We start from the raw sequence: 134,372 nt of genomic DNA, 5'->3' as shown, positions 1-134,372 counted from the left end.
CACATCGCCCCATTGAATTTGCGCCTTCTTCGTTTTGCGCCGTAAAGACATAAGCAGTAACAACGTAATGCGAACCGCCGAATAAAAACCAACACCACCTTGTCGAAAACGAAGACGAGAAAAAAAAAACAACAAAGCCGCAAAACACGCAACACGCAACGCCCGCGGAGCGCAAAGAACAAAAAAAATCAAATAGAACACACCAGCCACGAGAGGATATGATTGATTGTTGTCTCTTTGCTTTTGCGCCGTTTTGAAGCTCAGGGTCGTTGTGCTTTGTCTATTTTTTTATTCACGTTAGTGCGCCCTGCGACCGACACAAAAAAAAATAAATAAGAACTGAGCGCACCTAAGAAGATACACCCAGCGCGCAGTGTTCTTTTGATCCGTGAATTACTTATGTATTTGCCTTTTGTGCCGCGCGCGCAGCCGTCCTTATTATCCGCGCTTGCCTGCGTCTTCGGCGATTATTTATTACAATAGCAGACAAAATCCTCATATCACGGTACACGCGAGCGCCCGATGCGAACGCAGTGCCGGCTGTGGTGGAGGCGCCGGGCAACGCAGCGGTGTGCGAGAAAACACATGCGAACTCGAAAAGAAAGCGAGTGTTGCTCCCAAATTAGTCGTTTATATTCATTATTTATGCGACGGCATTATTTATTTATGTAACGATAATGTATCGTATAGGTGGTGCTCATATTTATGTTGGAGCGCTGACATGTTTTTGCTTTTTGTTTGTCTTGCTTTTTGTTCGTCTGCAAGTCTCGTTTGTTTTTTTTTTCTTCGTTGTTTTCGTTTTGATTTTTGCGTCCGCTATAGGAATGTACCAGGCAGGCAGGTAGGTTGGTGACATCTCCAACTTTTACGAGTTTTGCCAATGCTGTGCATGCCGTCCTGCGATCATCCATCTGCATCGTTTCCATTATTCATTGACTAATGTTTAGAACATTTGTTGATTCGTGTATTTTGTGTATGTATTAATTATACGGGTGTCTTTTATCGTGCATCAGGGAATACAATACAACATCACACGGAATGAAATTCGACTTTTTGATTCTTTTCCGGGAAAAGCGTTGTTTTTATTTAAAAAAAAACACATGTTTTGTATTGCAATGGTGCAGTTTTAGTATAATAATTGTTTTTATACTCGTTTCAAATATTTTTCTACTTCCACCTTTAAATCGTCAGTTTTTCACGATTCTGTGACACAAAAAGTGGTACTTTATACACGGATTGTCAAGGCCGTGAGTAAAATAATTTAGTCACGGGTTTCAGTCACGGAATGGAAAAAAATTTATACAAAAGTTTAAATACAAAAACCTCAACATAAATATAGCAAAAAATAGCTTAAGCATCACGTGGCTAAACGTTGTTAAACACTCGATTGATTAAATACTCGCTACGCTTGCTCTTAATCACACTAGCGACAAAAACTTCCGTTTAGCCACTTAATACTTAATATACTATTATACTCGTTTCAGATATTTATTATTTATTAAAAAAATATAAACGCAAAAGTCTAAAAACCTTGTATTTTGACCTTTCCCAGGTATGTTATTAACTTTTTGCAAGTATATTCCATGGAGCCTATAGTTTTTAGCCCTCGCCAGTAATAGTTTACTTTTTGCGAGTTGTTCGGCCAGTTCCTTATTAGTTTTTCCGAGTGCATGAAAATAGCAATCGGCGCGCGCGGTAATCACCAAAAGATAGCGCACAACCGCAACGGCAGTAGCCCTCCGGCACTTTGTAACACCACCGTTGCCGCCGCTGCCACCGCCGCCGCCGCTCGCGTCGGGGTAATCGGCCGCGCTAAGCCGGCGGCATCCACAAATTGCCAATCGGCAATCAATCATTCGTCCCGGCATTTCTTTCCGTCGTGTTGAAATTTTTCGCCTTTTTGCGCACCGCGCCCGCTCGTATTTGAATCGCGGGCGACTCATCACCGCGCGGTGCTGCTCGACGCAAATCCCGTCGCTCTCATCGCCTTGCGCTGCAATTTCACGATTGCCCGACTTCATCACGCCACACAACTAATAACAATTAATGGAGTGGAGTGCGCGCTCGCGTTTGACTCACGCTCGCTTGCTTTGAGCGTCGCGCCGGATTCATTTGTGTAATGTTCCTTCGCGATGCGGCGCGGACATCGCGCTGATTAACAGCAGCGACGCCACAAAGGATTAACACGATTATTATTAATTGCACGGGAATAATTTCGTTGCCGAAATGAGTACGCGAGTGTTTTAGAATTCCGTTGGGGAGTTGCATCGCTCGTCGCGCATAGAAATCCGACGAGTTGCTGTTTCGCAAATAAATACTACTAACAAGTGTAACTCGTCGGACTGGAGACGGAAAGTTGTTGCGCGCCGTGCGCATCGGCAAGTGCCGCCGTCGACTAATTCAACTTTGGCGTGTTTCGCAACTCCGAGGTGCAAATCTGATAATCCATAACGGTTAGCATCTACATATATAAACATGCACAACACATCAACAACGTTTTGTTGGCCCTTGGGCCAAAATTCTTTAGAAAACAAAAGTTAGGTTTCTCAAAAAAATCATCAAAACATTTATGAATTCATTCGGTAGAAAATTAGTTCGTGCGGTTTATTATAACATGCATTAATTTACATTAAGGATACAAAAACAGCTTTGTAATTTCGTAATAAATTGTAATGCAGGGCGTAAAATTAAACTAAATTTACTTAAATTGCGCACTGCTTCTCATAATAAGCCAATTTGTAATGAAATTAGGATTTAATGCTATTCTTTGCGGTTGTGGAGGTTTTCATACCCGCGGCGGTCGGTTTAATATTAATATATGAATAGGTATATTCGAATCGCGCTCCGCCATGAGGTCTCCATCAATTTGAGTTCGCCTGCGTCGCGGAGTGGTTGCTTTTTTCGTCGTAGATTACAATTGTAAAGCAGTACACTGGATGTTTTTTCTTAAACGCGCGTTTGATACACGCGCTGGCTTTGTTTGCATGTGTCACGCACTCGAATACGAATTGTGCTTATTCCGCCCTCGAGCGCGCAAAAAGATACCAACCGCGGCATCATCGAGCCGCAGTAAACAGTGAGGTATGGATTTTATGCCAAAACAATACGCGCATCGCGTAAAAAAATAATTTCAAACTTTCGCGTGCGGCAGAGGTGTGCGCGTACGCAGATGGCGCGTTAATCCGGCCCTGCGCGCCGTGCAAAAAAAAACACAAGCGCGTTTCGAAATCGCGCGATTCCAATCGTCGCGAAACGAGACGGAGTGAAGCTTTAAAGCTCTTTCGGTTCGGCGAGTCGGCCGACGGCGGAGGCGTCCAAAGGGCCCACCATCGGATGCAGCGCGCTGCAGCTTTGGCTAAACGTGGCGGGGAACACGGGCGCGTTGCTGTAATCCGGATAATCCACGTATTCCGTTCCATTCTCTCCCGTCGCGCGCGGATTTTCGCATCGACCTGCGGCGTGCAGCGCTGTACATGCATATAAATACTGTTTGAATGCCGAACGCATCCGAGCGCGTCGGCATGTAGGTACTATCGATGATAAATGCCGATGCATACATGTTCTGTCTTCCTGCTGCTGCATAATACAAGCCAGCCGGGAGAGACTGGGTAAACCAATAACAGCTTAATCTGCGTCGTATGTGTGCGAGGGCTTTTGGGTCCAAGTCTGTATCTAAGAACTTCAAGAGTGTGCTCTCGCACTCGCAATCTTTAGCCTTCCACCTCAAAAGCATCTTAACACTGATCCTCCGTATAAGATCTCTTTGACTGCGTGCAAAAACCGAAAGCAGCTCTGACTGCGAGCAAAAACTAGCACTCGAATTCATTTTGTTGCTTTTGGCTCTTGATATTATTTATTTTGTTCACCAAAAAAATTTTCATGAGCAAATTTTTTTAATGCAACACCAATAATGATTTGATATAGAAAGCGATTAAAAACGTGTACAATACATACTCCGCCGCTGCGCTCGTGTTTCTCCAACGATAAATAAACTTAAAATTGCAAAAGTTCCAGTTACATCAAGTACATGCACTCTAGTTACATCCACTTTAAGCACCCCGATTGCTGCCGGCTATGACCTACCTAAGCGCACCCACCTACTGCACGAATTTTCCAGTGCGGATTGAAAAAGGTGGAAAAAAAAAGTGCGCGCGACGTGGAAAAAGCCGTCGCTCGGCGAAGCAACATCGGTATTTACTACTTGAAGAACATTATTATGGAAAGCACGTAGCCATGAAGATGATAATATTTCGGGTGGGTGTAACCGTAGTAACCTTCCATCAACGCCGGCACCCGCCGCCTAACGAACGCGATAGCGTCGGCTAACAGTTTTTAATATTGCGGGCGGCTGTGGCGGTTGGCGCACATCCGAACTTAATACACCGGCTAAATGCATATGAGGTTTTGCGCCCGCACCACGGGCGCTTATTTCGTTGCCACCGCTACACAGCCCGCCGCGCTAACCCACCTGCCATCCTCAGTCCCCGGCGCGCCTGCCAAGCAAACGTCGTTGATGCGTATTTGTGTTTACATTCGACCCGGTCGAACGTGTGAGGTTGCCGCTTGCAGCCGCTGAGCGTAAACTTCGAGGGCGACAAAGACGAAGGCGATGAGCGCCTGACAGCGGCGCTGGAATCTTGGCCCGTGTATGAAAAGTGCAAAAGTGAGGGAATGAGAGCATAATAACGCAAATACGAGGTCGAGGGCGAAACAGGAAGGGCGCGAAAAATTGCCGTCGCGCAGATACCGGCCCGGTGGCAGCGGTGGCAAACCGGGGCCAAAATCTTAATAACATCCCCCGCGTTTTGCGTGCGCGTTTGCGTTCATGTGGCGGCGGGCGATGAGCGTCGGATGACGTCCTCTTTGTTAAGTCACTCCCCTCCTACAAGGGTGGCAGTACACGCAGGAGGAACACGTGTTAGTTTTTCTTACGCCTGGCGCCGAATTTTTTCTCCCTGGCGATATTAGATTTTCCTTTTGGATTTCTCACACACTCGAAGAGCATCAAGTTTCGCGAATGTTTGCCAACGAAATTGTTTCGCTTCTCCGAAATCCTCAGCTTTCTATAGACTTGCCCCGGCAAAAAATACGAAGCTAGTGTGGAAAAACTACGAACTTCAAGTAAATGATAAGAAAATGAAACGCTTGGGTAAATACACCAGGATTAAAAGGGAAATTTCGAGTTTTACGTCGGTTTGCCTCCCAGCCCGAACGCCGGAAAGTGATCATTAGGCAATATTCGAACATCGGCCGCACTTGCTCGTGCCACTCGTGTCTGCAGCCAAAACGATCTGACGCAAATGTAGCATGAGTAATTTATGAAAAGGACACGTCCAACTATTTCGGCATTCCGTCCGCACACGATATTCATTTAGCCACGCGAACTAAGTATTTTGACATACAGCCAAATTTCCTGCGAGCGCCACGATTATTAAGTTCACTTTTGACGTTGCGCTGAAAAATGTTTGTAGTTTATTGATATTTCGTTCGACAATCGTTTTAATAATCTATCCTGTTTGTCGATGTTTCCGGTTCAAAATCGTATTCATAATCAATTAAGCCGATGAAACATTCACGCGACACTCGAACAGCACTCATCAATTATGAAACGCAGGCCGATTTTACTAAATATTTAATTGGGCGTTATCACGAGCGAATAGCGTGTGTATAAAATCGGCTTTTGATGCGCGTCGCCACGCGCAACAATGAATAATCGTCTATTAGCGAAATCCTAATAATAATCGCCGATTCCGAGACGGTGCACAATGAATGCGAGAATGGAAAGGCGCCGGGGGGAAGGTAGCGCGCCGAGCACGACATTGTGTAACGACGAATGAGCAATGAGGGAAATAGATAAACTACTTTGCGATAAGATATTAGGGTGGCTGCGAGATAGTAGGGAGATAATAGTAATAGTAATGCAAATAGGTGTAAGCATAAAGATAGGTGGCACGGTGAAAGGATTTAACATACTACATCCCGGCGTCCCCGACAGATCCTAACGGCAGTCGGCAGGCGTGAGAATGGATGCTGGATTCAACCGTCTGGAGGCTGGAAGCGTGGAATATACTGCGCATTCGAGGCGCGAGTGCACAATTCATCCGCAATCAGCGTCGAGGGATCTGCGTGGGCGCGCCACGGTGTGTTCGGGATGGAAAGTGGACGGATTCAGAAGTAACGCCGAAGAGAGCTCGCAATGAGCGCGGAATGTTATACTCGTATCGCATTGTGGAGGCGGCACAATGCGCGCCGCGCGCTGTCGCAAGGTTGCCGCTTGATGCTGCGGAACGAATGAATTAGTAGACAAATTTGCGGTTCAACATAACAAGAACGAGTGCCGAATGAATGCTTGAATGAGCGAATGAAATCCGAAATTAGGAATTAGATATCATTGTCGGGCGTCGTGTGCGCGCGAGACAATGCCGCGCCGCGCGTCTTGGAGGAAATAGTTTCGCGCGGCGCGGAGACTGCGCCTCGAGGCAAATTGAAGATGACAAACGCACTTTACACGCACGAACGCATAAATTCGTGCGTACAAAGCCGTGAAAACATGCTTGGAACGCCGTTTAAGAGCAGCGGACTATCTAAGGTAAAACACAGTGCATTTATTTTGAATTCAACCATTTATCTCTTATTTTTCGGTTTTAAAATTTAGTTTTAACAATAAAAACTAGTCTATATCTTTCTCCTAAGTTTAATACTCATTTTAACCAAAATTCACCAAAATTGGTTAAGTGGTATAGGCGTGAAACTAATACAAACATACAAAAACACTGGTAAAATGTTAAAAACGTATGTTAAATCAATTTTATACATTTTATGATGTCAATATGTGGCAATTTTTTAATTTGCTACAAAATGGAATTTCCAGCGGAATAATCTATACGTATTATAATATCACATGACGCTGCGGCGAGCATGCACGTCGTTTGATGATATATGGAATATGACGACACAATAAGGGATGAAAACGTTCCCCAGTATTATCTATTTTCCTTCAGTGTGCTCCTCCGCCCAGTTACACCCAGCCACTACACGGGTCTCCAACTTCCCGCCGACACATAAACACCCACACACTCACTCTGTACCAATATACAGTGTGCCCCATACCCCCACGCTTCTTATTAGCAGGTGTACACTGTGATTGTGTTTATTATCGTTGGCGGAGATAATGAAAAAGACATTGTGTGCACGTGCGTCGCCTCGAGACTAAACTGGGGGCGTGGGTGGCGGATGGCGGGTCTCGGACAAACTGTACGGTGGAGTGCAAGAGCTAAGAGTTGTCGGTCTTAACACATACAACGCATTGAGCGCAACGCCAGCTTTAAAACAAACTTCCGGTTTTGCCATAAAGCATGCACGCGTGGGGGCGGCGGTACTCCCAAAAGTCGGGCGACCGCGCGCTTCCTACTTGACTCTCGCGCTCGCCGGCGTCGTGTGTCGTGTGTCGAGTGGCGGCGGCGGATACCGCGCCCGAAAACGTATTCGAATATGCGAAAATTGCGAAAACCCGGGCGCATAAATGGCGCGTGGGTACGTATGTGTTTGAAAATGTGGAAAATGACTTTCAGCGGCGCAGAGGTGGACCTGGGCCCCGGGGGGCGGCACACGTACGCGCCATATACACGCCATCCGCTGCCGCACGTCGCGCGCGGATGAGCGTACCACCTATCTATATAGATCAGCGGCGAGCGAACGTTTTCCGGGGGGGGCGGCGGCGGCCGAAACGCTCGACGCATTAATATAAAATATTGATAATGAATTATAAGCTACCGGCCACGCCCAGCTCATTTTTATGCCGGCGGGCGCCATTGTCGGGCGTCTAACAACCCGCCGCCCCGAATGTGCTATTTCATTCCGAAGTTGTGGATGTCGGCGGCGGCGGCGTGCGAATGAATATGGGTGTCGTGCGGCGCGGCACAACATTTTGGCCGATGTTTTCGCTGTTTTCCCTATTTTCCCCGCTGTGTGTCTATTATATTGCCAGCCAGGCCTTTTCCGCATCTAATTGAGATTTATTAACTGCACAGTCACCAGCATACCCGCGCGCGCGCCAAACCAACACTATGCGTACAAAAATTACCATAAGTTTTGAGCGCGCTTTTTGTAGCGGCACCACCGCCACATGCGTTTCTGCAAGTCGCCGCGACGCCGAGGTGTGATATCGGTTGGATCTGCCGGGAAAATCCTTTCCACGCTGAATGCTTCCTCGAGAACGACACCATTACAGCCGGATCTGCCGGCTTACCGAAAATGAAGTAACTTTATGCTCGAAGAAGACGAAAAAAAAACGCGCCGGCAAATTTACTCCTGATTTATGCAAACGCAGAGTTCGTAAATACTTTGGCCGGATGTGTATGGCGCGAGCCGGCGCTTTAAACAAACTGCCTTTCGGCCCACACGCGTCCGAACAATGCCCCCGCAACGCAACAAAACGCAAACTAATATTATTATTTATTTATCGTAATGGCTCCCCACTTTTACATCGCAATTGTGCGGTTTCATTGTGCGCGGCTTTTTTTCTCGCATTTATTTTATTTCGATTTCCCTTCGGCCTTTTTTTTTATCGCCGTTATTTACCGTGTCAATTCTAGAATAATATTAATTGTTGATGTGATGTTTGGTGCGCGCGGATTTCAATTGACTTTGTCAACTAAACGCGTCATCGATACGCCGAAAGTCGGGCGCGAATGTTGCGCATGATAAATTCGACTTTTTGTGCGCGGCGTTTTTGTTTGCGGCGAATTGAGTAAAATAAAGTAAGAACTCTATCTTTATTATGGAGTTAGTTGGAACGCGTGTATGAATTATTGCGCTGCCACCAACACTCCCGCACGCAACTTTCCGGCGTCTTCGGTCGGAATTTCAGTGCCTGCCGCGCATTCCATCGTCTTTTTCGGCCCGGGCGCGTCCGAAAAAAACCAAAAGCAATAACGCGCTGTCCGTCCGAGAGCCGAAACCGAAGATGGGAAAACAAGCGCGCGCGCAAAAATATAAGTAAGGCAAGCGCACGAGCATGCCAAGGACAAGGGTTAATCTTTCCACTCATCTAGAAACGTCCGACCGTTCCGTTCGTTCAGTTTTTCTGCACGGGTTGCGCGCTCACCTCTTTCGGCACCGTGGTGCGCGCGGCGCTCGCTCAGGTTCGTCGTCGTCTTCGGTTTTTGCTTTTTTCGCGCCCTTTTTTCTCATTTCGCCCTATCTCATCTCGCCCTCATCTTTTTCCCTTGTCTACTCATCTATTGCGCTGCTCTCGAGACGGTTATGAGGTTGTTGATGCTCTTAGCAGCACGTATTACATCAACATCATCCTCTTGTGCGATTTTCCAACGTCTAACATTTCTAACACTCCGGCGGCGCGGGCTCTCGCCCGCCCACCGCCGCCGCCGTCGCTCGTTTTCTACGATTCCCAAAGACTTTCAACATTTGCCAACTTACATTACCGACAACGTGCTTTAACGTTCTTTAACATTGAACATCTCAGCCCCGCCAGCGATGGAGAGATGAGAGAACCAACGAGTGGTGGGGGTACGAGTGGCACGGAGAGCCTGAAGAGTTATTATTCGACGAAAAATTACTTTCCACTCATATTTCTTTCTTTTTACACACGCCTGCCTGATATACTCGTACATCAACTCCGCGAACGCCGAAGGTAGATCTCAGTCATTTCAGTCTTCTTAGCCGGTCTTAGCCGCGTTCGAATCGGCGTCTTTGTAGTCTCGTTGCGCGCGGACCACCGCCACCAGCTAGTGTAGCAGTTTAGTTTGAGCAGATAGGTTTTTGTATTCCGCACGCGACGTCTACCACATTTATCCTTGAGGCTTTTTCGCTTATTTTCCACATTTTCCACGTCTCACGCCACCTTCTTCCGGTTTTGAGTGCGAGTGCGGGAATGTGAATGAGACATCGCTGAATTTCCACCCGCCCCACCAGCAACCCCCATCCTCGTTCCTATTCCAATTCCCATTCGTACTCACTTAACACGTTGATACTACTTAAAAACTTCTTGTTGCGCTGTAGTTTCCCACTCCAGATCAACCGGGCCACTCCGGGGTACTCCAGGCCAGTGTTATCGACGTTTTTCTCCCAACTTGCTTGCTTACGAGATACACGATTTCGACAAATTGCGCCCCGCCGAAATCTGCTCGATGAGTTCAACCCTGGTTTGTACTCACTGTTACGCTTCTTTTACTCGTAACGTCTTACGCTGTGCCATTTTGACTTCGCATTTGCTCCAAGATGCCGCGCCGCCCTCGGTTGCGGTGTGTTGTTTTTCGAAAGCGCTCACCGCACGCGCGATTATGTCCTCGCTTATTCCCTTTGATGCGTCTGCGTTCATAACGCGCGTTTATTTTGAGTGCGAAGACGACGAACGCTGCGCTCTGTCTCTACATCCGGTTTTTATTCCAGCGCCGTTTCCAGGTTATTTTCGCTTATTTCCCATGGAGATAATTTAAGATATTACTCGCGCACTCGACGGCCAGCGTGTCCTCGGCGTGGAGCTCGTCAGCTCATAATCATCATTGTCGCCCGCCGCCCCCATAGCCCCTTGACGCTGAAAGCTGATTTTAACAAATGTCGCTATATTTATGCTCCTGTGCCAGCCTTGCTCGAATGCAGCAATGTAGCGCCACATTCGCTTTCTCGTTCGGCGCGCCCTCGAAAAATTACTTATTCAACAATTTCGCGCCGGGTTTTTGAGTAATTGCAATTAAAATTATGATAATTTGTCATGATATCGTCAGACGAGGGTGCGGGCGCTTGTCTCGTCTGCATCGCGACTCCATCTTCGAGTCCCCACATTTTTGCTTCATTTCACTTTATGGCGCGCGCGCGCTCGCCTGCTCATTTCGGTATTAAACGCATTCGTTCGTTTACTTATGAGAAGCTGGCATTTGTATGTATAAAACGTCGCGAAGCGTCGGAGCCAACGAAAACGAGAAATAAATTGCTAACATAAATTTTAAGGTTTTATCAATACGAAACCCGGACTAATTGGTCTTAATTAATCATTCTTAAAATTAAGAACTTTATTTGCCATTAGAATCGCGCCGTGGAAGAATGCACGAAAATTAATTTTATTAATGGCGAGTGGAACACAAGTAATGCCGCATTCGAATGCAAATGCAAAACATCGCTCACGTTCGTAAAATCGCAACAAACGAGCGTATTTATCCGTCGCGTGAAGACGAAGGCCGGAGGAAAAATAGCGTTCATATTTCACTTCGACTCCTCGGCGCACACGCAAAGTTTGTTGCATGAAGTTTGCGGATTTGGCGAAAAATATAATTTATATTTACGCCATTGCAGCGCAACAGTTTGACACTAGTTTGATTGTTTACGCCCAACTTCTTTGCAAAACGTTTCGCGGTGCTAAAGGGACGTTGATATGACGACACCGAACACGATAGTGAAACTCCACCGGCAACATCAACTGTGAACGGAGCATAAAAGTTTAAAAATTGATCCGAATACATGCGAATCATATCCATTATACATCATCGGAAGTTTTCTTGTTCAACAACAAGCTGAGGAATGTTTATGCAGAGGATAATAGGGTGAAACGGGCTATTATCCGACTTTCTGTTCAATTTTTTTTTTCTGAAAAAATATTAGAGATATAAAAAAATCAGCATCTATCAGCTCTATGTTCGATAATTGTCTCGCAACTCAATTCATAGGAGTATTATAGAAAAAGACAAGTTTGTAGGCAACACACTCAACAACTGTGGCACAAAGATATTATCTGCGACTTAAATAAATTTAGTAACTTGAAAAAAGCGTACACACTTAACATGATGACCTACATCACCTCGAAAATGAATAATTCTCATTTGCGAAATTAATTGCTTAGTTAAAATGCGAGCTTGCGGGATGCACGCGGCGTTAAAATTTTAACTTTTACTTTAAAGTACATCGTTTGTTAGATAAACTCGAGCGCGCGCGCGGGCAATAACGGTCGAAGTGCGGCTCGTATGTGCGTTTATGTATAATAAACATTTTGCATAAATTTTGATACGCGAGCGCCGAAAGGCGCGCGCGCTGCGGAGAGCAAAAAGCAGCCAGAGCACTTGTGTATTTACGTCGTGCTGAAGCCGCGCTGCGCTCGGTTCGATTTTAATTTTAATGGCCGGCCGAAGTTTTAAAAGCAAGGCAAGCGTGCAGCAAGCTTAAGTTCAAGCACAAGAAGTCGCGGCTTAATGGTTCGGACGCAGGCGTCTCGACGCCCTGACATTAGACGTGGATGTATGCGCGCACGTCCTGTTGACCTTTCTGCACTTCGCCTTCGGGCGCGGTTGTATGATGTTGTATCGCTGGCTCGTTAGAAACTAGACGAGTGCACCAATTTTCTGAGTTAACTTGACGCTGCCCCCGGGGCAGCTTGTGCAAATTCGCATTTCTTATTCGTCTGCGTGCGCTTCGTGCTTTTTTCTTCGAGCGCGCTGCCGGTTTTATAATATTTACTCGCAAAGTTGGAATATTTACTCGTCAGATCATTTTTCGCCGCCGCCGCCGCCGCCGCCACGCGATGATGATGAATTTTATGAATTATAAAGAGGCCTTCAGAGGGCATTTAACGATCACTTAGGGGCCAGCGCGTTGAATTATTTAGAATTTCACAATTTTCACAAACAGTGTGCGTTAAAAATTCAACGCAAATTGCTTTTAAAACTTTAAATGATTTTTAATTGACGCTTCTTTAATGCGCAGACATTTTAAGTAAAAAAATGGTGCGCGCGCGGGCTTTCATTTACTTTGCCCCGCCGCTACAAATTTTAACAACATCAGAAGGAATAAAACGCGCAATAAAACAACTTGCAAGCAGAACTGACACGCGAAGTTTTCCTTCTTCGCCGGCAATGAAATGTTTATTATTTTTATCATACTTGTTATGTCATGTCCGGATTCGTGCTGCTCGCCGCTGCGCTCAATATTTAACGCGCGCGCTTCTGTTCAATGTCAATCTCTAATTCGAAGATGCCCATTGTAGCGGCCGCCAGCCGCCCCCACGCATTGTTGTATTCTTTTATAGTTGCGCCAATGATTCTAAGTTGTTCTTAAGTGGCGCGCGCCTCGCCGCTCCTTGCTATTTATTGCACTCGTAAATTATCACTTTATTTTCCTGCTTATTGTCGCGCCCGCCCCTCGCGTGCGCTCGCCATTATCTCGGCGCGCTGCCGCCGCACGGCGATATCTTCATTTCCTCGTCGCGCGCGCCGAGTGCACGCGTTTCCGCCGAATTCGCCCGCCGCTATTCAATTGCGCAATGTATTTGTATTTATGTTGGCGTTTTATGCGCCCGGCCTTTTATCGCTTTGAATATCGCGTGGCGGGACAATGGGCGCGGGCGGCTCCACAATTAGTCCATTTCCGGGAGATGCGAGTTGCTTCCTGGCTGGACACGTACGATTTTTAGTGATATGTATCTGCAACACAAGGAGAATCAGGAGAATGTGGACACTTAAGATGTTTTTAGTGCAGAGATTTTATTTGTTTAAGATTTAGGTCAATTGTGGTAATTCCGTGCGTACAAAATTGAATAAATCTTGGAATTGTGAGAGTGTGGACTATAGGAAGGAATATTAATCACATTTTGTTGATAAAATAAAGATATTAAGGGATTAAACTTACTATTTTAACTTTTATCTTTTAAACTGTTTTTTTCGCGGTTTTTAGACACAAAGAGTACTATTTTAAACACAGAGAACCAAAACCGTGAGTAAAGTACTTTAGTCATGGGTTTTAGCCACGGGGTGAAGCATGCGCATGCGCATTTGCAAATTTCAAAGATTTATAATACAAAAATTCAAATACAAAAACCTAAACGTAGAAATCGAGTGGAAATTGAAAAAATATCGTAAGTATCACGTGGCTAAACGTTGTTAAATAATCATTATGCTAGCACTTAATCAATCTCGTGACTAAAACCCCCGTTTAGCCACTTGGTACTAAATATAATAAGATTGAATGCCTTATAATAATTCTCTGATTTTGACCCGAATAAAACCCCTAGAAATGTATATAATAAAGATTATGAAACATATCAGAACTTTTAATGTTGTTTAAGCTACAACCTGAATAATATTATGTGTTGTCGAAATTATTCAGTTGCTAATTATTGCGGTCGAAATCAGAACTTGCTCCCATCCTGCACCCGAGCGCAAATGTAAACACCGTGCTCGCGCCGCGCGCCGCTTACATGTGCCAATTATGTATTTGAATAACAAATGTGCGCAATGTTTAGCGCGCGCGTTTAAAAATAAAATAAACACACGCAAAAAGCGCGCCGCCGCCGACTGTGCCAAACGGCGCATTAAAAGAGTTGCGCGTGTATTATTTACTTAATAAACTGTTACAATTTACGCGCGCGCGTCGAAATATTATGAGTCAATTATGAGTTTATATGCACGGTGCGCCCGCCGCCCCTCATTTAAAAGCCCATTTATTAATACGCGAAATTGACTCGAGCACATGCCGCACAAATAAATTCACCGCCACACTGTCCGAACTAATGTGGTGTCGCTAAGCCCGCACGCAAGGGTTAAGTCCTGCGCGCCCTAACTAATTATTAAAAACATACGCGCATTAAACGTGCGCGCGGCGCGGAATAATGCAATTACGTGAACTTTGCATACGCGCGCCGGCATGTTCATCCCTGCGGGTGAAAAATTGATGTAACTGGTTTACATGGAATTCCAAGATTCGTCTCCGTGCTGACGCGAAGTGCGTTGTCGGCGTTGTTGTCCTGATGTTGATGTTGTTGTTGTTGTTGTTGTTGTTGTTGTTTGCGTCTGTACTTTGCAACGTCTTGGTTTCTCTCAGCCGCTAAGACCGTTAGCATATTGCTTTTTGTCGCAATTTCTTGTTTGTGACGAGTTTCGGCGTGATGGGCTCAGAAGCCGCCACTGACGCTATCGCCGCCGCCGCCGCCGCCTCCGCTGAAATAAAGGTAATATACATAAAGTAAAAGTTGTTAATGACATAAAACGATAATGGAATATAATAATATAAATATAGGATAGAAGGGAAACATTTAACGAGCTTACCGGCGGCTTGCGGTTGCGCGCCGCCGGCGAAGGCGCCGTTACGACGCGATACACGTCATAATGCGAACATATGAGCGCATTACGCGCTTATTAATTTTATACGAGAACAAAAGGCGCCTGCGTGAGTTTACGTAACCGAAAACGACGCGCGGCAGGTAGATGCGTGTCCGATTTTGTCGGCGGACGACGGAAATCTTTACAGACTTGAAAAACATGAACAGAAACACGATCGCACATAGAACAAGTGAAAAAGCAGTAACAAATTTTGGGGTTTAGAAGCAGCACCTACATGGGGGTGGCGGCTGACAGCACGCGCGCGCGCGACGAGGAGCGATAGTGAAAGACGCGAGCGTTTGATGATGATAATGTGATAAAAGCTTTTATGTCGCTTCGTGCAGCCAACGCTAACACCGCCGCCGTCGCTCGCACGAGCCGCCGCCAACCGCCGCCCCGTCGAACATCCACACCGACACGCTGTCCTCTCACCCGCGGCGCACCACCATACCACCCTGCCACTCGCCGCTGAATTACCGTCGCTGCCGCACGGCACGACGACGACGACGGTGTCGTGGGCCTTGTCGGCAGTCTCTTTGCGCCGTGCGCTTTCAACGCGCGCTCACGATGTGTGCGTGCGGTTTCGATTCGTCGATTTGGCGGCGGCGGCGGCTGTGGTGGTATTGGGCTGGTTCGCCTCACCCTTGGTCGCCACCGCGGTGTTCGTGGCGAACACGAGCCGAAACACTCATTCGTAATCATTTTCATTATCAGCGTCGTTTTATCTCCATTGACACCGGAAGCTTTTTATCGCAACGCGATTGCGAAAAAAAAAAATTTACACGAGAGCGAGAAAAAACACACGCGCGCACGCTGTGACAAAAAGCTCGCGCGCCGCGCGATTAATTAATAAACTGTCACTCGTAATTAACAATCGCCTCTAATCGGGATTGATTGGGCGGCTGCGGCGGGCCGAAAGTTATTTCGGTTTTTGTTTAAACTGCGCCCGATTCTGATTCAATTTCGACTCGTGTTCGCGTGTTCGAATGAATGGGAGCGAATGCGAGTGGCAGCTCCTCGCCGGCGGCGGCGGCGGCGGGTCAGGATACGCCGCTACGAACAAGCGTGTGCCTTCTCGCCGACGATGCCGGTCCGAGCGGCAAACAGGATTGTATTGGTCGATATAGATAGACGCGCTGGTAATTAATCGGCGATTTACTATTTAAAGCGATTAATTAATTAAGCAATTAATTCGATCGATCGATATTGGCCGCAGGCCGATCGGCGCGACATGGTAAGCCTCACCTAATGACCAAATCCGATCAATCCGAATTGTTCCTCCTGACTTCCATACTTATTCTAATTCCAGTTCAAATATTTTACCAGCGGGCGGGCGCCCGGAGCGGGAAGATGGATTCGATCGCCGGACACGCTTTGGGCGGACAATGTTATTATAATAAGGAGAGTGTTCATTCTCAAGGGCGTGTGCGATCGATTCTGCTGACGCGAAATATCCGAAAACTTTCCCAGCACTAAATTTTTTCTTCCTTTCCCCCGGACAACAGCGAAGATGTTTTTGTAGATTTCGTCCCGAAACGTAATCCATCCAGCTAATTATTCAGACAGACAAGAGATTTTTTGCATGGCTCAGGAGGATGCCAGGGACAAGGAAGCAATCCTTGCGTTAAACCTAATAACCAAATAGGATTAATCTTAACTCCTCTAAATGTCCCCCTATTTATTACTTTACTTTAGCAACACTTGGACTAGAACTAAGATTAGGACTATAACTCGCCCGGGAGTGAAGCGCACCAAGGTTGTCCACGGAGAGGGCGGTGGCGGCGGCGGCGGCAGTCGCATGAGAACACGACGTCGCCGCGCCGCTCGCCACTCGCGTCGTCCGAGTTAAGACGGCAACTTCGGGCGTATCCAACCTTTTCATGCTTGAGCTCGCTATAAGCGATGCGAAACATCGCAAAACTTACGGTTTAAGCTTTCATATAAGCTTTTCGCGTGAGCTTACGCGCCCGACAAAGCCCTCGCGCAAAGCCGCCGCCGCCGAGGTCCCGGCAATGTTTGCCAATGCACATTCCGCGTCCGAGGGGCATTGTGCGCCGCCCGAATCATTGTATCGTCGGCGATGTTGACATTTCACCGCGCGCGCACGCTGGCCCCCCCGAACAGGACATTGTGTCCTGTGTGCCCCCCGTGTTTGTGCGGCTTTCGGCGGCGTACAATGCCACAACACATGTCGGCTAATTTCCTTATCTTTTCAAGTCTCTAACAGTGGTCGGCGACAACAATCCGCAAGCGGGCGAATTTTTTTTCGAAAACGTAATTGCACTTTACGTCGTGGTTTGCCGCCCCCCGTGCCATTTCGCTGCCGCGCTCGGATCGCTCGCATAGAAAGATAAACAATTTCCGACGCCGATATTGCTCTTGCTTGACTTGTTCCAACAAATAAGTTAATATCAAATTCCTCTTATCCGTTGCAATTGTATCGAGCATTGTATGCGAAGATCCGGCCCGCGCGCTATTGAATGCGTCTTGTCTTAAACTTCGATTAGCCTCGGTCGTGTTTGTTGTTTGGCGTCCGGTTATTTGTCGTGCTTGCGATCACTTTATCCACCAGCAGCAGCAAGCAGTCCGTTAACGATCGAAAAATTCATTATCTTGATAGGGAAATTCCGGGCGACGCCGAACAAAATTCCGCGCCTTTGAGTGGAAAGTTGGTCGGAAAGTTGAGCGCGGAAATCCGGCTTTTGTCCGAGAGATTGGCGTTAAATCGGTTGCGTCGTCCGGCGGCGGCTGCTGCGTGTATCGGACGTCGCCGTGGTGCTCGTCAGCGGCGTCGACACTCGCCGCGATTGCTCTCCGGAGAAATAAACCGGAATAGTAACGGCATAAACTAGTAATGCCCCAGCCGCCCTTCGCTCGCGCACAAAACTTCGCCAACTTCAAACGCGCGCGTTTGTTCTTGCTTCTTGCCTACTTACACCGCGGTGCACGATGCCGCGGTGCGTGGCGACCGTTTGCGGCGGCGGCGCGCAAAAACTGAAGACTCTTAGGAGAGCCATCATAAAACGGCCGCGTTTATGCCCATAGCCCAGCCGCCCCAAAACCACCCGCAACATCCCAGCGACCTTTTCTCTGCTGTCTTCGACCTGCGGGTCCGTTTTGCGTTTTTTACAATTTGCGCTTTTCCGTCGGCGTTGTTTCTTCATGCTCCCGGCGCGCAAACCAACTATCCCACTTACAACTTGCGTTTTTCCACGGTTACGACTTACTACTCACCACATGCCATTTGCCGTTTCGGCGGCACTCGCCCATTCGTAGATTACGTTCCTTCCAGAGGGTGGAGTACCGCTTTGTTTTCGTCGGCGGCGTGTCTCGTTTCACTCCGTTTGCCATTGTCTGTTCGGTCGTGCTGCGTCGAGTTACATTGTATTGTTGTACCAGCACCAGAACAGAACCGAGGCTAAAGTTTTATTTGTTTCATCTGTTTCATTGCTTGCTTCATTTTCTTTCTGCCTTCAATTACGTTTTCACCTTCTACTTCATTTTCCCCACCTCCACGCCGCCGCCGCCACGCGTTTTTTCCGTGCATCTGCGTCGCTTTATGCGAATTTATTCATCGCATTATCAGCGATCGTTTTCTTCCGAAAGCCTTAATCTTTCCGTAGATTTATCCCATTGTTGTGCGCCGTGTGCAAATCCTACTCTGGCGCAGGTTGCAAGTTGATTTCCACGACCAATTTAAGCCGGATATTATTCTCGCATTTCTATCGCGACTAAGATTACATATTACATATTATTGTTTTGCTCGCAGCGCGAATTCTAGCGCCCTAATTTCAAACACGCGTAATTACAATCGTAATAGTAGCTGGTAACAACGCGCATCGCCCACGCCGGGAGTTGGTCCCTTGGATGCTTGGCATTGCGCCGCGCCGCCGCCGCCACCAACCCTAGATTGCGTTGCGCACATGCCGCGCGTATCATGACTCGTGCGTAATGCGAGTGAATTATCATCGGGATGATTGATGTTCATCTATTTGTTAACATTTATAACGACCTGAAGTGCTCTCGCGCGCCGCTCCCATTCCATCCTTCACGGCTCTCCACAGACCTGGAATGTACTCCATTCATATGCACACTGCATATTCTAAAACTACGCAGTAATAATTAAATCACACACCAAAATATTAATATTCTTGTTTTTTAGTAAAACTAATTCAAAAATAAATAAATATTATTTTAAAAACTCTATTGGGTTAATTTTACTAGTAAAAATTTAATGTTATGTATCACCCTGTATGTTTTCACTTGAGTGCGCCGGTAAGCATTGTACTACGGCCGAGGAGTGTAGTGGTTGTTGATGTTGATGTTGTTGCTGCTCCTGTTGTCGGACCAGTGCAACGCACAGAACACACACCAATCTACTATCGCACAATCCCTCCGACTGGATTAAATAAAGCCTATGGCCCCGCCACCCGGCGCCTCCACGCGCGCACTCGTGAGTGAGTGCTCATCGTATCTCACGAGGACGGCGCGCAATTCAAACATTTTTTTAGAATATATTTTCTAACACGGCGCAACACCATAAATCCATTGAGCGCGCGCGTTTTGCGCCCAAATCGCACACGCTGCGCCGATTTCGGCCGCTTTTTACGCTCGCGCGCGAACCGCAAAATTTTTAGCGCAAAGTCCGACATGCATTCGGGATTTTTTTCCGATCACGTTTCATCGGTATGCTTTAACCATGATGTCGGTTTGTGGTAGTTTTTTTTTTGATAAATAAACATGGATAAACATTGGAAATTTTGTTAATTTTAGATATGGTCATATCAATTTTTAGATAGTGCTTTTTGAACTTTGAAAATGGAAAAGTGTGGGCCGTGTATTTTGAAGTTGATTTTTACAAAATTTTATTTTTTGGTTGATTCGTAAAGAAATGTAATATTATTTGATGCCGGAGGGTTTGTAAAAATGTATTGTGTCAACATACATGTTTTCCCAAACACAATTTATTTATGCTACATTTTGTAATAATATTTGAAAGTATAGTCTTCTAAACTTTATAAGTGCCCTGGGGAGCATCAAACTTTCTTAAGCAAATATTCCCCATTTCACAGATCAGCAAACTTAAATAATATAATTTACTGGTTCTCATTATACAATAGTATATTGAGTATCAAGTGGCTAAACGGGAGTTTTAGTCACGAGATTGGTTAAAAGCGAGCGTTTAATCGATTGAGTGTTTAACAACGTTTAGTCATGTGATGTTTTTGTTATTTTTTCTTCTTTCATTCTATTTTCACAATTAGGTTTTTGTATTTAAACTTTTGTATTGTAAATCTTCGTAATTCGTTTTCACACTATTGTGAAATGAAAAACTTATTTGCAAATGCGCATGTGCAAGCTCCACCCCGTGACTAAAGTACTTTAGTCACGGGTTTGGCCTTTCGTGTCTAAAGTACCACATTTTGTGTCTAAAAACTGTAGAAAAACTGGCGCTTTAAAGATGGAAATAGAAAAACATAATTAATCAATATTGATTGTTGATTTATTTAAAATAACTGCACAGTCATGAAAAGAATCCTCATACTTATTCCAGCCGTGATTGCATTAATTCATAAATAAAACAATAAATGTAAAACAGGCCGTTTGCGCTGCCCCCGCCGCGCGCCAAACGCGAGCCAAAAAAAAAAGGAAATGTAGAACATAAAAGAATCCAAATTGCGCATTCGCTCATTATATCCATCTAAATCGCTCCACTAAAACTCTCTTCATTCTACTCTCCGCGATTATATTAACCGTACACAGATTTCGTGATTAATTATCGCGCGTATTAATGATGATTAATTTTTTCCTTTTGTCTACATTTGCGCTTTTGCTAAAACACAAAAAAGGACGCAGATAATTGAGCTATAGGCTTAGGCTCCGCGCCGCTTTTTCTCGTCTCGCGCACGCCCGCCCCCACTGCATTACTACGCTGACTAGGATTTATTAACTAACCGTAACATCATCGACAACAAAGCCCGCAGCGCGCCTTGCACACAACAACCGAACGGCTGCTAATAACACAATAACCGAATTAGGAAATTCCTCTGGACGGCGGCGGCGGCGGCGGCGGAATATGAATTAGTAACGAATTAACGAAGTCTAGAAGGTTCAAGGCATAGACGAGCAGTAATAATGTGCGAATAAAGCGTGCATAAAGCGTGGAACGAATTAAAGCCGATGGAATAAAGTGCGCGCCGCGTGCCGACGGTGGGTTGTGGTGGCGGCGGTGACGGCGTGCCATCCACTACTCAAGGACGCCGCGGCGAGCATCCCAGCCACCGCGCACCGCTAATTAGTTTTTAATGTACTTTGGATGTTCATTTTTGTTCATCCATACCCATCTTCGCTTTTACTCGAGCGCACGACGAGCATTCTTTACTGTTTTCGCCGCCTCCACCGCGCCACCCCCAAGCCGCACCTACAGCACAAAGTATAGCGGCGCCGCAAGGTCGCGCACGCTTCGAATTCCGCGCGATTCCGGCCGTTAAACGGAGATAAGTTAAATTTTGATTCGATTTTCTTCGATTAGCATTCCAATAAAACGATAGAATTTACTCAAGTCAATAATTCCCCTCGGTTGATATCTTTGAAAGTTTCAAACGTGAAGGCAGAGCAAATTCATAAAAGATTATCAAACGATTATGCGAGCCACGAACGTCTTCTATCATTCCGCTGCGCCCCGTTTACCAGTGTCGGCTTTGCCGCCGCTGAGCCGGACTGATCCGATGAGACTCAGGTCGCGAACGTGACGCAACGATTTTCCGACCTGCGAACGCCAGCGCGCACACACAGTCCAGCACTACTAACGCGATCAGGATCAGCTTGGCGCGCGTGCGCCTCCACCCAGCGCCGCCCGGCGCCTCCACCACATATTCGCGCTTGGTGTGCGTGTAGTTATTATGGTAATAAATTCGCATTGTTTTCATTTTTCTCGCATTGTTGTTGTCGGCGCCTTATTATTTTGCCAGCGCACGGACGGGCTTCTGCCTTCCCCTGGTCTAACCGTTCGAATAATGCAAATCATGCAAATTGCCGTGAAATTTATTCGCTTCCCACTTCGTAACCAACCGATGTACCTACCTTTGCCGGCTACTTAGCGTTGCATTAATTTAACCGCAAAACGCGCAAAGAAAAATAGTTACGCTGCTGGTAAACACAAAAAAATATGATCATAAATTTTGTTATCACATGCAGGATGGAAATTACACATACTCACCTGTGCGCTTTCCCGGCCGGACTGCAATAGAACAATGTTTGGTTTTGGTAATTGCGCGCAAATGTAAAAGTCAATACTGGAATGTTTAATAATTCATTTATTTATTCATACTTTAATAATAGTTCCATTTGTAGTGCATTTCCATAATGGTTTTGAAATTCCTCGCTTGCAAAATGAAGTCAACCAAACCAATCACAATTCTTACATAGTACAATTTACCATAGTACAGTTAATGTGGACATAGATTTCGTACGCAGTCGTTTTCAATCAAAATCACTCAAAATCTCATTAACCATTGTAATTTATGTATATCTATATAATTTCTGGATTAATTTATTTCGTCCTCTGCTATAGTTTTGTTTATTTGATTTTTCATTTCATTCGCCTAGTTAGTGTTTTTTTTAGGGAAACTTATTGCTTATACAGTTTTCTTGAATAATCATCTGTTCGCTCAGTTTTAATTTAATTGAGTCTTGCGTTCACACTTCCGCTTCCTTTGTCATTCGTCCAGCATTTATTTTTGGATAAATTACAACTATCATTAGGTTTACATATCGTATCATAGTTTCGTGCTCATAATACTTACGCCTGTCATCTTATTGGTAAAATATTTTCATTCTTATGTACAATTTGAAACTAAAACGCTTTAAATTAACAAGTACATCTCGATGGTGAGTGCTTTTATCGGTCGCGCGCGATTTCAGTTTCGTGTGCGGAAATTTATTTCGACGACCGAATAAAATCGAGCGCGCGATCGTACAACCGCTTCATCGAAGTAAAGAGGACGATAAACATTCTTTGAGTACTCCTCGAGCGTCTTATAGCTTATAAATAATCAAAAATCTTTCAATATTAAACGTTTAAAATTCTCATAAAACTTTTGGCATGATATTTTTTCTCTTCTCCATTTTGCCTGCTTGCTTCAAGTTTGGTAATAATCGGTGTCTCCGGCGGGCGTTTTGATATCTAGCGCTAATGGATATCGCGTTCGCTTTGATTTTCGGCGATTCCTCTTCTCTCTTGTCGTTGCCGCCACCGCCGTTTCCGTCAGCTCTGCTAATTAGTTTGCCTCGCTTTTTAAATACCTTGATATGAGTGAGCTTTAGATCATATTTTATTTGGCCATTTAGTAACATATAGTATATATATATTTATTTGTTTATATATATATATATATATATGAATAATATACTAACTAACACTCATTAATTAGTGTTTTTGTAACGTTATCGAATTATCATGAAAAGTGCTTTTATATGTTTTCGCTTGTGGGGCGTGAGGTGTACTCTGCGCGAATGGTGGTTGGGGGCGGCACAGGATGACAAAATAGTTCAATTATATTCTTGTTTGGGGCTAATTTCATGAAAAATTCACCGCTTCGCCCCGCGCAGCAAGCGTAACAGTATACAATTCGAAGATAATTGTTTAATTAATACATAGTGGACGTAGTGCATTCAATTGCGCATGCGCAGGAATAAAATTAACCAGTGCCGGCGAAGGAAATAAAGAGGACAGTTGAGTATCGTCACATAATGATTAGAAAGCCGGTCCGGGTAGAGAGCGAGTAGAAAAGGTGCAATAGGAACCGAAGCGACCGCCGGCCGCCCGTGGGGCAGCAGCACAACGTGCCTCGCTTGCGTGAGTCCCCTCTTACAACACGACAAGACAAGGCTAATGCGGGCGGATGAAGCATGTTACCGTGTTTGGCCGGCCGGACGGCCTCGGCCTAGACGTGGGTGGACACGTGCGAGGTTGTGCAAAGATGTGCAAATCGTACGAAATCGACAAATGGGACACGCAAACCACCCGCTCGCTCGCTGCCAGCCAAAGCAGGTTTTTGGTCTTCAGGGGACCTTTTTTTCTCTTCTCTACGCTGGATTCTCCCTGCGTTTTTCTACCTTTCATTGGCCATTTTTTTTCCATGGCGCGGAACGGACTCTTTTACTACGGTCCTTAGTTCCTAGTGCTTTCGGGTCCTCGCGCGTGGCGCGTGTCTTCGCGAACCCACCACCCGCCCGAATTCCTTTCAACTACATCGTCCCTTTTGCTTTCTTTTATCGCGCGCGCATGCCGACCCACGCCGGCACATGTTGGTTTGGTGATTTATCTATTTGGTTTCCAAACCGGCCCGGCACCGCGCGAGATGTTATGCAGACAAGCCGCAAGCATTGCGCGCGTTCAAATTCTCACTTTCACTCGCGGTTCACCACCGACTCCCCTACACACTTATAACTAGTACTTTAACTTACTTTATACCTTTAAATCACAACACATTTTCATCTTAATTCGACGTATCGTCCCGGTTGCACAATAATTACACTCTGCACGCCGCTTATCGATTCGTACGGAGTACTACCACTCCTAATGCGGTAATGACCAGCAGGATATCAGTGCGCACTGTTGTCGTTGAGCTGTACCAATAGGTGAAGCTCGGATTGCTGTGCTGCTGGATCTGCGTCTCATGGTCGAAGAGCGCCACCGTTTTGCTCGCGGTGCGCGCTGATTCCGGCACCCCGTCGAACGACGCCACGCAGCTGAGGTCGATGTGCTTGCCGTACTTCTGCGTCTCGACGACCAGCCGGATGATCAGCGAGGACGACGCCAGCCCGTTCTCGTCCGGCTTGCTGCGCTTGATGTCGCGGACGTACTTGCCGGCCGCCTGCGGGCAGAACAAGCAAACAATCACGCAATCAAACGCTGCGCCGGAGCTAATTTCGCACGCCTCGCACGATTCGGCCGGAAGAAAGCCAAGAAATCAGATGGATTTCAGATCAAATTCAATTTGATCATCGCGAGCAAACTTCAATAACTCACTGCGACTGCACTGCGCAAACAAACTCGACTTACCAGCTCCTTATTGATATACCAAGTAATCAACTGCGGTGGATCCGACGGTGCTGATAGACACTTCGCCGTGAGGATATCCCCCTCGGCGTAGTGCGCTTCCAAGTCTTCAATCCAAGGTCCTTCGGCTGGTAACGCCGCAACTGTTACATTCCGTGTTTCGGAGATGAGGCGGAATGCTGGGGCTTCTGTTGAGACTTCACAACGGTAAGCACCACCGCTGCGTTGCCTCACCAGATGATCCAGAGTCAACTGACATCTACGTGTGCCACAATCAATGGTTTCGTTGGCTAAGCGGACGCCATGAACAGGGAACAATAATTGATGTGGTTGTTGGTGTGGTTGGTAGCGGAAGAATTCATGGTCATCTTTGTACCACTTCACGGCGTACAACAGCTCACCACCCATGTCAAACTGGCATTCGAGATGCAGCGTGGAGCGGTAATCAACTACTCCAGGGGCGGACATTTTTGTCAGGCGTAAACACTCGACTGCAAACAAGAAAATAATTGATTACTGATCGTTGGCTGCTAAAATTTGATGTTTTGCACTGCTGGGAAGTCTTTAAAAGGTTAGATACCTGGATTCTTTGGACGGTTTGCAAGGATGTTTAAAAAAGCGCTCGGGCAGCGAGTTTTTTGCATTGTTTTGTTTTATTTTAATGATTTCAACCACAATACAAAGGAATAATTCATTTTAATTTATTTTATTGTTGATGATTGATGAACTTCCCAAAACCTATAATAAACAAAGGAAAATTTAAGCGATTGAACTTGCAATTATATCACGATTGTTTTGTTATTATGCTGGTACTTACGTATGGCAGATTATTTTGTGCATAATTTTTGAAAAATGACTTTTGAAATGACTATGAAAAAAACTATTGGACGCGCTAAAATACTAAGCGTACTGCGCAAATGCATGCATGACCCATCATTAATCCAGCACACAATGAACTCAAATCGCTTCCGTTCTCCTTTCGCGTCGTTCGTCGATATTTCTTCCGGAAATCTTGTTTCATTCAATTTTCCACGCAAAGTTTCTTCGTGCGGCAGGCGGGCCTTATTAATTCGCACGCCGCTCGCCGCTCTCGGCGTGCGCTCATCGTTCATCGCCCATCGCCCATTCTTTTTCTAAACAATGAAAAGAAACTTCATTTGTATTACCCAATAAGCGGCCGCTCCTCTGCCGGGCTCACATGCGAGGAAATAATATTGAAAATCGAGCCCGCTCGACTGTCCATCGATTGCGCCCTAATGCGGCCGGGCGGCGGCGACGGGCGACTCGGATGGTATTTGCACAAAAGTGGGCTATATTAAATTCGGGGCAGTGCGCACCCCGCCAGGCTTTATATTCCGGCGACTTTGGCGCCAACTTTTTCCTCGGTTTTAATTTAACGTAAAATCTCATTGATTTTTTTCTGCTGCTCTTTTGCAAACCTTCGCCTCCACTCGCCGCCCTCTGGCGCTTGATTAATATCCGTGTTAATTTTCTATTAATTACTTTAATTTTCAATTTGGAAATTATTGATTATCAATTAGACAATTAATTATATTTTTTAAGAGTTTTACGATTCATCGTGAGAATAATGAAATTAAATTAAAAAATACAAAGTTTAAGAGAATAAATGTGATGTTTTAAGGAGTTAGAAGTAGATTAAGAAGAAGATGTTAATTTTGGGCTTTATACCTATCTTAAGATGCTTCATATGATCGAGTCATTTTGTTAATTTCACGCGAATTGGAAATTTAACGCCGTTTTAATTCGCGGCAAGAGAAAGGAAGCGCGAGACAAGCGCGCACAATGCGCCGCCGGCGCACGGGAACACCGATTGTGTAGGCATTGTTCCGGCCGCCCAATTGTCATTGTTCTGCCCCCGGTCGACTCTCGCGTGAACTCGGTTTTGTTTAGTTTATTCGCCCGATCGCGGGAGGCAAAGGCCGCGCGCGCCTAAAACAAACGCAAACCGGGATTAAATTAAACCGGAAAAGCTTGAGCCACCACCCCCCAAAAAGCCACCCGACCAAAACGCGGAGGTAGTCGCCCACGTTCCACGTTCAGAGAGAAAACACAAAACGTGTAACCTACGAAGGGGGCGGTGCGCTAGTCAAATCGTTCGTCGCTCGACGATTAACAATTAACGATCGACAATCAAGCGCGCCGCGTCGTGCATCTCCCGCGCGCGTGATCAACAACGACAAATTGCTTTTAATTCATTCATTACGCCCCGCGTACCTGCGAGGACAACAAAACGCACGGCGGCATCGAATTAAACAAACGAAACAGCGTCGTTTATAAACAGCCGACCCTTTTACCCTGCATTGAACAATGATTAAACAAGCAAGAAACGAGCTACAAGCAGTAGGTGCCCAGTGAAGCGATTGAAGCTGGGAGGGGGGGGGGGGAGATGAATTTCGCACGCGTTCTTTGTTCGCGCCACCCCCAGCAATAGATTGTTTCCGTGTTTGTACGCACAATTTAGTTTACAGTGATCATTTCGCCGGTTTTTTGTGTGTTTTGCTGGACAAAAACACGCGAAAAATGATTCATAATTACCTCGACTGCTGGTGAGCGCCAGGAGGGCGAGAGCTTGCGAAAGTATCCACCACATCTTGTCCGTGCGAGTTGAGTGCGCGTTTGTCAACTTTAATTTGATCGCACTTTTCCGCTGGCACTTATTTTCCGGCGCGTCGCTTGAATTCCGCAGTTTTTCGTATGAATCACTCGACTTTTTGTCGAAAACACTGAACAACATCTTCGTCCTGACTGTGGTAAGCTTGAAATTACTCCTTGTGGTGTTGTGGAGTTGAGAAGTTTTTTTTTCTTTTTTCTTTTTGGTTTTAAGAAGTAGCGCCCAAATTAAACTTGCGTTCCGCGCAACTAATTTAATCGCCGACGATTTTCCATCTAATTGTTCGTCACGATTAACGCGAAATTAATGCGACACTCATTAATATTTATTAACGTCGGACGTGGTGCGTGGTGTATCATGCGGCCGTGCGTCGCCAGCGAGAAAAAGCGGCGGCCGGCGGCGGCGGTGCGTTGCGCTGCGGCGTTGGAATGCGAATGCCGTCAAGGCTGGAGCAATACTGGCGGCGGGCGGCGAGCGCGTCTACTCCGAGCGTATTAGTGGGCGTTGCCCGATGCCGCACGGCACAGCATACTGACGGCGCGACGTACGAGGATGCACTGTGGCGGCGGCGGCGGCAGCGCGCGACCTCATCTACCGACGCGCACGCTGACGCAAGCTCATCCCTCTCTCGCTGTTCCCAAGCTGCACATCCGCATCACCAGCATCTGAACTATCGTGCTACGTACATTTTCAAACACATCATCTGTCGAAGAAAATCAAATTTGTTTCAGATTTTTTGATTTTTATTTGTTACACCTGAGATTCCATCAGTTCATACTTCTCTATCTCTCATTTTACTCCAAAAGAAACAAAAACTCGCCTTTGGTCCGTTACGTTTCGCACGTAATACTTTCTTAACATTAATTAGACTTTAATTAATTTCGCCGCTTTATAAATACAACGAAAAACACGTTACGAAGGTTTTTCTACGTGGAATATGACGGCGGTGTATGCAACGACGGCTGAAAGGAGTAAAAAGGGGCGAAAAGAATGTGGAAACGTGAAAGGCAATTGCAATTTATGCTAATTAACATTTTTTGAATACGTTGTACTTGCGTTGATGAATAATTTTTGCAATTAGGGGCGTTTAAGTGAATACGCGCCACTAGCAACAATTCTCATGTTAAATGCGCTTTGTGACCTGTGAAAAATAAAACATACTCGAGGATAGAATTACGCAAATTACGCTCTCACATAACCAAAGGCTTAAAAGTTGTGTTCGAGTGCATTACACTTTTCAGCATGCGGCGCGCATAGAAGGAACTGAAAAGCATAAACTAGTTGATGAGCAAATTCGCAGAAACGCGGATTTCCGAGTTTACCATATTGCGTTTTCAAAGCCGCAGGCAAAATGTGATAGAGACGCGTCTAATTTTTTCAAATAACTAAAAGGCAAGCTGGTAAACTTTGAAGAAAAATTCAAAAACCGCGGAATTAAAGAAAATTAAGCTGGTTTAAATAAAAATTTCATTAATTTTATGTAATTTACAAACTAAACATTAAATTTTTGTGTTGTTTGTTTAATTAGGTAGATAAATACGTGTTTTTTAATTAAAACTATTAAAATATTTCTAAAAAAAAGTTTAAAATGTTATAAAATTGTTATCAAAACCAATTCTGACGTGTTATTGAGTAAATAATGTCGTTTTTAACAATCCTTTAGCATATTTGTAGCTTAAATTAAGAGTTGACTTCATTCCATAAATATTTTGATATCGCCTGATTAACTAACAATCAAAATGATCCAGAATTAAGCAGATTCCTGCGGTTTTTAACAATAAATACTCAAATTATTGCTCACTATATTTCCACTTACATAATAATGCGTAAACGTCGGAAAATCCAGCTGAAATCAACCTGAAACACGGTCAACAACCTAAAAACTGGGTTTTCACCGTCGGCCAGTCCCAAAATCAGCTCGCAAAACAGATAAACGCCTCGGCAACTCAGCGCGCTTACGATGAGCGGAGGATTCCAGCTTAGCCACTGGCGCAAACGCATACCAATCGCATTTGTTTGCTTGTGCCACAGCAGAGTTTTAGTTAGTTGTCTGACGACTTCGCGGAGCGCATGTATCACGCCGCGGCCGTCATTAGCGATCGCTTGCGGCGGCGTTAAATCGGTGCGATACGCGACCCGTCCGTTCAGTTCGGTGCGCGAGTGCGAGTTGCCACCACAAACGACGTCAGAAAGAGGTCCGGTCGGCTCCACTGATAGTTCCGCGGCAACGCATCAACAGCACGCACATTGTACATACTAATTGTTGTTTTTTTTTCCTACACATCACAATCGCAAATACATACACATGCCAACAAAGCACTGCCTGTAATAATTACTAATTACAGATATTAATGCATGCTAATTATGCGCGAGCCGCGCAAGACTGCCAGCGACAAAGACGCAAATTAAGAGGACTGCAAACAAACAAAAAGTGACAAAGTTTTGTTATTGTGCATTAAATTCCTGCTGATAGAAAGAAAAAAAGTTTTACAACTTTATCGTTGTTGCTGTGAATGAATTCAATTGTTGACTGTGATTTTTCATTGTAAGTGCCGTGCATCACTTCCCCAGGATGGTGAAGACGTCGAAACCGAATGTGTGTCATCTCCTCCAGTCGGGCACGCTGGTGCTCTTGATGATCTTGAACTTGATCGCTTCGTACCCGTTAGAAGGTAGCGATTTCTCTCTTCTAGCTGTTAATAATAACCTTAATAAGGCGGCCTCGCAGTTCTCGCAGTGATCAAAGGCGATATTAATGTCGGTTGTTAATGCACAGTAATGGTGAAAATTCCAGAAGGCTCCTCGTGCGACTTGAAGCAGGAGGAGCTTACGGGCGGCGGCGCCGGCGCCGGTACCTGCGTGGTGGTCAAGCAGTGCCCACCGGTGATCAAAAGTCTAAAGGCGCGCCGGAGTCATGATTTTGCCCGGTGTGGGTTCCGAGGCACGCTGGAGATTGTCTGCTGTCCGAACGACGTCATCCTGTCCGAGGACGACAAGGACAAGCTGAAAGCGACGCCGAAACCGACGACCACCAGCACTACCATGACCACATCCAAAGCAGAGGTACGCGGCCCTTCGATAAGAAAAAGTGTTCAAGGTGAGTCTAACATTCGGAAAACGCATCAAATGCACTTTGTGGGTCAAGTAAACAAATTGTAATCGGAAGGAATGTTGTTCGTGCATGATGACCTTCATAATTATTCCATCATCATACGAGGTGTTAAGCTATGATGATCTTTGAAAATATGTTTCAAGTATGCGAGGATCTATTGGAGCGTTTCAAAGAGCAACCAATCAGCCTCCATATTGCGGGTGGGGAAGACGCTGACCCAGGTGAATTCTCGCATATGTGTGCGCTGGGCTATGACACCGACGGCGAGCCGAAGATTGCATACAACTGCGGTGGCACGCTCATTAGCGAGCGGTACGTGCTCACCGCCGCACACTGCATCATTAGTCAATCAATGGGTGCACCTGTCCGGGTGCGCATGGGCATGACAGATTTAAGGACAACCGACGGCGAGGAGGTCGCCATTGCGAATATTACAGTACACCCTGAGTACCAGCGTAAGAACAAGCGGAATGACCTCGCGCTGATTGAGTTAGAGCGCGGGGTGACGTTCACCAACAGTTTACATCCGGCTTGTTTGTATACCAAACCAGATAATCCTAAAGGTTTGATAGTTACAGGCTGGGGACACTTAGAAACTGGTAATTTATTGGGTTTCTTTTTGATGATTTTGTGAAAATTTTTAAAATTTTCGTTTTTAGCTGGTAGAACTAGTCCAGTCCTTCAGAAAGGAATCCTATCTCCTGTGGAGGTATCCGATTGCAATGAGTCCTACTCGCGGGCACCGCAGATTTCCGTCACCATCCAGGCCGATCAGGTGTGCGCCATTTCCACAAGCGGTAAAACCGATGCATGTCAGGTAGGCCAATTTGCTCTCCGTGCGCTGCTGAAATAATCACGTAAATTGTGGTCATCTAGGGAGACAGCGGTGGTCCCATTCAAATACTGAGTCCTGCCAGTAACGTATACTTCGTCGTCGGCGTGACATCCTTCGGAAGGGGGTGTGGGGGTACGTTTCCAGGAGTGTATGCACGTGTGTATAGTTATATTGATTGGATTGAGAAAATTGTCTGGCCGAAATAAATTATGGACTTTTTAGTTTTTTAGTCAACTTAGTGGTTATATATTATATACATCCTTAAACTCTATTACAGCCAGAAACTAACCAGCAAACAATATCTCTATGTATTTATGAACAAGCCAGAGTTTGAAACTAAATCAATTTGACATCGCGAGTTTCTACAAACTGATATTTACCAGTTTATAATAGTTTGTGTGTTTGTTTGCTCTTAAGAAAATTATTTATTGCGAGTTGGGTGGAAAACTATACGCGATCGAGTAATTCACATTTCAGCGCATTTGAGTCATCAAACACTTGAATATTATTTGTTTATGCTGTGATTTGTTCAAGTTCAAGTTGCATAGGTCATCTGCGCGCAAACACAAGCGAAGATAGTGAGACGTTTTGCTTATTTATACGTACACGCAATTACGAGCTATTTGTGTTTACATTCGTTGAATTTTATTTCAGTTTTTTTAATACGCGGAACTGTTTACTCTGGTTTTGACCTATTTAAATATGGAGTTAATACAACCAGCGACCTCTGTAGGATAAAACTTAAATGTATCAAAAGGTTACGGAAGTTTTTGATGTAAACACACGCAATTTGTAAATTTTCCCATGTTGTTTCATGATTATAAAGATCAAGGAGTACGTTGGGTTATTCTACATGCATCAGAACTAATTATACACATTAGAATTGTTTATAATAAGGGGCTTATTAAGTGCTTGGTTTTTTTGATGATTGATAGCAATGAACCGCTAAATTACGCAATACTTCACGAAACGGATAGAATGAATGCGGCAAACAATGGAAAGGATGTTGTTTTATAAACATATTGGTTTTATGGCAACCGAGAAGTAAAATAGTGCTAAAAAATGTGTGACTGATGAAATTATACAACCCAACTTGCCAAAGACTCGAAATTTGTAATTTCACACATTCATAAAATTACATAGAAGTGTTTTGTGAAGGATGCGTCTGAAGCAAAGAAGCAATTTTGCCAAGGTTGCTATGAAGACTAATCAACAGAGAATTTCACCTTGGATGCGCAGATTTTAAATATTTATCGCGTGGAATTTTTGAAAATAGCGCCCCCTATCTATATAATTAATAACCTGCGGCAAAGTGTGTGCCCATGTTGTATTCAAAAACACGTGAAGAACTTGAACAATATTATTCTCTAAATCTTGTTTAATTTACGCCACATTACGAAACATCCTTCAATGCTCAACGATGTCGTCGAACGCAAAGCTAAAGGAAGCGTAAGTCTTTCAAAGAATTGAGGAGACATTAATCTTAATTTAAATAAGTTTTAAGGTTATCTTTACCAAACTTGTATGCATATCACATTGAATACTTTCTTTGCTTTTAGTTTTGAACCGGAGGCAAAATTTGGCGCATTCTTCTCCGGCGGTCATATCGAATGGCGCGACAAGCATCTTTATTGCCAAACCCAAACACATATCAACAAGGTCAATGTAGATACTGGCATTGTAGCAACAGAACTTGCCAAAGAATCAGAAGAACTAGAAGATGATCCTATTCTCACATTCACAACTAATATAGAGCATACAATAACAGCACACAAGAGTGGACTATTTAAGTTATGGAATTCTTCAAATGTTCTAGAAAAGCAGTGGAAGTGCATCCATAAAGGTCCAGTTGCAACACTCTGCTTACAAAATAATCTCCTGCTTAGTGGAGGATCAGATGGTGTTGTCAGAGTTTGGGACATGGAACATCATGCATGCATTGCAGCATTAAAAGATGCTGTGGGTGTTATAAATGTTCTCACAATGCATAATGAGCAAATATTTGCATCAGGAGATGATGGAAACATAGTTGCATGGGAAAAAGATGCAGTAAAACTAATTTATTCAGGACATTTCAGCAAGGTGACTTGTATTATGTTCAGCAATGATGGCGAATACTTTGTTAGCTCTGGACGAGATAAAGTCTTGATTCTGTGGCGATTGAATGACAGCCATGCGGTACGCACCGTGCCGGTGTATCAGTCCATCGAGGGAATTATTATGCTGCCGACAAATACGGTAATCCCGACGGGTAACACCATCGATCCGGATGGAATTGTGGTCGCATGCGCTGGCGAAAAAGGCACGATTTCATTATGGGATATGAAAACATCCAAAGAATTATATAAACAAACAAACTCGTTGATAAGCCCTGCAAAAACCGAAGGTTCCTTAGCTGTTACACATCTTCTCGTTGACAGCAATGATGCCAAGCGTACGGAACTGGCGTTGGTCTCCGTTGAGCACAACATCATCATCCACCATACGAAATCATTCGCAATCCTTAAACAACTCATCGGTTTTTCGGATGAAATACTGGATATTGCGTTCTGCGGCCAGAAGAATGAATATACTGCAGTGGCGACGAATAGCAATGATATTAAATTATACTGCAGTGCTACTATGAACTGCCAGCTGCTGGTAGGTCACACCGATATTGTAATGGCTGTAAGCGTAGCACCGTTCAATCCGCATTTGTTAGCGTCCAGTAGCAAAGATAACACTGTTAGGTTGTGGAGCATCGGCGATACATCGAAATGCATTGCGTTGGGGATGCGACATAGTGCAACCGTAAGCGCGGTGTGTTTCTTTAATTCGAGCTTTTTCCTCTTTACTGGCAGTCAGGATAACTGTGTTAAATTGTGGGATTTGTCGGGTTTGCCTTGCGTAGACAAACGATTTGATAAAATTTCTCATATCCAGGATTTGAACGCAAGTTACACCGAAATCGCGCACTCGAAAGATATAAACTCATTGGCAGTGAGTCCGAATGACAAATTGTTGGCGTCCTGCTCGCAGGATAAGACAATCAAGCTGTGGACGGAGAATTTAACACTCTTGGGTGTTTTAAAAGGGCATAAACGTGGCGTATGGTGTTGCCGATTTTCACCAATTGATCAAGTCCTGGTAAGTTCATCAGCTGACAGTACGATTAAACTATGGTCAATCACCGAGTTGAATTGTCTTAAAACTCTTGAAGGCCACGACGCTTCCGTGTTGCGCGTTGAGTTTATAAGCCAGGGTCGGCAATTATTAAGCTGCGGGGCGGATGGTTTGGTGAAACTCTTCGATTTGAAGACATCTGAATGTGTTTTGACATTGGAGGAGCACGACGGACGCATTTGGTCGCTTTGCATGTCCGAGGATGAGTCGGCATTCCTCACCGGTGGTTCCGATTCGCTGCTTATCAGATGGAAAGATGTCACCGAGGACAAGCGGTTGGAGAAATTAAAACAGCTTGAGCAGGAGACAATAGACGAGCAACAGCTGTCGAATTATTTGCATCAGGATCAACTGCTGAAAGCTTTCAAGCTTGCTTTGAAGCTGAACAAACCATACACCGTGTTGAAGATTACCCAGGGCGTGATTAAGAAAGGGCAGAATCTAGCAGAAACAGTGGGAGGATTAAATAATTACGAGAAGGAGACACTGCTGAAGTGTGCGAGCGATTGGAACACAAATAGTAAGAATTGTCAGGCAGCGCAGTTGGTGTTGAACATCCTCATGCTTCAGATACAAGCTGGTTTGTTTAGACCTACGAATCTAGCGGCGGTCATCGAGGGCAATTTGGGCTACACACAGCGGCATTATAAACGATTGACACAACTGCAGCAGGATCTGCAATTTATTGATTATACTCTCATGTGCATGCAACCATTTAAGGCATAAAGTTGACTTTATTTTGCATAGATTTACAGGTCAAATGATTTTATTTACCTCCCATTGACGTTAGAAAAAGCTAACAAACAATAAAGTTCACTACAATTGAATGATAATATGTAGTTATACACATGCGCACTTATCCTGGTGGCCAGTGCATCTGGCGACCGGATAAAATGTGCAAATGCAGATGATATACCGATTGGGCGCCAATAGGCCCATCGTTTACTACCATACGGAAGCCGTTGTCCAGGCCGCGGTCTTTGGCAATTTTGCGGGCGACGAGCATAAGGTGGCCGAGCAGCTGCTCGTCGGCGTCAGAAGCCTTGGATAACTGTGGAATAGGTTTGCGCGGAATCACCAAATAGTGGACCGGCGCCTGGGGGCTGATGTCGTCAAACGCAACGCACTGAAATTGTTGCCGATTAGTATTTGCAAGCACTTATAGGGTAACAGCAGTACCTGTTCATCTTCGTAGATTAATTTGCACGGGATTTCGCCGCGTAGAATCTTGCCGAAGATGGTGTCGTCGCCGGGTGAAGCGTTCTGCGCTAGCTCCACTTCACTAGCCATTTTCGAGTATACCTTGTAACACGTGTGTAATTAATATTACAATTACAATTTAGAAGCCGGATTATGAGAGGTGCAAAATCTATCAGCAAATCGGGAGAAGACTGCTGAGCTCTAGTGCTGGTTTGTTTCGCAGGAATCTTGACAACTTGTCGTTGAGCGCCACAGCGGAAATTATTGTAACTACTCTCTTCGCAAACAAATGCATATATTACAAATTACTATTTCTGTTTTTTGTCTGATTATAATGTCATAAGATTTTAGAAATAATGTATAATTACAATTTAGTTTACGAATATGGATTATTTACACATACAGTTTGAAAAGTATTTTGAAGTATATAGTAACATAGGCAACTTATACATCTGTTGACAACATCGAGACAGCCGTGAACAGGGCATGCGCCATGCTGCTTGCTGTTTAGTGCTGCTTGTGGTGCACGGAACGGAACAGAGAGCGGAATCACATAGGGGACAACCAGCACCACCGCTTCAAAGTGCGTCAGGCAGCCGAGCGCGATCGCATCCAGCCAGTGCGCGATAGCGCAATGATAACACAAGGCTCGTCGACGCCTTGACTCTACGATAATAGTAACGCAGGAGCGGCCCGTTGCCGTGATGTTAGTGCGCGATTCCCGGCTCTAGGTGCACTCCACGAACTGCAGGGCTCGGTGCGATTCGGCGAGTTCTGGGTGAGTACGCAGTGCAGCGGCCATCGTCTCGCGTAGCCTAGGTTACGCACGATCTGACGCGAAACGTCCGTCGCCTCCGTTACACTATCTGCTTTGTTCACTCACTTTTTGTTTTGGCGCCTGTCGCTGCCGCCGGCTCAGATCCCACGGCGATGCCAGTGAGTGAGATCGTCCCGACTGCGGCGGCGTTCCTGACTAGGCCCTCCAATGGGCAATTGCCTCGCTTGCTTCAAGGAGCCCCCAGTGACGGCCCCAGAAAGCAACACTAACTGCCAAAAAGAAGGTGTGTATCTCCTTGCCCCCCAGTGGGCAACATGCATGTTTTGAAATGCGTGTTTGTATATAAACAGAAACGTCAAGTGCAGTTTTGACTGAATGATTGTGTTTGCAGAAATGCCTGAAGCGCCACTGTTTTCGACGACCTCACACATTCCAAGCGTACTCTCGCTGGAAACGAACCTGATCAGTAACGGCAACCACCTGGCGGCTGTCGAGTCCGTGCAGAGTACACCTGCAATCGCGCGTTTCTACTCGTACCCAAAACGCACGCAGAGCAAGAGCGCACCAGCCATGGGAGCGGCAGATAGCAAGGCACCGTCGGACGCCAAGCTCAATCAGCTTTTCGACGGCTACAAGGACCGCGACGACGATGCCATCCTCGAGGAGGGCATCGAACAGTTGTGTAAGGACTTACAGGTTTCTCCGGAAGACTTTCGCGTGCTGTTGCTGGCGTGGAAGCTCAACGCTGAAATGATGTGTCGCTTCACGCGCGTCGAATTCGTCGGCGGGCTGCGGCGTATTCGCGTCGACTCGATCCGTGCGCTTCAGGCGCGACTGCCGGAGTTAGTCGCCGAGGTGGACGCCAACTACGAGTCGTTCAAGGCGCTCTATCGGTTCACGTTCAAGTTCGGCCTGGACGCTGCCAGCGGCGAGCGCATCCTGCCTACCGAGACCGCTATGGTGCTCTGGCGGTTGGTATTCACAGTGCGCGAGCCGCCGATCCTACGCCGCTGGCTCAACTTCCTCAAGCAGCATGAGCAATACCGCGGCATACCGAAGGACACATGGAACATGTTCCTGAACTTTTCGGACACGGTCGGCGACGACCTCAGCTCATACGACGACAACGAAGCGTGGCCTAGCATATTCGACGACTTCGTTGAATTCGAGAACGACCAGGCCAATCAGAACGTCGCCAAAGAAGATAACCTGATGATCCTGAAGGACGGCTGACCTTCGCTACGCCGCCTCCTTTTCCATGACGTTGAATTTTTATAAACGCGACACGCGAATTGTACATACGACATTTGTATCCGTGTAACTGTATATGTTCTGTGACCGTGATTCTAATCTTAGTTGGGGGAGCGCTCGCGCCGTTTTGTGGCCGACTTAAGCTTCTGTGAGACGGGCGGGAGACATGTTGAATGGACTATGAATAAATCGACATAATAACTATTAATTCCTATATAACACAATTACTATTAATCAGTAAAGACATAAAACTGGTGGATCTTTTTGTGTTTGGACAAATGGTCTACAAACAGCCGGGGTAAGGATCCGTGCGGTTCTTTCGGAGCACAAATTGAATTTTGCGGTCCATATCTTCATTGTAGATTGCCTTGCAGCGTTCGTAGTTGATGCGCCGCCGAAATTGAAAAGGTTTCTCATAATAACGCGTTCTTCTGAACTGATCAAGAATGCCTTCCTTGCCGAGGATCCGGTTGAGTACTTTGCAAGCAGAGTCGACGTCGTTGTTGCGCACGAGCACAGTGCGTGCCAGGAAAAAGGGATGTCTCATCGTTTGCTGTTTTGTGTTTGTTTAATTGCAACTGAAAGCAGTAAAAGAATGATGTGCTTAATAACCTCAAAATATTAATGTAGCCGTGAAAATTATGGTATAAATTCAAGTTGGGAATACCTACCACTGGAAAATATTTAACTGACCTATCGATGAAATTGTTCAAGGTATGTGATTGTTATTGGATTGTTACCTTCCTTGGATTTGTAAAATATTTGGTTAAGACGATATATACAGGTTAGCAACATTGGCTGCATAAGTATCTTTCAATTATTCGCAATTTTAGTTATACTGATTGCATATAGAGGGCGGTTCATATATTTGACAAGAAATTAACAGTATGAAGTTTTATTTTTCTTGGACGCCAATTAATTATCAATATTAAATCAAGACATTGCATCAAAAATATGATGTCATTTTCGATTTGCTTAGATTGTTGCAACCAATCAGGCTGTAATCTGTTAAATTATTTTTATTTTAAATTTAAAAAGAAAATTTTTTAAACTGTTTGCCAGCGCCATTCTTTTCACTTAAATCATGCAGCGCCATCTACACGATTTCGAGTAAAGTTCTTGCTTTGCAGTGCACTCGCAGCGCTGTTACTTGTCAGTCGGCAGCAGCGCCACCAGGCCATACTTGCTTCCCTATCATATCTCGCGTATACTATGCATGTATTCCGACTCCGCTAGTCCACCAATGCTTAGCGGATGGGTGGAAACATGGCCGTCGTCGTCGGTTGCATTGGTTGTATGAGTGCGTTGTATCGATAACAACCATCGTTATTCGCGCCAGCTGCATTACGCTTAGTAACGTTTAGTGCCGGTCATACCGCTCGTGTGCTCGTCAACGTCATCGTAGATATCCCACAGGTAATCCACGCTCTGTTATTCGTTCCCGGAGTGCAGCAACAGATTCCACATCGTGTTCGGCCGTGCTACGCAGCGGCGACCATTCCCTGTAATCAACGTCGCACGCACACTCCCGTGCGCCGTATTTAGATCTGTACTTGGATTTGCTCGAACGTTCCCAACAGTGCGGGTTGCCTCTTAGCACCGAGGTTCGATCATCGGCAGCATCAGCCGTTCTCGATCGGGACCTTCACCGCCTCGCCCGCGTGTATTGGTGTGTGCGTTAACCCACACTCCTCTGTCTCTGTGACGCCTGTCTTTCCGGTGGTTGTTGGGCCCTCGGGGGTGGCAAACGTGTGAACACAGCTAAAAGTGTGCGGCATCATGAATGGCGAGGGAGATAACGACTCGTGGCTGCTCAACGGCTGGGAGCAGCAGTGCGCCGATTCGATTGAGGAGCAACCCGACGACGAACACCAGCTCTCGCTCGAAGCCGACAACTTACATCGTAAGGTGTGGACCGTTTTCCAGGATTCCGCTACCGCCATTGCCCAACTGTACAAAGGTTAGTACGGCTCGACTAGCACATGTGCGACCAAGTTTTTACTGCCAGGGACTCACTGATCTAGTTAACAGCTGAAAATTTAGTGGTGGCCAGCACCATGCTGCGTCCATGTTCCGCGCGGTTATAGGTAACTCGGTTAGTTGAGTCTGTCCAAAAACGACCGAGTTTTGTAGAGAATGATTAATGAACACTTACTAATCTGTAATGCATGTCGTACATTTTTCATTAACAGCCCTTTAGTCAAATTCAACTTCAGCCTGCAAACAATAATAACAAGCATGGCCAAATAATTGTTGTTCAAAACTCAAACACTTTAACATGTTAATCATGCATGTAATGCGTTGCTTAATCAATTAATAAGATTGGTGTATTTTGCATACTCAACTTGATATCGCTGCAAATGTGTCTTCAAACTAACTGCAAAACGTGCGAAGCCGTTTTGGCGTATCATTCCCTTCATAAAAATAGTCGGCGCGCTCATCTTAATGGCTCAGCGACACGTATATTTTTATTGTCCGAATGACGTTTGCCAGTCCGACGAGAAATGCTATGCGCTACCTTTGATAATACCGCTTTTAACGTCGAATCTTTGCGAATTTGCGTATGAAATTTGTATGGGAGTATTGTTCCAGCGGTACACCATATATATAGGACTGAGTAGTTATAGTTATCGTTCCAGAGTTATTTTTAATATTCTATTAATATCGCTACGTCGAAAGAAATCGGCAAAAAGCGAGAATCGTTACGGGGTGAATTGTCTATTGAATAGATAAGTATTTGAAGCAGTCATGCATTCCAATTTAATAACAGGTCGAAATTTGATGTTACCTGTTCGGCTGTGTATTTTTTCTGACCTGAAAAATACGATTTTTTGTACCTGTTCAGGCAAAAATGTCTAAACCTTGTTTTTGTTTGCTTTTGCAGATCGTATAACAGCTGATCCAGCCACGCTTTGGATTTCCTTTCAGACTGCAGCTGGTACCGTGACGTCCCTTTATAAAGGTAAACATACAAATGATTTTTTGAGTGGAATGAAATTTTAAAGGCTCGCATCTACCAACAATAATGAATTTGTATAATTTCAGATTCGTGTGATAGTATACGACGTTCAAGTGAAATGGGCAAGCAGTGCGGCTATCAGAAGCGCAATCGTGAACTGCTGAATTGGGCGAAGCGAAAACGCACGTTAATTCGCCGCGAAGACCTGCTGTCCTATCTGTCCGGCAAACCGCCGCCACCACGCCGCGAGAACCACCACCATCATCACCGCGTCTCGCCACGGCCGCGCAACATCTCGCCACCACCGAGCGTTATGCACGCGACGCACAACCAGCCGCCGGGCGACGACTCGCTCAACACATTCACTGAGGCGCTAGCGCGGTCTACGACGCGTCGGCCGCTTGGAGGTGCCGATCTGTGCGCATTCATCACCGGCGAGATTCAACGCCACACGACGAAGCGCCCTGCCAGCCCATCGGACGTCACGATGGGCAGCCCCTCGCACCAGAAGCGACCACGGTATATGTAGTTGCGCCGTTGTCGCCTTTTTGTCGTCTGAATTGGGGGATGTACATTTGGTGATAGATTTAAGACAAACCATTGTATAAACGCGTGGCGGAATCAACTTATTTATATGCGCGGGCCGACTCGAGTGCGAACGGTTTCTAGGCAGTAAAAAGCTCTAAGCGTGGTTACGTATGCTTTGGTTTCATCTGGGTATAAGCGCCTCGGCACGACGAAAACACCCCTAGGCCTTGTGTCATAATCTTTCGGATGTTAACCCAAAAAAAAAAAACTAGAAACTCATCTTGTAAGCAAGCATGGCATTCATGACGAAACGAGGGGGTTGTTTGCGATTTTCTGAAAAGTACTACACTGACATTATGAATACCTGCAGCGCAGCATCTGTTTCGAGCCTATGTTCTCAATACGCCTAGCTATGTAAAAAGCAACGTTTTCTACAACTATGACTAAGTCTATTTAGAAATGTATTGAGTAGGTTTTAATGAACGAAGGCGCCGTATGAGGGCCGAAAGGAGGAGTGTTATTTAGTTAGTTATTATTGGATTCAACATAAGTTGGGAGAACACCAAAACGCTATGCTTTAATCATCAGTGAGGAGAAGAGAAAATAGGAGACTTGTTTTTCTCGCTCTCGATGCACGCTGCTGCGCGAAATACAAGTCGCACAATATGGCGGGTTGAATTAATTACTATTAATCAATGAATGTTTTATTTAGTTCTATTATTTCAAAATATTATTACCATCATATTTGAAACGGAGAAAATGTATAATTACATACTTATTAAACAATAATATTAGATTCAAAAGAAATAAATTATTTAAAAACTAATGGGGAAGATGATTCATTTTCTATGGTTGGGAATTTCGTAATGGGAATATTATCGGGACGCAATTTCTTATTAAGTTATTTGTGTCACTCTGAAGCGCGCTTTTAAATGTTTCTGTTTTAATGTGTTTTGCTACACTTTTATATTGTTTTCGGAGGTGTTTCGCGCTAGTCAAGTGACAGTTGGAAATGCGCGAAACATGTTCGTAAACATCATTTACCCATGTAGGTGTGTGATTATCACTTATTCATTTAATTATCGAAAATTGAATAGTTGAGGGGAGTATCGTTGATTTGGCTGGAACCCACCTTAAGCTCCCGCTGTTTCCGTAATAATTTTTCTCCAACATCACTGTGAGTTTATAAATGAAGAACATGCAACAAAATGATCATTTTTTTTTTTTTGCAACGAGGTGTATGGAATTAACTTTGGTATCCCATCTCGAATAGGGAAGCTCCATAGTTATGCAACATTGAGTGGCCTGAAATTCGAGAAACTCACATCAACAAGCAATAATTAACTTTTATATTTTCAGATTCGTGTGATAGCATACGACGTTCAAGTGAAATCAGCGATCAGAAGCGCGATCGTGAACTGTTGAATATATTCAAGTAAAAATATGAGAATCTAACAAACTGCAACTTCTGAGATGGCAGAAATCACTGGTGGCATTATAACACGCTTTACATAAGCGATTAATTAATTATGACTAGTTTGAACACTTGAGTTTTAGGTAAAATCGCGGATATACGAGAACTAACAAAGGAAATTGCTCTTTTAATATTGACTTAACAAACTTGAGATTCTGAATTAAATGAATGAACGTACGTGTGTGTGATACAGGAGCAATTCTCCAGTATTCCGGTATTTGAAAGTTGGGAGAATCTGCCGCCAGATTTGTGTGTTGAATAATTTACACAGTTGATTAATTACAAAATATCAATTTTATGAAGAGTAGGAATTTTTAGCTGTACATCGGAGGAGTAGCTGATTTGTTCCATTAGAACAAGTAGTGGTAGAAAACAATGAATTAATTATGTAATGCAGTGCAATAACTGATCATTTGGACTTTGCAGAAAATATTACAAGAGCACGAGAGTGTACTGGTATATTGTTAATTCAGCCCAGAATAAAACAAATTGATTGGCATATCACATTTTGTTTGAACAAAATTCAGTCATAAGTTAGTTTAAAGAGTAGCATTATAGATAATTTTCCGTTAGGAATAAATTTTAGTGATTTCTTATCCATATGCGCATTCCATCGACGTAGTCTTTTATATATCGCAGAATGCCTATTTGTTCATCATCCAATCCATCGGCGCAGAGTGGCAGCATGACATTCAGTACGTAGACGGTCCGTTCCAATTGTTTGAGGAACGTTATTATCTTGAGCATTTCTGCAAAATTATATTTATAAACGCACACATTTAAATACAGGGCAACATTTGTTTGGCATATTGGCTCTAGTTTATTTATTTGTAAATGGACACCATTTGGCTTCATATTACAATAAGCATTACAAAGTTTGAGTCAGTCAGTAACAATTAATTCATGACAACACCATTTTACACTAATTTATAAATTACATTTCGTTAATAAACTAGGTAATTATGGCCACATTGTTCTTAGTGCTGACAAGTGCACTAACAATTCAAAGTACAAATAAAACAAAGGTTAAATGTATTCGTATAGCAACTTGACGATCAAGTAAAGGGTAGAGTATATTTGCTTCAACACAAATCCGTCATTGATTTAAATTATACTTTTTATACAGAATTTACATTTTATTCTAATAAGATTGGTAGAATAGTTAATAGAATTCGAATTGTACTGTCAATTAGTATAACGCAATTTCTTTAACCCCCATTAGCTTTAAAACTAGAGCCAATCGTTCATAATACACCATTTTATCATATATAATTACGTGTGTGTATTTGCACATATTACATGTTTGAATCGCGCAATGCAGCGCCGTTATGCCAAACAACGTTATCTCAATCAGTACTCACTTGCAATTTCGATCCTTTTATTGTCAGGCATTATGTTGGAAGAACAATTAAATTAACAGATAATATGCTTGCAGCTTACAGCTTAAAAAATTTTTATTTGTTAATGTTGTTGTTGTTGTTTGTTAGTGTTGATTATTTTGCACTTTTTAAAATAAACACTTGTCTTCTTTTTAAAGTGGTGGTAGTGGTATGACAATATTTGGTGGGTTTGACTGTCAAAATTGAAAACTCGGTTGCCCCTAGTGGTGATTATGCACACCAAGCTGCGTGCGCATACACCAACATAACCTGCGAGCTCCGTATTCCACCAAAGCTCCTTCTAGTTAAAACCATGGCGGTGAGTACTACGCTCCGATCTGGTTTTCCTAATAAATCTGGACCATCCTGGTTTGTAAACGCTTAGGATCCTCGCTGAAGTGTGTCGAGTGTAGTTATCTTGCGCCTCCGATAAATATTTTCGCGTTTTCCGTCTTTGCCTGAAAAAATTGAAGTAATTTGTGTTAAACCGTGTAGACAGGTTAGGTCTAAGTGATGTTTGTTTCTGTTGTGAGAACTTCTTCGCACGTGTATACTCACCATCATTTAGTGCAGAATATAGTTAACCAGGATGGTCCAGATCAGTTTGAGACTTTTATACAGTCTAAAGCAGTTGTAATATAAATAATACTAATGGTAATGTAATTTGTTTGTTTTTCCAATAGCCCGTCGCACCGAAACCAGCCAAAAAAGCCACCAGTGGCAAGAAGAAAGATGTTAAGGATAAATCCAAGAACATTATGAAGGATTTACACATTCGCAAATTGTGCTTGAACATCTGTGTTGGTGAATCTGGAGACAAGCTTACTCGTGCTGCCAAGGTACCATTTTAATGCTTATTAATATGCTTCTGAGATCATGCACATACACTTCTTTGGTTGGTTTTGATAGCCAACTGAAGCAGTATATTTGTGCAATATTAAATTGCTTCTATTTGCAACCCATGCCCACTTGTTCTTACTGGGTGTGTTACTCAATGATGCAGACATTAATATCAGTAGCATTAGTCAATACTTCATGTTTAACTACTTTTGGACCAATTAATTAAATCTGCATTTGTAATATTTTAGGTGTTGGAACAGTTAACTGGTCAGCAGCCAGTTTTCTCCAAGGCGCGTTACACGGTTCGTTCGTTCGGCATTCGTCGTAACGAAAAGATTGCAGTGCACTGTACTGTACGTGGTGCTAAAGCAGAGGAAATCCTCGAGCGCGGCTTGAAGGTGCGAGAATACGAATTGCGCCGAGACAATTTCTCAGGTGAGTTTATCTAAGTTAATTATATTTAGTAGGCAATCATTCTTATTCTGTTCAATTTTTGTAGCGAGTGGTAACTTTGGTTTCGGAATCCAAGAACACATTGACTTGGGTATCAAGTACGACCCGACGATTGGTATCTACGGATTGGACTTCTACGTCGTGCTGGGCAGGCCCGGCTTCAACGTGGCGCATCGCCGCAGGAAGCAAGGCAAGGTTGGTTTTGCGCACCGGCTCACCAAGGAGGACGCCATGAAGTGGTTCCAACAGAAATACGACGGTATTATTCTCTCGAGCAAGAAATAAATCGTTCGTAAACTTTACGTGCGCTAAAGTTATCATAATTCATAATAATAAATTTAATACAAAAACAAGCTGCAGTCAACGAATCACCTCCAGTAATCGCCTATCCAACTAGTTGAAAGTGAAGTTATATTTTGCATGCATCAGCTGTAAGTTCTGGATCTACAAAATAATGCATGCTTATTTTGGAATATTTCAGCAATTTGATCATCATGCATGAACCATATATTTAAAGTTTAGTGCTAATTCATTCATAAATTTATTAGTTTTGCTCATTGAAACAATTGACTATGCAGAACTAGTGCTGGTACAGGTCATATCATTTTTGCTTGAATGCTCTGGTATTTCAGAAACTATTTATGACCTTATTCAAATCCTGATTTCCTGGCAAGATATTTTTTTGTCAAAAATTACCACTGCATATATCTCAGTTTCAGGATGTTTATTTTTCCTTTTTATTGCGTGTAATTGGTGATGATTATGAAGGAACGCCAAACCAAAAATATCAAGGAGTCATTTTAGTTGAAATTCTAAAGAAAAGGGTTTAAAATAACTGTGTAAAGGTAAGTGAGTGAATTACATGCTGGCGAATTTGTTCGGGTATTTCAGTTCACACGATGTTGATTCCTTCGTAATAAATTAGTGCTACGCTAACCCACAAACCCCAAAAACGAGCGCAAGCTTTCTTAGTTGATAGGTGCGAGAGGCTACTAATGTATTGAGTTACACATCAGACAATGTAAATATGAATTTACGGTCGAAGAAATCAACATTTATTATAATTTGGGGTAGCCCCTTCAAGCAGCCTCTTTGAGTGTTTACGCTTTACATTAACTGTTATTTTTATACACAAGCGCAGCGATCTCTTGCGGATTAATTTGCGCCAGTATCAATGACGTAAAACAACTGTGGTGCTTGTACATAACAACGTTAGAAATTGGCGTAACATGCAAAAAAGACGGGCTAAACATTATCAAGGCGCTGCAAAAGACAGTATTGTTGTGGTTAATTACGTAACTTCGACAGACATTAAAAATACGCAACTAACGAGATTCGGCGATGCGTGAAACGAAGGTTTATTATCTGATTATTTGACAACCTGTTATCAACTCAAGAATGAGCCTTATGAAGAATATTACGACCAAATTCAATCGAAGTTACTCTTTACGTTGGAACATATAACTTTACAAGGAGCTGATTTGAATTTGAAACCATATAACAGGGGCAACCAAACTCCTTGATAGTTCGAACCATTTTACTTCTCTTGATAATTAAAATTTGGTAAATTATTAGAGAAGCTGGTTAGCCAATACTGGTCGATGCTTGGGTTTCACGAATTTGAAAGTGGAATCAAATGATTCTCGTAAGCGACCGTTGTTCTATCGTTGCAACTGTAGCTGACTTCATTTATTCAGAGATGTGAAGATGCAGATCGACATTAAGTGTTCCGGAACGACCTGTAAGTTAACTTCATTTCAACAATTGTCACCTCTTTTAAATTATCTTTATATAAAATCAGAAATGAATATTACTAAACGATACTTGATAAAATCGTTACAAATCAGTGATATTCATTTCCGATTTTACATAAATTTAGCCATCGCGTTATGAAACTATAATTTATTTCAATTAATATATATTTACTGTTTCAGGAACAAACACTCAATCGTTGCCAATGAAAGCAACATTTCGTTCAACATTATCGAATGGATATGGTATGATATTTATTTCAAATAAATAAAATGGAAACATAATAACAATATAACAAAATTATTATTGTCAAATTGCATTTTTGTGTTGTAAAACTTGTAAACGACTATTTTTTGCTTGTTTTAGGGGTTTTGAAGTAAGTATTGAATTTATTTATCATTTTCATTAATAACTTTAGTGATTAGCGCATTAATTAGCAACGAAAATTGCATTTTTGTGTTTCGAAAGGCGGATTTTTGCTTGTTTTAGGTATTTTGCACCTGAGGCCGACATCGTAGGAGAACCATTCTTGTATCAGATTGTAAGTATTGAAATTATTTATCATTTTCATAAATAACTTTAGTGATTAACTCATTAATTAGTAAGGAAAATTTCATTTTTGTGTTTCGAAATACTGACTTTTGCTTGTTTTAGGTGTTTTGCACCTGAGGCCGATATCGTAGGAGAACCGTTCTTGCATCAGATTGTTAGTATTGAATTTATTTATCATTTTCATAAACAACTTTAGTGATTAGCTCATTAATTAGTAACGAAAATGGCATTTTTGTATTTCGATTGACAAATTTTCAATGTCAATCAAATAATATTACAGTTTCCGGCAACCTCGTTCTAGTTCCTGCTCCCGAAAGTAGATGGCGCCAGGAGTTGTTCACACTACTCTGTAAATTAGTTTAGGGTGTTGCTACTAGATGGCGCTAGAGGTATGTTACATTATCCTGTAAATTACTTTGGGTGGTCGATACTAGATGGCACAAGTATCGGATTTATCCGGATAGCAATCAAAATCAATATTTTCCACTTAGTCTATCCTGCGCTGTTATGGGCGCGCGTGTGTTTTTGCCTCTACATTTGCTCTCGGCTGCAACTTGCATTTTGTCGGATTTTAAATTCCGCGTTATTTAATTCTACTGTCGAAAAGTAAACGATTTAGTTAGTGGCTTTATCATGTGCCCTCGTGTGTGCTGACGTTTGACGGTCGTCGGATCATTTTCTGTGGCTTCGATTTCTAGGAATTGGATTCATTAATCAAAATTGTTCAAGTATTAATTCGTGAAAATAAACCATTTGTGTTCCGCCTGTGGAAAAATTGTTAGTTCAAAAATATTAAAGTGAGTAGTTTCTAACAAATTGGATGAATGAACAAAATAGTTGACTTAATGTTATGTACAAAGTAAATTTTATTTCTGTCTAACTTTTTAATTTTTACGGTTGCAATTGCATTGCTATAATAATAAATGTATATGATTCCGCCAATAAAGGATAATTTTAAATTATATTCCCTTGTTCAGTCCGAGTTTTAGTTAATTTAGCGAATTAAAAATGAATTAAAGTCACGAATCACAGCGCATTTGATTTGTGTTTGTTTTTAGATGTCAAGGAGTTTGATTTGTGTTTGTTTTTAGATGTCAAGGAGTTGAACGTGACCTCGGTGTACAATTGTGCGCGCATTCAATTGTGAGTATCGAAATTCTTATCATTTTCATATCTGCTTTGTTCACGTAGCCAGCTATATCTTTTCCTTCTTTAGTCGATCGTGCGATGTTGTTCGGTACACACGTGTTTTGTTCACAAGTCGATCTTCGTAACTAGTTTGTGCGTTTCTTGTGATTTTAAGTCGGTAGTTGAATTAGAATCGATCAGCAAAGGTAACATTTAGAATTACCGGCCTAGTGCGGCGTGCAATTAATGAATTATCACGGGTGGAAGTCAGAATTGTGTAGTTTTACAATGTGCGCACGTTTTTGCCGTCGGCCGTCGGATATCTTACGTCGGCTGAGAAGTCCGTCTCAGTGGTTTTATTTGCGTAGTGATATTAATTTGTGAAACTATACAATGTTTGTCCCCGTGTGGAACATTTTAACCGAGAAAGTGCACGTTGGTAACTGCAACATTAACATTTGATGAATTAAACAATTAGTGAAGATGGACGAAAAGAATTTATCAGACGTTAAGGAAAAGCGAGGTAACCGTTGAATAAGTAAATACTCTGAAAATAATTAAATTTTAACAAATAATTTTAAAATTCAATATGTACTCTTGTGATTGTATGAGTTGCAATAAACTATTCTTTTAATATTACATTTGCATTTACATTTGTCTATATTTGTCCTCTTTTTTCTCGTTTTCAGAATTAGATTTAGAGACCACATTTTATAATACGTGTTTGAAATGCGAATAACAGGTACATAAATGTTGTTGTTTTTAGAAAGGTGACAAAAACAACAACATTTATACATGAAACGAATAGGCTTTGATAAGAGAGCTCGGTGGCTCAGCTGGCATGTGTATACGCTAGCATGCTAGAGATTCGTGGTTCATGGTTCGAATCTCAGTTGTAGAAAGCAGTTTTATTAAATAATAAGAAATTTAAGAAATGTGGTTTGCATACCACAAAAATATATAGATTCAAATGTTAGAAATAAGTTGAAGAGCAGAGTACGGAGCAACAATAGGAATAAGTAAGAAGATGGTGGAAGAGCAAGTAAGTAGAGAGAGCAGCAGGAGAGAATAGGAGAAGTAAGAGAAGAGAGAGAGTACAGGAAGAAAAGAGAATAGGGGTGACAGAATTTTTAAATTTTTTGGCACGTGTCGTTATAAGACAGTCATAGGTCGATCTCCCAGAGCGCCTCCGGCGCTCTGGTCGATCGCCCACTGCTTCGATGCGTCCGTTGCTCCCGGCCCATCCTACAGCTACGATGTCTCTGCGCTTCATCCCCGAAATTATCAGGCATATCAACAATTTTTATGGTGGGGGATCACCCCCAGAGAGAGGGAACTCCTTATAAGGACATCCTTTTAAGGACTTGTAAAAATATTTCTAATTTCTAAGTCGCCTCAAGAGAGGGGACACTTAAAAATATTCTTACAAGTTCTGACCTGCAGCTGAAATGAAAGATGGAGAACACAAATCATACAGGATACCTTAACAATTTTTATAGTGGGGATCATCCCCTGAGAGAGGGAACTCTCTTAGAGACCTGTTCCTGAAATGATAGAAGGGGTACACAAATCAAAGAAGTCAATGTATCTTACTATTTATTTATTAACAATAGAATACAAGTTTATATTTTACAAGTCAACAGAATTCATGTCGCCACATATTGAAACAGGACTTACGACCTGCACAGCCGCTCACATTCCATCAAGTACTACTACTTCATAAAGTTATACCGAAATAATTATATTAGTAAATAGCCAATTTTCTAGGTGATTGAAAATGGAAACTAATATACAGGGTGTTACAAAAGGAAAATTTAAAGTGCAAACAAAAAACTCTCGACAATACAAACGCCGCTCGTTTTCACTCGACGATCAGGGAAACTAATATACAGGGTGTACCAGAAAAAATTCAATGTGCAAACGGGAAAATACTGAAAACGACAGCTAAAGCAAAATTTTCACGGACACAAAGAAAAACATATATACAGGGTGTTCTAGAAAGAAAATTCCATACTCAAAACTGAGAACACTCAAAACTCACAACTAAAGGTAGTTTTCGACGTGCTGTTAGGAAAACTAATATACAGGGTGTCACTAAAAGAAAATTTTAGAAATTACAAAGGGAGTCAATATTTACAATATGAAAAAGGAAATTTACAAATTAACAACAATATTTTAATATAAAAACTGAGATTTTGCCCGAAAAACATTGGAAAATTGAGCAAAGGGGTGCTACAAAAATAAAACACATACATTTTAAGATATGGTGAATATATATTTATTAATTGATGGTAGCATCAACTGTATAAGGTAACCGACGGGTGAAGCACCATCATAAATTGATAGAATATCCGACGGAAAACATCTAAATCAACAGACGGCAAGCGACGGCGCGTAGCAACACAGTGGTTAAAACCATAAAAATAACTATTTCTTTGTAAATATTAAGATATACTGAGATTGCGAAAAAGAAAAACTATTCACCGTTTAAGATTTTATTTCAACAAGAATTATTAATTTAATGATGCAATTCGATTAAAAATGTTTACGTGATCCTCGAAAACATGACCGAACCGACGGCCGGCGGCAAAGTAAGCGTGGTCGACCACATGAATATTGTCATTTTAATAATCCTCAGATAATTTTAAAAACCGTGCTTGTAATAATTAAATGAAGCATGTTATTGAAAAATCAATTTAAGTTAAACCTCCCTAACTTTCCGCAAAAAATTTTAATTGTCTACCCACCTGTGCATTGATGAGGAGATTTTCTATCCTGTAATATATTCTATCAACTGAAAACTGGCACAGGGATTAACGGACACTTATTTCTAACTTACGAAGACTCTAATCGCCATAAATCATTAAACAAAACATTCACACATGCATATTGCGAACATTTTGTCGATGGTCGAAAGAATACACGACGATTAATCCAATTAAAACCTCAAAACGCGTGGCGATTAGAGAGACACGCTCGCGGACCACGCGGTTTAACAACTGCCGTGTGCGCTGCGCGTAGCGGGGTACAAGGCAGGTATGCAGGGATATCACGCGTCAGTCGTACAAAAAAAGTTGTTTATACCCAAACGTACTGATAAACACGTAGTTGAGAAGACGAAACTAAAAATTTACAATGTTGAAATACACATACACGAAATTTACTTTTACTTTCAATATTTCTCGGCATATGAAAAGAATAAGTTAGTTGAATTGGAAATTTAAGAGATAAAATTTTAATTCATAAGAAAAAATAGGCAGTGAATATCTTCTAAACTAAAAGAGGTAGCAACTAGGAAATTATAGATTATGGAAGATTAGAAAATTCTCAATCAGACGGAAATTTAAAATAATTTTTTTAATGGGGTAAAAAGTCTAAAACCGCGACTGGAAGTGCTCGAAATGCAATTTTTCAAGTGCCGCCCGACGGCATCGCACAGGCATGGGCGAAGGACATTGAAATTTCGTTTTAAAAACAGTGTATGAGCAATATTTAATTGTCAATGCGATTTCAGAATTAAAAATACAAAAGAATAATACCAGACATTTTGGTAGATTGGAAGATTCTCTATCAGACAAAAATATAAAATAATTATATTTCCTACAGTAAAAGGTCGAAAAACGCGACTAAAAGTGCTAAAAAGTGACATTTTGCAATTTTTGCCCATTTTATTCAATCGCGAATATCTCGTAAACTAAAAGAGATAATTAAGATCTGATCGCAGCGTCTTAATCTACAGACCAATCTCTATCAGATAGGCTATTTAAAGTGGAAATCTGAGAGATGAAATTTTAAGTCTTAAGAAAAAATTGCCAAGGGGGGGTGCTTGATACTTTTTTTCGACGATTTTCAAAAATTCATATCTCTTAAACTAAAAGAGATAGCTACTAACGAATTGTTGATTATGAAAGATTGGAAGATTCTCTATCAGACAAAAATATAAAATAATTATATTTCCTACAGTAAAAGGTCGAAAAACGCGACTAAAAGTGCTAAAAAGTGACATTTTGCAATTTTTGCCCATTTTATTCAATCGCGAATATCTCGTAAACTAAAAGAGATAATTAAGATCTGATCGCAGCGTCTTAATCTACAGACCAATCTCTATAGAGATATCAGATAGGCTATTTAAAGTGGAAATCTGAGAGATGAAATTTTAAGTCTTAAGAAAAATTGCCAAGGGGGTGCTTGATACTTTTTTCGACGATTTTCAAAATTCATATCTCTTAAACTAAAAGAGATAGCTGCTAACGAATTGTTGATTATGAAAGAATGAAAGATTCTCTATCAGACAAAAATATAAAATAATTATATTTCCTACAGTAAAAGGTCGAAAAACGCGACCAAAAGTGCTAAAAGTGACATTTTGCAATTTTTGCTTATTTTATTCAATCGCGAATATCTCGTAAACTAAAAGAGATAATTAAGATCTGATCGCAGCGTCTTAATCTACAGACCAATCTCTATCAGATAGGCTATTTAAAGTGGAAATCTGAGAGATGAAATTTTAAGTCTTAAGAAAAAATTGCCAAGGGGGGGTGCTTGATACTTTTTTTCGACGATTTTCAAAAATTCATATCTCTTAAACTAAAAGAGATAGCTACTAACGAATTGTTGATTATGAAAGATTGAAAGATTCTCTATCAGACAAAAATATAAAATAATTATATTTCCTACAGTAAAAGGTCGAAAAACGCGACTAAAAGTGATAAAAGTGACATTTTTCAATTTTTGCCCATTTTATTCAATCGCGAATATCTCGTAAACTAAAAGAGATAAATAGGATCTGATTGCACCGTCTTAATCTACGGACTATTCTCTATCAGATAGGATAGTTAAAACGGGAATCTGAGAGATGAAATTTTAATTTGCTTGATACTTTTTTCGACGATTTTTGATAATTAATATCTCTTAAACTAAAAGCGATAGCTACCAACTAATTGTTGATTATAAAAGATTGGAAAATTCTCTATTAAATAAAAATATAAAATAATTATATTTCCTACAGTAAAAGGTCGAAAAACGCGACTAAAAGTGATAAAAGTGACATTTTTCAATTTTTGCCCATTTTATTCAATCGCAAATATCTCGTAAACTAAGAGAGATAAAAAAGGAACGAATGACAGAGTCTTAATCTACAGACAATTCTCTATAAAATAAGCTAGCTAAACCCGTCTTGCGCTATCGGAATCCGATAAAAAGTTTGATCATTTTACACAGGTTTTCCGCAATATGATCCGTTTTCATATTACCATTATGTGAAATTTATACGGCCCCTCGAATTTGTGGGCTATTGCAATACGCAAGTGAAATGTGACAAAACATTTAACCGAATAATATAACTTAATTATTAACTTACCAATACAGCGTTCCTCGGATTGCAAGGGTACGGCAAGTACTGCAATTAAAAGAAAACATAAGTTAAAACAAAAACAATTCATACAATATGATAATATTATATTCACACATGGGAGAAAACAAACTTTCTGTGCTGAGTATCGCAATGGTCAGAGGAAAGTAACTTACTCAAGCACGAATAGGTTTCCGATTAATCTAGCAACCGACCACGTCCCACAATAACCGGCAATAAAACCGCAGCATAGTAATTTGAAATATAAACATCAAAAGCAAGCAAAAAAAGAACATTTATGCACATTAAACGCCCAATTACTTATTAGAAAAACACTGCAGATGCATATTACGACTAAGTCGATGGATGATCGAGTATAATGCAAACTTTGAAAATAGTAGTCTGAAACGAAACGCGTTGCGCGATATACGTTTGGACACGGCAGAGACCGGCACGAAACTAGCTGCAATCCATCAATAGAGCACGCCGAAACTGCGCACGCGAAGATGCAATAGTTCACAATAGGACCCTGTGCCTGCTGCATAACCCCGGCTGGTAAAAGCAATAGATGCGCAAAGTCAGCGCGTCGATGCCACGCGACCTTGTGCACGAATTGCAATAGACACGGTACCTGTGATAAGAACTAAACTAAAATGTGCTGCATGCGACAGCGCGACGAGAATCTAACGTGTAGCATCTCGCACGGCGAATGCGATAAGAAAGTGGTTTATACACAAACACTGATATGATTCCAAACAAATGCAGTTCTATTTTATGATGCTAGTGAACTAAAATTTGAATCATGAAATTATGAGTTATGATTTGAGTTTTATTGAAGCATATATTGAAGCAAAGATTTCCGCCGAAGATATCAATTTTCCAATTGCAAGAAATCAGGAAAACAGATACTATGAATGATAAAAATTTTATTTACCAATGTATCGAACACCGCAAATCAAATGTGAATAGATACTGATATAAAGAAAAAACAAAACATTAGTTACACAATTTCGGACAATGAGTTTCGGCAGAACTCAAAGTTTACCATAAATTTCGTCTTGTTCTCCACAATTATTTAAATTAGTATTCGTACCAGGTAGCTCATTGAGCCAACGAGTTGTGCAGAAAAAAGAAAAAAGTTGTGCATTCAAAAGTGGTTCGCACAAGTTCAAAATATTATTTATAATTACACACAAAGTCTGTCGGCCGGCGTCAACCGATCAGAAATCCACGCGAAAATGTAATAAACACACAAATTATTGAATTCCGAAGATTACATACGCGATAAATATTTACCGAATGACCAAACACGGCAATTAACACTAAATTCAATAAAACATAACGCGATATACCGAATACAACGAGAAACACGAATAATCGACGCAGTATTCTTATCTGCCGCACGAAGTAAGAGCTACATGCCGACATCACAACTGTGTAGGTCGACTTTCACTCGCAGAAATATTTTTAGTTAAAACATGTATCGTTGCGCTACCTGAGAATCACTTAAGGGATTGTCCATTAATCACGTGAGGCATGAAGGGGGTTGTTAAAAATCACGAAAAATCACCAGGGGGGGAGTGGAGTAAGATATCACGTGTATTTATTTTTTCGTCAAACGCACGATTTCTAAAGAGAAAAGCGGCGTGTAGTAAGCCCTTAACTTGCCGTTGCCAGGCAAGGAACGGAGGCCTCGCACGCCGACCACCCGGCTTGTCATGCAGTCGCCAATAGTAGCCCGCCAGTTATTTCCCAACATCTTTACTTAAGTACTTTTATTGCTCTTTTACTTCAAATTCTACTACTTTCAGCATTTACTTTAATTTTTATGTCCCGTAGTGCAACTTCCTTCTCACCATCTGTGCCTTCTAAATTCTTCAACATCTGCATTGCATGCCATGGCCCAAAATTCTTAATATATTAGTTTTATTAGCTTGCTATTAGTTTACATCTATTTATTTTTCCAATTTCTTGCTGGTGGGTTGCTGGTGAGAGACAAGAAATAAATATTAAATATAGTGTAATTTATGAATTAAATAAATGATAGTTTTTATCTGTATTTAAAGATAATAATATTATCTTATAATAATTGTAAACATTTTATTATTCTTTGTTGGGATTAAAATACACGTGATGATGGGGGGGGGGGTGGGGGTAATCTTAAACCTCACGACGTATCACCAAGGGGGGGGGGTCCAAAAAATGAAAAAAAAAGATCACGTGATTAATGGACAGCCCCTTAAACTAGGAAAGGAACGAATCGCAGTCTTAATCTACGGCCAATTCTCTTTAAAGAAGCTAGTTACATTGGAAATTTGAGATGAAATTTTAATTCATAAGAAAAAATGAGCAGGGGGTGCTTGATAATTTTTATCGACGATTTTCAATGGCGACTATCATCTAAACTAAAAGAGATAGCAACTAGAAAATTGTAGATTATGGAAGATTGGAAAATTCTCTTTCAGATGAAAATTTAAAATAATTGAATTTAATGGGGTAAAATGTCTGAAAACGCGACTGAAAGTGCTCAAAAATACTAAATAAACTAAACTAAAAGAGTACAGTGCCCTGAATAAGTCACTTCTACCGCTAACCTCGTACGGTGCCCTGAACACGAGTCACTTCTACCGCTACCCGCGTACGGTACCCTGAATACGAGTCACATCTACCGCTAGCTTCGAAAGGTGCCCTGAACTTCTACCGCTGCCCTATTTTACGGTTCCCTGAATACGAGTCACTTCTACCGCTGCCCTTGTATGGTGCCCTGAATACGAGTCACTTCTACCGCTGCCTTGAAAAAGTCAATTAGCTAACGAGATCCCGGGTGTTTTCCACACCATGTTATCAAAGTTTTAAAAATGATAACTTTTAAAGGGCATTTCAAAGCACTTCCAAAAGGTCTATATTTTTTGCAACCCTCGAAGGAAAATAGGAAAAATACACAATCAAAATAAATAGACAAATTATTGATTAATTAATAGCGAGCTGAAGTTGGCTGTGTCCCCGCAAAGCCGAATGATAAGGCACCACTGCCCGAATGCAATACAACTTGAGTCGCTCCGCGTGAGCTCACACGGCAAGAAGATTGGCGGATGTAAACAAACAAACTGATAAAAAACACAATGTGAGGTACAAAATCGCGTGTATTTTACCGGGCCCGCAATTCGCCAGTAAAGGCGATGTGCACTCACTACTACCATCAAACAGGCTGCAATAAACAAATTCAGAATTTCAATATAAATTTGCGCATTTTAACGACATCTTGGCGGAAATTGAAGAATTATATTAAAAAAAACATGACGGCGCATCGCGTGATTTCACCTGCACGCAATTTCCACAGCAAGATGACCAAAATTGCACAAATTACCTACTCGCAGTGCCCACCAGAAAAAGAACACCATTATGTTACACGTTAAATACGTTGAATTGACTTACTGAGTAGCAATAGCGCTGGAAAATTTTCCCAGTAGACGGTGAAAATCTATCTAATCTCTGACCAACCTTCGACGGCCCTTTCCTCACGAACAAATACACTATACTTGCGCTCTGCGAACATTTTATACACAACAAATCATTAGCAAAACACAATAGGCCACTACTATCTCTAAATACGCCGAATATAATGCGAATTACTGAATAAAACCCGTGGTATGGAAAGAGTCGCAACAAACGCGTATGAACCGTCCATGCGATACGGCGAAACTAGTTTTATTTTTGTAGCGTCAACAAACGGTACACGTATCGCCATCACGCGATAACTTGTATAAGCCAAACTATACACTACTATCGTACGTTTATCAACTGCCAATAAGAGTTAAGAACGAACCGGTTGCATTCTAGTGCGCCCAGCCGGTTTAAACAAACATTGGATGTAAATTTAAACTACGTTAATAAATTCAAAATATTTCTTGGAAACTCACCAGATAAAACTTTATGCTAACTTATTTATCCCATTTATTAGAAAACGTGCACCATATTTGCAATCATATATATGTGTACCTTTTCCGCTTTATAGATTGGCCTTTCAAAAATTCAGTTGGATTAGTTTCGCTTGCACCACGTCTGGCGAATTCACTTTTCAATCTAAACAGAAGCAAATACAATACATGTACATAAAAGTACACATAATACTAACTCGTCCAGGACTAATTTTTTCCTCGATTTTTGCTTGAACTCCAAGCAATCTTGCACCGTACACATGCTCTTGGTGCAATGCTTGCTATGAAAATAAATTTGTCGATTGAATTTTATACATCTGTTACAAATGATCACGTCCACGCTGGCTTGGCATATCTCTACATGGATGATCAACATCTTCATTTTGCAGCAGTCATCTTGGGTGCAATTATAGTTGGCGCAATTCATCGCGTGCATCAGCAAGCAAATAAATTTATCGTTTTCTGACTTACGAGCCTCCAACAGCTCCTTGCTTTGCACTGAAGGCAATTGATTCATGGTAGCTTGGCTCTTCGTTTATGCGTGTTGTAGGAGACTAGAGAGACTAGAACTGTTGACAGAATTAACGGCGATGCCATTAGTAACGAAATAAACAAATCTTGAAAACTGCATTGTTTATATCACAGCCATCGGTGTTTTAGCATATTTGTACTCATAATACCAATTTTCCATTTAGAAGTCGCTATAGGCATTCACTTTAGGAATTTGCAACTTGGCAGAAACAGTTTTATCAATTAACATAAACTTACTAAAAGAAATGCTCGTTGAATTTCATGAAATGTATACCTATTTATTATCATATATCATAGTAATGCTATTACACTATAATCTAATAACGATTATATTATTAGATGCGCTCTAATAATAAGTACCCCTAATCAACAATAAGTCTAATTGCTCTCTAATATATTTCATAGTCTGCCAAAATAATAAATCAACTCGCACACATTCAGTAAAAATAGACACAACTCGTGTATTCGAAACAAAGTTCATGTTTAATTCCAAAAATTAGCAAACGTCCCTCAACGTCTACGATCGTGATGTGTAATTATCGTTCGTGGATTAATTCAAAGAAGGCAGATTGGGATCTGTCGAGTTCTTCTTGTCGAAACTATACAGTTATAATTCAGAAACCTAAAATAAATATCACATTTATACGAGTGGGTGTAGGGAGAGTGAATCGAGTGTCGTGAAAATAAGGCAAAGTTTGGTAACGCGCGCACAAACTTATGCTTCTGCTTTCATTGTCAAGAAGAGTCAAAATAATGCCAGATCAGGCAACAATTCTGCGTCTAGTTGTGGCTGCACCAATGTCGAAACGGATAGCGTGTTCATTCCTCCGAGGCAAATGAATATAGTTAATCAATTATGATGTCCATCAATCTAAATCTTATATCACAACCTTGACAAATGATACCATCACAGGTTCAATCACAATATTCGCTGAGGGCAAAATTAACATCAAATTTCATTATTTTTCGTTATATATTAATGTCAGTGGCAGATGGAATGTTATTTTATCGCGGGCTAATAACTAATTATTAGAAAGATATATCTTCATAGTGTCATTGCAATTCCCTCAACAATAAATTTCATTCTAGCCGTCGACTGGTGAATGGCCACAACTAACACAAACAGAATGAGTGACAACGTTCAACAATCGAGTTTCCGTCAAAAGCTGATGATGCATCTATGAATTCGAACTGTGGGGCCGCTCGTCCGGCACGTTTTCTTCTTCGCCCTGCTCCGGCGCGTTCTGGTGAACCTGTGCCGGCTGAATGTGGTGCGGCGCATTCGCTGCTTGATTCGGATACGCTTGTGGATTTAACAAGTTCTGACCGTAAACCGGCTGATAAATAGGCTGGTTGTCGTAGTCAGGCGGTGGATGTTGGCAGTTGGCAGCACCCTGCGGCGGTTGGTTCAACGGTGCCTGCTGCGCCTGCTGCTGAGCATAAGCAAATGGCTGGTGGTAGAAACCATTGCATTCACGTTGCTGGACGCCTTGGGGCGGCATCGCTTCGTAGTCACCACGATGACCCAGGAGGAAGTCTATGATGCGATAGTCACGTCCGCCACCATCGGTGTTGGCGATCCATAATGGTAGCCACTTGTTTACCAGCAGCCATTGCACGGAGACCTTACTAATGCGACCTGACGGATCAACAGTCTCCATGTTTCCATAGTGATTGTCGATACCGCTGCCGCAGGACGAACTGAGGTGGCGCTCAATGCGACCGATACCGTGACCGATGACATCAATTCGGCCATACGTGTTACCAATGCGGCCGTATGTCACCGAGCTGCAGCCAGGCAAGTCGGCGCCAGCGCTCGACGGCCCTGCTACCGCGGGTGGTTCATGTGTGATTGAACGCCGCCGCAAGTCCTCAATGCTTTCGTAGATATTCTCTTCATCGCCGCTGGGCGCTTGATCGTTGTGCGGATGCGCGTTCTGATGGGGAATTTGTACTGGTTGATACTCATTTTGGTTCTGCGCTGGATGCGCGTGATTGCTGGCACCGGTGGAGTCATTGTTGACGGCTTCGTAGATATTCTCATATTGCACCGCGTCTGGTTGACGCGCTTTAGGCGGAGATGACGTGCCTGATGTCGATGCACCTTCAGCGCTGCTATTTTCATCGCAGTTTGCGTAACGTCCGCTGGCACCGTTGCTACTGCTACTACTTGTGCTACCACTGCCACCCCCGCCTCCATTTCCACTGACCCCGTTCCCGATGCCAGCGTTCGCCAAATTTCATATGGGTTTATTAATTATTGCCACACCAGCGTAACTGCGTCCGATGCTCATGCATGAAGTGGTGAGCGTCCACGTCTGTGTCTTCGGATTATACACCTCTACACTGGCCAGATTGCTGAAGCCATCGTCGCCACCAACGACATACAATAAACCGTTCATCGCAATCACGCCAGCGTTCCTGCGACAGCTATTCATGTCAGTAACGGCCCTCCAGACATTCGCGGACGGATCATAGGCTTCCACCGATCGTCGCACTGACGGTCCATCGTGTCCGCCAACCGCGTACAGAATACCCTCCAAGACACCCACCCCAGCGCCGCTGCGTCGGGAGATCATGTCTGTAACGCATGACCACGCGTCGTTCTCCGGATTGTAACACTCCACAGAGCTGAGGCATTGTCGTGACGAGCCATCATATCCGCCCACAGCGTATAACAATCCGTTCACCACACCGACGCCGACGCTACTTCGTCTCGTTGACATTGATGCAATCGGCGTCCAGCGCTGCACGGCCGGATTATACATCTCCGCCGTGTTCAGGCCGGTAGAACCATCGAATCCACCAACAGCGTAGATGCAATTGCCGAGAACAGCAACACCCAGCGTCGATCGACGTGCCTCCATGCTCTGACACACCGACCACTGATCCAGACTGGCGTCGTATACGTCCACAGTACGCACACGCAGCGAGCCATTAAAACCACCAACGGCATATACTTTACCATTGAGTACTGCGAGGCCAGCGCGACATCGCCTGGTGGGCATTTCAGCAACCTGATACCAACGCTCTTCTTTGAAGTCGTAACATTCTACACTCCGAATGGCTTTGGGTGCTTGCCCGCCGACTACCAATAATACTTTTGGCAGTCCGACAGGTTGACGAGGTTTAGTGCGTGGCGTAATGAAAGAAATCTTGCTATCGCCCTTGAGCAGATGATATTTGAAGGCCTCAATCAGGTAATCCTTGCATTTTAGATCACACTTGAGCAACGGCTCCTCTTCCACTCGCTGCATGAGATACTCCTGCGACATCAGTGGCAAGCGCACGTGTTCCATCAGCTGCGAAAGATGGTCCTGACGCGATTCCATATCATGCTGTACCCAGCCCACAACGCACTCGAAGACCTTCTCTTCGGTTGGAACAATAAGACGATCGCTGCAGATCAACTTCGAGACTTGTTCAGAGGTCAGCGAAAGGAATTCTTCGCCCTCAACAACCTCCCTATAACATTTCGAAAACAAACGTTTTTAACGTGCATTATTGCGATGGCATGCATGACTTTCACTTACATAAAATGTTGTTCAATATAAGCTTCAGCATATTTGAGTAGTTCAAGGCATCCGTGTAAATCGGCAAACTGCCGAATTCCGAGGCAATTAGACGGATGCAGCTGACTCTGTAAAAAATCACAGCACGCATCCCGCACGTCGGTGAGTTGCAATAAATTGGCGGCCGACAGCAGCACCTGCACGTTCTCCTCGGTGACCAAAACCTCCGCCGTGTAAATGTAATTCACAATCAGCGAAAGCGCATGGCTATCAACCCCTTGCAACGTGATTTTATCCTGCTTGCTCTCCTCGAAGCTATTAAACATCGCGTAAAAATACGGCGAGCAAGACGCGAGCACCATGCGATGTGCGGTGATCTCCACGTTCTCAGCAACAAGCGTCACATCACACAATTGCTTCTGTCTGTGAACACAGCAATAACATATTATTTCTATGAAAGAAACAAGTGTGAATGTGAATGTGTGGCTGTACTTACTTTCTCATGAGATTCAATGTTTCAAATGACTTGACAGTGTGATTGCTGTTGTGATATGAGTATTCCTTCTCCTTGCCATTTGGTCGGGGTCCATGCTTCTGACTACTCTCATCAAGAGAATTCTGGCTTGCATGTCTTAACAGGAGGCAGCTTAAACATAACATCATCACAGTGTTGAATAGCGTGGAAAAAACGGCAATTCGAGCGCGTGAACGTAATCGTCGCCCGGTTTTGTAACTGACGTTTCAGATAATAACAACAAAAACAAGCATAACGTTGTTGGTAGGCATTTACCTGAAAGGCCGATCCAAGGCGTCCATCGCCTCGGCGTTGCGTCCCTCGTGCTCCATGGCCGGTGCGCTGCGATGTGCGTAAGGCAAGGCCAGCGATGCAACGATCTGAGTATCGGCGACGATCGGCCAGGCGCAATCAAAACATCACTGAATTCGCACAAATTGCGCCTCGAAATCTCTTGTTTGGTCACGGGAAAACGGAAATAACGATCAGCTGCTCGTCGTTTGCTGCATACTGCTGCAGCTGCTGCATAAGCGTTGTGTATTGTATACCTAGCGACATCTGCAGGCCGCACGACTTCTTCGCAAACAAAGCCACATTTTTCAAACCTAGCTATGGCTATAAATTTGCCTGTTATCGTCGCAACTTTTCCACTAGTGTTGATTTCAAGCTATTAGATAATCTCTTTAACTGCAAACAAATGAATGTTTAGGTTATCGTGAAAGTAAACACCATTTAAGGTCAACTTTCATTATAAGTTTGTAAGTAGTTCCTTTTATACATAAGAGAATACATAATCCATTGTACTCGCATTAATATTTTATTTTATTTACACGAGTTGTATTACAATTTTTGATTTTGAACTAACATGTTTCGCTTGAGGGCATCGTCTAAAACTTGTTTGAAAACATGTCAGTTCAAAACTACACATTGTAATTCCACACGTAAAATTAAAATAAAATGTTACTTTCTTAGTTTTTACGAAAAAAAAAATAAATTTTTATGTTTTCATGAATATTTGTCCACTTGTATTGCACAACATTATAAAAGATCCTTTAAAAAAAAGTAAAAACGATCTTATCTCCATACAGAGAAATACTTAAATTAATATTAAATATATTTTTAAGAACGTTACATTATGTTACTCAATATTTCAAGGTTGTTATCTGCTGTGTTTGTTTGCCACTCAGGATTATAAGCATACTTTCATCATGTGATTGATAACCACCGATTTAAAAGCACTTGCCGCGACGAGTTCATATCAATACAAAATAACACTTGTCTGCGTATCCAACGAAAAGCAGCAAGATGTTTTCACTGCTATTCTTAATATTGTGCGTATTCCTGCTGGGCTGGTTCTTCTTCAAGCAGTCCTTCAGTTATTGGCAACGACGCGGCTTGCAGACGTATCCAGGCGCAAAGTTTCCCTTCGGACACTATACGAATCCATACGATAAAAATGCGACCAATATGGGCATCATGTTCAAGAAATTCTACGACTATTTCCGCGAGAAGAACATCAAACACGCCGGAATTTACCTGATGACCACGCCGGTGTACATGCCTATGGATTTGGACATCCTTAAAGAAGTGATAACGAAACATTTTGATCATTTTGATGAGCGCGGCATGTTCTACAATGAGAAACTCCAGCCGGTCACAGCGCATCTTTTCCAACTTGGCGGAGCGCGCTGGAGGCGTTTGAGAGTTAAACTTACGCCGACGTTCACCTCCGGAAAAATGAAAATGATGTTTCCCGCTGTTGTGGAGTGTACTAAGCCGCTTCTTGAGTCGGTAGAAGGCAATAAAACCGTTAACATGAAAGAGATTTGTGCGAAATTCACAATTAACGTGATTGGTTCCTGTGCATTCGGTATCGAGTGCAACAGTTATAAAAACACCGAATTCCACTATTATGGCACACGAGTTTTCAAAACAGACACAAAACGAGCGCTTTCGAGGAACATTCAACTAATCTATCCGAAAATCGCGACTTGGTTGAGCTTGCTACCGTTCCCACAGGAAGTTGTCGATTTCTTCATGAATATGATCACGGAAACGGTAAAGATGCGCGAGGAAAGTGGTCAGACACGCAACGATTTCATCCAGTTACTGATCGAGTTGAAAAACAAAGAAAACAAAGAAGAAGCGCTTACAATGATGGAGGTCCTAGCAGAAGGTTGGTTGTTCTTCAACGCTGGATTTGAAACTTCTTCCACCACAATGAGCTTCGCTGTTTTCGAAATCTCCCGAAGTGAGGAAATCCAAAACAAAGCGCGCGAGGAGGCAAGACGCGTGCTTGCGAAACACGGCGGCGAATGGACCTATGAAGCTATGATGGAGTTGAAGTACATTCAACAAATTATTGACGGTAAGACACTTAAAAAAAAGAAAAAGAAAACATAATTGTTTAAAATCCAATGCGGAATATTTCAGAAACCCTCCGGAGGTATCCACCGGTGACAATTCTAAATCGTGAGTGCAGCAGGGACTTCAAAATTGACAATACCATCATCGCTAAAGGCACAAAAGTCTTTATTCCTACTTATGGCATTCACATGGATCCAAAATACTATCCCAACCCAACTGAATTCGACCCAGAGCGTTTCACAGAGGAAGCAAAACGCGCGAGGCATCCGTTTGCATATCTACCCTTCGGTGAAGGACCAAGGATGTGTATAGGTAATTAAAAATTACAAATACGCAAACTCGGTGTTAAATTAAATGATTTTAATAATTTCAGGTATGCGTTTCGCGTTGATGCAAATACGTGTCGGTATCGCGCAGCTGCTTCTGCACAATCGCCTCGTGGCAGACCCGAGCGTGAAAGTACCTTTAACATTCGACAAAGGATTCATGTTGTCCGCCAATGAACTCCTCATGATTCAATGTCAAAAAATTTAATCACTTAGAAAAGTTAAGTCAATTCATCTAAAGATTCGACACGTATGTGATACACACAATTTGGTGAGTCGAACGAGAAAGGATCGAGACACACACAAACACCTTATTCGTCCTTCTTTTCTTCGAGTGGATACTTCACATCCAACAGCTCTATGCATGCGAGCGTCGCCGCACGTTTCTTCGCATCTTTTTTGCTTTGGCCTAATTTTATACAATCCAAGTAAATAAACAAGTTTTTAATGTACGCATGTTCACTCACCAGTGCCCAAAAACTTCCTTTCGTCGACGACGCACTCAATAGTGAAGGAAACGTTAGGTGGCGGTCTCATGGCTACCTCAATGAATTTGGCATGTGGATGGGTTTGCGAAAGGAGCATAACAGGATGCAAGCGTTCCGGATTCGGTGGGAATTTTTTCGCCGGCCTGACTTCTGTGGATGTCACACTGCTAGATGACTGCATTCGTACTACTTGCGTCCCGCTTGGATTCCAAGTGATCAACAGTTTATACAGGGAGTAGCTGAGCAACTGTGGGTAGGTCAGCATCGGCAGCTGGCTGGCTTTTAATTGCTGCATGTCGCTTTGTAGCACGATTTGTTTGATCGCCTCTTCGGCGGCTTCTGTCTGCGCGGCGGCTTTGGATGTCCCAGTACCAAAGAATTCTTGATTATCAAAGTGAAGCGTCGCCCGGTAGGAAGTCCCGTCCATCGTGAAATCATACGTATGAGAGGAACTCATTTCGTTCAATATCGCCGTGGGACTTTTTGGTTTTATCTTAGACATGACGCGGTTGGTACGATCTCGCTTGCTGTCTGCAGATGATTACATTTCATGCAAGATCAACTTTTTACATATTAAATAATTGACTTACTAGCACTTTTACAGGGAACAGATAGGTCAGGAGCTTCATTTGTTGATGAATCTTGATCCATTACATCAGGTTTCTCCACTGACATTTCATTTTCCTGGAATATTTCCTACATTAATGAATTGAAATATTTGTACACTTGAAACTTACATTAACAGCTGGATTCATCCCATCTCCTCCTTCTGGTTTAAGATGATCCATAAACATTCCATGCATTTCCTGCTTCACTTCAGCATGATGCTGATCCTGATTAAAAGGCTGCTGTTCCTGCCCATGGATTACAAATTGTCTCTAGATGGTATCATTATAGGAGTATTAGCAAAGTTTGACTTGAAATCAATGATTGCACAAACAATTCTGCTCATGTTTATAAAATCACAGTTCATTATCAAGTATTGCTTCCAATTGCAGGTTGTGTGCACTTGGAAGACAATACTTTTATGCCTAATAAACCTACAACAGTACCACTTGATGCCATTCAGAATTGCATACCTACTGATGCATTAACAATTGATACATAATTATCAGTAAAATATAAGCGGTCAATGATAAAATAATATAGAAGATAGATATTAGTGTAAAGGAAACTTACCCGCGGGCTCAGCACTCCTCCAGACACAAACTGGCTGTTTAGTGATCGATTTCGAACTGAAAACGCGTGAAAACGCCGATCTATTTGATTATGATTATGATATCAAGTTGAGGTATTTTGAATGAATACTTACCGACATAGGGATGTCTACGTGATGCACGTCTCATGATTTCGTCGTGTAAGTACAGCAAATAAGGAAAAATACTCAAGTAATTTAAAAGGTTTGGGTCGAGAACAAGTCGCCTGCAAAAACGCGGCTGAAATGACCGAGGGATATCGCCGAAAAAACAAATTCACTGAGGTAAACAAAATTCACATTCGCCTCCTACGATATTTTGTTAGCGATCCGTCAACTGCATCGATTCCTGCTGAATGCTGAACTAGGCAACCCAATCATCACATTTATTTCGAATTCATTGCTTGTGGTAATGCAAATAATACTATTATAAATCTTTTAAAACTTACAATTACAACTCAAATAAATACACAGTAAATAAACATTTGTACGCGGTACGTCCCACAGCCCGGTTTTAATCTTCATCCCGATAATATTCGGTTAAAGGTCCGAATAAATACACCGCTGGGCAGGATTCGTCCGGATTTCCCAGGAACTGCGCGTAGAGTTCTTGATATCGTGATAAAGTAAGTCCGCCTCGTCTTCTATCATCGTCCTAAAACATTAAACCATAATTATCTTTTAGAAATGCATCTTTAAATATGAAATCTTACGCTTAAGAGATTGTTGAATGCCTCGTCGACGATTTCAATGTCCTCGATGGCAAACTTCGTGATGCACGCAAAACGATACTCGTCAGCGCCGATGAGGCCATCATCATTCAGATCAACCATCTTGAAATTGGAGTCGATGAACATCTTCATCGCCTGTGGGAAATCCTCATACCGCCGACCCATGCAGCACTGCTGCACCGCTTGCTTGAACTCCTCGGTGGTGATTTTGCCGTCCTGCAAAAGTTCCTAGAGGATCAACACGCGAATCGCCAGCGATTATTCGAAATGCACGTGTGGGACCTGAATGTTTCAACAACTTCTACAAAAAGTACAACAAAAACACGACTACGTATATACATCCAACATCTAGTGATGCAAAGATGCAGTTAGGGAGTTGCAAAATACAAAAATACAAAAATTAATGGGGTTATAATGGAGAGTTAAACGGTTTATTGCCCGATCTATAAACGAATAATAGCTTGAAAATAGATTTGTGTGTTTGTGTAATAGCGCGTGTGGGTGGTTGGGTTTCGCTGAAAGAAAAAGCACAGTGAAAGCACGAATTTCGCGCTTGTAGGCGGTGTTCAAGGCAGGCCGTAAAATAAATACGCGCATTCGCTAAACAACCAAAGCCGTGTTGTGCCGGTGCACTCCTGAAATCTGCGCGGATGCGCTCCAGAATCGAAAGTTCTAATTTTACCGAAACGTAATAATCACCTGAGCCTGCGGCTGCGGCGCTTGTGCACCACCGCATTTACCTTATTGAAGTCCGCAAGTTCCGAAATCTCCTCCCATAGACTCAGCATGATATGTTGATATTCCTGCAGTCGCGAGAAACTGAACTCGCCCTTGCCTTCGATGATTGTCGCGCGCAAAGCAAGACAAGCAAAATCACGTTCATCCAGGTAGCCATTGTTGTCAATATCTAAAATTAAAAAAAGAAAAAATGTAAAATTAGAACTTTGTAGCGAAATAGTAGTTACAAATCACAATCATGACTATCGTGATGTATCAAGGATGAAATCACGCTTTGAATTTTCACGCTTGCTCATAATTCAAGCGGGTTCATGAAAGTTTTATGATGCGCCTTACATTTTTGCTTGTTGCAAGATTGATATTTTGTTTTATCGCCCACGGCGCATGCGGATAAACGCGTCGTTAAAGTTAAATCATGCAATTTTGGCAGAACCATCCGCCACGCGCAAACAATGAATGAAACTCGCGTGATTCAAAAATTATGATCTATTTCGCATGTTTCTAGAAGAAGCGCGCAAACAATCCGAGCCAAGTTACTAATTAAAATAAGTCTCTGTCACGTCGGGTTTCATTTGCGACAAGCAAATTTACTGCCGCAAAACAAAAATTTGCAAAGAGAAACAAAAAACCACACAGTCCTCGAAATTTCACGCGCGCCGCGGGCTAACGAGTCGGGCGCACGCACGACGCATCTAATAATAAGTTGAAGATTTATCGAATCGGAAAAATGACTTTACGCGAGTGCGCACCAAACTGAGTGACTAATTTTAATTTGTTGAGCGCGTTTTGTCCACAAACGTCATCCGCTCATTTGTGACCGATGCGTTTGTGTGCTTCCTATTTCTATTTATTGCCGATGGCGAGCGCGGCGCGCCGCGAACAAAACACACTTTCGTAGATAATCGAATGAAATACAGGAAAACAGCTGGGGCGAGCAGCGCGTTGACGACGACGACCGGCGCTCATTAATTTACGGCCGCAAATTTACGCTTTGTTGTGTGTGGAGATGTGCGTAGATATTGTTGTTTCTTGGCGCACGCCGTCGTGGTGCGATAAGATCGCGCGTAACTCCGACTACTGCTGCCAGCAGTACCGGTTGCGGGCACCCGGTAACGTTTACGAACCGCATCCAAATTACAATCGTTAATTATGCGAAATTGTTTCTTGCTTGTTTACAGCGCCTACAAGGCGTATTTTTAAACCGAGTTTTATTTCATTGCAGTGGAACTAATAATATCCGCTGTATAATAAGGTAAAAGTTGAAAACACCAATCAAAAACTTTAATTTCACTTATTTCGGGACATGCATTAAATATTTATGAATATTTAGGTTAAAAACTCACCGTACAAATGACTTATAACAAAGTTAACACGATTATCCCAACTGTACGCCATTCCTGACCGAATTCAGTGAAATTTTGTGCGAAACTCACTGAAAAGTCAAAGAAACTGTTTGAGAACCAGCGCGGTTAACGCCAAATTAATGTGTTGTTTATGATTGGAAGCGTTATAACTCTATTTCGACCGTGTGTGAGCGTGGCCAGCGTGCCGAAAAGCGGCGCACGATTTTGCGATAGCGGAAAACCGGCGGACAGAGGCGAGTTTTTGGCCGCGGTGCTATTTTCGACTCTAGTTCGCGCGACGCCGCGTTCTAACAAGTCGGTAAGCACGCCGAGCGCTTTAAAGCTCGCGCCGAATTTCCCACCGACGCGTCGTCAAATTTCAGATTCAACCTGCTTCGTCGGGGGCTGGGCGGAGAATTGTGAGCGTGTGGCGGCAAGACTAATTGTGCTAACTACGAAAAAAAAACGCTAAAAATAACGTGGTGAAACGCACATCGTTAAATAAACCCACATGTGCTGTTAATAACGTTAACTGTGCAAAACACGACTAATTAATTGATAAAAACAAAAATTATCGATTGCTTAACAAGTTAACAACTTAAACAACAAATTTTCTGCAAAAATATTTAAATTTCGCGCGTTATAGTAACGGTATTGCGCATACGCAACTTCAAATAAAAGAAATTAATTTTGAAGATTCAAAGTTTAAATTTACAAAGTTTTTACATAATAATTAACTATTCAATCTGAATTTTTATGAAATATAACTTGAAACTTCTTTGGATCCAGCACAATTCCATATTTCACATTCATTTTATATTTGTCTTTGCTATTGTACTGCTGAAATCGCAAATATAACGGATCCGTGAAGCGTGTTGGCTGATCACTAAAGGGTACAATGTTTTTAAGATCAATAATGACATCCCGCCGTGATCCCCACGCGTCCAAGTATGAAACTTTTGACTTTGTTTCATCTTTATGCAGATAAACAATTCCAATGGTGTTGGATGTTAAGTAACCGAGTGTATGCAGAAGCATGCAACCAGTTATACCTAAAAAACGAAATATTGTTGTTTATTTATTTAAATTTAATAAACTGATTAGATTTATAGCATTTTTTCGGTTTATCTTACTTACCGCAAACGGTGATTGATGAGCACACCTGTGTGGAGAATACATTCGCAACAGATAATGCAAAACTAGCAGGAATGCCAATGAATGTTGCTGCAGTTTGGTACACTTTCGCCTTGTGGATAAACGCCAGTGATTGAATGTACGGAAAACTATACACTGGTATATATTCCGTTGGAGATTTCTGTCCGTACGTAGATTTTACCTGTCGCCGCACAATTTGTAATAGATTGAGTTTGAAAAGTTGCGGTGACAACTTGCAGGTTAACATTTTGGGAGTAAGGGGTGTAACCTAACCTAACATCCCTGGCTCAGGCTGTGCGATGGAGATATCTTCGAGATATCGCCATCGCGCTCGTACGGATGCGCAGTGACAAGCGTGTCCGTGGCGGTCGGAATAGTGTTTACCGTAGTGTTTAGGCGAAGCAGTAAGAACGTTTTACGTAAATCGACGGCGCGCCGCAGAAGATGTCCGAGACACTCCTCAACGGCGCCGCCTGCAAGCCCAGCGCGCCGCCCAAATCCTCCGGCCTGATGAAACTCAACAGTTACGTGCTGGCCCTGCGACCGTGGTCCCTCAGCGCCAGTCTCATGCCCACCCTGCTGGGTGCCACAATAGCGTACAAATATCCCGGCGCCAGCGACTTCAACTACATTACGCTCTTACTAACTCTTTTCACCGTAGTGTCCGTTCACGGTGCCGGCAACCTGGTCAACACCTACTTCGACTACGTGAAGGGCATCGACAACCGCAAGTCTGACGATCGCATCCTCGTCGATCACATCCTCACCAAAGACGAGGTGGTATCACTCGGCGCGCTGCTATACTTCGCCGGCTGCGTTGGTTTTGTAATGCTGGCGGCGCTTTCACCGGCGAAAATGGAGCATCTAGCGCTCGTCTACTTCGGCGGGCTGTCCTCCAGCTTCCTCTATACTGGTGGTATTGGCCTGAAGTACATCGCACTCGGCGACGTGCTCATACTCATCATCTTCGGCCCCATCTCAGTGCTGTTTGCGTTCATGTCGCAGACAGGACGCGTGGAATGGGCGACGATGTACTACGCCATTCCGCTGGCGCTCAACACCGAGGCGATTCTCCACAGCAACAACACGCGTGACTCCGACGCCGACAAAAAGGTCGGCATTGTCACGCTGGCGATCCTCATCGGGCACACCGCCTCGCACGTACTGTACGCGTTCCTGCTCTTCACACCGTACATCATGTTCATGGTGGCGTCGTTGAAGTACTCCAAGTGGTTCATGCTGCCGCTGGTGACGCTGCCGCACGCATTCCGAATTGAGAAACAATTCCGTTCGGCAGATATGCACAGCATACCGAAGAAAACGGCGAAACTCAATCTCTTCCTCGGCGTGCTGTACGTGCTGGCGTGCAGTCTGGTGCCGGTGCTGCCGTACATCACGCAGAGGTAGACGCAGCACTGCGTGCTGCTCGCGCTCGTCGTCGTCGTGTCCGCGCGCAAATTCACCAAGCACTCGTACGCGGGCGGCTGCGCCAGGGACACGCAGTAGATTTTTTGCTATATATTGTATCGGAGCGTGTTCTAGATGTACGCAAATTCTAAACAAAAAAAGACAACCACCACCAAATCAAACTGGAATCAAACGCGTTGTGGCTTGCGCAGTATTATCTCATGTTGCGCTTTTGTTCGGCAGGCGGCAGGTTTCGACAATTTTACACAAACTTTTAGAAGTCCTGAACCATATCTTCCATTAGCACGTAAGTTTTATGTGAGAGACACAGAGCGAATCGGCCGGGCGTCGATAGACAATAAAATAGAATCAAGTCTGGACGAATGTAAATATATTTAATTACGGTCAAGATATATTAATATATATATATTAATATAGGAGGTATGTTTTCTGTTCGTATGTCCGCTGACCACTCATGACGACAATAATCTCTAACTTATAAGACAGCTTCCACGTACACACAAGATACAATAACACTCACACGCGCACGAATATCAAACCTAAATACTTATTTTGTTGACAATCGGATTGAGCCGGAGTGTGGCACTCGAGAGAAGTTTATTAATTGTAAATTGTAGGTGTATCTGGCGGCATAATGATGTTACATTTTAAATGATTGTATATTTAACAAAAGTTTTGCTGTTTTATTGAAATAGAAGAAGGAAGGAAGGAAAACCATAACGAAAGTTTTTCGTTAAAATGGCAAGACATGTCGTTCGCCGTTTGTACTGTAACATATCTTTGTATACATATGGAGTTGCATGCAACTGGCAAGAAATAAAAGGAAAATCAAGACTCGTACGAGAGAGTGTTGTGTGTTTGTGGTAGTTGTTTTGCGTGGGTTACACGCTACTACCACTACTTGCGTCGCATCGCACCTCCCGCGGCGCACGTCGCCGCAATTGGCGGTGAGCACCGCCGTCCGCGCGCGCCGCGTAGTTTGATGCAGCGCTGAGAGTTTTGTTGTTTGCTGTTGTGACGACCGCCGCGTTTCCTTGGCGACATCATAACAAACCGAAAACGATGGCGAGCGACGCGGAAGGTGAGTGCAATTTCTCGGCGCGTTTTTTCGTATTTTCGCGCGTTGGTCAGCGCCCCGCGAGGCGATTTTCAGTGCGGCGCGTTATTTACGCGTGCGGCGAGCGTATCCGCACGGCCGTACGCTGCTATCGCCGGCGGTGCGCCCGTCCGGGCTCAAAATAGCATCAGATGGTGCGGTGCGGCGTCGCGGTGCTCCGCGCGGCGCTGGAGCGCCCCGACCCTTTGAGCCCGAAATAAACAGCGGCGCTAGGGAATCGGTGCATTTCCTGTCTGTATTTCGGGCCGAAATGCGTCCGCGCTCGATTCGATTTGACATTATTTTCTCATGTTTGGCCGCGCAGAAGTCGGGCGACTGTCACCGCGCACCGCAAATTCTCGCTCCTCGGAAATTCTCTAGCGATTACCAGCAACGCGTAGGTAAACATTACGTTGGTTGTTGGCCTTCGCGCGCGCAATATTTACATTATTGGCGGGCGATCGTGCGCTGCGGCGTCGCGAAACATTTACCAACAAGACGTTTCCATTATGTAACAATAGTTTAACAAGCGCATGTTAAACTTTCGATGCGGGTGCGCCTTCAACGATATTCATCCTTTAGCCATATGGCATCTACATTTTGTCAACCTTTTCTACTTGTAGAAGTTTTACCAAAAGAAGACTGTCAACCATGCACAATTTGCGGGAGGACATTCCTGCCGCAATCGCTGGTGAAACACATGAAGATCTGCGAGAAGAACGCAAGTAAACGACGTAAACCCTTCGATTCACAACGCCAGCGCGTCGAGGGCACCGATCTGGCACTGTTTCATATGCCAACATTTAAAAAATCCACAGTGCCGCCACCACCACCACCGCGGGCGTCGTCACCACCAAAGCCAATGGAGAAAAAGGTTTTCACACCAGTCACGGCCAAACCATCACCCATCAAAATTGAGATTCCTGTCAAGATTGAAGCGCCGGTCAAACCTGCGCTACCGGAAAAACCTGAACCACCTGCCAAAGTACCTGTGCGTGTGCGTAACTCCGTTGTATCATCAGTGGCGACTGAACGATGTCCACACTGCGAGCGCCAATTTGCTGCGAGGTCCTACGAACGGCACGAGCTTTGGTGTCGAGAGAAACACGCATGTAAGCCCTCAATGGTCCTGAATAATTGTAGATCTGAGGCGAAGGAGCGCTTAGATGCGCGTTTAAGTTACCGTGTCCCTACGTTTGTTAAACGTACAGTCAAAGAGAAGTATCAGCCATCTTCAAAAGAAGAAAAGAAGAATACCACAATAAGGTAAGTAAAATATTTAAAAATCTACACTTAAAAATATCATTCACTTAATTCTGCACGAAGTATCAGTTAAAATCAGTTAAAAACCATCAAAATCATAAATGTAATCATTTACAGCACCACCAACAAGTCAAACACCACTTCTGACACCGACACCTACAATCCGTTTCTCACTGCGGAGCGACAACTGATGGAACTGCTCGAATGCAACGATTTTAAACCCTACCACAAATCCACCAACAAAAACCACACCCAGTCCAAATCACCATCTTCCAAACCCTATAAACCTATAATTACAAACGCGGGTAAAACAAAAAAGCGTCAGTCTGTCATTGATCCACCTGGAGACTTCAAGGATACACGACGTGCGTCCGAGGAAGACATCAACTTCGAAATGTTGGAGAATTTCATCAATGACAACTTTAGTAATGAGGAAATGCACAAACTTGACTTGGATACCATATCCTTGGACAGTTGCAGTACAAAAAACAACGATAACACCAGCTCGTACTTTGATGACGTGTCGATAGACCCACGATTAATCAACGATTTCGATAACTTGTCCATTCCGGACCATCTTGACACGCACAACACCTCCACGACAACCAGTAAACGTTATCATCCAGAGCCACCCGAGCACAAATCCGATGTTGTTTCAAACCCTGTCTTTTACAGCATGTGCTCACTGTCACCGAAACCACAATCGTCGGAAGTCACTGGAGTGAAGAGCGAGTTTCAAATGTCGCCGGTAATGGGTGATCAGTAAGTATTCCGCCATGATGACCATTCATGATTCCGTGTGGTTTGCAGTTGTCGCCTGCTAACCTGAGCGTACCTTTTTCGACTTTTGAATTGTTTTCGCCCGGTGATGAAATCTACGAAGAGTACAAACAGCTGGAGGAGACTTACGTTCATGAACGAGGCGAACAGCTTCATCTTCTCGCGCAGAGTCACCAGGATTATCAAGGACAAGCAGTACATGCCGATTCGGCTTATGCCAGGTAAACAACATAACCTAAAAATTATTTCCTGTTTGATTTTATGTGTTTTTTTAATGTGTTTTAGTTTGAATCGAACACCACGGACGAAAATACGATCAAAAGTGATGCAGATAAGTCCATTGGAACCACCAGCTTACCAGATAGACCATGAAAAGGCTCAAAAGAAAGAAGAAAATGTAGATGGCGCACAAATCGGCGCAAGATCTAGTCACGCTGCTGGCGAAAAAGGCGACGATGGCAAAATCAGTCGCAATAGTCACTTGCAATCGGTTTTCGCAAAGTTTTGCCATCACTGCGGTAAAACCTACCCGATCGCCACCGCCAAATTCTGCGTTTGGTGTGGCCACGAACGCCTTGTGCTCTAATACCGAAAAAAATTGACATTTTATCAATTTCTTAAAATTTTATTCAGCCTCGGTGCATTTTTTACCATTTTGACGCAGATGCGTAACTTATACCAATTCATTACTAGTGACTAATTACCAATACCAATGAGTGTCATACGCAACATTTATATTAACGTGTGTACTATTGTACAATTGACTATAATTCTCGGAAAAAGCATCCGAGATTTTTTTGTCTCGGATGTATCTATTTCACGCTTTGTAGTAATGCCTATTAACTTAACTTATTACTCAATTGTATTTGTATATTGAACGTCGTGGCATTAAAATTGCGTGAGCAGTGTCGGCGCATTCCGTTATTATTATTATTATATTTACGCTTGCGCTTAATAATTATTAATTATTTTCGAATGATAAAGAACTGACTAAAACTATCTATGCGTATATATATGTATTCTATTTTCACCCGTCACACGTCCCGGGCATTGATAAAGCCCGATTGTGATTCAAAGCGCTGATTTGAAACAAATCGTTTCGCTTTAGAAGCAGAATGAATACCGAGCCGCCGTGGAATAATGACAAAAATATCACCTTGTAATATAAATCACTTGACATGTTTAATTCCTTTATTTATCGGCGCTGGTTGAAAAGATGGATGCTTTACAGCGCGCAGCAGCAACCTTCGATAATTGCCGGCGAATGTCAGCGCGGCAATTGGAAAATCTCAATAAGTTCATTTTCTAATCGACGCCATTGATGGCAGCGTGACGAACGCGGCAATGCGCGGACAAGGGTATAATCAGCGGCTAATTTGGCATCGGACGTCGGATATGGCAATCCGCTGAACTGGTGGACATTCTCCTTCGTAATTGTGCGTCGTGTTACGTGCTGATGCGTACACATTTAGAAAAGTTGCGTTTTCCTCCTTTTGCTGATGAATCCGTCTTGCGTAATCCACGCGCATTTTTGGTGTGCATTCAAACCAACGTGAATTTCTTTACGATCAATACGTAATTCTAAATCATTTGTCGCGGTACGTTCCGCAGTGACGAGTTTTCTTTTCTTTGTGTGCTGCAAACGATCGAATGTACGGAAGAGACCGGATGCAAGCCGGACCACAATAAATCGCTCACTTAAGACGCCGTCGTCGACCGCAAAATGTCGACCACAAAAAGCCGAACGGTAATTGCATGTAATAGAAATGGATGCGAGCGAGCGAAATCAAAAGTAAACGCGGAACAAAGTGGAAAGTGTGACAAATGTGCTATAATGTTATACAATGTGCAAAATGTGAGCACAAACAAAACAGCCGTGATTTAACAAATCTCGCATAATTCAAAGCGCACTCAAACGCGGCAAACAATTACCGAATAATGATCACAAGTTTGCTTCGCAGTCACGTGCCGCATATTTACATTATGCATATTCTCATAGTGACAACCCCTGATAGAATTAAATACAATTAAAATGACACAAAAATTTATTTGAAAATCATTAAATTCACATGAAATTTGGAAGAGTTTCTTTCAAAAATGCATTCTGTAGGCAGAGCTTCTAAAACTTCTTGCTTCTCTTTGACTTGGAGGCATTTCTTTTAATATTCTTGCGCTCGGGCTTAGTATTTTTCAAAGTGAGACTTTTAGATGTCTTTGATTTCTTCGACTTGGATGCCTTGCTCTTGATAGCCGAAGATTTTATAGGTTTCTTGCCAATTTTACGCTTTGGACGTTTAATCGGTGATGATGGGGTCTTGAGGACTGATTTTAACTCGGGAATGTTTTGTGGGACAGTTGGTACCACAGGATGTACATCGTTCGCGAAAATGGGGTGCTCCACCGTTTTTCCAATTCTAACCTTTTTCGCATTGGACGTTGGGTGTTTATCAGTATTCGCGCGTTTTTTACCAGGCATCTTGCACTGAATCTCTTGGAAATTGATAAAAAAGTAAATTATAAATTGGGTAAGGACCAAAAATCTATGATTTTTTATTTTAGATTTAAATGAACGAAGCTCGTCTACAGATAATTTCTGATCAGATTATGAATGTTTAGAATTGTCAGAAACAAACAAAAATGCACAGGCGACTTGGGAAAATAAAATATATTCGTGTGGCACTTGTTAAACAATAACTTTTGATATTATTTTATTGTTTTTTTTTACTATAACCTTAATATATCTATCGTTTTTCTGATTTATCTCTGCAGATTTTCACTTTTTTATGAATGAATCATTAAATATGTCTAAATGATGGTTGAATAATTCTTCTCTTAATTATTCAATCAGTCAAAATCTATTACACATTAAAATAAAATTCTTTAAAAGTTGATTTCGCGAAAAATTCCACGGAATTTTTGGTCGATCGCAATATTACGTAAAAATTTACGACTTCACAAATTATATTTTATAAAATTAAATAAACCCACACTTTGTACGCATATTATATTTAATTTCACGCCAATTTACCGCGACATAAGGGCACCTCGATGGTGTTATTTTTTGGCAATTATAACCTTTTAGTAGAACACACCAAAAACGCGTCCAATCGAAATATAAAAGGAATCGCCAAATCGGGTTTATAGATCAATAATGTTCGACGCGATATTAATGGCCAAAGCAACCAATTTCTATTTCTGCAAAGGATTACTAATTTGAATTTAAATTTAGAATTCCAGTTATAATTAATAAAGCATGCCCACATGCTTTTATCGATGGCGGAGATAAACGATTGCATATCATACGAATACGATACGTGCGTTTCTTTTTTTATTCTGCTTCACTTTCGTTTTGTTTTCATTCGCAGGCATTCGTTGGTGTTTCGGATCGCAGCCGCATTTTTTCGCCTGCACGAAAATGTAATCTACTTATAATGACCTGGCAGTGAATTATTTGCCTGCGTATACTTTATTACAGCCGAGGTAGAAATATTATCGTCTAACGGCATGCAGTCACGTGCGTTCGATCACGACCTAAACGAATCGAAATTGCATTGCATTAATGCGCTGGTAATTTGTTAACTAAAGTAACAACACACAACAATTAAACGCGCCGGGCGCTGTGCAATAAGTAGTACATATTTACGGCGTTGCGTAATTGCGAAACACACATGACAATTAGCAATGCCAATAGAAATTAAAAGAGAAATTGAAATCGCTGTTCAACGCTGAATGCTAAACGTCTTTTGTAACATCGGCCATCAGTCGAGTAGGTAATTGCAACGAACGCAAGTAAAATCCGCGCTAATATTTAAACAAAACAAACATTTGGCGCTTTGAGTCATCGCTGTTGTTTTTTTGGGGCGAAGACACAACTGATATCATCGGCATGCAGGTAACCTGCAACAGATATTTGTTCGAGTGGAAATCGTTGTTTGTTTTGTTGGGCGAAGGCGCGCAGATGTGCCCGCAGCATCGCAATGACAACACACGCGTATTCCATTTTCACCGGTGTGCGAAATAAATCAGCAGGTGAAATTGTAAGCGTGACTCCCTGGTGACCAACAGTATAAAACATCCAAAACATTAAAATTGAAAATACAACAAATTCAACAAAACTCAGAGGCAAATTATCACAAAAGATCATAAACCAACCGCAAGTAGTAGCTAGATGTTGTAAAATGTTGTAAATTGTTGTTATTGAGTTATTCACGCACTGCTTCGATTTTTTTCCGGCGATTTTTTTCGGGCGTACTTTTACACCATCACTTGGTGGTATGCGTGTAAGGTGTACCATGGCGTCAATGTGTCGGTGCGGCGTTTATGCGCGCTCGAGGAAGCATTTCTTTTCTTCACTTTCTCGTCCGAAACGTCCGGCCGGCCTAGAGAGATCGTTTACGTCGCCTCGGCATCGTGTGGTGTGTCTCTGCGCTGTGTTTGTGCAGAGACGTACCTTCTTGCGAATGTACGCGCCGCGCCCGGGGTGGACGTGGATGCAACGCGCGCGCCTAGATTGATAAATCGCCGATGCTAGAAAATAGCCGGTTTTCACTCGAATTTGATTATAGCTCTAGCTATACAGCTACTCTAACTCCAATCTGATATTAATTACAACTCTATCAACATCTCACAGATTGAAATTCGTGTTTGCATTTTTGTGCCATGTTGAAGTTTGCGATGGGCAATAAAATCTGATGATATTATTATTATTAATTATTATTTATAGCGTGATGTGATATAATATTAAGTGCAGAGAAAATTTTTTAAATTTCCTAATGATTTGATTAAAATTGTTGTTGTTATCTAGTGAATTAAGAAACACTTTCACATATTTACTAACCAAAATCTTAATCTTGAAATTAATTCAAGTTTTACGTACGAAAAGAAAATGATACTCGGCGTGTAGCTTAAATTCTCGTTGGATAAATGGAGATTGAATTTAATAAATTAATTTGCATGGATGCCCCGAAGGAATCCACTCCCAAAATGCGTCGAAAATGCGTAGAGGAAAGTGTAGGCCCCCTATTGGCTTTAAAATTTTATATTTTTGAATTAAATATCTTCATAATGTCGCCGGTTTTATATTTAATGATATATTCGGTGATAATATTCTATTTATTGATATTTTTTGTTAATTACTCAGAAACTATTTGAGTTAAATGTAAAATTCTTTAAGATACAGATTTTCAGTTAAATTTTATATTATTTAATGGTAAAATATGGCTAATTAAGTAATTTGGTTTAAAGTTATTAGCAATAAAACTCGAAAAAAATTCAAAAAAATAAAATAAAATAATTTTAATTTTTTTTTTAGTTTTTGAGTAAGTCATAAAAAAAACTGCAAAATTTCTTATTTCTGAATCTTACCAATCAAATTTTAACAAAATTCTATTGCTATTTCGGGATGATTTTCTGGAAAAGTAAAGTATTTACCTGATCTTGCCACTCGCTGCTCGCCTCGCCTATGCCGCGCAAACAAAGAGCTCAAAAAAAGGAAGATAGAAAATAAAAATTCCTTAAAAAAGTATGTCAGTGTGTCGAAATGAACACGACTCATTTTATAGTTGCTGCGGTAGACTATTTGCGCGCTCGAAATTATTCAGCATCTGCTCATAAACATACCGAACCGGTGAGATATATGCACACGCCGGCAGAGTTTTAGATTTTAGCGAAATAAATCATTGCGCACACCAGCCGCCGCAGGTCTCTGCGCGCGTCTAGATTCCGCTTCGTTTCCGCCGCTTCCTTTCACGCATGCAATCCAAGCAATTCGGAAGAAATATTACATAAATAATAGGCGCACAAACGTCAACAAAATCCGTGTAATTTTAGAAATTCGCGACTATTATTATTATTAAACGTAATTGCGCGTTATGTGAGCGCGTAACTTTTAATAGGATCAATCGAGACTTCAATGCGCGACGCGTCAGGAACTCGAAGTTAACGGTGGAAAGTTTTAATGTCAAGTGGATATTTTAGAAAAATCTATTGAAAAATATTCATTTAAGCGGATTTGTACGAATAGGTACAACTTATTTTCAAAAGAAATCTTAATTACATATTAATATTGTACTGACGAATAAATTCAGCAATTACCGGGGTCGTTTGCGGCGGTAATGGGACAGGAACGCGAAAGAAATCGAACAGGTAGACAAGGTTAAACAATTAAAACCTCAACGCTATGAATTTCTCTATCGAAGAAACGTGTATCCACGTCAGCTACACTTAAAAGTCACATGACTCGAGCGAAAAAGTCACATGCCACCGAATAAACAAACGTTTTGTTTAGGCGAGGTTAGGCGGCGTGTGTGTGCGCGCGCGCGTGAGTGTCTCGCGAATGACACACTTGCATCTCTCACGTGAACGCAAAGAAGTCAAAGAAACGAAATGCGCACGGCGCCGAAATTTCCCTTATCACGCGCGCGCGCGCGACCGCAAAAAAAATCGGCGCCCGCGAGCTCCCGAAGGGTGTCGCAATATGCGAGCCGCGCGCGCGCGCGGTGCAAATCTGCGCTCGCTGCTGCGATGTACCAGAGCAGCCAGGCAGCAGCCGTCCCCGCCGCGCGGCCGACGCGCGCGCAGAGCAGGACTTCGGACCGGTGTGTCTGCCGAGGGCCTCGTCTCTAACCGAAGAGTCGTGGCAATCGAAAACGCTCACTTTCTCCAATATAATATAAAGACGTCTTGGTCGCGGCAGCGCACAATCGCGTCGCGACCGCCGCCGTGTGTCGATATTTTTTGAATAATAACGTGTTTAGAGACCGCGCGCTCTCGCGACTTGTGTCCCGCGGCTGTGCTTCGGCATGTTTTTGTGTTCTTCCGCCGAGTGTGCAACCGATTGAACATCGCTAAGGGGACTTTTAGAAGCTGCGTTCGGCCCCGAATTTTCTTCGCCCGAATACTATGGATTTCCTAATACGGTAAGCTGCGGCTGGCTGCGAATTCAGCGCGTGGTCCGCGCGGTGAAAGAGAAACTTATCGAAAATTGCGCGTAACATACTCTTGGGCTCACTTTTTGCGCCAATTTATGAAAAGGAGAAAAGGACGTCGGCGCCGCCGTGTGGAAAGTACAAATTAATTTCACAATTACTTCATCGCTCGATCATTCCACGCACGTTTTTTTTTTTAAATTTATTATTGTTCTTGTGCGGATTTATTTATAATATCACGGCTGGAATTTCTCTTTTCTGTGATTTTCTACCAAAGTGAAAAGTTGAAAAGTTTGCGAAGTTATTGCTAAACAGTTCGCTCGCTGGCGGACACAAATCGCTCAAATAAATGATAGTAACAGTTCAACGTCGGAACATTAATTAATTTACGGCGCGGTTTTGGATGCTACCGATACCTACATACGAACTTTCTATCTTCATAATAAGCATAATGAATTTTAAGTTTAGAAAAGCGGAGAGAAACGGATATCAACGCAATTTATTTGATAATTAACTAGTTATTTATTAATTATATTAAGTTGTTACGCGTATTTATTTATTTAGTGGATGGAAATAAATGTAAATAAGTAAATAATGTAACCTTTTAACATTTGAAGAGCGATTTTGTCACCGAACGTAATTTACATGCAATCGAGCTTCACTTGACCGCAATGTAGTAGGTAGCATTTTGAGAGGTTGACACATTGCTGATATTTATAAAGATTAGCGCATTAGAGAAAAAAAACACACACACCGCACTCAAATATGTGCATATTGCAAAACACACTAGTAAAATATCCAAGCACTTATCATCGGTTTCAAAAGTTGAAACATCGTACACGAAGCATGCAACACGAAAGATGAAAATTAAATGCTTGTAATACAGATAATAGTTGAGATGTTTTGAAGAGATTTTGACGAGAATAGTTTCTGAGAGATCCGAATCATATTTTTTTATGATGTGGACCTCAATTCGTCAAGATCAACATTTTCATGGCCACATTACTTTTCTCTGCCGAGCGCCAGCGACGCGCGGCGCGGCGTAATGAAAGAAATTAACCGTGTGATGCATCTTGATGTAGATATAATGAAATACGAAAACGCCACAAAATAGTTGTGACCCTAATTTGCGTGTAAAATGCGGGATTCGCGTAAATCTGTGTGGATTTTCACGTTGTTGGCGTTGTTTGCTGAAAGTGAATCTCCATCCACTCCGGTGCAATCAAAGACCGCAAACGTGGTCATTGGAAAATTGTAGTTTATTGTCAAATCGTCATGCATGCCTCATTACGTAAACGTTGCTTGTGTTTGTATTGACGAGTTAGATAACACGATTGCATTCGGATGGGATTTCCTTGGTTTTCTTCAGCGCTGCACACGCAGGACAACAAAAACAACGCACGCACACACAGAAGTGAATTAAGTAAGGGTATTAAAAACTTATCAGACACACGCGTAATTGCATATAAACACGAGGACATCGCGCCGCTTATCTATCTATCACTGACGCATGATTTTTTCTTCTTGCTTCTTCGGAAGATTCATTTGGATGCGCCGCGCGCGTAATAACGGTTTCCTTTTGCACTCTCGGTTTTAAATCGGCTGCATTAAGGTCTCGTCGTCGTCGCTTAACGGTGTTAATGAAAACGAAACGCTGGAATTAACTTTCGTAAGTACGCCTCACGGTCGTCAATTACACGCGTATAATGAGCATTTAGTCGCGATGGCGCGCCATTGTTTCATCAGCAATTAGCCGGCGAGTGACAATGCCACCGGGTTTTCATCGCGATTGCATCAGGCAGATAATAGGAAAGAGAGTTTAATCAGGTTTGGATGGTTAGGTACTCCACGCACAGACGCTGGAGAAAACATCAATTTCGTTTCGGACTTTCAACGGTTTCAACAAAGCCACGCTGCTTGCCTTGTCGGTCAATACACTGTTACTACATTAGTGCAGTTTTCAGCCTATCACTCACTCTCCAAAGGGGCACTCACGACGATGCACTAATGCGCATTGCAGGCGCATGAAATGTGTAATTAATGACCGGTGCGCGTACGCGTACTTGAAGATGATTAATTAATAACATATTAGAATAAAGCGCATGCGAGGCGAGCGCGCCGGGCGCATCTAGAGCAATAAACTCTCAAATAAAGTGGCAACAAAAGAGGTCACATACCTTTGTTTGATTCTACACAAATATATGAAGAGATGTTATTATTATGCAAGCGACAAGCAGGTGAGGGACTTCATAGGACAATTTTCATTCATGTAAATTATAAACCGCAAGCAGCCGAAGAAAAGCCTTCGCTGAATACAATAAACTCGCCGTTATTGCTAATAATACGCGTCGTGTAAACAATGACTATTACTCGCCGTTTTGCCAGGACACGAAGACGAACGCACGATTCAGCCAGGCACGAGTGATGTTAATGAACCGCAATCGAAATCACTTTTCCATTTCGACCTGCGGTGGCGACAATGAAATTGATTTCGTTTTCTGTACGTCATCGTTGAGTATTCCGCGAAATACTTGAATCACTAATTTCGTATGAAATTCGAAACCCATGCGAGCGTGTTGGAATTAATTGCTTTGCGTTATTAATATACAATCATGACGTCATCCGTTTTGTTTTGCAGCGTATTAATTACATGCTCGTATGTGGCAAACTTGTCGGAAATTAGCAACGCGCACCACAATGTTAACAAATTTTTAATTGAGGAGTCTAGAGTGCAGACATACATTAGCTATTAATCTAATTGATGCCAAAAATTAATATCCACGTAGGTATTTACCACATAGCCATCAAGGACAACGTAATATTTTAGTTAAATAAATTTTAGACAGAATTATGCTTTGTATAAGTAAAAATCCATTTAAAAATGAAAAAAAAAATGGAAACAAAAATAGTTTTTGATTTAGGTTATGTTCTTTGACATAACCAAACATTTTACCTACTTCAGTTCTTTCAAAAAGTCATAAAGAAGCAGAATTAGTTGAATTTTATTATAAAAATTAAAAATTTTGATATTTATTCTTTAAATTATTCGAAATTCAAGAAAAAACATGATTCCCGACATGACGACTTGACGATGACGTCAAGATGCTAATTTTCCGCTCGTATTCCCGTTCGATGACTTCAGTCGCGATGGCAATGGCATAATCGATGTTTAATGAATCGCGCATCATAATGGAAGCGTGCAGCATGCGCGCAAATGATTATTGTCGCAATCATTGTCGATTTTGAGTCCTCCTTCGCGCTAACAATGCGGTTCATTTGTTCTGCGATGTGCATCTGTGCGATTTTGCAATTAAAGATGCGAAATGAAACCGAACCTTTCAAGGACCGCCACACATACCGCGTAGTTTAATGATGTGTAAAGTCCTCTTAGCGCCGACACGCGTTTTCTTTCTGCGGTCGCTGAATGATTGCATTAATTACGCGCGCGCGCCGTGCAAGTTCAACCAGCTAGAAAAATTCGCGCTCGCAAGCGACTAGAAATTAAATAACACACGAGGTGAGGCCGCATGTAATAATGGCCCACATTGCCCATGCGGCGTCAAGATATCTATTGATTATGCCACCATAACTCCGCGCGCGGCAGTTAATGTTGCGTGAAATTTCTAAATTGGGTCATACGCACTTAACCCAAACAGCAGAGAGACACACACACACGCCGTTACGCCGCGAACGTGGCCATTCATAAATTGAGCCACCAGCTGTGGCTTTCCACATCATGCAAATTTCCACGAGATTCGACGCACGCATTCCGATCGCCGGATTCGATATACGTGAGTGTGTCGACAACAAATCGTGTTACATGGCAATGACAATTGTTTTGTTTTTGTCGCGCGGTGAGAGTGTCGCGCAGGCCGGAGTTTATAGTTCTTTCGATTGCTTCGATTTCAATGAAGGACATACCGTTGGCTGTTGGTGTTGTTATTATATTAATAAATTGTTTACGCCGCGAGTACCGTACGACGAGGTGTCGTAATTAATTAATTTGCGCAGGAAGTTTGTACACTTGTTTCGACAATTTCGTAAACGCTTCCTTTCCGAAACACGTAGGTACGATGCTGATCTAAAAACGTAAAAACCTGTCTGGCGTTTGTCTTCCGTGTTTTTGCCATCTTACACAATCAGAGCAAATTACGTCTTTTTTTATTATTCGGAGTAACCAGTGTCCATTGTAAGAAATTTGCTGGGATCTATAGACACGGATTAGTAGTAGTCAAATTGTTTTTTTTTTTTAATTTACACTTTCTCTAGCAATAAAAGCATTAATAAATTATAAGCGAATCGAAATTAAACATTCCGGATTGATTGCTTCATTCCGAACAGCTTAAACGAATTTATTTTACATTTTTAATTATTTTTTTCGCTTGGTAATTATTGATTTATGGTGAAAACTCAATGTAGAAACGGTTAAAAATATTTTTTAAACATAAAAAAAAATAAAAATATGATTTATACAACTTATTCTATTCATTTAAACATTAAAAACAAATAAAAATTATGAATTAATGCCAAAATTGTGAAGAAAATGACTAAAAATTAATAAATTAGTTTTTTTTTGTTTTTAGTCATTTTAATTGCTATATAAACATATAATTCACTAATAATTATTAGACAAAGTGGTTTAGCTTAACCTTCCTCTATATTATTAGTTTTTTTTAATTTAAATAAATTGAGAAATGAAAGAAGCAACATTCTAAGGAATTTCTTAAGGTCTTTGGCTCGCCAAACACAAAGAAGTGTTTGAATGGGATTTGTCAATCCACAATTGACTACGATACAAGTATCTGCCTCTCAAATATTCGACATGGCACGTGTTCCACGCGCGCCAAGTTCTAATTTATCGTCCTTCATTGAATAATTTAATGCATAACTTAGCGCGCTGAGTGGACGCGCGGAGATTCGACGAGATTCGCGCGATTCCGACATCCTTGGAATAAAAATATTTAAATTGAAAAGATCCGGGAGCGTTCTTAATCGTCGATGACAACAGTCAAAATTCCCCGAGTAAGATGTCACAACGATCGCGCTAATGAACACCACGCACACACATACAGAATATAAATATGAAACAAAAGCGGAGGATCACACGAGCACATCAATTATAAATTATGTAGATTTATTTAATTTTTTTTCCTCTGAAAGGTTATTTTTACGACACGAATGGCTGGGTGCCGGTGTGTGCTGTGCGCGCTCGCAAACAATCAATCCTCGTTGTGCGGCGCGGCGCGGACTTTCTCAGTTGCGGCAGTTGGGTGATTCGTCACGTCGAAAATTCCGCTCAATTCGCGGCGACTTTTCTGCGTTTTCACGCGCGCGCAGCTCTAGTGAAAAGCAATTGAGTCGTTTTCATCCGCGTGGATCGCATGCGAATCAGGAAGTGCGCGCGCGCGCGGCGGGTTGTTAAATGCCATTGAGTCACATTCAGTCACGTCGGCGCTCAGGTGGTTTTTATTTCGCCGGATTTCTCGCGCCGTGCGCTGCACCGCATTGTTCGCGTAGGTACCGGCAGTACCCGGCCGCTGAATATGTGTCAATTGAAATTTATTTGTATAGAAAGCGAGAGTGAAAGCACTATCGCGAAGATTGCCCAAACGGCGATCGGCGCCGCGCATGTAACACACACACATCGCGTGCAGCAGCGCAACGCAGCGCAGCCTCACGGAAAGGTTACGCATGCGAAGATGGCGGCCGATATCGCCCGAGATGGATTCAATTAGATAATGGTTCACCGTGTTCACCGTGACTTTTGAGCATCGAAAGCATAAAAAACTGCAATAAGGAAGCACTCATTCTGATTGCCTCTGTCCGCGCGTCTATTTATTTGTTCAATTGAAATCGAAATTTGTGCGCCGCTGCGCTTAATTACACCGCCATCACCTGGGACCGGCATTAAAGTCGCCTGGTGTGCTCGTAATTGCGTTTTTTTTTTGTTGTTGTTGTGTTGCGCGCTTCACATGAATTGTGTGGGTGTTAACACGCAAGCGTAAATGCTGATGTTGTTGAAAATTGTTCCCGGATCTGATTACTAATTGTGCATGCAATAATAAAATTTAAAAAAAAAAACCACTTGATAATCTGTGCTCGATTAAATTTCGTTTGGAAAAATTTCAATTTGTTGCTGCAGAAAGTACTTTTTAACTTTCGCTGGACTGGAAACCGGATGTGATAATTATTGAATCGATTTATTGGACATTTAAAAACAATTTTACGTTAGCTATAGCCCGCCGATAGTTAAAAACTTTCGCTGTGTGCGACAATTAAATGATTTGGACGTTTTCCAAAAGTTGATTTAGGAGATTTTCAAATTACAAACAATTTCTCTTGAGGTAAACTGATGGAAAAAATCAACTGGTATTAATAATCATTTTTTTTTTGTTGCGAAACAAGCGCGTGATTCGCGTGCGGCGCGTAGCGCCATGCCGAACAAGTTACGTATGCAAATTATTTATTATAATTCGATACGATATGAATAATATTCGGGATGTGCGCGAAGAAATATTCGGCCAGCCGAAACTCGTGGCTGGTGACCTTGATTCGCATGAATATTTCAATATTTATCGATTCATCGATGCTGTGCCGAAATAAACAAAGCTTCTTTATACTGCTGGTAGTGTGTGTTATGGCGATGCATGCGAAGACGCACGTTAGAAGTGATTACAACGCGAGATAATTGCGATTATGTAAATTGCGCGCGCGCGAGCGCAAATAGCAGCCGAATGATGTATGGCCGTTCAGCCGCTGGAAATCGCTCGAACGTTTGATGCGCGTTCATGATTTTAACGCAGCGAAAAGCGGCAAATAACAACAAATTATGCGAATCATACGAAAGTTGTTTGTTACCATGTTACAAGTGAAAGTTTACTGCCTTTTTACTTCTTGACATTAATGCACATCATGTATCATATTAAGAACGAGGCGAGAAATTTTTTCTCCGATATTTGCTTATCGTGCGTACGAAAAGTTTACTTCGAGTGCGTATTGTTTGGGCGGCGCGCGTGCCCAGAGCCGATGTTTGTGCGCGTCTATTGGCGGCTCGCTGATTAAAACGCAAGAATGCAAAGTTGTCGTCTTGTGCAATCGCGCCGAACGCCGTGAGTCGCATTCCGCGGCGGAGATGCGCAATGTGCGCGCGCCTGGCCCTGGCGCACGTTTTTTGCGAATGGTGTTTGTCGCGACAGACGCAGAGATTGCAGATGATACAACCAGATACCTACAACACAATAAAACAATTCACCTTCAATTCCGCGCAAATGTCAGCGAGGTGGTTTTTTTTGCGCGATGCGTCCTTTTATTATCTGCTAATGGCACACATACAAATCTGCGCGAATCTGATAATCAGCGTCGTGTCTAATTAATGCGCCGGCTCTGATTGGAATTTGTTTCTTTCTGATTCAGGTCATCATTCCTATTACTATGCCTAACGCACACACTGTCAGTGCTAGGCTACGAATACAATGTCAGCGAATACACGTCGCACATTCCGTACGAGCTGCGCGAGAAGGTGCAATGGGCGCTGAACGCCGAACAAGGCGGCCATCTGCCCTGTAATGATAAATTCGACGTGCCCTGTCCGCCGAGCAAGTTCCGACAGGCAACGGGCGAGTGTAATAACATCCGCCATTCGGAATGGGGCGCACGCGGAGCGCCTTTCCTACGAGTTCTGCCACCGCAGTATAAAAACCATAAAGAAACTCCACGGGAGTCGGTTTCTGGTCATGCGTTACCCAATGTACTGCAAGTTGCGAAGGCTTTCCAACAGCAGGAACCGCAACATGACCACGAATCGGTCACTGCGTTACTCGGTGCTTGGAGCGAGTTTCTTTTGCATGACTTGGCCAGCACTGGTAATCTGAAGAGTCTGGATTGTTGTGAGAAGAACGCACAACACGCCGAGTGTTTCGGGCGGTTGGGAAATGATGACTGTATGGAATACATGAGGACACTGCCTAGCATTCCCAAAGAGCAATGTGTTTTCGGTAGGTTTTTCCATCTTCTTCCTAAAAATCAATCAATTAATAATCTTTTCAACAGAACATAGAAATCAGATGAATTTAGCTTCTTCCTTCCTGGATGGTTCCGCCATTTACGGAAACACTGCCAGTACAGTTGAAAAGCTAAGATCTTACGACGCTGGTTTGGTGAATATCACAGCGTGTCGTGTGTGTCACGCCAACGCATTGTACTCCGCCATCTTGCGAGAACACAATCGCATCGCCATTAATCTCGCGCAGTTGAATCGCCATTGGAATGACGAGACGCTGTTTCTGGAATCGAAGCGTATTGTCGCCGCGGAAATTCAACACATCACTTACAATGAGTTCTTACCCATTATCCTCGATGAGGTGAGTTTTATATAGCATTTCGAATCGATTTGAATTACAAATGCGTTGCCTTGCTTCCTGTTTAGTCCACCATGGCTAAATCTGGTCTCCGATTGAAGTCGCATGGACATTACTCCGACTATTCCAGTAATCACAAGGCTGGCGTTTACAACGAAGTCGCGCTGTCGGCTCTTCCTAGTTTGTTGTCGATGATTCCCGGCGCGCTGATGAATGAATCGGCGGAGAACTTCGCCGAAATGGTGGATCTCCTTATTCGGACCAAAGCGAAGTCGCCGAGTCTGCACATGGTTGTGCCATTAAGATCCGAGTGGGATACAAGCGCCCTGTTGATTCACATGGGTCGTGACCATGGACTTCCAGGTTATACTAAATTCGCGCAAATCTGTAGTAATAAAACTTTGACTAGTTTCGAGCAGTTGTCTGAGATGGGCATAGGTGCCAAAAACATCGCCACCTTGAGTAAACTCTACGGAAATGTGCAGAATGTTGATTTATTAGTTGGAGCTATTTTGGAAGCTCCCACACCGGGTGCTGCTGTTGGTCCCACTACAACCTGCCTCATTGAAAGACAATTCAATCTCCTAAGGAGATCTGACAGATTCTGGTATGAAAATGACCTACCTCCAAGTTCTTTAACTCCGGAGCAATTGAAGGAGATTAGAAAGGTTACGCTTGCTGGTCTGCTATGCGCAAACACTGATGATTTAGATGCTATCCAACCGAAAGCTTTTGTCCAAGAAAATCCGTTCTTGAATGCAAGGTTAAGTTGTGAACAACATCCGTTACCACAATTGACACCCTGGTTGGAAATGGATCATATGACTGATGTGAGTGAGGATATGTTAATGGATGCCATTGTCAAGGCCGAGCATGATGTCCTCATGCGTAGGAAAATGGAATACGAAGTCTGGTCAACCGTAGGTGGTATTGATCCCAAGTCTCATGCGGGTACAGCTGCTGCTTTCAGTAAAGCAAACAAACAAGCACTTAAACTAGCCAATTCCTCTCTACTCTTCGAATTCGCCAGTAATGAAATCATCAATTCTTTGATGAACCGGCGCAGGAAGAGACAACTGTTTGATAACAACGTTATCAATTCAGTGTTTCGTGTTGAGCTCTCCGATGGTCTTCAAAACGTTGACGTTTCCTCATTAATTCCTCCTAATGTATTGGATGTAGTCGAACCGAACTGTGAAGAAACTGGTCCTTGTGATCCCAGTCATCCATTCAGATCCCTGACTGGTCATTGTAATAACATCCGTAATCCTTCGTATGGTAAAAGTTTGACCACTTTCGCTAGACTGCTCCCAAGTCAATACGAAGATGGTATTTCCCGTCCGAGAGTCACGGGAGCAACCGGGGCTGCCCTTCCATCTCCACGTGTTGTTTCCACAGTCATCCATCCGGATATCAGTAACCTCCACAGTCGCTACACACTTATGACTATGCAATTTGCACAGTTTTTGGACCACGATTTGACCATGACACCTATTCATAAAGGATTCCACGAGTCTATCCCCAACTGCCGTGCTTGTGACAGCCCGCGAACGGTACACCCTGAATGTAACCCATTCCCGGTACCGCCAGGTGATCACTACTACCCGGAAGTGAATATTACCTCAGGACAACGTATGTGCTTCCCGTTCATGAGATCCCTACCTGGTCAACTTCACCTGGGACCTAGAGAGCAAGTCAATCAGAACACTGCCTTTTTAGACGCTTCGCAAGTCTACGGTGAGAATCACTGTGTTTTACGAGATCTTAAAGGTATGGGTGGTCGCATGAACTGCACAGTCCATCCGGAGAAGTTCAAGGATCTCCTCCCGCGCAGTGATCGCCATCCGGAATGTAAAACCGCGTCTGGATTGTGTTTCATTGCTGGCGATGGCCGCGCTTCTGAACAACCAGCATTGACCGTGATTCATACCATCTTCATGCGTGAACATAACCGTATTATTGACGCTTTGCGACAAGTGAATCCCCATTGGGACTCGGATAAACTCTTTGAAAACGCGCGTAAAATTCTAATCGCCGAGAATCAACACATGACTTACAATGAATTCCTGCCGAGGATCCTCAGTTGGAATGCTGTTAACCTCTATGGACTGAAACTACTGCCACAGGGATATTACAAAGACTACAATCCTAGCTGTAATCCATCCATTTTGAATGAATTCGCCGCTGCGGCGTACCGAATTGGTCACAGTATGCTCCGTCCGCACATTCCTCGCCTCAGTCCGAACTATCAAATCATCGATCCACCAATTCTCCTGCGTGATGGTTTCTTCAAGGTGGATATGATCATGCAAGCTGGTATGGTGGACGAAATCACGCGTGGATTAGTCTCCACCCCGATGGAAACCTTGGATCAATTCATCACTGGTGAAGTCACCAATCATCTCTTCGAAGATAGAAAGATACCATTCTCTGGTATTGATTTGGTGGCTTTGAATGTGCAACGGGCTCGTGATCATGGTATTCCCTCCTATAACAACTACCGCGCGCTTTGTAATCTCAAACGTGCTACTACCTTTGAAGATCTCGCCAGGGAAATTCCGCAGGAAGTTATTTCGCGGTTCAAACGCATCTACGCCACTGTGGATGATATTGATCTCTTCCCAGGTGGCATGAGTGAGCGGCCATTGCAGGGAGGTCTTGTTGGACCTACCTTTGCTTGTATTATTGCTATCCAGTTCAGGCAATTGAGGAAATGTGATCGTTTCTGGTATGAGAATGAAGACCCAGTCACGCGTTTCACCGAACAACAGTTGCAGGAGATCAGAAAGATGACTCTGTCGAAGGTGCTGTGTGATAATCTCGACGTGCACTCGGATATGCAACGCGCTGCTTTTGACATCCCATCAAACTTCCTTAACCCGAGAGTGTCTTGTCAGAGTTTACCAAGCATGGATTTCAATGCTTGGCGTGAGTCTACAACCCACGGCTGTCTCATTGGACAATCGCAGGTGCAAGTCGGGGAATCAGCCTTCCCAAGCCCATGCACTTCTTGTGTCTGCACCACTGAAGGGGTACGTTTTTTAAATTTTTATGAAATATTTTTATTTTGTGCTTTTTACCTCACAGGCGCAATGTGCTTCTCTACGTGTGACCGACTGCAATCAACTCCTGCGTGAATGGTCCCGGGAGACCATCCTCCGCGATGATGTCTGCACCGCCCAGTGCGGTTTCCTCCTCCGTGGTGACACCGGCTCCAGTCTCAATCTGTTCCAACGGCCGAGCGGCCCCAGCGAGCTGAATCAAGATCTCATCCCACCGCCGCAGCGCAGCACGCGCTCGCGACCCGTCAACGCGCAGCGTTTCAACGCGAACTTCAATGGTTTCAAATTTCCTGACCTGACTCCATTCGTGGCCAAGTAGGCGGCCGGCTGCTGAAGCTGTCGCAAGCGTAAAATTACATAAAAATACGATTTTAGTGTCATACCTATGCATCTATATGTTTTCTATATATATCAAGGAATGGAAACGAACGATTGGCATACGAAATTGAATTTGTAAATACTTGCTTTTGGATCTCGACATAATTTGATTCTTGATACATTTTATAATAATATATATTCTCCCAAGCGGGCGGCAAAGAAATGAGCGTGGCGTGTGCACGTAGTGGACGGCAATTGAACAAAATTAAGTATTTATGAAACGAAATTATCTAAACATTGTAAATATAGTTTATTACATGTACTACATTTTTTATTGTTATCGAAGATGCGCGTTAGGCAATTTTTATACATAGCGGATTGTTATGTCTATTGTATATTTAATCGAAATTGCGTGTGAGAGTTGGAGCACGGCGCGAATTATATTTTATATATCTTTTAATATTATTCTAAATATGCAATCAGTTCTATTTTTTGTTTTGTTACCATTTTATCATTTAAAATATTAATTTAAAATACTTACATGACGTGTTCTTGTTGTTTTTTTCTTCTCCTTTTGCATGTAAAACGATTTTCTACGATAAGCGCAAAGATAAATTGTGTTAAATAAACCAGCATTCCTTTAACTACTAAGAATAAACAACTTGTGTTTCACTTACATGAGCAATCCAATTGTTTGTTTCTTTTTTCGCACCTAGAAATCACAAACAGTTTCGAATGTTATCGGAATGTTAGCGTTTGTTGCAACCTATAGGCAACTTCAAATGCACAACTCAAATGCGTTCGCGGAACATAAACAGCAGCTCTAATTTCATCAATGCGAATAAACAAAACATTGCAATGCTGTCTACTTAAATCGATGTAAAAAATTCCTCGCACCATTCGCCACCAAGTTGCCGCAGAGAGCTGAGCCACAATCATAATGGAACACCCAGATGAAAGTGGTGAGTGTTTCACTTGATTTCGTTTATTCTAACCTCAATTCATTCATTGCTCTCGTTCGAAATGTGCAGGAGCATCTTTTATTCCGGCCACACAGCGGCCGGATGGCACCTGGCGCAAGGCACGTCGTGTTAAAGACGGCTACGTGCCGCAGGAGGAGGTGCCGTTGTACGAGTCTAAGGGTAAAAAGTTCATGAGCAAGCAGTTGCAGCCAGAGGATGGACCAGTCAAAGTTGATGGTCTGGTCACCCACAAAACCATCCCAGGACTGTTCATTGAAGACAAACCTTCTAAGAAGGAGAGAAAACGAGCTGCAAAGGTGGAGCAGTTGGCTAGAGATCTCAAAAAGATGGATATGAATGGTGGTAGTAATGGGCATGTGGATCCTTCAAAGAAGTTAAAAAATTTAAAGAAACGTTTGCGTGAAGTGGAGGCGCTCGAGGCGAAGATCAAGAGCGGCGAGCTGGCGAAACCCGACCCAGACCAGCTGGCGAAGGTCGCGAGGAAGAACGAGTTGATTTTGAAAATTCAAGAGTTAGAAAACTGATTTTTCGTTTTTTTACACGTCATTTTTTGTAATGCTTACTAGCGGAAATCTTTGATTCTTCATTTAAATCACGACCATTTTTAAATATCATGTATAATCATGTTAAATGGCTATAATTGTAATCATAATTTAAGCTCTATCGGGTTTCTTCTATCTTCTATGCGGGAAAGAAAACAGAAATATGTTTGTGTCAACAGGTAAGTGTGTACTTCAATTTTTATCTCTCTGCAAATAACAAACAACGAACATTTCCTGTCACACACACACACCACACCAATGCCTAGTTTAGCAAAATAAGTGCGAATAAACATCTTCATGCACGTTATTAAGGAAGAAATCATTTAATTACTTGTTTATCTGGTAAAGGTCAGTGATTCATGCATCACCAAAGGTCACAGCTTGCTGCAATTGCATTTTGTTCGCAATGAAACGTTGCGAGAAAGTTGGGAAAACTCTCCAATGTTGTTTTCACTCGCATGGCAACTGGCGCATGTTCATCTTGAGCTAAAATCTCCTTTGATTCATTCCCATTTATCTCACACCACATCTAATAACATAAATTTAGAATTAATTAATTTTTTTATGTAAAGTGTAAAGGTAAGTATAATACCTCAGCATAATTTAAAAAGAATAATTCGTTGTTGTTTTCGGTTTGTACATCATTTTCCTGCTGATTTTGCATCGAGAAATAACTTAAGCGGATTCCTGTAAAGTCCGCCATGTTTTCATTACTCGCTGCGGTGGATTCATGCTTAGTTTTGACGCAATCACCACGCTCTTGGAATAATTTCACATCGCTTGGCGTTGTTAATATGTTACTGCTTAAATGATCTAAGACATGGCTTAATTCATGTCCGATTAATGCGCCCAAAGCGCCATAGTTGAATGCGGCGGGTTTCGAAACTTCGAAAAATGGTGGTTGTAGTATTCCAAGAGGTAAAACTGCAATAATTAGCATTGTTATTAGTAAATTCGAAAGGATACAACATGAATACTCACTGATTGCATTCTGTGCAGGAGTATAATATGCATTCACATCAAAAATATTCCCTGGCCATTGAATATCAGCAACAAAACTGTTGTTTCTAACAAGTTTCTGTAACTCACTCTCGAATCGAGACGATTTTAGCCTGAGCAAGTTTATTAAATGATTTTTACCAAGTTTAACATGTTCGTTAGGCTGTTGTTTAACACTTGGTTCTAGAATTTCAAATGTTACTCCAGCAATCTTCTTCATAAGATTAATTCTCGTCTTTTTTGTTAATGCCTCGTTGTTTTTCACTCGTGATAAATACGTTTCGCGTATTGCACCTGATAGTTTTGTTACTTCAGTTTTAATCAATTTGTGATTCTGTCTGGTGATAATCTCGAAGTTTTCTTGTAATTTCTGATGTCCCAAGTAATTGATTGTTTGATCTATGCATTCTCTTTCCCTGTTGATATCCGCAGTCACTCCGATTAATTGACGATCAACTTCAAAACTCAACTGGCGAAAATCTGCACTCACATCGCGAGATAAGTCTTTTATTGCTGACCAGATGATATAATTAGCTGAAACATTAATGTTTTAATGATTTACTACTTAGTTATTTTCTTTGTTTGTGGTTTAACATACAAACATGACGCCAATGTGTAATTTGCAAAAGTTTTCGTAAACTTTCAAAGTACACTTCATCAATGTAAATATCTTTTATCCCGTCATTATCAACACCTCCAAAAAGTATATCTAACGATAAATACTTTCGAAGTTTCATTTGAGGCATTTTAACTAATTTTCCGCGTTTTAACTTTACCAATTCCACTTCAAAGTCAACTATTTCTTTCGCTAGAGTTGCGCTTGTTTTCGAATATTTCGAACCGCGCATAATACTCGCAATAAATGATGTCTCGGCGTTTTCCGCGTGTAATAACGCAAAGGACTTTTGTATCCATGATGTATAGATGCTTATTTCATCGTTGTATTTGTCTGGTTGTGATAGGAACAATTCAGGGAAGATAAAATCGCCACGTTCTATCTAACAAACAGAAATAAATAAAAATTTGATAGGTTTTAAGATGGCAATTATACTCACATGTAACTCATTTTGCTTCACATGAAATTTTAATATCGGATGAATGTTCAACAGTTTTGTAACTTCTATGATATGTAAAATGTAGTCATAACGAGTGTTTTTCAGCGAAGTTTGTTGAATACCGCCGAGTTTATTCACGATAAACTTTAATTCTTTAGTGAAATCACTCCGGTGCACGCATGCGCTGTACAAAGTCTTCTCATCTTCAATATTGGTGAATGTGTCATTTTCCAAGATATTTTGTAATGTTTGACTTATCCGATGCGCTGTTTCGGTGTAAACGTTCCAAAACGGTTCAGAATCGGGTTTTATCCGAGTTTGCAGCCAACCCGCACATGCGTATTGGTAAAAATCCGCACAAACTTAATTTTACTGAAGTTAGAAAAAAAACTCAACAATTTAAATGCGTAACTTACTCAAATTTTCATTCTGTGTGCTTGGAACGCTGTTGATTTGACTGGGGAATAATATAAACACGTACCACAATGAAAAGTAGCGCATATTGTGATGCATGTGAAAACTGAACCACCAAGCGCGAATACAAATTAGGTTATAACATTTGACGCCGTTTCGAACGCAGCCCGGCGTGAATGCCGGATAGAAAACATGATAGCGCTGATTAATTATTTATTTATAACTGCAGCCTACACACAATCGCAACGACTATTCCCAGCGGCTCTTCTTCCGCTGCGGGGGCGGCGCGGGGCTAGCCTGGGGTTGATGGCCCGTCGCCTGCTGATCGCTCGACGTGGTGAACTGCGTCATGTACTGCGTCTTAAATGCGGCTTTCATCGCCGAAAGTCGATCACTGGCGGGACCACGCGGTGATGCAGTGGATGACGTTGCGGAGGATGAGGGCGGCTTGTATTGCGCAGCGCTCTTACCGCTTTTCTCCGAAAAACCTAAACCCAGACCGCCGACATTCGGGCCTTGATCTTTATTCTTATACCTTTGCTTTTTGAACCAGCTGCTTTTCAGCGCGAGATCCAACACGTCTTGATCCACCTCCTGATTGGCCGCTTCAAGATTCCGCACAATATGCCCGGCGAATTCTTTATCCTTATCGGTGAGTAAAGTATACGCTGTGCCTTGATTACCAGCACGGCCAGTTCGTCCAACTCTATGCGTATGCGTGTTGATATCTCTCGCGATATCAAAATTTACAACCGTTCGAATATGCGGAATGTCCAAACCGCGCGCCGCTACATCCGTAGCCACCATAATCGGACACATCTGTTTCTTAAACGCTGTAATGACTTTATTACGATCCGCTTGATCCATATCACCATGCAGAAGTAAACAATCGAACTCTTTCAACTTCAATTCGGCTGCTACCTGTTCAGCGTCGAGTTTTTTCGTTACAAAAATCAACACGGACCCGGCGGACGTTAATTCCACCAATCGGGTGAACAACCAATTACGTTTCGCTTGCGGACTGGCCAATACCATCGCATGCTGAGTGACATCTTCGTTCGCCTGACCTGTCACTCCTTGTGATATTTTAATCGGATCCCTAAGCGCATCTTTGGCCAATCGCTCGATTTTCTTCTTAAAAGTCGCGGAAAACAGAAGCGTCTGTCGATCGGGCCGTACGTGATTGACCACGGAGCGCACTTGCGGTTCAAAACCAAGCTCAAACATGCGATCCGCTTCATCCAGGACGAGAAAAGTAACGCGTTGTAAATTCGTCGCGCCGCTTTTAACATGATCGATGATTCTGCCCGGCGTAGCGACGACAATCTCAGCGCCCTCTTTCAACGCATTGCTCTGTTCCCACTTCGAGCCACCGCCATACGCGCATATCACGCGTAAATCGTAAACTCTTGCGAATTTACGTGATTCGTTGTAGATTTGGAGAGCTAACTCGCGTGTTGGTGCGAGTATAAGTGCAATCGGACCTTCGCCAACCTGAACTGGCGCTTGCGCAGCCACATGGATCAACAACGGCCATAGAAATGCAGCCGTTTTACCAGAGCCTAAAATTTTTGCGCGTGCGTATTTTAATCAACGTAAAATGTCAAATATATAATTTACCTGTTTGCGCAATGCCCAAAACATCCCTTCCGGATAAACCACAAGGCACAGCTTGGGATTGTATAGGTGTTGGGTTTGTATACTCTGCTTTTATGATAGCTTTCATTAGTTTGTCATCAAAGTTGAAATGTCCAAAGGAAACAACCGGTTTGGGCGCTTGGTTGCCTGTCACATGCAATTCCAGTTGTTTACGAATGTCGTTCGCCTTATTATTTGATAACATTGAGATATCTAAGTGTTCTTCATAGAAATCTTTTTTGAACGGACTATATGTGATCAAACTGTGATCGATTGGCGGAAGCGGGTCGATAATTCGTTTTCTGTCTGGCGGAATTGGATTACCATCAGAGTCATACTCAATGTCAGGATTATCTTCATCCACTGGTAGTAAACCAGCTGTTGGGTTCTCCTCCATGTACTTGTAGTAGGATTCTTGGATATCTTCCTCTTCCAAGTCATTTCTAACAACTTTTGGCCCACTTTGTGTGTTTTGCTCTTTTTGAACTTGTTGTGCAATGCCAGCCATGAATGCATCCAGTGGATCATCTTCTTCATCTTCCTCAGCTGGATTATTTACTTGATTCACTGGACTGTCAGGTGCTGGGATATATGCTAAGTTGGTTGTGTTGTCTTCATCATCATCATCAAAATATCTAGAAAATTTGCATTTTATTAGTGATTTATTTAGTGTGGTTAAATTATTTTTTTGTTACTCGTCTTCGGTGATTGCGCGCTTCCTGCTGCTGCTGCCCCATGCCGCACAGAGACTGTTTTGGCTAATTGCGTTCATCGTGGAGTAGCCCTGCTTGCTGATGCCCGACGTCGGAGGCGGCACTGCATTGTGGCTGGTTTTCGGTTTGTTCGAGTGAATGTTGGCATAATTATAATTGAAACTCATCTTGTATTTGTAATGTGCACACACACGAATTAAATGCCGCGCGTATTCAGAGCATTGTTTTAATCGCTGCGGCGATTAGTATCGCAGGATTTATTTCTTCTGCGAGTACACAAAACACGGTTACCATCAGTCACATATACACACATAAGTTTCATATAGAATGACAGATAGCGCACTGAGCGCTAAATTGAATTTTGTTTGTGAATTAATTATTTGACAGTTTATTATTTAAAGATATTTTGTTTTTAATTTTTTTATGATTATATTTAAATGTGTGTTTTCAAAGATGTATTGTTAAATTTTGTTTTAAATTCTTTTCGGATTTTGACAACGGCGTCGCGTAGGGCGCATGCGCACGCGAGTTCAATTTCACCATTGAACGGCCATTTTTTGTCGCCGGTGAGAAGCCGTTACTGTCTTGCTTGGGGTGCTTGTTTTCTGGTAGCCGCTTGTGTGTCGCCAAACAACGCCCGTTTTGTTGGTGCGCGTCCAGCGTGCGGGGTTTGTTGTTAATATTTAGAATCGCCACCATCCGTTGCGATGAGTTACGGTCGTCCGCCGCCTCGTATCGAGGGTATGGTCTCTCTGAAAGTTGATAACCTAACTTATCGCACGACGCCTGACGACTTGCGTCGCGTGTTTGAGCGTTGCGGCGAAGTTGGCGACATTTACATCCCCCGCGACCGCTTCACACGAGAATCTCGCGGATTCGCATTTGTACGGTAAGCATTTAAGTTAGAAATTAGAGCGTTTTTGGAATTGTACCGTGTGTTGTAACGGTGTGTGTTGTGATGTGTGCGCAGATTCTACGATAAGAGGGACGCCGAGGATGCACTCGACGCAATGGACGGGTATATGCTTGACGGGCGCGAGCTGCGGGTGCAGATGGCGCGTTACGGGCGGCCGACGTCGCCGCATCGTCGCTACGGACGCTCCAGCCGTCGCGGTAGAGGCAACTCTCGCGACCGCTCTCGATCTCGTTCGCGTTCTCGCAGACGCAGCCGCTCTCGTTCGTACCGTAAGCGCTCGGCAAGCCGCAGCCGCTCCCGCTCCGACAGCAAAAGCTCGCGGGGCCGGTCTCACTCCAGATCCAAGAGCGCGAAGGGAAACGACTCCAAGTCCAGGTCGCGGTCTAAATCATAAAACTCTAAGTAAGTCTCAATCATCACACCATTGATTCATTAATACTTAATTGCTTGTTTTGAAGGTATTCGCTGTGAAAGTTGAGAATAATCGTCTCGCCGAGATATACATCAGACGCAGCCAACTACCACCTAATGCCGTTTTGTTTGCCATGTTGCGGTTTGTGTTTTAAGGTATAAATCATTAGCCTTAGATCATAATTTTTATTTCGTACCATTCAACGTATATATATATATATACATATTTTAATGTCGCGGCGCGGCGGCCGGCATGCCGCCCGCACTCAAAATACACATCTTAATACTGACTCTGGCAACATCTGTTGTTGTGCATTTCTATTAAACGAAAAATCGAATATTTTTAGAGCCCACGCGATGATTGCAGTATTCTTTCATTCAAACATTCTTTAGATTTCTTTAGATTCTCGAGGTGAAATGATGCAAAAAAAAAAGTTATTCAGAAAACAAAGAAAGCAATACTCAGGTTTGATATGGTATTTGTTAGATAATACCGTTTTTACTTAAATGATGAATGATTTTCAATCGAAAGCTGTTTTGATGACGAAGAATAAAGTTTTGAATTGAAATTTTTACGCCATCGACGAACATGTAAACTACATGAACTTCTTGTGGTTGATAGAAGAGCATTGAAACGAATTTGTAAAGCGGCGTGCGTAATTAACCAACATCGTCGCAGCGCCCTGTTTTTTTTGCTTGTATTTGCGAGTGGGCCGCGCGCACGTTGGTTAACTAAGTACTCGCTCGTTTGTTGCTATACTCTGTTTTGTACACACTTGTATGATTGCGACTAACGTGTTTTAATTGATGTGCACAGGCTGTGGCAGTGTTAGCTGTGGCGAGACGTACGAGGGGCGAGTACGAGTCGCAAAATGTCACAATTTGCTGAAATGCTGAAGTACGAGTACGAGCACGTGCAGAGTGGCAGTAGGAGTTTGCGGTTGGCAGTAGGATAATGTGCGCTCGCGGTTTTCTTTTGTTTCCCAGCCGTTTTCCGCGCGCAATCCGGGTGCTGCGCTTTATTCGGACTTGTCGGCCGGTCGCTTCACGATTCGGCCTCCTTTCGATTTGGTTATTTATTTCGTTGGTCTTATAGCGTGGAGGTAAGTGCGCCGCTGCCGGAGGTAGGTAAGCGATTCGCTTTCGCAATTCGTGAGAAATTTCGTTTCTAATGCTGTTTTTTAGCCTGCATCAGACAATCTTCTTCTGCGCCTTCACTCTGTTCACGATATGCAAACACGTTTGGCTCTGGCGATCATCAAATCAGACTTTGATATGTTTTAATAAATTGCAAGGCGTCATATATATTATATTACTCACAGTTGTTTCTTTTCTTCTACCTGACTCGCGTATATATTACAGATCCGGTAATGGAAGCGATTTCAAGTGGCGTGTGATGGGCATAGGAATGATTCTTCCGCGTGTGCGCGCGCGCGCAAACTATTTGTTGGAACTTTTCTGAAATAACGTGAAATTTGGTTCGTGGAATATATGGAAAAACCGTCCTTACTACCTGCACTGTATTTATACAGACATTTTTTATTCGTAAATACACGGCAATGAAGAAAATTTCAAGTTTGTTGAAAACTGAGGCGGCAATAACTAAATTAAGGAGAATATTAAGCTGATTTATGCAACAGTTCAATCTCGAGTCTGTAGCATACAAAATATGGGTGTAATTTGGATGAATAGTCTGTTATTACACGATTTTTAACAGCTTCATTGAATTTACATCCAGAAAATCAAATTAATATCCTCCTAAACTTACTACGCATTGATTTTTGTGTGCAAATCGAGTTACAGTGAAATTTTAGCGGAAAAACTTCACGAATATCAGTAGTTTTGTAGTTTAAAACGATTGGGTAAGATATAAATTACTTGAATTCAAAGTATTCTGCCTTGAATCTCGATTCCAGGTCTAAAATTTCAAAGTGACAATACCAAAGTTATGCACACGCCCGTCTGGTAACATTTCACCTCTCGCCGGATCTAGTTACATTTGGTTGCGAGTGTCTGGTTGCGCAAAGTTGCAGACCTGCAACGGTTGGCTGAGCGCAGTTCAGTGACAACCGTGACAACTTTGACAAATTCCTCGTCGTCGAAGCGAATCATCATCCATCTTGTTTGTTATTGCAAACAATAAACGAACACCTGACAACACGACGTACGTACAATCAGCGCGAATCAGTCACTGCCCAGCAATCATACTCGGAACGTGCACCACATCGCGCGCGCGCCCTGCATGGTGGACGGCAGGTAAACACCGTGGATCACACAGAATGCGCTGAAGACACTCACCAGACACCAGACACTCGGCAGCCACACGGACAAATTGATGCTTACGCCCGAATTATGGTTACACTCGACACCATTCCATTATTATGGCTGAGGATAGCGGTCGGCCACCACAGAAGTCCTACGACTACCTGCTGAAGTTCCTCTTGGTTGGTGATAGTGATGTGGGCAAGCAGGAGATCATCTCCAACCTGGAGGATGGCGCCGCCGAGTCCCCATTTTGCAGCGGCAGCGGAAAATGTAAGAAAAACAAATTTCAAAGTTTAAAAAAAAACATGAATAATTTGTGTATATGTTTTAAAATAGCTTATAAAACCACCACAATTCTGCTGGATGGTAAGCGGGTCAAACTGCAGCTGTGGGACACCTCCGGCCAAGGTCGCTTCTGCACAATCATAAGGTCCTACTCGCGTGGGGCGCAAGGTGTACTGCTGGTGTATGACATAACGAATCAGTGGTCCTTTGACGGTCTGGACAGGTGGTTGAAGGAGGTGGACGAGCACGCGCCCGGCGTACCGAAGGTCCTCGTCGGTAATCGGCTGCATTTGGCGTTCAATCGTAAAGTTGGCGAACGCGACGCGCAGACGTACGCGGAAAAGCACAGCATGGCTTTCTTCGAAGTCTCTCCGCTTTGTAATTATAATATTATGGAGAGTTTTTGCGAACTATCCAGGATGGCGTTGCAGCGCAACGGAATGGAACGACTATGGCGTTCTAATAAAGGTTATTTGAGATTTTTAATCATAAAACACTTTAGGTAGATGTTACAGTCAGAAGTTTGAGGATTTCCATTGCATGTTGTGTTTGTTTAAGTTCATTTGACACCTTTTTTATCGTCTTGCATGTAACTATCACAAGATTGTTTGTAATAACATTAGCGTCATGCGATAAATAACTTGAAATCATAACATAACACAACGCCGCGATAAATTTAATATTTTGATGATGATTTGTGTTTCAGTATTGCCGCTGCATGAATTATGCTGCCGGGCGATTGTGGCCCGCACGACAGTCTACAGTATCGAGCAACTGCCGCTGCCGACATCAGTAAAATCACATCTAAAGTCGTACGCGCTGACGCCGACGTGCACGCGCCTGCGATACACGCACAGCCAGCGCAAGGCGCACAACAAGAAGAACAAGCTGACCAGCACGCCGACGTCGCCGGCCGACACGCGCAGCTGCGTGCCGCGCAACAGCTGCTCCGTCACATGATACGCACGATGCTGGTGGCTGTGACAGCGGCAGCGACAGCGGCAGCAGCAGCAGCAGCGAGACGACACTCTCAAGTACCTCACACGATTACGTATGCAAGCATGGAGACGTAAGGCAAACGAGCATATCTGGCAGTTCGAACCGTCCGTTCCAGTATTTCGAGACTTCTCATCCGGCATTTGTACATTGCACACGAACACATTCAACACGCACGCGCGTTACACAGCCCACAGCCGCCACAGATGAATTATTGCAGTTCAGAGACAAACGCAGAACGAGAAACCAACAAACAAATGGAACTTAAAAGAATGAATAAGCAATCTCAGTGATTAATGATGATATTTTTATATGAAACAGAAGAAGAATCAACGACAACTATGTTATGTTAATTGATTATTTTAATATTGTAATTGTAACGTAATGAAGCGAGGAGGAGGCAGACGCGAAGAATCAATTAGCTATTACGATGAAAAAAAGTATATTGTAGTGCGTCGAATGTGTGTATAGTATGTTTTCGAGTGGCGACAGCACAACAACACGCCTCCCACGCACAGCCGGGAGGCGGCAGACGAGACAACCGCGGCATCTTAATTTACAAATTTTTTCGATTTTATTTGTTAATTAGTGATTATTTACTCGAAATTATTTATGTTTATATATTGTTGTAATTTATAGACGAGTGCGAATGGTGTGCGTGCGAGATTGCGAGGTGGGGAAAATGCGCTGTATTATTATCTATACCAGGATTACAAATTTCTTTTAGTTAACGAGAGACAAAAACCAGGAGTGTTTCCCTTACCTTCTTGTATCTCCCCTGTGAAAAAAAGACGAGTTATAAGAACAGTTCAAAAATATATTTAATCCGAAGTTAACACAGAGATTGTTCAAAATAGATCCGCGAACATAACAATTAATTAATTATTGATTTTCTAATCGACAAAGTAAGTAAGGCCTGTAAAACAAAATCGTTTCGATACACTTGATAACGTAACAATGCTGCTCGGTTGTGTATTGGTGTGTCATTAAATCGCTAGAGTATTTTTTCCATTTTGTTATCTTTAGTTTAGTTAGGTTTTTTTGTTTTGTTTTGTAACATTGATGCTTGACACTAAATTACTGAAATGCGCCGCTAATCGCCACGCTTCTTCTTTTTTGTATCGTTATTATATTATTATCATCCGCCCCCCCGCCATGTAAGTTATCAAAATCATTCTTCAAATTGCCGCGTTAAAAAGTTCGTCATGGTAAAAATATCCCTCTCACGCCCTCCCAGTCGTCGTCCAGTGTGTGCGCGTTTGCCCTCTGTCTCTGCCCCGGTTGCATTTCGCTACGCATGGAAATATAGAAAGAGAGGAAGTGTTCCCGACCTGCTGCTGCTGCTGATGCGGCGCCGAATCGCGCCGAATCAAAACTGTTCAATCTCAAACGTATGACTAGCACATTTATGTTTAAATATAGAAAAGAGCGCGCCCGCCTGCTCCCAGCGATAACGCACAATTTGTTCCCCATGTAAGTCGCGAAAATCAAGAGCCTAAGATTAGATTGCGAACTGACCGAACTGGCCGAGCGTGCGTCGCGCGTCCAGTGGTTGAGTAGTTAACAGGTAGTCGTAGTTGCTTGGTGTGCTTCTGTTTTGTTGCGGAGGTGATGTGTGTTTTCGACGTCTGCTTTGGCGATTCACCTGAACTCGTAGATTTGTATGCTGTGCTCAGGTACATGTGTCAGGTTCAAGGATTGGTACCTAAACAATATTCCAATTAGTTTTTTTTTAATCAACGCTAGCCAATTTTGTGGTTCTTACCATTCGGAACTCCGATGATAGTAGTATCCTTCAATGTTCGCTTCTGATTTTTGGAAGCAAATGTAATAAAATCCAGCGAACGACGCCCCGCTGATGTCTTTGATGGTGTGGTCCGGCACCAGGAAGTGCTCCTTCCACCGCATAAATACGTAGTCGGTGTTTGCGAGCGCCTTGTAGTCAAACGTGTCCGAATTGAACGTCTTCGAGTATTGGCAAAACGAATCAAACTTACTCTGCAAATAATAAACACTAAAATTAATAAAAAACAAAAAAAAAATGGTCGACAAGAAACATACCCAGTGTTTTTTGTCGACGTCCTCGTCGGCGTCCCACTTGCGCGTAAGAAACGGGTACTTTTGGCTGATGATCTCTCCATCGAAGAACGTAGTCAGTGTGGGAAACTCATCCGTCAGTCCATTGATCTGTAGATACCCGCAAAGGTACGAATTCTCCTCATCGACATGCTGCAAAACCGAATTGAATGTGAAAGTGGCTGCATTTTCAAACTTGGAAAGTTGCAATCACGATGGGGGGGCGTGGCGTAGACTGACATCGCCTTGTGACATATGGAAAATTTTGCCAAAAACGTCATGCACTTAAATGTACTGCTCGAACAAGGATGCTGGCGTTCGACCAGCTTGTAAATTGCAACAGTCCTTTGAATATAAATGGCTCATTTCTTTGTATTTTCTTTCGATGCGCAAGATTTAACCGGGCGGCAACAAGTTATTATGTCGAGGCACATGACTAGATTCATTCCGAGTGCATGGAGGCGTTTTATATGCTTAAAATATTCTAGAATTCTCACCTGCAGCACAACTTCGACGTCGTAGGAGTTCCCCTTGGACTTCTGCGATCCTTGAAACTTGGAGCCGTTGTAGAGCAACGATTTGGTGATGCCCGGCTGCTTGGAGTTGGCGGGCGGTGGCGGCGTGATATCCACCCTCACAGGCATTCTGTTCACATGCAATTGCAGCGCGGTGGCGCGCTCACGACCAGCCGTGCAGATCGCAGTCGACGAGGGAACGTGTGTATTACAAATGGCGGAGCGCTCCTCGCGGGGTGCGCGGGGCCGCAGCATACTTACACGACTTTCTACCGCACGTCTATTTGTGAATGCGCGCCGCGCCAAATTCGAAAAAAGCCGTCGCAAAACCCAGCGTAGAATGAAAATATTTACGTATTGTACTCAATAGATAAATTATCGTCTGTTTGTTGATTAAACCAGTGCAACGGAATGCAATTGAAGCTTGTTTTTTAAGTTTATTAATCGCAGATTGCGGCGACGATTCAAACACAGCGCAACTAGCTGCGTGCGCGTTCGTAGAATCTGATATGCGCGAGCGCGACGAAGACGGTCACAGCGTGCTCCGTCTCTTGCAGCGCTCCCAAATCGCGGTGTGCTATGGCGGTGTGGTGGTGAGGCGCTAACCTTCAATCCGCTAATCCGGTACTCGCGGATCGCGCTACCTTAGCGCTACCTGCGAGCCGTCGTCCCCTGCCTGTCAAAATAGTGACTGTCCAAATCGTGCAAGTGGCACGAGTCGTGTGCGATTGTCTCTTGTAGTATTCAGTATTTGTCCGAAGAACAGACCGTGCCATGCTAGCCGCGTGAACGCGCTGGTACAATTTCGAAACACTTATCCAAAATAAATCGTTCAAGACGGCTATTTACGCACCCTTCCTCGCTGGCTTGCAGCCAAGCACAATGGCCAGCATGACCAGCCTACGCCAGACACCGCTGACCTGCAGTGGGCACACGCGCCCCGTCGTACATCTGGACTTCAGCGGCGTGACCGACAGCGGCTACTTCTTGATCTCGGCATGCAAAGGTGAGCCGCGAACCTTGGCCCATATACGGCGCAAGGCCGACTCCGTTACTAATCTCACCTCGTGTGTGTGCGCTGTGTGCTTGCTTACAGATGGCAAACCGATGCTGCGCCAAGGCGACACCGGCGACTGGATCGGCACGTTCGAAGGGCACAAGGGGGCCGTTTGGGGTGTCGCGCTGAATAACACCGCGACGCGCGCTGCGAGCGGCGCAGCTGACTTCAGCGGCAAGGTCTGGGATGCAGTCAGCGGCGAACAGCTGCACTCATTCCAGCATAATCACATCGTCAAATCCGTCGACTTCTCGCAGGACAGCGGCCTGCTCGTCACCGGCAGCAACGAGAAGCTGATTCGGATTTTTGATCTCCAACAACCTGATGCAGGTAACACATTTATTCAACCACCTGTTGTTGAAACATCAAAACTTATACGCATTTTATTCAGATGCTGATAGATTTTCCGGACACACCGCTGGAATAAAACATGTGGTGTTCTTCCGGGACGACAAGTGCCTGCTGTCGTGCGCCGACGATAAAACCGTGCGGGTCTGGGACCGCTCCAGCGGCACGGAGATCCAAAAGATCGAATTCGCTTCCAATCCGTCGAGTATTGAAGTATCGCGCGATGGCTCCGTGATCACCGTTTCGCATCACAAGACCGTCACATTCCTGGCGGCCGACAGCCTGAAAGCGATCCGCGAATACTCGGTGCCGTCGAATATCAACTCGGCGTCGCTGCATCCGGATAAGAGCATCTTCGTGGCTGGTGGTGATGACCTCAAGGTGTATAAATATGACTACACCACCGGCGCCGAGATAGAATCGTTCAAGGGTCATTTTGGCCCAGTGCACTGCTTGCGGTTTTCGCCCGATGGCGAATTGTACGCGTCTGGATCTGAGGATGGCACGTTGCGCCTGTGGCAGACCACAATTGGCAAGACCTATGGCCTATGGAAGTGCGTCGACAGCACCACGCAGATGGCCGACGCCGCCGTCAACACCAAGGAGGTGGTGCCCGCCAGCTAGAGGCCCACGACCGCTCCCTTCAAATTATGTATTTCTTTCGAGAACTGCGCCTTATTCGACGAAATTATTCGACTCATTGAAAACTCATGCGGATAGGACGTAGTACTACGACGCTCGCCGACGTGATATCGACGTGATTGGACTCGTAGTAGACATCATTTTCCAGTTATGATGGACTCATTTTTCTAATTTTCTAAATGACTATTTCGATATTCTCGATAGTTGATTGAATAAATTCAAATCAGCGTGTGATTTACGTTTCTATTGTTTGTATATTGATTGTTCGTATTACCATAATCATCATGCTTTTATCACCGCGTGTGTGCAGATAAACGCGCAGTAAAATCGTGTTGCGAATTTGATTCCGAGTGTGTGCGCGACAATACGAATGCTGCAATGGAGTGGCATGTGTTCGAGTGGTGTCGGGTTGCGGCGAAGGTAACCGAACGCCGGAAGCGACGCTTCGTCGCGACGGCAACTCGTACACAATCTCACTTCATCAAAAATCTCAAAATGGCGGAGCTCGTCGTTTTAGATATTTGACGCGAAGCTGCTGAAATTATCGTGTGATTTTGAGTGATATTTGTGCGAATTTTATTTAAAAGACTTTACGAAAAATAGGTGAGTTCAAATTGCGTCGAGCGGGCACGACCGGTGAGCGGCGGACGGCTACCGGCGAGAAAAATCCGTGCCGTGCGTCGCAGCCAGTCAGAACCCAATATTGTGTAATAGTGTTAAGATGGCGTCTTTGCTGCTGCCGGTTGATTTCGTTGTGCGTCGTATTCACCAGAGCAAGTCTGCACCCGCGAATCAAGGTAAAACCATTCAATATCCAGCAAAATCTCGTTGCGTCCAGCGCTGCCGATCGATTCGGCAAGCAAACGTAAATATTTGTGCCTTTCCTAATCATGCATGGATGTGGGTATGCTTGCGTGTGTGTTGATCGTGCGTGCGTGGGTGTGTAGCGCCGGGGGCCCCGCGTTCGCGAGCTCCGACTAATCGATGCATCGTCTCGATTCGCCCCTTTCGCCACGCATATATGACTCTTGGGTTCGTAATTGTGCGGAGCCGTGGTTATTTTTAGTCGCGATTCGTTTTTGGGTCGGAGCGTCCGAGCGAGCGCAGCGCCGTTGGAAATGTCGCCATTTTTGTTATTCCTTCATTTTGTTTCATGCATGCCTCAAAAACAGCAGTATAACCGTTGATGAGCATTTTCTTTGATCTTTGCTATGCTTAAGTTTGCTACTAATCAAGGCGTAATTTGACTACGGTATATATCATGCATGCTGCACACACACTCGCTTCCTACATACGCATGACCGGCATGTTGCGTGGCGTGCTCGCGAAGTGGGTTAATTGCGGCGTTGCGCCGGATCGCCCAGCTTCGATAAGTCGCTCGCCGGCTGGGGGAAGAGCGAATAATGATGGGTGGCGGCGGCAATCGCGCTACCGGCCGCGCACTTCGCAAATATTTGACCTTGATGGCCGCGCCGCCCGCCACGCCGACACTGTTGCCAGGCTATGCCGCCGTCTCCGGCAACAAGTTTTGCCGAAGACCACCGACGCCCGATCGAATTACGATCGATCGTCACACGATTGGCACGCGAACGCCAAACAATATCGCATTAATCATTAAAAATAACGCATTATTCAACAAGTAGTCTTTATCGTTTTTTCAAAATTAGTAGTGATTCGGTAGCGCAATAAATATATCTTATCAGTAGGTAAACAGTAAACAAGCGCGCTTGGCTTGAATTTCGGCGCCGAGCAGCGAAACACGACACGCGCAGCTTGCACGAACAATCGCACCTTCGTTCTCGTCGCCTGCGCGACATGAATGAATACCGCTTTGTTGCGCCGGCCGGCCGGCTGCGAATTTCCTATCTGATTGCGACTTCCTAGTGTACATAGTGTCGACGTGCATCCTCATTACGTCCCACGCTAATTTCGGCGCGGCAGCAGCGTGTGCACGAGCGCGTACGTTTAACGGATGCGCTAATTACGGGCAGCGGGCGCATCAGATCGCGGTCGGCGGCGAACCGATGACAATACTTAGTCGCTCGCTGCCGTTGTGTACACCTACTGGTGTGTGTGGTGGTTGCGGCGAAGAAGTTTGTCGCGCGGCTGCTACCTGCCTGCGGCCGTCGCTCGCTCGCTCGCTTTCGCGTCGCTGCGTGCGCGCGGAAAAAGGTGAATAAACTTGTAATAAAGCGTTGTTCTCGTACGGAGCGCGAACTCGTCGACGCCATTCTTGCCCGTGCCCCTCTTCGGGCGCTCGCGAGCTGTGAATGAAATGCTCGATTGCGCGCATCCGACTTATGTAAGCAGCAATTTCAATTAACCGCGCGCATCGCTCTTTGTTCGGGCGGGCGGGTGCGTGCGCGCGATGAGTGTTGTTGCTTAGGGACGCCCCAATTCCGGCCCGACCTGACCTTAACCGGCGTCCCGATAGACCCGGGAAATTGGGTCACAACGACCCGAAAACATAACCGTCGGGCGCACGCACGCACGCTCGCTCGTAAGGGATGGGTCGTCACCGCCGCCGCAGCCGCACGTCGTCGTCTTTGTTGTTGCGTGCCGCTGCGCTCGGCCGCGTGTACTTGACACACAAAGCAATCGCAGTGGTTTACGACGCGCGATCACGACGACGACGACGAAGTGATGTGATGCCCACGGGCAGTGCAATTAGTAAGACGTGCGGAATGCGGGAGAGCGCCCGGCGCGCGAACAGGAATTTCTCCTAAAGCGCGCGCGCGCGTATACCTGAACTCGATCGGCGCGCGGAATTGTTTAAAAGATGGCCGCACATTATTAGGTGGAATATAAAGTGCAGGTATAACGGGCGCGCGTACGTATCAAAATCGCTGGCCGGCGCCGCGCGCTCCCTCGGTACGCTTTCGAAACGTGAGACGCGGCAAACGGCGAGCGAGATAACAAGCAAGCCGCGCGCGTTCCCTCTCCGCCTCACCGTCCTGTCGCCGCGAACGCCGCCGATCTCGCACGAACGCGGCGGACCAGTCCGGTCCGAGCTTTCCTTTCGCCTTGCCGCTCTGCCTCTCTCGCCTCTTTCCGCCTCTGCCACGTACAGACGGATCAATACACAAATCCGGCAGTGAACTCTCTACAACTCGACGCCGTCGTACTTAGAACAAAATTAAATAATTCAAAAACGCCAAACGTGTACGGGTCGCGTAACGATAGCAAAACAACATAACAACCATCAGCGCCGCCGCTACTGTTTTTGGTATTAAAATTCATTGTGATATTTAGTATTTGCGTCAACAACTACTTGTAATCAAACGGGAGCGAGCGGCGGTCGCGTGCTTCGACGACGAGCCCGACCGTGTGTGCAGTGTGCAGTGACGACCCACCGGCAGCCCTGCGGTCCTACTCGCAGTCGCTGGCCGAGCCATCTCGAATTGTGCTCGCGTGTGGATTAAATCGCAGATCGGCGAGACGAACAAAAATCATCGCGGTTCCAACCCGGAGCTCCGCTGCTATGACCTGTGTGTTTTTCGGGCTGTGGACGACTTGTGTTTCCCCTACTGTTTGCCGTCGCCGCTAGTGGGCAGCGATTGAGCGAGGCTTTTGCGCCTCACTATATATGTAAGTAATTTGCGTCCGGCTCGAGTTTCCGCCGCTGGATTGCGAATTTCTATTCATGCATGGCGCACGGTATGGCGCTCTTTGCGCCGACGGGGAATGCACATACGGCCGGCTATTTATGTACGCGGCGCGCCGTGTGGGACGGTCGCGGCGCGAGCGCAATATTATGCGCTACATCCACGATCCACGTTCCCCCGGGCAATCTTTTTGCGACGCAACGTTTGCTCTCGGTCGACTCTGCGCGAGCGCGGCGTTGCCGCCCCCTCCACCTTCGCGCGAAATAGCTCCGCGGACGTGTCGCGCGCGGCCAGTCGATATATGGTAGATTGATATTGTTGATTTGCGTCGCGATAATAATTCATAATAATAATAATAAGCCCGTTTGCACGGTGCGTGTGTGCTTGCAGATCTCTGGCTGGCTAGACTGACATGGAGCACTAGTAAGATGCGCGCCCCCGTCCCCTCCGAGCCGAACTACACATTTCCTACCTACCAAGTGCCTCAAGTGTCAGCCATGAGGGGCAGCGCACCCCCAGTACAAGTCGCTCGGGCATCAAGGGCGGTTGGAGCCGAACCCCCTCAAGTGTCCCATCGCGTTCCGGACGTGAACGTGCCATCTGTGATAACTGGCTCAAGTTGCCCCGCCGGCAACTCTAATCTTAGGTAAGTGCGACGCCGCTGGCGCCTCCGCCGCCCCTCTAACCGCCACTCGTCTTTTTTTTTTGTTGCGCCTGCAGGATGCAATCTGTGACCGATAATTGTCTTCTGAACTCTGTTACCGTACCAAAAATACAACGTAACGTAGCCCACAATAATAGCGATAAGTTAGCATGTAAGTCTGGTGCTTTACTCCTTCTCGGACAAGACATTCCCGGCAACCAAAAGGCTGATAAAATACTCCCCGGACTGACTACTACACAGTACCTAGATCACGACGATGACACGACGGCAACCACGCCGAGAGGCGGCTACTACTCCTACGATCGCCTCGTCGCGCTGAGCATGTGGACACGGTCGCTGGAGCGCAGCGCCGTGCCTCTGCCCGTCATGCGGCTGCTTGGCGGCGGCGAGAGCTCCATCAACACCGGCACGTCCGGCTGGGGCACGCCGCCTTCGCAACAGGCCAGTAACAATAATGGTGAGTGCAAGCATGCAACGCGCGCGCGCATGATGATTGCAATCGGTCCAGCCGTCTAACGAACACACCTGCGTTTGTTATTGCAGCAAATACCTCTAGTGGCTGGGGCACTGCCAATCCTGCCAACCAAAACAACGCGGGCACTCAGCAGTGGAACAATAACTCCAATCGGCCCCCAAACTCTGGCCCTGGCAATACTAATCAAGACGGTAATTATTTATCTAAACCTTTCCTTCTTCATTTGCCATCACAATGATTAAAAATACGGATCTAATTAATGAATGTTACTTGATTCAAACTTGTTCATGAGTACACTTGCAAGTTGTTTACACTTTGAGAGCGTTGAGATTGGATGCATTCTAATCGCCATCTGTGTGCATTTTTGTTGCAGCGAACAAGGCCAATTCCAACTTACCAACGAACGGCCAGCCGCCGAACGGATCTCAAGGCGGGAGCGGTTGGGGTCCAACCCCGAAAGCCCAGCAGCAGCCGCCACCGCAGCAAGCGGGTCAGGCAGGCGGCGGCGTCGTGGGCGTCGTCGTCAACAGTCCAGCCACATCGAACGCCAACACTACGAATCAGAGCAACGCAACTCAGGGCCAGACGTCTGGCAATTCGACAAAACAGCAACTCGAACAACTGTCAAATATGCGCGAGGCTATCTTCAGTCAGGACGGCTGGGGTGGAGTAAGTCTAGGATACATTCCCCACTTGTACCCCAACGGCGTCTCACATGTCTCCTTCATTGCAGCAGTACGTCAATCAGGACACAAACTGGGACATTCCGGACTATCCTGAACCTGCCATCAAGCTGGACGGAGGCGCCGCCAGCAGCGGCCCACCATGGAAGCCCCCGGTGAACAACGGCACTGACCTTTGGGAAGCCAACTTGCGCAACGGTGGTCAGCCGCCACCGCAGCCTCAACAGAAGACGCCATGGGGACATACGCCATCTACGAACATTGGCGGTACCTGGGGCGAGGATGATGACGTTTCTGACAGCAGCAGCGTTTGGACAGGTTCGATATTTTTTTGTTTTATTATACACCCACGTTAGCCTCCTTTCTAACCCATTTCGCGTCAGCGCTGTGCTAGCTTTCGCGTATAGTAATAGAAAGGAAAGTAACTTGTCGTCGTTCAACACTGGATAGCGTCTCGCACGCATTCGGCTAAACAACGCGACACACACGTCTCTCAGGTTCATTTACTTGTGTAGAATCCACTTACTAATGAAATCCTCTGCCACCATTTCTTCCATGTAGAAGTTGTTCATTCTTACGAACGAGAATTTCCACCGCTTCCTAATGTCTCAAATACTCCTCGCGTAAGGAGGTTTGAGAAAAACATCTCGAAAGCAAAGAGTAGCAAGACCGTCGAGGAATCTCATCCCGTAGCTGATGAATCTGAAGTGCAGAAGGATGCGGAACTTCCTAATGCACCGAAGAGTACTGTCGTGAATCAAGACGCGTTGATCGAAGGTGCCGAATCACCGTTACCGGAAGATGTTCAGACCGCGATTGCTGATGTACCGCGAAACAGTCGTGCAAAGGAGGACGACGCCTTACGTGTCACAGCTCCTGTCCAAATTGGCTGTGAATCGTGCCTTGTTGTTAGCAGACCTTCGGCGCGGAAATTTACTCCGCATTCATCTACGTCCTGTTCCGTTCGTGCTCAGGATGACGTGTTAACGTGTAATTTATCGGGAATCAAAGATGTCGATAGCGGCTGTGGATTGCGTCCTGCAGCCGAAGAAACAAAGCCGGCGGAGTGTACGACTCGTTCGAAAGAAGACGCGTTGCCGAATAGTACTTCGAGAGACAACAAAGACGAGACCGCTGAAATTCATTTTGATGCAACGGATTGCTACGCACCGGAGATACCGTCGTTCTATTACTTCCCGCGTGTCACACGTATGAAGAAGATCCCGGTGGCGAGTACAAAGTCGTACTTTGAAAATTTGAAGACCGTCGTTGGCGCTAGTAGTCCCGTAGTAGAGAAACATGATCGCTCATCTGAATTAGTGCCGCTGTATTATATCCCGCGTGTCTCTCAGCCGAAGATTATGAATACTGCTTCGTGGAAAGCGGAGAATTCCTTTAAACCTGTTGTCGGGATGGTGAATACTAACTTCAGCACTAGTCATCATTTTGCACCAATCTCGTACATGCAGAATATTCGTCCACTCAATGTTTCCGTTTCTCACTCTCTGCCTGTAGGTGGTCCCGCTGGTCCACCACAACAATGGGGTGGAAATGTAGGCGCAAACAACGCCAGCGGCAGCAGTGCACCGCATCTCTGGGGCGGTGCCAAGAAGGAAAACGATTGGAACACGCCAACTAGCGGTGGGTCCGGCGGCTGGGGTGACCCACGCGCGCCTGATCCACGTGCACCTCCCATGGATCATCGCGATATAAGACCAGATCCACGCGAAATGCGCGCTGGTAGCAACGATCAGATGCGTCTGGTTGACCCACAACTGCGATTGCCCGTTGGCGATATGCGCGGTGATCTGCGTGGCATCACCGGCCGTCTCAACGGCTCTGGTGCTGAGACATTCTGGCCGCAGGGTGGCCCGCAGGCACCCGCACATCACATGCATCACCAGGGCAAGATGCCGGTCGGACCCGGTGGCAACGGTGGTGCCGGCTGGGAAGAACCCTCGCCGCCTTCGCAGAGACGCAACATGCCAAACTACGATGACGGTACCTCACTCTGGGGTAATCCTCAGCAAGGTAAGTGTCGACAGCCTGTTCCTGCTCGTATCACGTTTCCTGATTCTCACGCACTACGTTATCACTTGCTACCCGCTAACGTATGGCGGTTCTTGATCAACTGTTTCCCTGCCTCATGTTAGTTTGTCGCTGAACGCGAACGAACGAGCGAGATTTGAAATGTTTTGCCAAAATTGACGGCGCTCCTTTCTACAAATGCACAAGCATACTTCTTCTTTCTCCGTTTCTGAGTTTGGTTGGTACTGGCCGCGCCATTGATGTGTTGTCAGGTTAAAGTCAGACAGAGAGGGGTAGATTTAACGATCATCCTATTCCGAGAACAGGCGCACACGTGTGCTTAGCGTGCTGACCGTTACTCGTTCAGTTCGTTTTTTGCCACCGTGGAATCAAGACGTTTAGTGCGCGATGACGAACAAGTTTGGTGACGCTTTTCGTGCGAGACGCACTTTACAGCGTATCGTTTTGTCCACATGTAAGCCGGCCGTGTTAGGTTTAGATTATTTACACAACACTTCTTGACACGTACATTCAAACATTCAGTTCAAATGTTTCGACCGATCACACTAGTGATAGGCACACGAGAATCGTTGAGACACAGTACACTGAATCCTGCTTTTCGCATTTTGTTCTTTCCCGTGCCCCTGTAGGTTCTCACTGGAAAGATCTGCCCACAGGGGGTGGTGGTGCAGGTGCTATGCAGCGCGGGGCAGTAAATGTCAACGGTCCTCCGGGAATGGCTCCAAACGCAAGGCCTGGCATGAAGCCACCAATGTCTGGTGATGGCGGCAGTGTATGGCGCAATGGAACATCTTGGGGCGAGGAGCAGGGTCCTGCCGGTGGTTGGGAAGAAGGTGGTCCCTGGTCTAAGCCAAAGGCAATGGGCGGCGGAGGCGGTGCACTCTGGGCGGAAAACGATATGGACTGGAGCCAGAAGCAGGGCAACAAGCAGCACATCAGCAAGGAAGCCATCTGGGCATCCAAACAGTTCCGCGTGTTGATTGATTTGGGCTTCAAGAAGGATGAGGTTGAAAACGCGCTGCGTTCCCGCGATATGAGCATGGAGGAAGCGGTTGAGATGCTGAACAGCTCGCGCATGGAGTGGTCGCGCCGTCACGATGATCACTACGATCATCAGCAGTTTGCTGGACGTGGCGGTTTCCAGGCTGGCCCCTCGGGAATTTTCCCGCCTGGCAGCGGCACGCCCAACTTGATCAACAATATGGGCGGTTCGTCGGGCACGAACAATCCATTCAACAATATGTCGCCTGCAGTTGTACAGAAGATGCTCTCTGGTGGCTCGCAAGGCTTTGGCGCTTGCAGCACCGGTAGCGGCGGCAGAAGCGCCGTTCCCATGCCGTCCAATCCATCTACCGCGCAGTTGCGCATGCTCGTGCAGCAGATCCAAATGGCCGTCCAGGCCGGCTATCTCAATCATCAGATTTTGAACCAACCGCTCGCACCGCAGACGTTGGTGCTGCTCAATCAGCTGCTGCAACAAATCAAGCAGCTGCAGAATTTCTCCAACCAGCAGAGCCTCGCTCAGAATCAATGCATTGGCAGCAGCAAGTTGCCGAACATGGTGCAAAACCTCGCGGTGTTCATTACAAAGACAAAGCAGCAGATCACCAATCTGCAGAACCAGATTGCATCTCAGCAGGCCAACTATGTGAAACAGCAGCAGCAGCCGATGCGAGGCGACAGCGACATGTTCAAGTCCAACCCTCTGTCGGACGCCATCACACTCCAAACTAACTTCAACGATCTGAGCATCAAGGATACTCAGGTATGTCTTGAAACAATCTTCTGAAAAATCTTGCAATTACATTCATTCACAAATGATTATTATGGATCTAATTAATGAATTGGTTAATGATTTAAAAAAGTCAATGATTTGCAAAGTCGCAAAGTTTAATTTATATATTTCTTCCTTAACTGCTTCTATATGTGCATTATTTTATTTCTATAGCAGACTCAGCAGCAATCGCGTCTGACGCAATGGAAGCTTCCAAATATTGACAAGGAGGAAAGCAGCGACTTCAGCCTCGCGCCTGGCTCGACTAGAAAGCCACTTGTACCGTCGCACAGCTCACCCAACCTCAACCCACTCGGATTGTCGCAAGCCAATGGACCCTGGTCGACCGTCGGCCGCGGTCGCGGCGATTCTGGCTGGCCCGACAGCACGCCGGGCGAAAACAGTGACCTCAAGGACGCTCAATGGCCAACTGATTTAGTACCTGAATTCGAACCCGGAAAACCATGGAAGGTACGCACATTCACCCCCAAACACACATCTAGACCGTGCTAATCACAATCGTTCTTAATGTTTATAGGGTAACCAGAAATCGATCGAAGACGACCCAAGTATTACGCCCGGCTCTGTGGTGCGCTCACCGCTCTTGCCCGTCCTGAAGGACGAACCGTTCAACATACCCAGCAAAAGCCCGCCGGCCGACGATAACGCAATCCAGCCGTCGACGTTCAGTCTTAGCTCGTCAACGTGGAGCTACTCTTCCTCTCTGTCGAACGTGTTCACTAGGTAAGTGTATGTTCGCAAAGTCACACTGACGCAGTTTAATGATTATATACGTTCTTGTTCATAGTAGTCCACAAAACAAGGTTCCCACCACGAAGGGCGTCCTCAGCGACTTGACGCCTACCACTGCCGCCAACACCGGGCTGTGGGGCGCTCCAAAGGCCGGTCCTCCACCGCCACCAGGCTTGCCCACCAAGGGCGGTAACCCGGCCGTAAACGGTTGGTCTAGCAACATTGGCACCTCCGGTGCAAGCTGGGGTCCGTCGCCACGCTCGTCCAATTGGAGCAACTCTGAATGGCTGTTACTACGTAATCTCACTGCACAGGTAATTAGGTTTTTGTTATTGTGCAAACATATTTCTGACTTGTATCGTTTTTGTGCTTTTATAGATTGACGGATCGACTTTGAGGACACTCTGCATGCAACATGGTCCTCTAAGCACCTTCCAGCTGCATCTGCACCAGGGCTTCGCACTGGCCAAGTACCAAACCAACGAGGAGGCCGCTAAGGTAAGCAAATCGCGGCATATGCGAATTTAGGCATATACTAACGATGATTATTTCTATCGCAGGCTCAGTCCGCCCTCAATAGTTGCGTTCTTGGTAATACGACCATCGTCGCCGAGAACCCCACGGACTGGGAGGCCACCTCGTTGCTGCATCCAGTCGTCAGCAACCAGGGCGGGTCGGGCGGCGGATGGCGCGGCGCCGGCAAACAACCCCCGCCACAGTCACAACAACAGCAGCAGCCGCCACCGCAGCAATCCCACACGGACATGTGGGGCACTGGCTGGTCCAACACCCAGTCGGGCAGCCTGTGGCCCTCCACGCCTCTCGATTCCGCCGAGCAGTCACGCGGCACGCCGTCGAATCTACAGTCGTACCTCCCCGGTGATCTATTAGGCGGTGAGTCCATCTAAGCACACACATGTACGCTGTTCATATCTAAACCAATCCCGCGTTCGAACAATTCGGCGCGCCGCCCTAGTGGCCGCTCGCACATCGCCACTCGAGAACAACACGACTAATTACTTTAACCGTTGCGCTTTAATGATAATTTTATTCACGAGAAGGCTTAATAAGGAAATGTGTTATTATTTTTAATTGATTAAATAATTGAAAACGCCCTTAAAAACGAAATTGGTACAATTCATACATAGTCAAGAAGTGAAAAAGTATTCGTTTAGTTTTTACTGTTTTTTTTTTTCTTATCTATAATTTTAGACTAACCGATAATTGAGTTAGCGGTTACGATACGAAAGAATTGATTTTTTTTTCTCTTTTAGTATGATATTAAAGTTTTATAGAGTTTATTTTGTTAGTTTTATCATTACTATTTGTGTAAGGACTTAACGTTAGATCGGAGCGTACGTGGCGTTCAACACCGAACAACGGCATGCGCATGCACAATGTCTTAACTATCAATACGCCAAATAGTATCGTATCGACATATCTACGATATCACATATTTTCCATAAAGATAACGAATACAAAGAGAAGCTGGCGCGCGTCCATCGGCTGGCGGGCGCGATGGCGACTGCGACGCAGAAGACAGACACATCTTTCAATGCTCAAACATGTGTTAATAATAATAGTTGAAACGTATGGAGGTAACGAATGCTTAATATTAAACGAGACGCTAGTCCCTCTAAATGAATAATAAACATACAAAAATGAAACACAAATCAAGATCGAAATCAAAGTGGTGCTTCCGCCATTTGTTTTATTATTATTAATTAACTAACTAATTCATTGTCTGTCGCTATTAATTTGTGTATTATTCTGTTTCTATGTTAAGTGAGTTATAATAGGCAACGTTAAGATTTCTATATTAATATTAAATTTTAATCTATAAGAGAACGCAACGTTTCGTGCCGTGATGCGCCCGGCGCGCCGCCTCCACCTGTACACGGGCGAGGACGACCCCGTCGGCGGCGGGCCGCGCCGCGATTCGCAGCGACACGCACGGAAGTACCCTCTTTTTACCTGTGATCTCCCTTTCCTAACGTTATGCATTAAATTTTGGCGTGGCGTGGCGTGACGTGGATGCTGGCTGAGTGGGCGAGGCGAATGTGATCCGTATCGAAGTGGCGGACGCCTTGGAGGAGAGTCTCTTAAGATACCTATATTTGTGAACATTTGTGAATATATTACCTAACTGTAAGACGCGAACGAAGTACACAAACTAATTGCGGATGGAAATTAACACCACAATCAATATTTAGACTGCACGCTACTAAGAGAAGTATTCTTTGATGAGTAAACTACTAAAAGTAATTGAAAACCTAGTAAAATAAGTGTTTAATTAATAATTCTAATTAAAATAAAATATTACTGATGGCATATTATATATACACATATATATTATATATATTATTATAAAGAGATGCAAGTATATATAACTTTAATAATATGAATATTTATTGATTGACAAATTGAGAAGCGGACGCAGGCGCGAGGAGCGGAGCGCGCCCCCTCCCCAACCAGACTGCGCTCGGGGGCGGCTCGCATCGCCGTACTTCTTATTCGGTGTACCAACCAACGCAACACACGCCACCACACACACCACCCACACACACGCGACGTTAGCCATTCGAGTCAAACACACAAATAATTACAATTGGGTCTATAAATGGAACATTAGGGTTGACATAATATCTATTTAAACAAAATCTATTTAATATTTAACTAACCTTAAGCATATTGACGAATATAATAAATAATTTGAGTAAGGCGATGAAGGAGTAAGGAAGATGAATTATTAAGAATATTAAGATTAAACAATAACGTTAAGTGATTTTTAAATGTGCATAACAAGTAAAGTACTAAGTAAGTAAGCGGAGATGATATGATGAGGAATCGTAGTCTGAGTGTATTAGCTAATAAGGATCTAGACTTACGGGCGTAGTTATTGCATATTAAGTAATTGTAAAAATATATTATTTAATAAGAAAGAAAAATGAGAAAAATGCAAAAAAATACAAATGCTGTGATTCCGTTTGATTCGAAATGACGTTTCGGTCACTTTCGCACGATTTCTCTCTCAAAGAAAACGCGCAAAGCCGAAGGCAGCGTCACTGGAATAAATCGAACTCGTACAATCACACACTTCAATGTGTTATAAACGTGGTGTTCATTGCATATTTAAACTTTAAATTAACCGGGGACGTAGGCAGAAGCAAATGAAAGAAATGATATATAAAAAAAAAGATGATGCTGAACGCGTCGATACGGGCAAGGCGAGCGCGCAGAAATAGAAGCTCGCGCGGCGAGCCGACAAAAATTGATTATTAGGTATTACTAAGCTTAATGTGAGACATTAACAATTATGTATTAATCGTGGAGTGGAGTGGAGTGCAGTGGAGAAGAGCGGGGCAGTAGGAGAGACGGTTTTTATTTGCGGTGGGTGGATGATCTTCCCTGCGCCGGGCGCGCCGCGCGATCACACAACCAAGGGACTAAACAATTCATCGTACCATGTGTCTCGTTCACACCGACCGAATGAGCATTTCTTTCGGTACAGAAACTATAAGTAAAGCTAACGCAAACACTAAAATTAAGGTTATCTAGTCTTCAAAGAGTGACAAAAATGCATTTCGGGGGGACACTTCAATGCTGGCGCGACGTTTGTTTGTTACCTGAATTCAGTTTTCTTTAAACAGTCTCGACACGGAAGACGACGGGCGGTCCGCGTTCGTTCGCGCCGCGATGTTTAAAGGAAATGCACAAAGACTGAGGACTGTAGCGATTTAATTATCGACTTGATTTCTTGAATTACTACTTAAGAGAGAGAAAGAAGCGCCGAGATTGTCGTCTCAACTCATCACCAAATTCCAAATTTGCCGACCACAGTCGCGACACTAACATTTTTAGACCATTCTAGCGTTACATAGAGTTACAAAAACGGGAATGCAAACTGATCGAGACATAAGAGGAATTATTACAAATAAGATGAAAACAAACAAACATGAAGTATTTTATTGTACACAACTATGTGCTGTGAATCTTAAGTGGCTTTTTAATTTATAAATTTAAAATATTACAAAAATAAAAAAAAAATTGAATAACAAGAGTAATTAATTATGACGAGCAGAGGTGGAGCGTAACGAAGTATGTACTAGTTAATACACATCTAAAAAAAGAAACGCGACCGTCGATCGGAGCGTGCTGACCAGCGTGTGGGCATTCGCGGAGCTTTCATGGCGTATGATATTTGCCTAATGAAACCAAATAGTCACCTATAATCACTAAGTCATATCGTAATTGCAACAATAATTAAATACTAATAACGCAAATGGACAGAAGATAGGATGATAATATTTAAAATCTATATATATATATATATAAATATATATTATATCTTGAACATAACCAACCAACCACCCACACCCCCATTCGGCAAGGTAGTCTTAAGTCTCTGTGTGTACTGTTGTGTACTATTTGTAAGTGGCCCGCTCACACGCTGCGGCGGCAGGCGCCGGCCGCGCGCGATTCCTATTTACAAACCGACGGCGAGCAACACAAACTATATCTGTATATCTAATCAATCTTCTTGTCTAATCTATGTTTGCCAATTTAGACAGTAACTTTATTGAATGTATTAGTCGATAGGTATTATTTTTAACGTGAAGAGGAATCTATTGTCGCGAGTAATATACACTCGCCATGGTAATTTTAATCATATATTGGTATAAGGGTATAAAATACGAATGCGAGCGAGCGAGCGAGCAGCAACCAAACTGATGAACGCGACTTGTGACGACCAGCCGCCGCCCGCGGCACTCCGACGACGACGACGACATGGGCCACGCGCGGGCAGGCGGACGCGGGCGCGCGATACAATCCGCCGCCGACGCCACCGCGACGCGCCGCGCGTAATCTGACTCCGTTTCGGTTTCTATACAGTATTTGTGATCCAAGTGCCACTTGTGTTTCAAGTAAATTTCGAATAATAACAATAAATTAAACAACTAATAACTATGCGTAGCATGCAGATATACACGCGGGCCGAGCCGGGCGCTCGCGCCGCCACTAAGTACATAAGTTGATCAATTACAATTAATAACAATACAAATAACAATAACGTTACGACTACGACGGCATATCCGCCTTAGGAATTTGCGAACGTGCGGAGGGAACGAACACACAACATCTGGACGCATTCTATACAATACAACTCTTATATATTTACTATACAACCGCGGAAGGAACCTTACCAAAGTTAACAATTGACAATTGCAACTGCTATTAACAAACGCATTGTGACAAATGATACAAACATAATTAAATTTAACTGTCTAAATCTAAACTAATAACATAACGAAGATGAGATTATATTAAATTTATATAAAGAATCGTTGTTCGGTAGATTTGTAAGTGTGCAGCAAACCTATACATACATACATACATACATAATACAATACAATACAATACATACATGATATATCTGTTGGTAGACAAATTTATATCTAACTAATGATTGTACACAAATCGTCTAGCGAAAATTTCAAATTACTCTCGTGTGAGTGGAAACAAACAAAGGCGGAAACAAACAGTGGCGGAGGGGGAGAAATGAAGACAATTCAAGCTTTAACGTAATTACTTATTAGACAAATTTATATGGAAAATACCAAAATCATCGAGGAATCTATCACGATCCGATTGATTGACGCAATAATAATTAATCGCTATCGCGCTTCGCACCTCGCGCATCTCTCACCCAGCGCGGCGAGGCGCGGCGGCCGCACCACAAAAGAGAATCAAAGTTCAAAGCAGGCGAGCGGAGCGGAGAGGCGACACTCGTTGGATAAATGCCAAAGTCCATCAAGACTGTTAAATATCGATAATATTTATGTACGTCTTTAGTTTATGTCGAGCCATATCAATGCGAAGATCCAGTGTTCGAGACTTGCAATGCACAATTACGACCCTGTCGTCGCGAGAGCAGCGCTCCGTTCATTTCGCCGCGCAGAGACGTACGCGGGCGCCGCCCCGCCCACATTCGAAATTCTATATCACCAAATACGAACAAATACGACTCCATCGATTCTTCGATTAGATTTGTATTTTATTATACGGAAAATTATAATAAATGTTGTTAAACCAAATCACCAAACACAAACAAACCCTACAATTAAATTAATGAACTACATGATGTAATGAGCTTTAGCTTTTAACGACATAAGATACATACATATATTATATAAAGATACACGCTAGAGATAAGAAAGCTATATTCATTGGCGCGGAGATGGGTCGTCGTGGGCGGACGAGGTCACGATGGAAGAATAATCAAATAGTCGAGAGTTTTAGAAATCTTATTACGACTTAGCCGTTTATTTTTGTGGTAATACTATTGTAATGATAATGACTAATTGATATAATGACTTATTTATACACACACACAAATCGATGAGGCGCGTAGGCGTATGCATGCATAGGCGTAGTGGACGAGGAATTACACTTAACGTTAATTATCGACGACGACGACGACGACGACGACGACGACGACGACGAAATGCACCACGCACGACGGAGACGAGCAGCGGCGTAGTGGTTGAGCGGTTGAGTGGGCGGAAAGGACAAAGCGCGAACGAAATGTGCCTATTCTACATTTTAATGAATATTATGATGACTACGCATCGCGTGATTTAACTATTTTGGTCTCGGTCCGGTCTGTGTCTTAGCCAACCTGGACGGAAGCGAAGGAACATCGAATTTACGTTTGCTCTCAGTCGAAACCGAACAGCAATCACACATCGAATACACACGAATCAGTAACAATTGATGACGAGAAGAAGTTTATGGGAATCTTGCTTGCGTCGTATTCAAGCAAAAAAAATCGTAGCTTTAGGACACTAATCGTAAGTTCTGTCGGGTCTACGCTAGCTAGCTAACTAACTAACTAACTTACCGTGCAATATGTTCTTCGACTCGCGTTTCCGAACAAGTATTATTCCAACTAGTGTCCCCTAGTGTTAAGTAATTAGTCCCCACGCGATGACGCCAGCGACCAACTATCGACAAACTCTTCACCTGAAGCGCTTGATTCTTGCCATCCCCGAGCATCCATACCAAAGACATTGTTGAAGACAAGATGCACACTATCGAGATGGAACAGATGTGTCATATTTTATCGATTCGATTCCAGAATTTTAATAATGTACGAGTAATAAAATGAATTTAGTTACGTGTTTATGATTGCGTTTTCGTACGGTTAATTAAGTAAATGAATTTAATGAAATGAAACGAGAACATGTCCGCCAAATTCTTCCAACTTGTGGTTGTGATAATAAAACGCCCTGTTTTAATTACATGTATAATTACGATTAAGCATTAAGTGAATTAGGTTACGATCTGACATAAGTAATTAGCCGCGAATAGAATGTAGGGTAGAAAGACGATGATGATGATGATGAGAAAAGAAGCAGCAGCAGGAGCGGTGGAGTGCGCTTTCCTCTTTTCTGGGCCGCGCGGGCGATTGCAGCCGCACAAGCAAGCAGCGCGCAAGCAAACGACCGGTCATTGGAAGGAATAGTAGATTTTAACACGATTGTAAAATTTATAACCCTAAGGAATCAAGTGCCTCGAATTTATCAATGTGCAATTTTTCGACCTCGGGCCCGACTTAGACGCGTAAATCACCAGAAATTACATACACTTGTGTTGGTTTCCCACCTTCCGGGGCGAGCGCGCGCACGGATATCGATTGTACAAACCGCGGATGTAGGAACAAAATTGTAACCATAATTACGCTAGTGAGTAACAAAATTAATATCGTATCGTAAGGTAACTAATGAATAGGTATCGTATGTAAACTGTGTATTTGAACGCCTCTTCTCTGGGAGTTTTGCTCGCCACCGAAAACCACCACCCACCATCAAGCGAGACGCGATGCGCGACCACCGACGAATCCAAAATCTAATAATTAAACAAAATAAAACTAATAAAATCAGAAACGACAAAACGAAAGGAAAAGAGAGAGTCATAATTCAGCTGATGGAACTGCCAACCTGTTGTATAAAGAGTTTTGCGCCAGCGCGCAAACAATGTGTTATTAAGTATATTCGAGTTTAAAGAAGTGAAAATTCAACATGTGTACAAAGAATAGCGCGTAGGGTAAGCATAGGGTAAAAAACGCAACACGTAGACGTTCGAGGCGCGCGCGCGCGCGCGCACGTGCGACAATTCGTTTGCTTTCCCCGCCCATCCCCGCGACTGCAATAGCCGACGAGTTAGGTTAGGCCTTTCGAACTCAGGTTTCATTGATTGTCGAATAGTAGTGAGTGCTTAGCCGCGGCGCGCACGTGCTCCCGTTTGCACCAGCAGCACCTCTTCCGGGTTTAGGTTCGAGCATGAGGGCGCGCGCGACATGTGATGACTTTGTGTTCTGTCTATAGACTTATCGTTCTTATCCGACCCTTTTTCCGGTTGTTCGTTCTTTCTTCGTTGTTCTAGAATTGTTTTTTCTTGTACATTCCCGACCCGCGCACCCGCACGGCTTACACTTTACTCTGCGCGGTCTGAGGACGAGGCGAGCTTGTTTTCTCACACACATAGAAAGACTGTAGGGCTACCAGGTGATCGGCACCGCCGTGCCATGCGCGCCAGGTGCCGACGATTGAAGATATTTTATTAAGCATACTTACATTAGGCTTTAGTTTCGCTAGGATTATGTGTTGGCTGAGGAGGAGGAGGAGGAGGAGGAGGACGAGAAGGATGCGCGGTTACTTACTTGGCGAGGCTCGCGAGCGATCGGCACCGCGGCTCCTGGCAGGACGCGATCGAGATTTTAGTCAACCGCTGTTTAGTTTTAGTTTCCGACGATGTGCCAAATTCGAGTCGACGTTGTTTTGCGTTGAATCACTACGATTAGATCCAATTCCACAGTCGCGCACTTGATTTTCTCGTTAGATCGACGTTAGTGTATTTACGAACATCAAAAGAATGTAACAAATCGCGTTTACGCTTATACTGCTGTGTATTTAAATAGTGTTACTACTTAAAATTTGTAAAATGGTGAAAATGCAAAAAGAAACAACACTTGAGATATGAATATCGTGATGACTTTTGAAATTATTTCTAATATGCAATATTTAAATAACGTACATGCATTAAGTAAGAAACGAAATACTAACAACTATGAAGACAAAATCGTTTATAGAAATCGTACAGTCTAAACTAAAAGATATTCTATATATTTAATATAATTGCATATTACTTAATTAGTGAAATAAACCGTAGCATGTAAGTCTTTACGCTTAGACGAATTAATAAGATAAGTCCAAATTATTTATAAATATGACTAGGCTAAGAGTTGTAAGTTGAAAAAAATATGAAAATGAATAATAATAAGCAAGATTCCTGAAACTTAACGAGGCGGCCCGACGCCGGCAACATTCGGGCGACGGCCGCCCGGATACCAACAAATAATGCGACGACAAAGAAAACTTCAAATCGATAATAGTGACTAAATGAGCAATACATCTATTATTACTATATCAAAATCAATGCAATTGAGATGATGATGATGATGATGAAAGAAAAATTACATATAGAAGCGTTACATATTTACGGATTAATTAATTGCGTTCGACATGAGGACTATAACAGAAGCAAATCAATCTCTCGCAATCGAAATATAAAATATAAGCTGATTGACGTAGCGCGCTGCAGAGCAAGCCAACTATATATTTGTCACGATTATGCGTGCGACGTGTGCGAAACAAATCTTATCTAGTTTTAGTAGGTTATGGGTTGATTATAAACATAAGCGGAGAATATTATCCGGTTCGATTGTTTCATTTTATTGGTAGCATTATTATTTTACGATAAGTGTGTTCAGTTATTTCTTTAAGCGTCCTAAAAGAACATATTCTAGTTATCGATTCACACAAACGAGGGGGAGCGAGAGTGAGAGAAAGGAGTTTGCAGAAGGGAATAACGTACGTTCGAAGCAATTTATTAGTTGTATCTAGTTACCAGTGCAAACACGAGAACATAGGCAACAGCTAGACGGCTCGAAAAAGCGGATTGAACAACGTAATTAAGCATCACACGATTTTCCAAATATGACTGTATCGTATTAGGGTGTCTCTACTCGTAATTCTTTTCTATTGCTTCCTTCCTCATTTCATCGCGACGATCGCGTCGCGCGACACTGACTTCAATTGAGAATCAATGGCCTAAAATTATACGCAGAAACAAAATGACGGCAAACAGTTCCCTCCCTAATGAATCTAGTCCATTACTGATCATACATTTCGGAAGCGTTGTTTTATCGTTAGTATTTCTATTATTCCTATTTGCGACCGATCACCTTATGTAAGTTTTTTTTTCTTGTAATTCCATGTTGAGAATCGTTTTGTTGTACTGCGAAGTCGTTGATTGCGCAGCCCGCAATGGGATGATGATGATGATGATGATATACAAAATGCAAATGTGATATGTAACAACATTGACAAAATAACTAGGTGAATGATAATGCTAAACATGATCTGATTGCTTTGCGAACAATGCGAAAAGCGTTGGGACTGTTTGACTTGAATCCCGAATCTAAGTAGACGCGCGAGAGAACTACAATGTAAAGAGAACAGCAAATAATTTACGAAGGAAATTATGTTAATACGACTATAATTCAATGTCCTTACGGGGGGGGTATACTCAGGGACCAGGCCAAAATGTCACGGTGATATCAAAAAACATTTAGACAAAAAAAAAACGAGAAATTACTTTAACAAAAAAACACAAAAATTATTAATTAAACGAATCAAATATTAATAAAGTGAAAATCGCGATTCATACACAATACAAAAGAAAACAAATAAAATATACCTACTTAATATATTATAATAAATACATTTCAATAAGTAATTAATGAAAGAATAAATAAATAAAATGGTTTAAATAAATAATTTAAGGACTCAAAAAACAAAATAATTGTATGTTGTAGGAATTATACAATACAAACGAATGAAACAAAAGAACACTGCAAACACAACACTTATATAATTAATTATTACGACTATATATTTGTGAGGGAAATATTACACAAGAAATAATTTTAAAAGATAAATAAAGATACAGAGAGCTCGACTGCACCGTTCGAAGATTCTAAATTTTACGCGAGATGCCAAATAATGTTCGGCACCAATTCATGTACTAAACATAACAATTATTAATCTTGTTCATAAGATGTTCAAACTCAAAAGTCCAATCATGTCTACCACTATCTATCTAGTAGTAATTAAAATGCGACGCGGCAATGATTGAAACGGACGCGGATTGTCACGGTGCCGTCATGCTCTACGCCACAAAATATAGAAATAAGAAAATATAAGTGTGAAATTTAAAATAAATGAAGAAAAAAATCATAAATTAATGGTGATGCTGTTTGATAAACACAAGGATCATAATATAAAGAAGCTGTTTTTCAGTTATGATTAAGTAATGAGTTGTAATGCGCTGAGGGAGGAGGAGGAGGTGGCGTGTGCACGGTACGCGTGCCGTCCGCTCGCTTCCTCGCGAGTTTGAAGATGACACAAGAGCATTAATTTGATAAGTAATAGAATAATATGTGCTTTTAAACCAACTGTATTAAGTTGTATGCTCTGTACTTGTTACCCAATTGACCAGTATGCATTCAGTAATAAAGGTTGTCTTAAATGTAATATTCTGTGCACACCTTCCTTTAATTTTATTTTTAAGATCTGTCCCCGCGATTCATTTTGAACTAAATCTTACGATGCTCTGCCATTCTGCAAGCGTTTAATCAATCGAGTGTTTAACAGCGTTAGCGACGTGTTGCTTACGCTATTTTTCTACTTCCACTCTATTCTCACCTTGATGTTTTTGTAGTTGAACTTTTGAACTTCTAACTTCGTTTGCACACTATTGGAAAAGGTAATGTTATCAATGCCATGCTGCACGCTGGGTCACGTCGCGCCGCGCCGACACAAGCAGCAGCAGCGTATAATGGGAGGTTGGACTGACGGCGCATGGCATTTCATTTGGCCTTTTGCTGTACCGTAGGCATATGCGCAGGCGCAAGCCTGCTAGCTTCCTGCTGCACTCGTCCTACGAACGTTTCAGTCTGCTCCTATCTGCACGCGGCGCGCTACCTTTCTTTAATTCATTTTGATTAAAGTAATTGCATTACATATTAAGAATTAATATCGGCAGCTAATGACAATAGATGTGTCAGTGTTTTGCTGAAGATAAGTTACACGTGAACTAATTATAAATCTCGCGTGTTTATCTCTGCATTAGTGTTTCGACGGCTAATGGATTCTTTCGATGCTGAGGATTGGAATTGGAAATATGTGTCCTATTGATAAGTCCGAGTAAGTATAACTAACGTTTGTCCTCGACAGGATTTTACGGGAATACTGTCGGTTAAAATAGCACTTGTCTTTCAAGTACGTTATCCGACGGAACGGACCTAAGTAAGTGCAGCATAGTGCAAGTTTTAGAACACATGCTTTTTTTGCATCAGTACTTTCTGTCATTACCCAATGCACTAGTAAGTTTGTAAACATTTTCACACTACAATTTCATTTTTATCTCAAATCGCTTATAACTGGTGTACCGTAGTAACTCAAAGTTGATGCGTGCCGTCGCATGCGTTTCCAGTGTCACTGCAGATTGCGGGTTAATCCATGTCGATCGGAGGTTTAACTGTACGTATTTTTCGCACGTCTTTTGATTTCTTAATTCTGCAGTCGCGTTTTTATAAATGTAGTAATTTTATTTTTATAACACCCTGTTTATTTGCTCTTTCTTGATTTCCCATCAATAATTGAACTGATTTGTTGTTTTCCAGTATGTTTTTTCTTAAACTAGTTGTTTTCTTGGGTATTGTAGTAATTTCTAGATTTCTAGATTTCTAGATTCAGAATTACAATAATTTGTTTTATTTGTATATTTACTATGATTGGGTATGATCTTTCCTATTTTTCTTCCAACTCTTTAGCCCTTTTGATAGTGCCCTGAAATACCCTTTAAAAATGGCATTAAAAAAATTGACAACATAGTGTGGAAAATACTCTGTATCTCGTGAACTAATTGATTTTTATGAAGTTTCTCACCGTTATATTAGAGCTCGAGAGTCTCTCTACGCGCCCTAACATGTCCTTCAAAATAGCTGTTTTTCAAAAAATTTAAAAACATGGTGTAGAAACCACCCTGTATCTCGTGAACTAATGGACTTTTGAAATTTCTTAAATTCATGTTAGGGTTTGAGAGTTTATTTACACGATGCATCCCCTTTCATCCCTCTAACCCTTTTGGAAGTGCCCTAAAATGTCCTTCCAAAATAGCTGTTTTTCATGAAAATTTAAAACATGGTGTGGAAAACACCCTGTACCTCGTGAACTAATAGACTTTTTTGAAGTTTTTAATAGTCATATTAGAGTTCAAGAGTTTATCTACACCATGCACCCCTTTTCAAACCTCTAACCCTTCCGAAAGTGCCCTAAAATGCCCATCAAAAATAATTGTTTTAATGCCATAAATTTTATTTTCTGCTAAAGAAACAGTGTAAAAAGCATATTTATAGTTATTTTCGGTCAAATAGCAGGGTTGAACGTCCTTCCTGAGGTTTTTTGATATTTTCTTTTTGTAACACCCTGTATATTTATTTTTCTTGGTCCAAATATAAATGGACTAAATTTATTGTTTTTATTGAACTTTTTAAATATTGTAATTTTCCGTTTGTTTCACCCTGTTTATTAATTTTCGTTGATTTCACAATTTGAATTGTGCATGTATTTTACATTCTTTTATTTAATTTGTTAATTAAGAAATATCAAAACCGATTGTCATTTGCATTATTACCGTAGTTTAAATTCGCGTCCAATGTTTGTTTGTTGTACTGTTTAAACTGTTTGGGCGCACTCGAATGCCACCAATT

At 43.3% G+C, this 134,372-nt stretch overlaps 24 protein-coding genes and 2 long non-coding RNA genes across 45 annotated transcripts; 15 read left to right on the top strand and 11 right to left on the bottom strand.

Moving 5' to 3' along the window:
- Window positions 1-22,397: 22,397 nt before the first annotated feature.
- LOC135792984 (uncharacterized) lies at window positions 22,398-28,452 on the bottom strand. The gene is made up of 3 exons (XM_065303825.1): window positions 27,721-28,452; window positions 25,168-25,655; window positions 22,398-24,979 (listed from the first exon to the last, which is right to left on the bottom strand). Exons 1-3 carry the CDS (start codon window positions 27,917-27,919, stop codon window positions 24,653-24,655), a joined length of 1,014 nt encoding a protein of 337 aa, XP_065159897.1. The 5' UTR covers window positions 27,920-28,452; the 3' UTR covers window positions 22,398-24,652.
- A 1,382-nt stretch (window positions 28,453-29,834) lies between these two features.
- Window positions 29,835-31,977, top strand: LOC135793820 (serine protease persephone-like). Of its 2 annotated transcripts, none has more exons than XM_065306024.1 (5): window positions 29,835-30,468; window positions 30,591-30,893; window positions 31,052-31,507; window positions 31,568-31,725; window positions 31,785-31,977. In XM_065306024.1, the coding sequence occupies exons 1-5, from the start codon at window positions 30,369-30,371 to the stop codon at window positions 31,947-31,949; spliced, it is 1,182 nt and encodes a 393-aa protein (XP_065162096.1). In that variant the 5' UTR covers window positions 29,835-30,368; the 3' UTR covers window positions 31,950-31,977. The 2 variants fall into 2 exon arrangements, with proteins under 2 accessions (XP_065162096.1, XP_065161351.1); XM_065305279.1 differs by having other exon boundaries at window positions 30,573-30,893.
- Window positions 31,978-32,748: 771 nt separating this feature from the next.
- On the top strand, window positions 32,749-35,653 carry LOC135792990 (transducin beta-like protein 3). Its single transcript, XM_065304161.1, has 2 exons — window positions 32,749-33,192; window positions 33,303-35,653. Exons 1-2 carry the CDS (start codon window positions 33,164-33,166, stop codon window positions 35,629-35,631), a joined length of 2,358 nt encoding a protein of 785 aa, XP_065160233.1. The 5' UTR covers window positions 32,749-33,163; the 3' UTR covers window positions 35,632-35,653.
- On the bottom strand, window positions 35,608-36,344 carry HINT1 (histidine triad nucleotide binding protein 1). The gene is made up of 2 exons (XM_065308299.1): window positions 36,085-36,344; window positions 35,608-36,031 (listed from the first exon to the last, which is right to left on the bottom strand). Exons 1-2 carry the CDS (start codon window positions 36,193-36,195, stop codon window positions 35,762-35,764), a joined length of 381 nt encoding a protein of 126 aa, XP_065164371.1. The 5' UTR covers window positions 36,196-36,344; the 3' UTR covers window positions 35,608-35,761.
- A 258-nt stretch (window positions 36,345-36,602) lies between these two features.
- SCCRO3 (defective in cullin neddylation 1 domain containing SCCRO3) lies at window positions 36,603-38,342 on the top strand. The gene is made up of 3 exons (XM_065307170.1): window positions 36,603-36,883; window positions 37,025-37,166; window positions 37,275-38,342. The coding sequence occupies exons 2-3, from the start codon at window positions 37,091-37,093 to the stop codon at window positions 38,114-38,116; spliced, it is 918 nt and encodes a 305-aa protein (XP_065163242.1). The 5' UTR covers window positions 36,603-36,883; window positions 37,025-37,090; the 3' UTR covers window positions 38,117-38,342.
- mRpS21 (mitochondrial ribosomal protein S21) lies at window positions 38,333-38,961 on the bottom strand. Its single transcript, XM_065309401.1, has 2 exons — window positions 38,806-38,961; window positions 38,333-38,712 (listed from the first exon to the last, which is right to left on the bottom strand). The coding sequence occupies exon 2, from the start codon at window positions 38,679-38,681 to the stop codon at window positions 38,418-38,420; it is 264 nt and encodes an 87-aa protein (XP_065165473.1). The 5' UTR covers window positions 38,682-38,712; window positions 38,806-38,961; the 3' UTR covers window positions 38,333-38,417.
- Window positions 38,962-39,301: 340 nt separating this feature from the next.
- On the top strand, window positions 39,302-42,447 carry LOC135791858 (HUWE1-associated protein modifying stress responses). Its single transcript, XM_065302418.1, has 3 exons — window positions 39,302-40,094; window positions 41,019-41,096; window positions 41,180-42,447. The coding sequence occupies exons 1-3, from the start codon at window positions 39,914-39,916 to the stop codon at window positions 41,620-41,622; spliced, it is 702 nt and encodes a 233-aa protein (XP_065158490.1). The 5' UTR covers window positions 39,302-39,913; the 3' UTR covers window positions 41,623-42,447.
- Window positions 42,448-43,538: 1,091 nt separating this feature from the next.
- LOC135792227 (uncharacterized) lies at window positions 43,539-44,664 on the bottom strand. Its single transcript, XR_010548221.1, has 2 exons — window positions 44,457-44,664; window positions 43,539-43,844 (listed from the first exon to the last, which is right to left on the bottom strand). It is a non-coding gene; the product is annotated as an uncharacterized lncRNA (long non-coding RNA).
- Window positions 44,665-44,691: 27 nt separating this feature from the next.
- RpL11 (ribosomal protein L11) lies at window positions 44,692-46,120 on the top strand. The gene is made up of 4 exons (XM_065302830.1): window positions 44,692-44,793; window positions 45,158-45,313; window positions 45,563-45,749; window positions 45,814-46,120. Exons 1-4 carry the CDS (start codon window positions 44,788-44,790, stop codon window positions 46,050-46,052), a joined length of 588 nt encoding a protein of 195 aa, XP_065158902.1. The 5' UTR covers window positions 44,692-44,787; the 3' UTR covers window positions 46,053-46,120.
- Window positions 46,121-46,864: 744 nt separating this feature from the next.
- Window positions 46,865-49,836, top strand: LOC135794837 (uncharacterized). 3 transcript variants are annotated; one of them, XR_010548962.1, is made up of 6 exons: window positions 46,865-47,508; window positions 47,702-47,764; window positions 48,009-48,060; window positions 48,174-48,225; window positions 48,352-48,868; window positions 49,163-49,836. It is a non-coding gene; the product is annotated as an uncharacterized lncRNA (long non-coding RNA). The 3 variants fall into 3 exon arrangements; XR_010548963.1 differs by having other exon boundaries at window positions 47,886-48,060; XR_010548960.1 differs by having other exon boundaries at window positions 47,702-48,060.
- An 11,418-nt stretch (window positions 49,837-61,254) lies between these two features.
- kel (kelch protein) lies at window positions 61,255-63,595 on the bottom strand. The gene is made up of 4 exons (XM_065308446.1): window positions 63,321-63,595; window positions 63,027-63,176; window positions 62,552-62,953; window positions 61,255-62,483 (listed from the first exon to the last, which is right to left on the bottom strand). The coding sequence occupies exons 1-4, from the start codon at window positions 63,374-63,376 to the stop codon at window positions 61,259-61,261; spliced, it is 1,833 nt and encodes a 610-aa protein (XP_065164518.1). The 5' UTR covers window positions 63,377-63,595; the 3' UTR covers window positions 61,255-61,258.
- Window positions 63,596-63,714: 119 nt separating this feature from the next.
- Window positions 63,715-66,189, top strand: LOC135796430 (probable cytochrome P450 6a23). The gene is made up of 4 exons (XM_065308458.1): window positions 63,715-63,802; window positions 64,232-65,412; window positions 65,478-65,723; window positions 65,785-66,189. The coding sequence occupies exons 2-4, from the start codon at window positions 64,350-64,352 to the stop codon at window positions 65,943-65,945; spliced, it is 1,470 nt and encodes a 489-aa protein (XP_065164530.1). The 5' UTR covers window positions 63,715-63,802; window positions 64,232-64,349; the 3' UTR covers window positions 65,946-66,189.
- On the bottom strand, window positions 65,926-67,764 carry LOC135796439 (double-stranded RNA-specific editase Adar-like). Of its 4 annotated transcripts, none has more exons than XM_065308469.1 (6): window positions 67,538-67,764; window positions 67,405-67,484; window positions 66,963-67,103; window positions 66,816-66,909; window positions 66,205-66,756; window positions 65,926-66,146 (listed from the first exon to the last, which is right to left on the bottom strand). In XM_065308469.1, the coding sequence occupies exons 1-6, from the start codon at window positions 67,569-67,571 to the stop codon at window positions 66,049-66,051; spliced, it is 999 nt and encodes a 332-aa protein (XP_065164541.1). In that variant the 5' UTR covers window positions 67,572-67,764; the 3' UTR covers window positions 65,926-66,048. The 4 variants fall into 4 exon arrangements, with proteins under 4 accessions (XP_065164541.1, XP_065164555.1, XP_065164550.1 ...); XM_065308483.1 differs by having other exon boundaries at window positions 66,963-67,079; XM_065308478.1 differs by having other exon boundaries at window positions 67,405-67,460; window positions 67,538-67,763.
- A 21-nt stretch (window positions 67,765-67,785) lies between these two features.
- On the bottom strand, window positions 67,786-70,589 carry Scp1 (Sarcoplasmic calcium-binding protein 1). Of its 3 annotated transcripts, none has more exons than XM_065308519.1 (4): window positions 70,233-70,589; window positions 68,892-69,058; window positions 68,134-68,379; window positions 67,786-68,075 (listed from the first exon to the last, which is right to left on the bottom strand). In XM_065308519.1, the coding sequence occupies exons 1-4, from the start codon at window positions 70,282-70,284 to the stop codon at window positions 67,935-67,937; spliced, it is 606 nt and encodes a 201-aa protein (XP_065164591.1). In that variant the 5' UTR covers window positions 70,285-70,589; the 3' UTR covers window positions 67,786-67,934. The 3 variants fall into 3 exon arrangements, with proteins under 3 accessions (XP_065164591.1, XP_065164601.1, XP_065164584.1); XM_065308529.1 differs by having other exon boundaries at window positions 68,134-68,367; window positions 70,233-70,581; XM_065308512.1 differs by lacking the exon at window positions 70,233-70,589 and adding an exon at window positions 69,226-69,745.
- A 331-nt stretch (window positions 70,590-70,920) lies between these two features.
- Window positions 70,921-71,634, bottom strand: LOC135796500 (transmembrane protein 186). Its single transcript, XM_065308540.1, has 2 exons — window positions 71,370-71,634; window positions 70,921-71,284 (listed from the first exon to the last, which is right to left on the bottom strand). The coding sequence occupies exons 1-2, from the start codon at window positions 71,632-71,634 to the stop codon at window positions 70,974-70,976; spliced, it is 576 nt and encodes a 191-aa protein (XP_065164612.1). The 3' UTR covers window positions 70,921-70,973.
- A 197-nt stretch (window positions 71,635-71,831) lies between these two features.
- On the top strand, window positions 71,832-73,655 carry heix (UbiA prenyltransferase domain-containing heix). Its single transcript, XM_065308500.1, has one exon. The coding sequence runs from the start codon at window positions 71,832-71,834 to the stop codon at window positions 72,792-72,794; it is 963 nt and encodes a 320-aa protein (XP_065164572.1). The 3' UTR covers window positions 72,795-73,655.
- A 113-nt stretch (window positions 73,656-73,768) lies between these two features.
- On the top strand, window positions 73,769-76,953 carry LOC135791500 (zinc finger C2HC domain-containing protein 1A-like). Its single transcript, XM_065301895.1, has 5 exons — window positions 73,769-73,896; window positions 74,535-75,177; window positions 75,292-75,922; window positions 75,985-76,175; window positions 76,240-76,953. Exons 1-5 carry the CDS (start codon window positions 73,878-73,880, stop codon window positions 76,538-76,540), a joined length of 1,785 nt encoding a protein of 594 aa, XP_065157967.1. The 5' UTR covers window positions 73,769-73,877; the 3' UTR covers window positions 76,541-76,953.
- Window positions 76,954-82,619: 5,666 nt separating this feature from the next.
- On the top strand, window positions 82,620-95,162 carry LOC135797024 (uncharacterized). The gene is made up of 5 exons (XM_065309187.1): window positions 82,620-82,871; window positions 90,294-90,874; window positions 90,930-91,240; window positions 91,306-94,269; window positions 94,325-95,162. The coding sequence occupies exons 1-5, from the start codon at window positions 82,855-82,857 to the stop codon at window positions 94,616-94,618; spliced, it is 4,167 nt and encodes a 1,388-aa protein (XP_065165259.1). The 5' UTR covers window positions 82,620-82,854; the 3' UTR covers window positions 94,619-95,162.
- Window positions 95,163-95,389: 227 nt separating this feature from the next.
- On the top strand, window positions 95,390-96,231 carry Pym (partner of Y14 and mago). The gene is made up of 2 exons (XM_065309244.1): window positions 95,390-95,579; window positions 95,649-96,231. Exons 1-2 carry the CDS (start codon window positions 95,558-95,560, stop codon window positions 96,122-96,124), a joined length of 498 nt encoding a protein of 165 aa, XP_065165316.1. The 5' UTR covers window positions 95,390-95,557; the 3' UTR covers window positions 96,125-96,231.
- A 75-nt stretch (window positions 96,232-96,306) lies between these two features.
- Window positions 96,307-98,734, bottom strand: LOC135797041 (membrane metallo-endopeptidase-like 1). Its single transcript, XM_065309211.1, has 6 exons — window positions 98,613-98,734; window positions 98,197-98,558; window positions 97,740-98,139; window positions 97,124-97,675; window positions 96,735-97,066; window positions 96,307-96,671 (listed from the first exon to the last, which is right to left on the bottom strand). Exons 1-6 carry the CDS (start codon window positions 98,707-98,709, stop codon window positions 96,507-96,509), a joined length of 1,908 nt encoding a protein of 635 aa, XP_065165283.1. The 5' UTR covers window positions 98,710-98,734; the 3' UTR covers window positions 96,307-96,506.
- Window positions 98,735-98,810: 76 nt separating this feature from the next.
- On the bottom strand, window positions 98,811-101,295 carry LOC135797031 (ATP-dependent RNA helicase DDX42). The gene is made up of 3 exons (XM_065309199.1): window positions 100,944-101,295; window positions 100,231-100,883; window positions 98,811-100,172 (listed from the first exon to the last, which is right to left on the bottom strand). The coding sequence occupies exons 1-3, from the start codon at window positions 101,126-101,128 to the stop codon at window positions 98,860-98,862; spliced, it is 2,151 nt and encodes a 716-aa protein (XP_065165271.1). The 5' UTR covers window positions 101,129-101,295; the 3' UTR covers window positions 98,811-98,859.
- A 202-nt stretch (window positions 101,296-101,497) lies between these two features.
- Window positions 101,498-103,603, top strand: SC35 (SR family splicing factor SC35). Of its 4 annotated transcripts, none has more exons than XR_010549440.1 (4): window positions 101,498-101,850; window positions 101,932-102,279; window positions 102,336-102,444; window positions 103,106-103,603. XR_010549440.1 is itself a non-coding variant. In XM_065309223.1 (3 exons), the coding sequence occupies exons 1-2, from the start codon at window positions 101,669-101,671 to the stop codon at window positions 102,269-102,271; spliced, it is 522 nt and encodes a 173-aa protein (XP_065165295.1). In that variant the 5' UTR covers window positions 101,498-101,668; the 3' UTR covers window positions 102,272-102,279; window positions 102,336-103,603. The 4 variants fall into 4 exon arrangements, 1 of the variants encoding a protein (XP_065165295.1); XR_010549444.1 differs by having other exon boundaries at window positions 102,336-103,391; window positions 103,474-103,603; XR_010549443.1 differs by having other exon boundaries at window positions 102,336-103,416; window positions 103,474-103,603.
- Window positions 103,604-104,297: 694 nt separating this feature from the next.
- Rab40 (RAS oncogene family member Rab40) lies at window positions 104,298-106,578 on the top strand. Its single transcript, XM_065313517.1, has 3 exons — window positions 104,298-104,823; window positions 104,890-105,306; window positions 105,545-106,578. Exons 1-3 carry the CDS (start codon window positions 104,670-104,672, stop codon window positions 105,796-105,798), a joined length of 825 nt encoding a protein of 274 aa, XP_065169589.1. The 5' UTR covers window positions 104,298-104,669; the 3' UTR covers window positions 105,799-106,578.
- A 59-nt stretch (window positions 106,579-106,637) lies between these two features.
- On the bottom strand, window positions 106,638-108,671 carry LOC135800376 (glucose-induced degradation protein 4 homolog). The gene is made up of 4 exons (XM_065313635.1): window positions 108,408-108,671; window positions 107,896-108,063; window positions 107,600-107,832; window positions 106,638-107,539 (listed from the first exon to the last, which is right to left on the bottom strand). Exons 1-4 carry the CDS (start codon window positions 108,552-108,554, stop codon window positions 107,476-107,478), a joined length of 612 nt encoding a protein of 203 aa, XP_065169707.1. The 5' UTR covers window positions 108,555-108,671; the 3' UTR covers window positions 106,638-107,475.
- A 274-nt stretch (window positions 108,672-108,945) lies between these two features.
- wmd (serine-threonine kinase receptor-associated protein wmd) lies at window positions 108,946-110,706 on the top strand. Its single transcript, XM_065313399.1, has 3 exons — window positions 108,946-109,431; window positions 109,522-109,812; window positions 109,874-110,706. Exons 1-3 carry the CDS (start codon window positions 109,308-109,310, stop codon window positions 110,452-110,454), a joined length of 996 nt encoding a protein of 331 aa, XP_065169471.1. The 5' UTR covers window positions 108,946-109,307; the 3' UTR covers window positions 110,455-110,706.
- A 237-nt stretch (window positions 110,707-110,943) lies between these two features.
- Window positions 110,944-131,291, top strand: gw (trinucleotide repeat containing adaptor protein gawky). Of its 9 annotated transcripts, none has more exons than XM_065306909.1 (13): window positions 110,944-111,075; window positions 114,468-114,723; window positions 114,798-115,198; window positions 115,285-115,407; window positions 115,590-115,885; window positions 115,950-116,217; window positions 117,415-117,930; window positions 118,578-119,713; window positions 119,897-120,193; window positions 120,261-120,466; window positions 120,531-120,789; window positions 120,854-120,973; window positions 121,036-131,291. In XM_065306909.1, exons 2-13 carry the CDS (start codon window positions 114,506-114,508, stop codon window positions 121,381-121,383), a joined length of 4,188 nt encoding a protein of 1,395 aa, XP_065162981.1. In that variant the 5' UTR covers window positions 110,944-111,075; window positions 114,468-114,505; the 3' UTR covers window positions 121,384-131,291. The 9 variants fall into 9 exon arrangements, with proteins under 9 accessions (XP_065162981.1, XP_065162997.1, XP_065162966.1 ...); XM_065306925.1 differs by having other exon boundaries at window positions 110,964-111,075; window positions 114,438-114,723; XM_065306894.1 differs by lacking the exon at window positions 110,944-111,075 and adding an exon at window positions 111,097-111,269 and having other exon boundaries at window positions 119,900-120,193; window positions 120,534-120,789.
- The last annotated feature ends 3,081 nt before the right edge of the window (window positions 131,292-134,372 follow it).

This window comes from Atheta coriaria, unplaced genomic scaffold, assembly GCF_025399875.1.
Source record: "Atheta coriaria isolate IRGN ID8LTWV9N9 unplaced genomic scaffold, Caltech_Dcor_3.1 hic_scaffold_1_pilon, whole genome shotgun sequence".
NCBI classification, from domain to species: Eukaryota; Metazoa; Arthropoda; class Insecta; order Coleoptera; family Staphylinidae; genus Dalotia; species Dalotia coriaria.
Note: the sequence above shows the minus strand (reverse complement) of the source record. Positions and strands in the feature narration are given on the sequence as shown.

What these genes read in the sequence shown, in the direction of transcription:
- LOC135797041 (XM_065309211.1), bottom strand. Translation starts at nt 98,709, where the DNA reads ATGCATCACAATATGCGCTACTTTTCATTGTGGTACGTGTTTATATTA. An exon ending in TCCTGCACAGAATGCAATCA is followed by an intron (nt 97,067 to 97,123) that starts GTGAGTATTCAT and finishes TAATTATTGCAG; the next exon opens with TTTTACCTCTTGGAATACTA. An exon ending in TCTTTTTAAATTATGCTGAG is followed by an intron (nt 96,672 to 96,734) that starts GTATTATACTTA and finishes TTATGTTATTAG; the next exon opens with ATGTGGTGTGAGATAAATGG.
- LOC135792990 (XM_065304161.1), top strand. Translation starts at nt 33,164, where the DNA reads ATGTCGTCGAACGCAAAGCTAAAGGAAGC. An exon ending in AACGCAAAGCTAAAGGAAGC is followed by an intron (nt 33,193 to 33,302) that starts GTAAGTCTTTCA and finishes CTTTGCTTTTAG; the next exon opens with TTTTGAACCGGAGGCAAAAT.
- LOC135791858 (XM_065302418.1), top strand. Translation starts at nt 39,914, where the DNA reads ATGAATGGCGAGGGAGATAACGACTCGTGGCTGCTCAACGGCTGGGAG. An exon ending in CATTGCCCAACTGTACAAAG is followed by an intron (nt 40,095 to 41,018) that starts GTTAGTACGGCT and finishes TTGCTTTTGCAG; the next exon opens with ATCGTATAACAGCTGATCCA. An exon ending in CGTGACGTCCCTTTATAAAG is followed by an intron (nt 41,097 to 41,179) that starts GTAAACATACAA and finishes GTATAATTTCAG; the next exon opens with ATTCGTGTGATAGTATACGA.
- LOC135796500 (XM_065308540.1), bottom strand. Translation starts at nt 71,634, where the DNA reads ATGTTAACCTGCAAGTTGTCACCGCAACTTTTCAAACTCAATCTATTA. An exon ending in CTCATCAATCACCGTTTGCG is followed by an intron (nt 71,285 to 71,369) that starts GTAAGTAAGATA and finishes TTCGTTTTTTAG; the next exon opens with GTATAACTGGTTGCATGCTT.
- SC35 (XM_065309223.1), top strand. Translation starts at nt 101,669, where the DNA reads ATGAGTTACGGTCGTCCGCCGCCTCGTATCGAGGGTATGGTCTCTCTG. An exon ending in CGCGGATTCGCATTTGTACG is followed by an intron (nt 101,851 to 101,931) that starts GTAAGCATTTAA and finishes ATGTGTGCGCAG; the next exon opens with ATTCTACGATAAGAGGGACG.
- kel (XM_065308446.1), bottom strand. Translation starts at nt 63,376, where the DNA reads ATGGAGCACGAGGGACGCAACGCCGAGGCGATGGACGCCTTGGATCGG. An exon ending in ACATTGAATCTCATGAGAAA is followed by an intron (nt 62,954 to 63,026) that starts GTAAGTACAGCC and finishes CTGTGTTCACAG; the next exon opens with ACAGAAGCAATTGTGTGATG. An exon ending in TATATTGAACAACATTTTAT is followed by an intron (nt 62,484 to 62,551) that starts GTAAGTGAAAGT and finishes GAAATGTTATAG; the next exon opens with GGAGGTTGTTGAGGGCGAAG.
- HINT1 (XM_065308299.1), bottom strand. Translation starts at nt 36,195, where the DNA reads ATGGCTAGTGAAGTGGAGCTAGCGCAGAACGCTTCACCCGGCGACGAC. An exon ending in TAATCTACGAAGATGAACAG is followed by an intron (nt 36,032 to 36,084) that starts GTACTGCTGTTA and finishes CAACAATTTCAG; the next exon opens with TGCGTTGCGTTTGACGACAT.
- SCCRO3 (XM_065307170.1), top strand. Translation starts at nt 37,091, where the DNA reads ATGGGCAATTGCCTCGCTTGCTTCAAGGAGCCCCCAGTGACGGCCCCA. An exon ending in CACTAACTGCCAAAAAGAAG is followed by an intron (nt 37,167 to 37,274) that starts GTGTGTATCTCC and finishes TTGTGTTTGCAG; the next exon opens with AAATGCCTGAAGCGCCACTG.
- LOC135797024 (XM_065309187.1), top strand. An exon ending in TACCCATTATCCTCGATGAG is followed by an intron (nt 91,241 to 91,305) that starts GTGAGTTTTATA and finishes CTTCCTGTTTAG; the next exon opens with TCCACCATGGCTAAATCTGG. An exon ending in GTGTCTGCACCACTGAAGGG is followed by an intron (nt 94,270 to 94,324) that starts GTACGTTTTTTA and finishes TTTACCTCACAG; the next exon opens with GCGCAATGTGCTTCTCTACG.
- RpL11 (XM_065302830.1), top strand. An exon ending in AGCTTACTCGTGCTGCCAAG is followed by an intron (nt 45,314 to 45,562) that starts GTACCATTTTAA and finishes GTAATATTTTAG; the next exon opens with GTGTTGGAACAGTTAACTGG. An exon ending in GCGCCGAGACAATTTCTCAG is followed by an intron (nt 45,750 to 45,813) that starts GTGAGTTTATCT and finishes CAATTTTTGTAG; the next exon opens with CGAGTGGTAACTTTGGTTTC.
- LOC135796430 (XM_065308458.1), top strand. Translation starts at nt 64,350, where the DNA reads ATGTTTTCACTGCTATTCTTAATATTGTGCGTATTCCTGCTGGGCTGG. An exon ending in CATTCAACAAATTATTGACG is followed by an intron (nt 65,413 to 65,477) that starts GTAAGACACTTA and finishes GGAATATTTCAG; the next exon opens with AAACCCTCCGGAGGTATCCA. An exon ending in AGGACCAAGGATGTGTATAG is followed by an intron (nt 65,724 to 65,784) that starts GTAATTAAAAAT and finishes TAATAATTTCAG; the next exon opens with GTATGCGTTTCGCGTTGATG.
- LOC135797031 (XM_065309199.1), bottom strand. Translation starts at nt 101,128, where the DNA reads ATGAGTTTCAATTATAATTATGCCAACATTCACTCGAACAAACCGAAA. An exon ending in CGCGCAATCACCGAAGACGA is followed by an intron (nt 100,884 to 100,943) that starts GTAACAAAAAAA and finishes CAAATTTTCTAG; the next exon opens with ATATTTTGATGATGATGATG. An exon ending in TTTGGGCATTGCGCAAACAG is followed by an intron (nt 100,173 to 100,230) that starts GTAAATTATATA and finishes CAAAAATTTTAG; the next exon opens with GCTCTGGTAAAACGGCTGCA.
- Pym (XM_065309244.1), top strand. Translation starts at nt 95,558, where the DNA reads ATGGAACACCCAGATGAAAGTG. An exon ending in GGAACACCCAGATGAAAGTG is followed by an intron (nt 95,580 to 95,648) that starts GTGAGTGTTTCA and finishes CGAAATGTGCAG; the next exon opens with GAGCATCTTTTATTCCGGCC.
- Scp1 (XM_065308512.1), bottom strand. Translation starts at nt 69,325, where the DNA reads ATGGTTCTGCCAAAATTGCATGATTTAACTTTAACGACGCGTTTATCC. An exon ending in ATCTTGCAACAAGCAAAAAT is followed by an intron (nt 69,059 to 69,225) that starts GTAAGGCGCATC and finishes TTTTAATTTTAG; the next exon opens with ATATTGACAACAATGGCTAC. An exon ending in CATTCAACAATCTCTTAAGC is followed by an intron (nt 68,076 to 68,133) that starts GTAAGATTTCAT and finishes TTAATGTTTTAG; the next exon opens with GACGATGATAGAAGACGAGG.
- LOC135796439 (XM_065308469.1), bottom strand. Translation starts at nt 67,571, where the DNA reads ATGAGACGTGCATCACGTAGACATCCCTATGTCG. An exon ending in GGATGAATCCAGCTGTTAAT is followed by an intron (nt 66,910 to 66,962) that starts GTAAGTTTCAAG and finishes GAAATATTCCAG; the next exon opens with GAAAATGAAATGTCAGTGGA. An exon ending in AAGGAAGTTTTTGGGCACTG is followed by an intron (nt 66,147 to 66,204) that starts GTGAGTGAACAT and finishes GTATAAAATTAG; the next exon opens with GCCAAAGCAAAAAAGATGCG.
- wmd (XM_065313399.1), top strand. Translation starts at nt 109,308, where the DNA reads ATGGCCAGCATGACCAGCCTACGCCAGACACCGCTGACCTGCAGTGGG. An exon ending in CTTGATCTCGGCATGCAAAG is followed by an intron (nt 109,432 to 109,521) that starts GTGAGCCGCGAA and finishes GCTTGCTTACAG; the next exon opens with ATGGCAAACCGATGCTGCGC. An exon ending in TCTCCAACAACCTGATGCAG is followed by an intron (nt 109,813 to 109,873) that starts GTAACACATTTA and finishes CATTTTATTCAG; the next exon opens with ATGCTGATAGATTTTCCGGA.
- LOC135791500 (XM_065301895.1), top strand. An exon ending in GCGAGTTTCAAATGTCGCCG is followed by an intron (nt 75,923 to 75,984) that starts GTAATGGGTGAT and finishes TGTGGTTTGCAG; the next exon opens with TTGTCGCCTGCTAACCTGAG. An exon ending in GCCGATTCGGCTTATGCCAG is followed by an intron (nt 76,176 to 76,239) that starts GTAAACAACATA and finishes AATGTGTTTTAG; the next exon opens with TTTGAATCGAACACCACGGA.
- LOC135793820 (XM_065305279.1), top strand. Translation starts at nt 30,369, where the DNA reads ATGGTGAAGACGTCGAAACCGAATGTGTGTCATCTCCTCCAGTCGGGC. An exon ending in CTGGGGACACTTAGAAACTG is followed by an intron (nt 31,508 to 31,567) that starts GTAATTTATTGG and finishes TTTCGTTTTTAG; the next exon opens with CTGGTAGAACTAGTCCAGTC. An exon ending in GTAAAACCGATGCATGTCAG is followed by an intron (nt 31,726 to 31,784) that starts GTAGGCCAATTT and finishes GTGGTCATCTAG; the next exon opens with GGAGACAGCGGTGGTCCCAT.
- LOC135792984 (XM_065303825.1), bottom strand. Translation starts at nt 27,919, where the DNA reads ATGTTGTTCAGTGTTTTCGACAAAAAGTCGAGTGATTCATACGAAAAA. An exon ending in GGCGCTCACCAGCAGTCGAG is followed by an intron (nt 25,656 to 27,720) that starts GTAATTATGAAT and finishes TCTTGTTTGCAG; the next exon opens with TCGAGTGTTTACGCCTGACA. An exon ending in GGTATATCAATAAGGAGCTG is followed by an intron (nt 24,980 to 25,167) that starts GTAAGTCGAGTT and finishes TTCTGCCCGCAG; the next exon opens with GCGGCCGGCAAGTACGTCCG.
- gw (XM_065306860.1), top strand. Translation starts at nt 111,194, where the DNA reads ATGGCGTCTTTGCTGCTGCCGGTTGATTTCGTTGTGCGTCGTATTCAC. An exon ending in TGAGCATCAAGGATACTCAG is followed by an intron (nt 119,714 to 119,896) that starts GTATGTCTTGAA and finishes TTATTTCTATAG; the next exon opens with CAGACTCAGCAGCAATCGCG. An exon ending in CCAACGAGGAGGCCGCTAAG is followed by an intron (nt 120,974 to 121,035) that starts GTAAGCAAATCG and finishes TTTCTATCGCAG; the next exon opens with GCTCAGTCCGCCCTCAATAG.
- heix (XM_065308500.1), top strand. Translation starts at nt 71,832, where the DNA reads ATGTCCGAGACACTCCTCAACGGCGCCGCCTGCAAGCCCAGCGCGCCG.
- Rab40 (XM_065313517.1), top strand. Translation starts at nt 104,670, where the DNA reads ATGGCTGAGGATAGCGGTCGGCCACCACAGAAGTCCTACGACTACCTG. An exon ending in TTGCAGCGGCAGCGGAAAAT is followed by an intron (nt 104,824 to 104,889) that starts GTAAGAAAAACA and finishes GTTTTAAAATAG; the next exon opens with CTTATAAAACCACCACAATT. An exon ending in ACTATGGCGTTCTAATAAAG is followed by an intron (nt 105,307 to 105,544) that starts GTTATTTGAGAT and finishes TTTGTGTTTCAG; the next exon opens with TATTGCCGCTGCATGAATTA.
- LOC135800376 (XM_065313635.1), bottom strand. Translation starts at nt 108,554, where the DNA reads ATGCCTGTGAGGGTGGATATCACGCCGCCACCGCCCGCCAACTCCAAG. An exon ending in ACGTCGACAAAAAACACTGG is followed by an intron (nt 107,833 to 107,895) that starts GTATGTTTCTTG and finishes TATTATTTGCAG; the next exon opens with AGTAAGTTTGATTCGTTTTG. An exon ending in TATCATCGGAGTTCCGAATG is followed by an intron (nt 107,540 to 107,599) that starts GTAAGAACCACA and finishes AATATTGTTTAG; the next exon opens with GTACCAATCCTTGAACCTGA.
- mRpS21 (XM_065309401.1), bottom strand. Translation starts at nt 38,681, where the DNA reads ATGAGACATCCCTTTTTCCTGGCACGCACTGTGCTCGTGCGCAACAAC.